Consider the following 144179-nt stretch of genomic DNA (forward strand, 5'->3'; position numbering starts at 1 on the left):
GTGCTGTTATGATGCTTCCTGTGCGCCATCTGGCTTCCCCCACCCCCGCTCTGAGGCGCCCCAGCTAGACAGCCGAAATTGGCCATCTAGCCTCAAATGCATGGCGGCTGGAGTGCAGAGGAGAAGGTCCCCCCTGAGCTCTGCCCACCCTGCGTTGGATAGCCAGTCAAATCCGGGTTTGGAGGTCACTGACTATCCCCATAGGATTGTGCCCTAAAATGATCAACAGGCTGGAGCACCTCCCCTGCAGGAGAAGATTACAACAGCTGGGATTGTTCAGCTTGGAGAAAATGCGCATAAGGGGAGACATGACGGAGATGTACACAATTATGCAGTGTGTGGAGAAAGTGGATAGGGAGACATTTTTCTTCCTCTGTCATCATACTAGAACCTAATGGGGCATCCCATGAAGCTGAGTGGTGGGAGATTCAGCACAGGTAAAAGGAAGGAGTTCTTCACCCAGCGCATAGTCAAACTGTGGCATTTGCTACAACATGTAGTGATGCCCACCAATTTGGATGGCTTTAAAGGGGGGTTAGACAAATTCCTGGAGAGGAGAAGGCTATCAATGGCTACTAGTCCTGATGGCTATGTGCTACCTCCTGTGGTAAGAGGGCAGAATGGCCCTGTAGGTCATGTCTAGTGCGGGTCCAATAAAGCCACAGACACCGGGTAAGGATCCAATGCTGCTTCTGTTTTGAAACAGACAGCCTTGCTGCAGCAATAAAACAGCGTTGGATCCTTACCCGGTGTCTATGGCTTTATTGGACCCACACTAGACACAACCTACGTGGCCATTCTGCCCTCTTACCACACTCCAGAGTATCAAAGGCAGCATGCCTGTGTACACCAGTTGCTGGGGGACCTGGGCAGGAGGGGGCTGTTGTGCTCATGTCCTGCTTGTGTGGTTCCTGTGGGCAGATGGCTGGCCACTGTGCGAACAGAATGCTGGACTAGATGGACCCTTGGTCTGATCCAGCAGGGCTCTTCCTATCTTAAGACAGCCCCTGCCCTCAGGTTTTCAATCTAAAAGACACAAGGACAACGGGATGGGGAGGGAGAAGGGGGAAAAAAAAGCAATCTTACAGAACCAGCTCTTAAAAGTTACAAACATAGGTCATTCAAAACATTTTTGAGTCGGCTCAGTACAAGCAAGGCAACGGCCTATGCTTCTGTACCTAGGCATGGCGGAGAATTCTGCCACGGATCTCAGTGAGGCCGAATGCCAGCGCATTCAGCCCCCCGAAATCCGTGGCGGAACGAAGCCCCCCTGCCCCGTGAAATGGGCCCGGAACAGAGCACCTACCTGCTGCCGTCCGCGCTGCATTGCGACTGGCGGCCACGTCTGCGGCCGCCATTCGCTTCTTCCATATAGCCGTGATAGGCTACGTAAGTATTTACGTAGCCTATCACGGCAAAACTAAGGGAACGCAAATGGCGGCGGCTACAGTGGCCGCCATTTGCGTTCCCTTTGTTTTCCGCCGTGATAGGCTACGTAAATATTTACGTAGCCTATCACGACGGGAAAAAAAGGAGACGCAAATGGCAGCCGCTGTAGCCATTGCCATTTGCGGTCCCTTTTTTCCGTTTTAGGCTACGTAGCCTATCACGGCTAAAGCGGGAACGCAAATGGCGTAGGGGACGCCATTTGTGTCCCTGCTTTATACTATCACGGGCCGCCGTAGGGACGCAAATGGCGTCCCCGACAAAGGACGCCATTTGCGTCCGCACCAGCCTGGCAGTGGCTGGAGGCCCTTTGGGTTCAGCACTTTGGATAGCTCCTTCAGAGTTCTGGCTGGTTCTGGCTGAAACCCAGAAAGGATTCGTAGCCCCGCCGAAATCAGAGCCACCAGCCTCCGCTCCCCATAGCTCCCGCTCAGTACTTGCCCCGTCACATTCATCCATTCATTCCAGGCCGTGACTCCGCCCCGCCCCGCCCCCTCTAAGCCCCAGCCTATCAGGAACGTCCCCGGAGAGAAGGCGGGCGGACGGCGCTCCGCGCGCGCGCGCTTGCGCTTCGTCGGGCCCATTGCCCCTCCCCTCTTTCGCCGCGCCCGCCTCTGGCTCCTCCCCTTCCCCCTCCCCCGCCCCATGCGCTCTGGCCGCGCGCGCCGGCTTCACGCGCTGACAGCGCCCCCGCCCTCCGCCGGCCTCCCGAGATCCCCCCGCGGGCCAAGCTGGCCCTTTTCGCCTTCCCGTGGCTCCGGGAGCGCGCGCGCAGCGGAGAGGCCCCGCGCGACGGGAAGGTCCGTCTGAGGGAAGCGCGGGCGGGGAAAGTGGCGGGTTCCTGGGCCTGGCCGGAGGGAAGAGCAGAGCAGCGGAAGGTCTCGGCCGGCGCGTGTCGAGGGCTGTGGCGTGCTCGGGGGGCCCGGCCGCTTCAGCGGTGGCGGGCGAGGGGCTGAAGGGGGAGGGCGGCGGCGGCGGCGGCCGGGGGTGATTCGCAGGCTGGGCTGAGGGGGAAGGCGAAGGGGAAGAGTATTTGCCCCCGTTCTCCCCGCAGCCCTCAGAGCGCGGCCCTCCGCCCGCCCATCCTTCCCTCCCCCTGCCCACCCTCGCCTCACACCGCTACACATGCCAGCCTTCCTCGGCCAGATGCCCTCCAGATGTGTTGGACTGCAGCTCCCATCGTTCCCAGCCGGCATGGCAACGACGGGCCGTTGTAGTTGGGAAAGCGTGTCATACGCGTTTTCTCGTCCGCAGCTCTTTCTCTGTCAAGCCGTCCTTAGGGTGCCAGAGTTGGCCACGTCCCGCCGTTGCTGCGGATCACGATTGGGTCGGATCCAGGTTTAGCCAGACTTACTTACAGGAGACCGGTTGAAATCGGCGGGGCTTAATTTCCAGAGGGGTGGCCGTGTTAGACTGCTGCCGCAAAAGCAACCAAGAGCCCCGTGGGCGCCTTAAAGACGAGTGCGTTGATTTTGGCGTAAGCTTTTGTGGGCTATGGCCCACTTCATCAGATGTGTGGAGTGTTATGGAGAGTTTCAGGTTTATATTCAGTACGTATGAGGGCAGCGGGGCAAGAATTGTAAACGGTGTGGTCAGAAAGACATTAAGGGGGCAATCCTATGCATGTTTAGACAGAGAAAAGGCCTACAACTCCCAGCATGCTGGGAGTTGTAGGCTCTTTCTCTGTCTAACATGCATAGGATTGCATCCTAAATGCTGGAAGCGATGATGGTGACAATTGCTTTATTAACAGTAATCATGCAGCTGATGAAATGGGCTATAGTCCATGAAAGCTTGTGCCAGAATAAATTTGTTGGCCTAATGGGACTTGCGTTAGTCATGACTAGCTGTGTCCCACTGATTTCAATGGTTCTATTTTATTATAAAGCTGCTGAGTCTGGATTCAACCCACTGGCTCTGGTCAACATGTTGTAGCAATAGTGTGTGTTGGACTGTGGTTGGAAAAACGCAGAGTCAAATCCCTACTCAGCAGTGAAGTGACCTTGGACCGTTCATTCACTTTCTCTGAGCCTGAGCACCTTCAGTGAGTTGTTGGGTGGATAAAATGGGCACTGGGGGTGGGGGAGAAGGGAAGAACCATGTAGGATGTGCAGGAAAGGTGGTATATATAAATGAAATAAATGAATAAAAAAGGTAAGATTATGAAATGTTTCTGATCCTCAGTCAGATGCTGTGCCTGGAGAGGCACTCTAATGGGACTAGTGCAGCCTTTCCCCACCCTGGTGCCCTCCAGACTTCAACTCAGCCATATTCCTAATTTCTGTATCACTGGTGATTTCTCAAAACTTATGACATTAATCTCTTTCCCCTTCTTTATTTCTAAACTTACTAGATCTCTTTGTTTGTCTTTGCTCTCCTCTCTTCCCTATCCCCAAGCCTTCTACACTTCTTGCATCATTTCTCTTATCTATGTGGTTCTCACAGAAGGAATGTTACTTGTTTCTTTTTACGTTAAAAACAATCATACTTGATTAGATGCTGTGCCTGGAGAGGTATCAGTGTGGTGGGCATGCCATGCATAGCCAAATCCTCCAATTCCTCATGGCAGTGTTTCTCAAAATGTTGTTATTCCTGAGGCATAGGTGAGTTAGATTTTAAGATGCCACGGAAGAACTTTTCCCCCTCCCTGTGTTTGCTGTAACAGATGAATAAATTTGTTGTTGTAAATGTCATTAGATGCAAGTAGGCTCTAGTTTGTGTAAGCTGATTTATTTATATATAATGTCTAAATATATGACATCTAATGTTAAAATATATGATGTATATGTGCATCTATATCTATATGTAGCATTGATTTTAGCTTCAGAGAAGCTCAGGATGATGTACACGGTCAACTTCTTCCCTTTTTACCTTCACAGCAACCCTGCTAGGTAGGTTAGGCTGAGAAAAGGTAGTGCCTGATCCAAGTCCATTCAGTCTGATCCAAGGTAATTTGAGAACCCAGGTGTCCTGATCCCTAGTTCAACACACTACCTTTTATTTTGTTTTTGCAAAACTTCTAGGAAACATTAGCCTTTCTAGATTAAATGTGCAGAATTTCTACCTGGAGTAGCATAGTTTGGCAGGCTTGACCTGCATTCTAGCTGATTTCCCAGTTCCTCATGGTAGTGTTTCATGAAATTACCAAAGGGCCAATGGTGAGGGCGCATAAGGGTTGCAGTCCAACAACATCTGGAGGGCCCTGTTACAGCACAATCCTAAGCACGTTTACTAAGAACTCCCTTTGAGTTTGATAGGACTTGTTCCCTAATAAGTGTATTTAGAATTGCTTCCTAAGGCTTTAGTTTTAAGAGGGGATGATGACTAAGGGGTTATGATTAAATGTGTACATTAAACCTGAAGTGTGGACTTTTGAGTTAACACAGCAACAGCCAAATAGGAAAATCAAGTTTAAAATAGAATTGCCTGTATTTGAGTTTTAATTTGATTGAGTTTATAGGAATAGATTAGTAGAAACCTATGATTGAAAATGACTTTTCGTGTGCCGTTGATAGATTTGTGTAGGAGGTGCTGCATTTATTCTGTAAATATTTAAAACATTTTCCCTTTAATTCTAAATGCAGTTGCAGTATTTGGATTAAAAAGGGAATTGGGGTCATCCCACTATCCAGGCAGAGGTATTTTACTGTGTTTACAAAGTAACATTTTCCTTTCCCAGGTATTAAAACAAATGAAGTACATACTGGTAACAGGCGGAGTTATCTCTGGGATTGGGAAAGGGATCATTGCCAGCAGCGTTGGGACAATTCTCAAATCATGTGGATTACATGTTACTTCAATTAAAATTGATCCATACATTAATATTGATGCAGGCACCTTCTCTCCTTATGAGCATGGTAAGATGGGTGAAAAATTCTTTTTGTATAATATAGTGCCAAACTACTCCTGGTGTTTGTCATGTGGCTCTGCCCTTAAGTGCAGGCTTTTTTTTTTTTTAGAAATCGCCATGTGGGAGGACCAATCTGGATGGGCTCTAGTGTGGAGGGTAAGGGGGCTTTAACCTTTTGTCCCCTATGTCTGTGATTTGCATTGTCAAAAGAGGCCACATTTCTTTCAGTGGACCTTTTTTGCAATGCATATTGCAGGTGTCAGCCCCCTGATACAGATTGGGACCACAGCAGGGGGGTGGGGGAGATAGTTAAAGCTCCCCTACCTCCCATGGTAGGCTGGTCTGGATCCTAGTACTGGCAATTTCTTAAAAAAAAAAAAACCTTACACTTAAGGGCAGAACTATATAACTAACTTCACGCGTGGTCTGGCTCACAGAAGCAAATACTTTTAAGAATGGAATGATGTTGAGGAAATATATGTTTTGTGTGTGTGTGTGTGCGTGTGTGGGGTAGTTGTAAAATGTATGATTACACTCAGACTCTCATTGGGGTTAGGGTTTGAAATCACTAGTGCTACTGATATTGCATTGGTGACAGCATTTTTGGTACAATATGGAATAACGGTTAGTAGTAGCAGCAATATTGACAACTACTAGGAAGAACATGGGTGGTATATAAATCTTCAAAATAAATACAGAAATAAACTGACTACAAAAATTGCTATTATCATAGAGACTTACTCTGGGTAGAGTGAAATGTGAGAATATCAGGGTTGTGTGTACGGTTGGAGAATGGAAGTTGAAAACACTGAGATAGCCACCAAGGAACATCTTTCTGTGTGGTCTTGTCATATGGACTAGGTACATAGATGCAGTGTTAGAGGATATTTTCAGCAGATGAGGTGGGACATGGGGAAGAAGTTAGTTACTTTTTTAAGCAAGTGTAATATGTGAGTGTCACTTTTGTTTTAGGTGAGGTGTTTGTGTTGGATGATGGAGGGGAAGTGGATTTGGATCTGGGTAACTATGAACGCTTTCTTGACATCCGACTCACAAAAGACAATAATCTGACTACAGGGAAGATCTATCAGTATGTCATCAACAAGGAAAGGAAGGGAGACTACCTAGGCAAAACTGTTCAAGGTAAAATATTGAAAATTGATCTGCCATGCTTTAATGGTTGGGAAGGGTTGATATATCAGTGTCCCCAGTATTTTGATGGGCCTCATATTATTTGAACCACAAAGATAATGAGTAGTTATTTGTGTGCTTAATTCATAGAATACTATTTTTATAATTTGTATTTGGCAAGGATGGACACTTCGTAAAATGTATTTTATATTTCTAGCCAGTAGTGTTCACCTCCCGCAATGGCATACATAATTGGAAAAAATGCATAAAGAATAAAACTTTTAAATAACCATTAAAACAGTTGATATACCATGCTCATGTTCACAGCTGTGATAAGCCAGAATTGCAGAGAATTCTGGCTTATCATTCATGAGCAGCATGCTGGTGCATGGGACTTCAGTCCTAATCATCTTACCTGAAAGTTGCAACAAATCTATTGGGAAGGAGGACTATGTTGAGATAGACAAAGTTCTGTTTTGGGATATGGAGCCAATGAACCACAGCAGCTGAACTGGAACATAAATGTTTTATTTTGTGTTTTATTTTGGGAAATAGACAAATGTGTTCTTCCCTTCTCGTTTTGTAGTTGTGCCTCACATTACAGATGCTATCCAGGAGTGGGTAATGAGGCAAGCACAAATCCCTGTAGATGACGATGGCATGGAACCTCAAGTCTGTGTGATTGAGGTTGGTATCCATTCTCTCCTGTGTCTTTTGCAAGGGTTAAAGATGAAATTTCATTTTAGGAAGTAGGTATTTGAAGTGATACTCTATTCAGAGTTCTGATAGGGATGCTTGAGATGGTGTCAGCAAGCACCTTTGATCACCTGCGGATCGGTTATGTGAATTCAAGTAGCAATCTGGCAGGGATTGAAGTCAGGTTTATTATCCACCTGATTTCCTAGGAAGGTAATATTTGCTTGCAAATCCAAGAGTACATAGAGGATTTTTAAAAAATGGCTGGTTAGAATTGGAAGTGTGAAAGTGTTAGGAACCTAATTGTTCTGGATGTACCTTACTAAACTGGCTGAAAAGAATCCGAAAACACTATGGGTTGGATCCACATGAAGTTAGTTGAACTTGGTTTCCACTGAAAGCAACGGGACTTAATTGCAACTAACTTAGGGTGCAATCCTATGCATGTTTAGAGAGAAATCAGTCCTACAATTTCCAGCATCCTCCAGCCAGTCATGCTGGCTGGGGGATGCTGGGAATTGTAGGACTGACTTCTGTCTAAACATGCATAGGATTGCACCCTTAATCTGGATTCCACACTATGACTTGCATCATCCAGCATCTTGTTGTATGTCATATTCTAAGCTGAACTGCTGACAGTTCTACAGAGTAACTTTGACACAGATTGTGTGGTATAAGAACTGAGTACTGTGCTTAATTCTAGACATCTGTCTTTTAGCTCGGAGGAACAGTAGGAGATATTGAAAGCATGCCCTTCATCGAGGCATTCCGCCAATTTCAATTCAAAGTCAAGCGAGAAAACTTTTGTAATATTCATGTCAGTCTGGTACCCCAGGTAAGGCTATGGAAAACCATTCAATGACCATTCAGTGGATGGTTGTGTTTGCTGTTTCTGACCAACACTGTGCAATGTAAGGATACATTGTAAGGTGCCCTGGTGCACAGTGGAAAACAAATCTATAAAATAAAAAAAATATTATAAATTGAGACCTTTTAAGAAAACTACCTAGTTCTTGCTGAGATGATTAGAGCTGTATCCTTGGAAATGGCACACGTAGCCTGAAGACTTAGCATTGTGAACGGTAATGCTTACAAAATATAATATGGAAAACAGATGTAAAGGCAGAAATGATAAAGTAAAATTTAGTAATTTAAGTGATAATATGTTGTAAAATACAAACAGTAGTTGATGTGCGTCTTAAGCTCCATAGGCCTTCACTAGAGTGGTAATTCTACTGGGCTATAAAATATATACATGGTTACTTGGAAGCAAGTCCTATGGATGGTATCCAATTGGTGTCCCTCTGCTATGGAAGGCAACTGTCAGTGGAACAGGGACGGGGCAAAATTCTGCAATTCCCCCAAAGGGTCCACCAGCCCTCAAGCAGATTTTGGGAGAGGAGGGATGGGGGGCTGCAGAGGGGAGGCAGAATCTCTAAAAGTTGCTCCCTTCCTATTCCACAGATGGATGCTTTCTGTCATTGGAGGAGCACCAGTTGGATTTCAGCCTATGTTCAGTGCAGCTTACGCTTAGTATACATAGGATTCCAGTTTTGGCCGATCAAATATAGCTGGCTACCGCACTTGATAAGACTCACTACAACACTTTGTCTGCAATCGTATACCCATTTGCCTTGGAGCAAGCTCCATTGAACTCAGTGAGACTTACTTCTGAGTAGACATGTATAGGATTTCACTGTTAGGCTGCAATCCTATGCAAACTTACATGGGAGTAAATCCCATTGGACACTGTGGGAGTTACTTCCAAGTAATCACTGCATTGTTATAAGGATCATCAAATGACCAAAGCTAGGAAGAACAAACAGGGCATTTCATTTTGTGTCAATTCCTTGTGGTGAAGTAGTTATACAGTTGATCACCAAAGTAATTAGTAAGGTATCACTAGCTCCTGAGATAGTGCAGTTACGTATATTAGTGAATGACCGTGACAGTGATACCTTCTTCCACTTGGGTTGTAATGATTAAATTTAATGGAGCCTAACTCCTTTCCAAGAAAAATCCCTCATCTTGTGGGTTTAACTTCCAAATAGAAGTAATGTCATGATCCTAAAAACAATGGATATATTGATTATTTATTATATAGCCTTTTGATTAAAGTTCCATGTGAAGCTGTGTCTTGTTATGGTATTCAGGTAAAATCAATGCTATAATAGTGTTCTCGGTCTGTGAAAAATGATACTTTTTCACTTTTCTATTATTGCTTGATATTTCCCTCTTAAGTGATGATTTGTTAGAGAGATTGTTAAGACTTGGTATGATGGTCATAGACAGCTATTGTGATGCATGATATTTTTGATTTGACACACTGCATGTATTTCTTGACACTTGCCTACTAGCCAAGTTCTACAGGAGAACAGAAGACAAAACCCACCCAGAATAGTGTTCGTGAACTCCGTGGTCTTGGTCTCTCACCCGACCTGGTAAGTTTTCCTGTGATGTATGGAAATTGCACACACACTGAATTTTGCAGAAACCTTTGGTCACCTTAGGACTTGGATGGAAAGATCTATGACTACATATATGGTATCATAAAATAAATAGCCAAGAAAGATGCATAGCAGTCTACTTGCTAGAAATGTGTAACTTGGTTAATGTATAATTTGGCTAATGGACAAAATGCTGTTAAAGGTTAGATTAAAGCTTGGTTCGCTGTTACTGTTTTTTTTTTTTTTACTAGATTGTGTGCAGATGCTCCACACCTCTAGATACCTCAGTAAAAGAAAAGATTTCAATGTTTTGTCATGTAGAACCAGAACAGGTAAAAATTGTTTCAAATACTTTGTTTTGTTACCATTGGTGCATCTGTTTGCTTTTTCCATGGTTACATTTTAGATAACATAATTGGTCTGTGCACATAGAATCTCTGAATTACGGAAATAGGGAGCATGTCTAACACATCTTTGTGGCAGGATTAAGGAACATTATTATTGGAGTTTTAACTTAGACTGGAGCACCTGATATTTTTTCAGTGGCTCTAGAGTTATACATGAACTTTACAAGATTTTATTTATTTATTCTACTTTTATACCACTTAATATCTCAAGATCTCTAAGCAATTCACAGTGCACATATATATAAAATCCAGTAAACAGTGAAAGAACAAGAAAAACATTAAATACATTAAATATTACAACAAGACAATCATAAAACAGAGCAGTGCCATACTTCATTACAAGTCAGGGAAAGCCTGGGTGAACAAATATGTCTTCAAGAGGCGTTTAAAGCTTGACACACTTTCTGGGAGTGTGTTCCAGGGGGTGGGTGCCACTTACGTGCTGTTACTTGGCAACACTCTATTGCTTGGCAATAAGATCTCGTAAGATTGATCGCCAACAAGACATGGTCAGAAGATCTCAGGGATTGACTGGGTCAATCTAGTATATAGGGGAAAGTGGTCAGCTAGACAAGGCTGTTTCTACATCTGTTTCTACATCTAGCCCAAGAATGAATTGGATTTATGAAAATCGGGTTGTCCGCTGCTTTGTAGGCAACATATTTATCTAACTTCCATCAGTATGAAACTGATTTAATGTGGTTGTGTTGGTTCTACAGACTGGGAGCCACAGAGTAGATGACTTGATAACTTTATCAAACATAATAATTTATCAGACATACCATCATTAAACATAATGCAAGCTGTTAAACAGACAAGTTTTTTCTTCTGAATATTGATTGTTTGGGTGCTTTGAGAACAAAGGATTGTCTGAAAAGTTGATTGAATTACAGTGTGGACCTCTAGCATGTAAACCCCTTTTTCCTTTTGAGCCTCCATGTCTGAATCAGAATTTGTGGTTTGAAAACATACAATATGTTTGAGCAACTGGTCTTTTCCTAGTAATGGAAAGTTACCATTTTGCCTGACAAATTTAATGATAGCAGCAGTCCTAAGCAATGGGAATGTGCATAGAAATTAGCAGGACTGTGTCGTAATTAGGATCAGGGTGCTAGTGGGTTGTGTGCACATTGCACAGAGTCAGCTGCTTGGTTTCCTGATAATCAGTTCCATATTCTTAAAAAGCAAGTTCTTAGTGCTTTGAAAGTTTCTGGTCCTCATGGTTTAGAGATGAACTGGAAAGAGATGTGAAAAATGGGTTCAGAGGTTAATTTAAAGAAGAAACCCAGATGTATTGGCCAGGATACAAACTTGTTCTGCAAACGAAGGGGGCTTTAGACTTCTCTTAAATGCCACACTGCTTTTGAAACTGAAGAAAGATTCAAAAGTCCTTCTGTGATTTGTTGTGGGGGTAAGATGTTACATTGTATCTCTTCTGATCTCTTTCAGATTTTTCACATTTGAAGTTAGCTATTAGAATAAGAACACTGTAAGTGTAACATGGCAACCAGTTGTAGTTTAGCATCTGTTGAGTTCATGAAAGATGTGCAAATGATGTAATTACTGTAAGTGGGTTGTTGTTGGAGTATCTCAACTGTTGGGGCATGCAAAATGCTGCTGATGAAATGGGGTCTATCTCTCCCTTCAACCATTGTGGACCTGCATCCTGAGATCTGGGTCTGAACTCATCCCTGACCCATGTGCATTGCCAATTGTCCTCTAGTTCCCTTTCTTTATGTCCCTCTAGCAGATTTTGATATGTGTGATAACACCTGCATCACTCTCATCATATGGTCTCATCAGGAGTATCCCTTCTGGTCTGGAAGTAGGTCTGGCCAGTCCTGTTATGTGGCTGCTTCCCAACAGTGGATCTCTTCATCAGCACCTAGCACAGTCTCTGGGTATCACTCCCACTCGGTCAACCCACAAGGGAATATCTGTGTCACCATTATAGCAACTAATTTCTGCTAGTTGTAGATCTCCAGCACATGAAGTTTTTGGTATTACCCTAATAAATAAGCATGTTGCTCTTTCTATCCTTAAGGATTAATTGGAATAAAGGCACTGAGATGTGCTACCAGTTGGTTTGACTTGTTAATTATTTTATGTATACATGTTATGGTGGAAGTAGCCAAGTACATTCAATGGAGATTCTCTGTTTGAGAGATGCTTTACGTCAAGGTACAGCACAAGCTGTGCTGGACATTCCGCTTCTGTGTTAGATCAGAACATTTTATACAGTGCATGCTATGGACATGCAACAAAATACTGTGTGTTGTAAATGCAAGGTTTTGATCTTGTAGGTGTCGTATCTGCACGTTGTTATGCATGTCAGAAAGATACCAGTGAGACTATAGTATTCTTTCTTTCTCTGTTTCTATTAAACAGGTCATTTGTGTTCATGATGTGTCTTCCATCTATCGGGTACCTTTGTTGCTTGAGGAGCAAGGGGTGGTTGATTACTTTCGACACAGGCTTAACCTTCCCATTGAAAAGCAGCCTAGGAGGATGCTCATGAAGTGGAAGGAGATGGCTGACAGGTGGGCTCCCTCATAGGAAGTAATCATACTGTTCTGACTTGCCATGTTAGCAGAGGGGCGGTTGCAAGGAGGGCTTCTTTAGCCCTCCCAGGGTCCCATCTTGTATTGACAAGAATACATTTTGTTTCTAGCTGTTCAGCCACTGAAGAACTGTAGAGAAATCTTTTTACAGGTAAGTTAGGATTCGGCAGGTTTTTGTGTAGCCTGGTTCCCATATTAAAACTACATGGGTTATTATACTGACATGGAAGAACTGTATTGATGTTGCTGTAATACACGGGTGCATTTTGGGTGTGTGTCTGAATAGTTGTGTTTCGTAAAGTGAATCAGTGTTGTAATGGAATTTGTTGCAGCTTTTAGAGAGGGATAGAAGAAAATGGCTCATCTCACACATGATTGGTCTGTCATGACCATTCCTTGGGCTTATGTGCTCCTTCCTTCCCCTTGCATGCTCTGATGCCTGATTCAAACATACTAGCAAATTATGTTTTGCTAGAATTAGGAAGTTAAGGAGGGAGAAATACGTTTTGCTTAATTTGAACATAACCACTGATTATGGTGTTGCTTGAATTGGGAAGTGAGGGAGCATGGAGGATGACGTTGGGGTGAGCCTGAGGCTCGATTGCAACAGCCAAACTATGAATTGGCCATTATATTTTGGCCATTTGTAACTGTACAAGTTTTTAATGTTATAAAGTCGCTTTGAGTCCCAGTATTGGGGAAAAGGCAGGAAATAATAATAATAATGATGTGAACCAGCCCATTATCTTGCAAAAGACTGGGTTTTAAACCCTGTGTAATGCCTTATCTTATGGGTTACTAAGACAAAAGAGATGTGTAATGTTTTGGTGCAATTACAGTTGGGACAGTGTCTTTGCCACAGGCTAGGTTAAGCAGTACAGGGCTTTAGCTGCCATTGCTATATGTGGGATCGTGCAAAGCTGTTAATACACCATGGCGATGGGTACAGGTTGGACATGGGTTCTATGCACAAGCCTGAAGGCATTTTGGCACCTACATAATCATAACCCTGGTTGTCTGTTTACTTGAGAAATCTGTTAAGATAGTATTGGAACAAACACAGCATAGCAACATGGACTTGTCTTACTTGGATAGCCTTTAGTGTTAGGGAATAAGTACTTGATTACATTTAATTATTTCCTGCTTGAATTAAGGTTGAATTCCTATATACACTTGTCTGGGAAGAAGCCTTAGTGAACAAATTGGGACTTACTTCTAAGTAAGTATGTATAGGAATGCACTTCATGCATTTAGTGTAAATATATAAAAGTTAGCATATTTCCTACAGGCACCGAGGCCTGGTCTTCATATACAGCAGAATGAGATGGTGGAGTGCACTCCACCAGTTCAGGCGGTAAATGGAGGAATAGCTTTTTGAATGCTCCCTCATGTTAATACTACTACTACTACTACTAATATAATCTAGCACAGCATGGAAACAGGTTCAGGTCCAGTTGGTTATCCTGTTGTGCTCTCTATTTGGAGAGAGAGTTTAATGTAGAGGAGCATTTAAAAGAACACATCACAGCCCCCTGTATTCTGAAGTGATGCAATCCATTCTATGACCTTGGGAGTTTACCAGTCATTCTTTGAATGTGTAGATCAGGTCTGAGAGTGATCATGCTGAATCAGGTTATTAATTCTATATTTGACTTGGTATGTCTGGGCTCTAAACAGGTACCCCATATTATTATTTTCTTTTGTTTTTGTTTATACAGATATGATCGTTTGTTGGAGACCTGCTCTATTGCTCTTGTTGGGAAATACACAAAGTTTTCAGATTCCTATGCCTCTGTCATTAAAGCTTTGGAACATTCTGCCTTGGCTATCAATCACAAGCTTGAGATAAAGGTATGCTTTTCCACTGATTTCAGCAAAATGTCCATGCTGGATACATGTTTAAAGCTAAAAGCAGAAATAAACAGGATGTACCTCCCTATTTTGAGAGTGGTGCAGCAGCTAAGTGCTAATACGTCTAAGCACAAAAATACCAAAGCACAAAAATCTGTTATATTCAGCAGAATCACAGATCACTTCGATTCACATTCGATTTGTGGTAGAAACTTTGGGATGTTGATGCTGTCTTGAAGCCCCAGTTGATTACTGTATCTTTCCATGGGGGCATATTCATGGGGGAGCTGGCCCTAAAAGATATACTGTCTTTTGTTTCCATTAAAAGTAATGCCTTATATAAATAAATAAAAAGACAGACAAGTCACTGCTTAGTGTAGTGTAGATTCTTCCCACCCCTGTGAAACCATTTCAGACCTAGAGTCTAAACTCCAATAGTTTGAAACCCTATGGGAAGAAACTGAGAGGCCATGCAAAGAACAGTCAGCCTGCCCCCTTAAAATCTCCATCCTTGGGATTCCATAGCAAACAGAAGGCAGCAATTTCTAGACATTTTGCACCTAAGGGAAGACTCTTAACCTTTTTAGTAAACACAGATGTCTTCCTTCACAAACAGTTGGGTTATTCAAATGATTCAAAAAGTGTATTGTTTGTGCTCTACTCATGCCTCTCTTGTGTAGTTCTTGGCTACACCCAGACCCAGTCTAGCTCCATCTCTGCACTTCAAGACTGGGCGGCCAATTCTAGAATGTCTGGTGTATTCTGGTGGAGACCCACCTCCCTCAAGAAATCTTATTTATGAAACCATCTAGAAAGCATGCCCACCCCAACAGGGGGAGAGGGGATTCTTCATTGGGCAACGTCAAGGAGGCTTTTCTTCAGAGAATTAGAGCATGGGCTTCACCTTAATACACTCAAGCACCACTTCACCATTCTTGCCACAGTTTGATGGGGGGGAAGATAATTTCCCAATTTCTACCCATCCTCATTTGATGATATTCTTAAGAGAAGCCTCTCACTAGTTCATAGGTATCCTACGTGGGACCTACATCAGATGTTAAGAGTGCTAACCAAGGAGTGGTTAGAAACGTATCACTTATGTTCTAGTGTGTGGTCTCTTTCCTAGTAACTAGAATATCTGTTAGAGTGGGGAGTGCTTTCAATTAGGAAAGAACTTTGCGGATTCCATCGTGATGGTTTTGAGAATGGATCTTTCTCATTTGAAAAACCAGTACAATTTGTCATAGGTCCCAAGAGATAGTTTTACAGTTGTTTTGTCTCAAGCTTGAACCACCCTAAAGAAAGTGCTGTCCTCAAATATTATGTAGATTCCCAATGTGTTTTCTGGGTTTAGTGAGGCATGCTTGTAACAAGGTATGGCAGCAACACACCCAATTGCCTCTTCGGATTTATTGCTGGTTTGCTCATAATCTTGGCTATAATGACAATGTGGCTGGCAGAGCTCCAGATGGAAGCTGTTGTCTGAATTCTGTCATTGTGGTCTAAATGTGGTCGTTAATGTATGCTGAACATTACACCAGAGAACAAATTTCATTGAAAATGGATGCTGTAGTACAACATTTGACATATACCACATGCAGTTTGTGGGTGGGGTAGTTTGAGGAAAAACAATCTAAAGTTTTCTTAGGATCATAGAACTACCTTTATGTTTCTTCAGGTCCTGGACATTTTTTTAAATAATTTATTTAAAAATTATAATCAAATGCATATATGATTGTAAGATTAACAGTTGCCATTTCAGCCCTGTTCTGTTTATGGAATCTTTGCCAGTTCGTTCCAAACAGGAAATATTTGTTAGCAGAAAAATAACTTGGCCGTTAGAATAACACCTGTTACAGTTAACATCCCACAGAAGTATTTTTGTTGGGTACAAAACTGTTTTAAGGCACGAAAGTTCCCAGCGTTTATAATCAGAACAGATGTGTCATATCTAGTTTTGGAAAAAAATAAGAAATAAGACTGAAAATCCTTCTGACAATGTTTAGTCTGGTTATACAATAATAAAGTCAACAGTGAATAAAAATAGATGTTTCCATGAATTGCTAGTCCAGGCTATAAAAGTTAAGTGATGGTACCACTAAGTCAAACGTGTATATATATTTTAATGGATTTCTTCCTAGTACATTGATTCTGCTGACTTGGAACCAGCTACTCTACAAGAAGAGCCTGTTCGATACCATGAGGCCTGGCAGAAACTCTGCAGTGCTGAGTAAGGCATTCATAACTTTTGCTTTCCTCTAGGGGACAGTGTCTCCTATCATTGTAAGCTTCTGTTATTGTTTCCTGGTTGGCACTGCATTCGAGTTAGGCCAGGCCTGGCCTGTTCATACAGTTGAACCATCAGTCTTACCTTTTTTGTCTTATAACCCAAGTAGACAATACGTCCCACATCCTGTTGCTCAATGACTGGATGAAGTACATAAGCAAGTATGGTGCTACTGAGTAAAGGGCATGATATATTAATAGTATTTGATAGTTCTGTCAATGGCTATTTGTCATGATAGTTAAATAAAACCTCCCATTTTCAGAGGCAATATGCCATTTGGTAATGGCCACATGATTCTGCCACAGAATGAACTCATGTGATTCACCATTACTTCTGAATACTTACTTGACTGGCACTTTTAGTGTCTCTGCTTGTTGTCATAAGCTGATGCTATGAAGCACTTACGTTATTCTGAATAATGCCTTTTGGAGATAAGGAGCTTGGCAGCCATGATAGGCAGCCAATCCTGTTTTATATGAGAAATGCTCTGCTGTCTGGCTTCGAACTGACTGTTCATATAAAACAATCATAAATACAAAGCACTTGTCTGGTCAGAACTGCATGTTTGGTGGCGGCCATTGTCTGGAAACGCAAGTGTCTGCTGAATAGCAAAGAGGTGGTGGGGGACACAATCTGAAGGCGAGATGTTGTAGGCAGGAGGATGTTTCACACCTCACCAGACACCCTGCCCCTATCAGCCAGGGTTCCTGAATAGTGTTTGCTGCATCTGGGGGAAGAAGAAAGTGGTTGATGGAAAGAGATGTGTGGCATGTGTGTTTGTGTAAATATACAACACCCCCCCCCCCCCCGCTTTAGTTGTGCCTTTTGCCTGTTGCTTTGCAACTGTCTGGCAAAGAACTGAGAGCGTTAGTCTTCACTGAACATTTAGCTCTGTCTTCTATGAAGTATAGTTAAATGCATGTAGCTGGGCATACAAATGTTAGCTAGCGCCATTTAGCACTAAAATAGATTCTGTATTAGTGAAGCGAACCGTCAGATTTCACTAAATGCACTTTCCCCTTTTTATATAGTGGAGTCCTGGTTCCAGGAGGATTTGGCATTCGAGGGACAGAAGGGAAAATACAAGCCATTTCCTGGGCAAGAAAACAGAAAAAACCCTTCTTAGGTGAGATAATATGCTTCAACACTGTCTTGTTTATAGACAAAGCAGAACCGTGGTGTTCACGCTAGGTGGATGCTTTAACCATAAAGCCCTAATTCCAGTTTTAATACCTGGCACACAAGAAGCCCTGTGGCTGATCTCTGAATCTACTGCTATGCATTTGTCAGGCTTTTCATGTGTATGACTTCAAATGGATAAAGGGGGATTTTCTGGGTAATACTGAGCAATATCTGCTTTCTTCATTTCTTCAAACTTGCCGAAAAAAGAGAAACAGATATCAACATTCCCTGTGCCCCCATCATTGTAGCTCTTTTTGACTTCTTTGTGCTTATGTGGACCCAGTTGCAAATAATGGCTGTTGTGGATGTACTGTTGGGGATTTGGGGATAGTGCCGTGCTGCCTTAGTATGTTTTTCCTGCTCTGTTTTCTCCAGGAGTCTGCTTGGGAATGCAGTTAGCAGTTGTGGAGTTTGCCCGTAACATCCTTGGTTGGCAAGGTAACCTTGTGTTTGCTGTGGATTGGCATAAACAAATGACTTTAGGAAATTTGGAATGACCTGTCTTAAAGGAGAACTGCACCTATTTTTCTTCACCCTGTCTTTGTAACCATTTTCAGAGCAATGAGCATATGTTATCTAAACTGTTACATGTCTTGCAAGCCAGTAAAGGTGATGTCTTAGTGTGAAGGAGACATAGTTCTTGCAATAAAAGGCAGTATTTCCAGTACTTTTACTACTGTCTTGAAGGGAGGCAGGGTGCCTTACAATATCATATAACAGCATCTATATAGTGTGATAGAATGCTTCAGATACATATTATCTATCTTGGTCATTGTTACCACAAGTTTGTAAAATGGGTTAATATAAGACCCATATTGTAGGGTGATGGTGGTTTGAGGCTGAGAGAGAATGGCTTGCCTAAGATCACTTAGTGAGGTCATGACTAAGACAAAACTTGAACTACGGGCTTACAGTTCACAGTTCAGTCTCCTGATTATTTCATTAACTTAGCCTGATCTTCATATAATACTTCATTTTTTTAAAAGGAATCCTGTAGGCACAAGATTAAGAAATAATAATGTAATAAACAGCTAAAGAATATATGCTGCTGTGCTCATGATTTTGAGTTGGGCTGTACTGGTCATGTTTTTGTGAGTCTTGTTACTATGTGTAATTGATGGAAAAGGTGTCTCCTATTATGGGTTGAGGAAATACGGATTCTTTTAAAACCTGGAGTTTGCACGGTAAATCATATCTGATCATAGTCTGTAATCCACAGATGCTAACTCTACAGAATTTGACCCCAAAACTTCACATCCAGTGGTAAGTATGATGTGATTTCTGAGCTCACTGTGGTTTCACCCTCATGAACACCAGAGGCATTCAACATTATTTGATTAAGAAACAAAAATATGAAATGGACTAATTGGATTGAACAGGAATTATGGGGGGTATAGACTTGGCAAGAGTGTGAAACATCCTCTTTCCTGTCTCTTGGAATGCAACAACAAATTTATGAATGGTCCTTAATGTGAAAGAGCAGGACAGAGCATAATGGGTATGGCACATATCTCTATATTACTTCATAGTGTTGAGGTCAAACATACAGGGCTGGATTAGATGATACTTCTCCCCAGTCTGGCCATACACATGGAGGGGAGCAAGACCTGTATCCCTGGACATCGATACATAGGGCATAATGCTCAAATATGTCCTGTACATGCAAAATCCAATGCACATGTGCCCAGGTAGTCAGATGATCTGTAGTAGACCCTTTCTTTCCGCTTTCTACATGTCTGTAGACATGTAGGGCTGTTGCATCACTAGGCTTTCTCCCACCCTTCCCCCACATTTGCTTATTTATAAAATCTTACTGGCAATCTGTTGTGTGTATAAATGGAAAGTCAGACTATATATTACAAAGCGCTGTGACTCCACTCTAAAATAATCTCCTGATGCAAATGTGCAAGCAACACTAGTTTTGTCTTCCACACCTAGAACACCAGCAATTGAGATTTGTGTAAATGGCCTGTTTGATGGGTTGCTTCTGCCAGAAATCAGCATTTGTTTGGGTTTTCCCTCCACACTGGCTTCAATCACAGTGTGCTTTTTGAATTATCTCCTTTAGGTAATAGACATGCCGGAACATAATCCTGGTCAAATGGGTGGGACCATGAGGCTTGGCAAGAGGAGAACAATCTTCCAAACCAAGAACTCAGTCATGAGTATGGCTTTTCCTAGCCCTGTCTTTCTCACAGCCCCTCCTATCTTTTGGTTATTGACTGGCTTTGCTAGAAGTGTGATGATACAAATGCATGATCTTATAAAGTACTGAAAAGTTATATGTTAAACCAAGCCTCCACTCCTTATTTCCAGGGATGGAACCTTTTTCTCCCTTCTCATACTCGAACTTGGGATAATCCAATCTAAATTTGTAGTAGATTTGGGACAGAAAAAAAATATTACTTCACACAATATATAATTAAATTACAGAATTCACTGCTGCAAGATGTGGTGAAGGATACTAGTTTTGACTACTTTAATAGGGAATTAGACAAATTCATGGACAAGAGGTCAGTGTGTAGCTATTGGCCATGACAGTTAAGTGGAACCTCCAGGCCCAGAGATGGTATATCACTGAATACCAGTTGCTGGGGAGCAGCAGTGGGGGAGGGCTATTGCCTTGTGTTCTTCAGTGGCACACTCAAAAGAAGTAGAATTGCCTTCCAATAAAATTTGCTTTGAAGAAAATGTATCACATAAGATTTTTATCAACTCTGTCCTTGGAGAGACTGGACATGATGGGGAAGGTGTGGTGAACCAGTTTATAATAAGTGAATGGCCATATTTTTTCCATGGACAGGAAAACTGTATGGAGATGGTGACTATTTGGAAGAGAGGCACAGACACAGATTTGAGGTACAACAACCGGCATGAACTGAGCTTTATTACTTTTTCCCATTGATTTATCCAAGAAGAAATCATATGACACCAATTCCATTTTATAGGTAAATCCGGAATTGAAAAATGCATTTGAAGAAAAGGGCATGAAATTTGTGGGCCAGGATGTTGAAGGAGAACGAATGGAGGTGGTTGAGCTGGAAGGTGAGCACCTGGGTCAGTAGTTGTAGGAGTGATATCGTTATCGGGGAAAGGTCTTGTGGACTTCTATAAGATTTATGGGTCATGGGACTGGTAGCCATTCTTGGGATGGAAAAATTAATAAATAGCACAGTATTCAGTAGAGGAGGTAGTAACAGAATTCTGAAGACTAGGGTTTTCAGAATAACCACATAGTAAGTAAGTGGCTAATTATATGATTTTTTAAAAAATATTGAATCTTCTTTTTATTCCATATAAAATAAATGCCAATGACATTGTGAATCTTTGGAAATAGAAATAGCAGAGAGACAGGACGATAAAACTTAAAATGGCTTTATATAGGATATTTTGTATATTGGTGAGATTGCTTCAGATATTAACCCAATAAAGCATGCATCAACTTCTCTCCTAGAGCATCCATTTTTTGTTGGTGTTCAGTACCATCCAGAATTCCTGTCCAGACCTATAAAGCCATCTCCCCCTTACTTTGGCCTCCTTCTGGCTTCTGCAGGGAGGCTCACACATTATCTACAGAAAGGTTGCAGACTCTCTCCCAGGTAAGTTTGGCTTAGTGCTCTGGCTTATTATGTGTCTGTCTGCTGGGCAGTGCCTTTTGTTCAGTGTGGTGTATTAATTTGAGACTATCTCTTATTTCTGTTACGCACAACAGCCGTTACGCTGTATAGTATCCTGTTTCCTTCAACCTGGACTACAATATTACTAGTGCCTTTATAGAATGAAAATGTAAGCCTTTATGCTTTTACCCTGGGTTGATAGGCTCTGGGTTAATCTCCCTCTTCAGATAGATAAATTGCCGTGTGTTTTGTACTGGTGTCGATATACTGTCAGTATTCGATTGTACTGGTGACACTATATTTTAACTATCAGTGTTCTAAACACTTTTTTCATGGCTAAATGAAGGTCAATCCTCTGCTTTCCATTTCTTTAGAAAACAACACCACCACTAAGTAATCTCTTTATCTTTCCCCACCCACCCCTAGTCTGTTCTGTCTTTATAGTATTGCCTGCCAAAGGCTCATGGAGTTCTCCCAGACCAGGAATGTCTTCTTTGCAAAATCATAGGTTGTCTGGGAGAAAAATGGTCAAATGCCATATTCAGACATGATAGTCTGCCAGGTCTAGTTGCTGATGAATGTTTTGTAAAGGATCTAAGCTCCTTGTCATAACAAATGGAAGTTCAGTGGCCATGGAAAGAACACTGTAAAATTTATTGTTGCACACATCTTCTTGAACCTTCTGTGTAAGATTCTTTCTTTCTGTGCCACACACAAAAGGGAAAATTCACCCATCTCCCCTATATTTCAGTATGTGAGTTCTGCATCTCACTAGCAGGGAAAGGTATGGTTTCTCCTTTTGTATATTACACATGCTATCCTTTACTGTTATTTGTTCCTGTAACATTTGGAAGTTGACCCTAGAGTAAAAGCCTGCACAAATCCAGAATGTCTCAGTGCAGGAGGCTTGACAGGATGGCAAGGTTTTCACGCTAAATCCTCCTAATGGATTAATCTGTTTTATGAAGAATATACGCTGCAAGTGGGATGCAGGAATGAGGATCCTTAAAGGCTGAAAAGCAGGCCTGAAGACAGCTGCCAAGGCCCCGGTGGCTGGGTTCACCAGTACTGCTGCTTGCCCCAGCTCCCATGTCAGATAGCTGGGCCTGAGAGCAGTCATTTTAATTTCCTTCAATGCCCTGGAGTGACAATAGATCAGGCATTCTGGGGCATTGTGGGAAATTAAAATGGCAGCTTGCAACACTGCCAGGTAATCTGTGGGACCCCACCAGAGGCCAGGGCCTTCCTTAAGCCTGGAGGCAGTTCTGCAAAGGACCCTATGTAAATACAGCCAGCTAGGCTGGGTTGGAGACATTAAGACCTCCACTAAGTTGTTTACTGTAGGCTGTAGTAGGAGCTTTGCTTTAATTACAGCACTCTCAATGTCCAGGTAATGTGGATGAACTTATCTTTGCATTGTAACCAACCAAGAAGAGTTGAAACATATATGATAGAAATTCTTTATTTTTCTAATGGACTGAATTTTACAGGGATACGTACAGTGACAGGAGTGGAAGTAGTTCACCGGACTCTGAGATCACCGAGCTGAAATTCACTGCAGTGAATCATGAGTAATAGTTGGTATGTCTGCTTTTCATGTTCTGGGACTTCAAATTCTCTCCTCTTTCTTCCACATTTGTGAATTTGGACCACATGGCCTCCTTATCCGGTTTCTCACCCCATAAAAGAACTGCTTAGTCAGGTCCTTAGACTTGTTCCAGATTCAGAGGGCGTGTGATTCTTGAAACACCTTGCACAACTGCAGACAAAGAGGAATTTACCTTGAGCTGTACTGTTTGAACCCTTTCAGTACAAAACTCTTAATGGTGGAAGTTGCCTTGGGTACTTTTGCAGAAAGTCAAATGGGAGAGCCAGTCTGGTGGTGTGGTTAGAGTGTTAGACTAGAACTGGGTTGAGTTCAAATTCCCACTCAGCTTATGAGGCTCACTGGGTGATGTTAGTTAAGCCTATAAATGCATTAAAATGAGATTCATTACAAAATTTATTAATCTTTTTTGTGTCTCTTCTCCCCCGCAGGTATTTCTCATTATCAGAAGATCCTTCATTGGATGCAATAGTTGGGCTGCTGGAGTCTCTTAAATCATGTCACTATAATTGTATTTTGAGAAATCATGTCACTTTTATTTTGTTTTGTTCTTTTAAACTTAATTTTTAATGTTTTACTTTGAGAAGCTGACACTGGTGCCTGCTGCCCATGTGCAGTTGTGAGTTTACAAACAAGAACTTCAGAAGCTGAGCAAGGACTAGGACAGATTCTGGATTTCTGATAAGGCTTGATACACCATTGTAAATGGTCGTAAGTGTTGCCAAGGAGAATATCAGGTTTTCTGTTCTTCCATTGTGGGAGGTTTAAATTATGCTATTCATCATGTTAATGGGGTGTGTGATGGGAAACTGCACAGGGCAGTATAATTTAATCCTTACAAGTATTTTAAAACAAAGTGATGAATTTGATGCTTCGTTGCCACTGCTGAATCTTTGTTCCAGGAGTACAATTTTCCTGCCCATGAAACCTTAGGATATCTGATCCTATCCAAGTCTGGTCATGCCGTAATGATGTAATTAAAATGTGAGGATTGGATCTAGTTTTAGTCAAACCTAATGTAGACCCATTGAAATCAGTGGGACTTGAGACAGTCACGACTGAAACAAGTCCTGTTGCTTTCAGTAGGTCTACTCTAGATATGACTAAACCTGGATCTAACCCCAGTATATAAAATTTCCCCTATTTTAGAAGCTCAAGGGAGGGGTGTGGTTTTCGGTAGTCCTGCTTCCTGGACTGATAAAACTCCTTGCATCAAGGGGGCCATGCGTAGAAGAAAGTGACTTTTCAGAAGCTGCCTTTTGCAACTCTCATAGATAGATTTGCCTTGGACAATAGAAGGTCTGAGGTCCTTATTTTTGTAAGGGAGGTCCACCTAATGTGGTCATTCTCTCCCCGCCCCTTCTGTTGATAAAGTGTAGGCATATGCAGTGTCCTATGTGCCCATTTCTGCAATGGGGTGTGGGGTGGGGTTCAGCAATAAATTTACTCCAGCTTGTAGAGGAGGGAAAGGATGACACCAGTCTTCTGCAAAGGTAGGAGCTGCACAAAACTAGTATTTGTAATCTTCCCTTTTGCCAGTGTAGGTTGTTAGCTCTGTTTCCAGCAAGTTAGGAGAAACCATGCGTTGCTATACAATATACCATATGTGCAGACACTTAAGTTAATTAAAACTTGGGGAAAGCAATTGGTGTGTTCTAGTCTGAGTACTTTTCTCATCCCTTTTCCTTTTTATTAACAGTGTGGCATCACTCAACGTCAAAGATATCTTCTTTGTACTTCTTTCCTGTTTTGTAAATTAATTACGTATGTCAGCAATGTATTTGTCACAGAGGGCCATCATGGAGAATTATTTTGAATGTGTGTAAATCAGGATGGTATCTTCCATCTAGTTTTGCATGACTTCAATAGCTGATGGTCCCCTTGCGTTTCTGTAAGTTTGCTGTTTCGTGCCTGAGATTAGAAACAGCAGATCCTCTGATTAGCAATTGACTATTTGTTCCAATAAGCCTCTGCCAGCTCACATGCACAAAAGGAGCAGTTGAAATGTGTGAACAGCGTAATGTTGTTTTTTCCAGTTCACAGAAGAGGAGTGGTCTTGCAGGACCTTGTGGCTCCGCTATTATATTGCCCATGCAAGTAGACTGCTTGGTGCAAGCGAGCCAATGGCGGATCATCGGGATAGACTCTGAAGCCTGAGGGCTGATTTTGATTCTTTAAGTGGCATTACTTTTAAGTAATTTCTGTGGGCATATCCTTGCAATTTTCCTAAGGGCCCAAGCATTTATTTAGCCTATGCAGACGTGTAACATTTCAAAACCTTGTCAGTTTTGAAAAATTGGAGGATTGATCAGTGTCCTCCTAACTTGTTTAGTTCTCTTTGCTTAAGGTCCTTTTGTTTCTGGCTGCCTGATGTGTTTTTATAAGCAGACGTGATAGTATGGCATGGATATATGTTGTATACCAGGGGTGGGCAGCTGTCAGGTCTGTGGACTCTACTTCATTTTTTTGTTAGAACCCCAAGGTTTCTCTCACACTGGAGGCATTCAAGATGAAATTGGACAGCCATCTGTCAGGGATGCTTTGACTTGGATTCCTGCATTGAGGTTGGGGTTGGACTCGATGGTCTTATAGGCCCCTTCCAACCCTACTGTTCTATGATAAGGTTTACCAACTGGAGCCAGGTGCAAAATATTGGCTGTAGGTGTGTGTGTGTGTGTGTGTGTGTGTGTGTGGTGTGTGTGTGTGTCCGTCCCCTGAGTACATGCTCAGTCCAGGCATTTCAGTCCCAGAACTGAGCTTACAGTCACTCCTGGTTTTCCCTGTAAGCTCGCTTCCATCTCAGCAGTCTAATTTGAAGGTGTAGCGGGGTGGGGAAATGCCTTTGTCTTGTTGCTAAACAATTGGGAGTCAGAGACCCCTGGTGATCTCCTGCAGATCACCCAGAGATCAGTACATCCTGATTTACCTTCTGCCCACCCCTGTTATAACAAGTGAGGGGGGCGTGTGGTAGGGAGGGCAGGAGAGAAGGAAGTGTCACACAGGGAGACATGCTCATGTCTTGTCTCTCAATTTGCAATCCCTACAGCTTCTTGTGCAAGTGTTCACTCTCCTAAGAGGAGGTTCTGGGCTGGTAGCTTAAATGCTGCTTCTGATTAGCTTCAGCAACTTTCAAGGCCTCATAAGATCTAGATAGCGAGATAAAAAGAAATAGATTTGCATAAACATTTTCAAGCAACTCTCCCCCCTCATATAATGGCTTTGCAATGTAGGAGTGCCTCCCCATGCCACCTATAAATGTGTACATTGTCCTTCTGCTCTCTTCCTGTACAAAGCTGCAAAAATAGTCTTCATTCCTGATCCTAAGACTGCCCCAGGAATTGTTCCAGGATATTGCTTCTGTGTGTGTATGTCAGTGGAGTACAATTAGCTTACGCACTGGATTAACCTAGCATTGAACAATGAATTGATGGAACACACACCTTTTCCTCAAGGGGTAGAGGGTGGGAGTCATACTCTTGTTACTGCCATCCCTGTCAGTTTAAGGAGCAGTGGTTGTACCTACATAATGTCTCAGGTGGTTCATGCTGATTGTGCTGGTAAGGATTAAGCCTGATAAAGAGGGGAGGTAAAATGGTGCACTGTATAGTTTCACATCCCTTTCTAGAATCACAGTCAGAAGATACGTAAAAGAGCATCTAGTCCAACCCCCTCCTGCAGGCAATCCACTGCAGTATCCTGCTAAGTGACTATCCAGCCTCTGCTTAAAACTTTTCATGGAGAGTCTACTACTCTCTGGGGTGGTCTGTTCAACCATCAAATGGTTCATCCCATCAGGAAGTTCTTCATAATATTGAGTCAGATTCCTTTTCTGTGTAATTGGAACCATTGGTTTGGATGATATTGTCTGGCGCAACAGAAAACAACCTTATTCCATCGAGGCAACAGCCCTTAATATAATCTCTTAATGGCCTCTTTTCCAGGTGAAACATACCTAACTCCTTCACTATCTTTGTTGCCTTCCTCCTGTAGCCTAACCCTTATTCACCAATCAGAATAAACGTATTTGAGAAGCGTTATGTTGGCAGCGTGGCACCTTAAAGTGGCTATGGAAACAGGTGCACTACAACTTCATCCACTCATCTTCACCTTGAGGGCCAATTGGAAACCTTCCAGTAACTGGATTCTGCTTGTCTGCCAGTTGCCAGTCCTTAGCATTTGCTCATGGAATTACTTTGCAAAGGTAATTATGAGGGACAAATGGTAGGGGATTGGCTTTCACTTTCAGAATAAAGTACAGGATTGAAAATGCTTGTAAAAGTTACAAGTTTTGACCATGTGCCAAGTTCAGGCTTGAAGATGTATGGAATTACAGCAGCAACTTGCAGTGCGGGACTGGGTTCTACCCAAGAATTTAGCATAATAATATTTACACAGTGAAAATAAGAAGGGAGAAGCATGGTTGAGCAAAGAAGCAGAAGAGCACTGTTATGCAAAAAACAAACCTGACATATTATTAGGGAGAGAGCTAACAGGATTTCCCCTTATAGTTCCACTACCAGCATACACATGAATATGGCGTTTTCACGAGAAATAAAGTCTAGTGTTTTTAGTACAAGTACAGATAACATATGTAAGAATGCTAGGGCTTGTGCTGTGCACCGCCTTGGTATGAAGCCCAAATAATGAGGTGAAGCGGGCTGATTTGGAGGTGTCTTGTCATGATATGAGGCGGATCAGACCAGCACTGAAGCACCCCAAAGTGAAGGGGCTGCTCCACAAAGTGCCTCGTCCACATTGTATATTCGGAGCTCTTTATCCCTTCTGTGCAGCCTAGATGGGCTGTTCCCAAAATGGATCAACTTCTGAAAAATCAGGAGGAGAAGGGAGCGGGGAAGGCAAGGGGATGCGGTGGTGCCAAATATATCACTTTGATAGAGATCTGGCCACTGGGAGAGGAGGGGGAAGGGGAGAGGAGAGGGGGGAGGAGGAGGAGCGAGTGAGCTTTGCTGTGAATCGGCCTCTATTTGCTCAGTGTGAGAGAGGTGTTATTGGAGAGGAGAGGTCTGTCTGAATATTACTTGAGTAGAGTAGTGGTCTCCAAAGTGGGGTAAACACACCCGAGGGAGTGGGGGGAGACAATCCAGTGGGGTGCATGAGCTGCCTGATAATTGAGCAGCCTCCTGCTGCCCTGACAAGCTGCCGTTGTGTGCAGTGATGGCGGCGGCAGCAGCAGCAGCAGGATGGGATGGGAGCTGAAAGGGAAGCTCCATGGCACTTCTCTCTCCACTTCAGTCCTAGCCACTGGGAACAACTGCCCCAGTCTCTGCCAGGCATGGCAGAGGAAGCCTTAACCCTTCTCAGTCTCCTTTGGCAGAACGAAGCTGAGAAGAAAGCATGTGCCATGGGAGCTGGGTAAAACGAGGATCCATAAAATCAAAAAGGGATCATGATTTCATATGATATTTGCAGAGCAAATCCCGCAAACCACCAACAGATCACAGAGCACATCTGCCTCTGTGAACTGAACCAGAAAATCACGGATCTGCCACTTGTGAGTACAGCCACAGTGCAAAAATGGAAAAATGGCTCCCCCCATTCCCTGGAACAAGATGGCTGCTGGTGCACATCCAGAGGGCCCAGTTGGCGGTGTCATCCTCTGACCAGGCACCCTCCCCTCCTTCCAAGGAAGGGAGAGAGCGGAGCTGTAGGGTGACTCCTGCCTCTGCCACCTGACTCAAGCCTTCACGGGCTCCTCGCAAGCAAGGAACCTGTGAAGGCATGGACAGAGACAGGAGTTGGCCTCCAACCAAGCACCCTCCCCTCCTTCCAAGGGAGAGAGCACAGTCGGAGGTCGACTCCTGCCCTTGTGCTTGATGGCGGGCTGTGATGGGCAGCGTTTTCCCTGGCAGCAGCAGTGGCTCCCTGGGCAGCAGCGACCCCTCCCCCCCAGAATAAGGGCCCAGGTGAGCTGGGGGCTGGGCTGTGTGTGTGTTGGGGGCAAAGTGGGATTAGGCTGAGCCGGGTCACCCCCCTCCAAATCAGCCTGAGCCGAATTGGGCCCACCTCAGAAGCTCCGAAGCAGCTTCCAAGTCAGATTGGGGGTTCTGCACAACCCTGAAGAATACCCCGTAACAGTCCCAGTTGCTGTTGGAGAAGAATTCAAATTATCTAGTGTTCTGCTACAATTTACTTAACTTACTGGAAGGATGCAGACAGCCTAGTCATTGCTGCAAAGTTCTCACTGCTGGGACACGGCACCACCCGCACAATACAAGAGCCCTATTAGATCAAGGCTCTTTATTGGGCTACATTTACTTTGAACAGGCACGTAATTGCTCCAGATGCCTAGTCGGAGCTCTGCTTCGCTGTCACATGATGGCACAGCATCTAGCTCTGGTATTTTGCTGTATATTCTGCTGCAGGGTTTCTTTCTCCTTCAGCAGTCTCTCTATTTTCGCTTCCAATATCTTGATCTCATCTGTCCATTTCTGGGGATTTACAAAAGGACTGTCATTCTTCTTTGCGTAGTAGTAACAGCCAAGTTATCTCCTCTTTCTCTAAGCTGTTCTCTGGCAGTCAATTTTGCTAGAAGGGTTGATGGATCTGAGGGAATTGGCGGAAGGGTTGACTTGGTTTGGCTCAACTACTGCAGCATTAACTGGTATTTATAATGTGCATCATCAAACTAAGGGGAATAGTGGTCAAGAGTGAAGGACAGCCGATACTAATTTACTGCATCTGGCTGCTATTAGAGCTGCCACAAAGCCTTCCACCATGGAGTTTAGTTAATTAGTAGTCCCATCAACTTAAAGCACTAAATAAGTAGGAATTTGTTGAAGACTATCTTACCCAATGGAGTCCATGGGTAGTATCCAATGTGACACTACCACCAACATAAATTACATTGTGCTATGTAAACAACCTCTGGCATAATGCCAGTAGCGCTTGCTGGTGTGACGGGTTTCCCTGGAAAACCCATTGCATCAGTGGTAGTGTAATATTGGACACTGCCCAACATTTTGATATTCCCGAGATGATTTTTTTTTACACAAAGGCCCAAGTTCCTCAACAACAGCCAATAGAAACAATGGGAAAGATTTTGGCCTTGCATATTTTAATTATCAAAGTTCTTGCTTTCCTATGGCTGTAGAGCAAGGCCAACTTTTTCTGGAGCTAGTGATGGCGATGCCAGTCTGTGGGTGAAATGCCCTACGCCTCATGATTCTCATTTCAAAGGGTTTGATCCAGATCTAATCATACTTAAGAGTAGACCCGTTGAAAACGATGGGACTTAAATCATGGCTAAGTCTCATTGATTTCAGTGGACCTACTCTGATTAAATCTGGATCCAACCCAAAGGATTTTAGTAATAAAAGTAAAACTTCCCCTCAACCTCTGTCAAAGGCCTTGAACTTGGTTTTCAAAAGCCAACCCATTAAGATAATGTTTCTTTCTGAGAACAAGCACCAAAAACATGATGTAAAAGTACCATTCTAGAATTGTGTATAATGGGTAGATGAAAACTAAGCTACTATGAAGGAGATGGCCCTTTATGCTGGAAAGCACTTTCCAACTTAATTTCCTTGCAACAAGGGAAAATTCATGTTACTTTCTGCTGATATTGAGCAAGCACCTATTAGCTTGCACAAAAACAGCATGAAAATTACCTGCCGGCACCACTCTTGGATGGCGCTTCCAGTGAGTGGGCCCTGAATGCTGCCGTCCCGCCGGAGATATACTTCCCCTTGATCTGTTTCATAAAGAAGAGGTTCCCCATGCTCTTTGGGAGGATGAACACTTAGTCGGATAACTTTTAGGAAGATGCCAGTGTCTTCGGCTTTGATAACTGGGATGAAACTCAGCGTGTAGGCTGCTGGAAAAACTTGTGGCTTGAAGCCTTTCAAAAGTGAATCTATGAGTAGACGGACTCTATCTTCATCTTTGTGGTCACACCTGACACCACGTACTAAGCCATTATCCTCAACCCCCACAAAAAGGCTACCTCCTTCACTGTTAAGGAAAGCACATGTATACTTCCGCACATGATGCTTTAGGGTTACCGCTAGATATTCGCCACCACCGCGCTTGAATTCTATGTTCCGCGTCTCGCTGCCCATGAAAGCTCCATAGAACAGACATTCTTTGTCTATGATTTCTCTCTGGACAATGGCACTGTCTGAACGAGTGCCACTTAGAAAAGTCACTGGATGGTCTACCAGTCTCCAAGGGTATTGAGGAGACTTTCTGATGGGCCTAGTTTCATTCGGCAGACACTTCCTTCTTCTCTCAGGCACTTGTAGCCGTCCCAGAGGGGATTCTGAGCTGCTCCCAGCAGAATCACTCTGTAGATAGGACAGAGTAAAATCATACAAGAGGGTACAGTGTATAATCCAAGGGCAAATATCATGGAGATGGGCTGCACCAAATAAAATGTCTTACTTAACATGCAGATTGGGGCCTTTTGGGATGAATAGTCTTACTATGACAACTGTGTACATATATGGGGAAATGTGATCTCTGTATTGTCCCTGATAGTTGCTGAGTTCTGGTCACTTGATGACTGGCATTACACAAGTAGCATATCCAGGTGGACTGGCAATTTTAAGCGGGGAAAACATCTAGTGGTGCTTCCAGACATAGTGCTCCTATCACTAACAATCTGCAGCTATGCTGTCTCTTCCTCCTCAATGGATTATTTTTAAAAGACTGAAAAAATTGTGGGAAACCATGAGATGGTTGCAAGTAAGGATGGGGGAGAAATTAGTTCTTACCTAATTTTTCACTTTTAAACCACAATATAAACAAACTCACTTTTCCTTCAAAATGCACACTTCCCCGAATTTTGCAATGGGATTCTCAAAAAATTGAAGGATACAAAAATGCATATATTAGGGAAAAGTAATGTTCAAAAATGCTTTATATCAGGAAAATTGCTTGCAAAAATTTATGCATTTTTAAACGGAATTTAAGATTGAAAAAATGAGAAACTGAAACTGAAATTGACAGATTCGTCGATCCCTAGCTACAAGTTGAAGACAATCTGGACCTCCCGCAAAATTCTGTGAATGAGGCAGGGTGACTGCATGATAAAAGCCTCATCTGGAAGCACCCTAGACTCCAGGATGGACTTACACTTACGTGGAAAGTGTGTTAGCTCAGCGCTACTATTTTAGAATTGTGAAACCTGCAAAATATGTGTGGACATCCAGAGTGGTCACAGCTCCTATTGACTAGATCTTTATAAACGTGTTTGTTTCATACTTCATGAAGATGATTGATACTGTATGATCAGCCTGTTGTAATCAGTCATGTGAGCAGAGGAGAAGAGCTCAGTTTTTTGGCATCTTTATCTGTTATTAGCTAGATGCTAATGACGCTGGAAAATGAATATTGCATTTGTTGCCTAATTAGTGATGTGGGCGTAACCAGTGGCAAGGCAAGGAAGTGGGACTGCATCTATCCAGATCTCCCCTCTGGCTGTTGAAAATCAGCTGCCTATGAAGATTCTTGCATCTCTTTACATTCTCCCTTCCTGGGTATTTAATGTAGATTATTTCATGATAAAGCTATTTGAAGCAATGCCCGTAATTTTTCATGGTACTTCAATATTTCCCTAGAGGAATGTGTACCAACGAAGTCTGGACATTCCAGGGATTCTGTGTAATGAATGGAGATTGTTGGTTTTGCTTCATAGTGTTTTACATCTGAGCTTGTCTTGATGATGGAAAAGGGGCTTTTCCTAGCAGACTGTAAGTTCTGGGGCCTATCTGGAAAGGAAGAATTCCCTATCAGGACAGCCAAGCCCCCCCCCAACATTCATGTGCTTATCTGAAATTCATATTTAATACTGTAACAATCCTTCCTTCTTCCAAGCCAACTAGGTGTCTTTGTTAGGGAATTGTAACCATCCTTGCCAAATGACAATTCTGAGGATTCTTTAGGGAAAACCATGCCAGTTAAAAGTGGTATGCAACAGATGTTTACAATATAGACCCCTCCTCCTAAAGCTAGGAGCTGGATGATATGTCTGCCCTTCCCATTGTGCTAAAGGAGGCATTAGGTCTGCTTCTGGTAGGGTCTCTGCTACAGGAAGTGTGTGTATATATGTGTGCATTATGAAATGTTTTTTAAAATGCACACATATTTACACGAAATGTATATATTTGAATATATTCATGAAATGTTTTTCCAGGGCCAGATGAACTGCATCCTAGAGTAATAAAGGAACTGGCAGAAGAACTCTCAGAACCGCTGTTTTTCTCTGAGAAATCATGGAGGATGGGGGAAGTGCCAGATGACTGAAGGAGGGCTAATGTTGTCCCTAGCTTCAAAAATGGTAAAAAGGAGGAACCTTGGAATTACAGACCAGTCAGTCTGGCATCAATCCCTGGGAAAATTCTGGAGCAGATTATAAAGCAATCCATCTGTAAGCACCTTGAAAACAATGCAGTGATTACTCAAAGCCAACATGGGTTTGTCAAGAACAAATCCTGCCAGACAAATCTGATCTCATTTTTTGATCAAGTAACCTCCCTTGTGGACTGTGGAAATGCTGTAGACATAATATACCTCGACTTCAGCAAAGCTTTTGACAAAGTGCCCCATGATATCCTGATGAGCAAACTAGCTCAAAGTGGGCTAGATGAAACAACGATCCGGTGGATCCACAGTTGGCTACAGAATCGGACTCAAGGAGTGCTCATCAATGGGACCTTCTCAAACTGGGGAGAGGTAACGAGTGGGGTACCACAGGGCTCAGTCCTGGGCCCAGTGCTCTTCAACATTTTTATTAATGACTTGGAGGAGTAGGTGCAGGGAATGTTGATCAAATTTGCAGATGACACAAAATTAGGTGGGATAGCTAATACTTTGGAAGACAGAAACAAAATTCAAAGTGATCTTGATAGACTGGAGCGCTGGGCAGAAAACAACAGAATGACATTTAATAGGGATAAATGCCAAGTTCTGCACCTCGCAAAAAGACACCAAATGCACAGTTACAAGATGGGGGATACGTGGCTCAACAACACTACAAGCGAGAAGGATCTTGGAATTGTTGTCGATCACAAACTGAATATGAGCCAACAATGTGATGTGGCTGCAAAAAAAGCAAATCCTCTTTTGGGCTCCTTTAATAGAAGCATAGCTTCCAAATCCCAGGAAGTACTAGTTCCCCTCTACTCAGCACTGGTTAGGCCTCATCTGGAGTACTGTGTCCAGTTCTGGGCACCACACTTTAAGAAGGATGCAGACAAACTGTAGAGGGTTCAGAGGAGGGCAACAAAGATGATCAGGGGACTGGAAACAAAGCCCTGTGAGGAGAGACTGAAAGAACTGGGCATGTTTAGCCTTGAGAAGACTGAAGGGAGATAGGCTAGCGCTCTTCAAGTATTTGAAAGGTTGTCACAGAGAGGAAGGCCAGGATCTCTTCTCGATTATCCCAGAGTGCAGGGATGGAATGGGCTCAAGTTACAGGAAGCCAGATTCTGACTGAACATCAGGAAAAAATCCTGACTGTTAGAGCAATACGACAATGGAACCAATTACCTAGGGAGGTAGTGGGCTCTCCCTCGCTGGAGGCGTTCAAGACGAGGCTGGACAGCCATCTGTCAGGGATGCTCTGACTTAGATTCCTGCACTGAGCAGGGAGTTGGACTCGATGGCCTTGTAGGCCCCTTCCAACCCTACTATTCTATGATTCTATGAAATGAAACAAGTTGCCTGGCAGAGCAGTTCTATTGAGGGAGAGGGCTTCTGTGCTGGAGCAACCACCATATCCAAAGACTTGCTGGACTGCTGTGGCCCAGGTGGGAGGTGGCTTATTCTTTTTCTGACATATTTTTCCCCTTTCTCTTTCATTGTGAGGGAGTTAACTGTGCCAGCTCCAGGACTGGCATAATTGAGGGACCTTGTTTCATGTATGTCAGGGGAACAAGGGAGCTTTGGATTCTGCAAATCCAAGGCCACCCTGAGGCATCCTTTTTCAGCCCCTACCAGCAGCAAAATACTGCCAGCAGTACATTTATGCCAGCATAAGGTTGATGGTGTCCTCTGGGGCCATAAATGCCATCCCGCGAATGGGCCTCCCTTCCCCCATCACAGCAGCACTTTAGGATTGCAGCCTAAGGAGACTACTGAATATCCGTCATTGGACGTTTTGAAGATAAGTTGTATAGGAATCTATCCACTTTGGTGACAGTGTGCATAAATTAAATCTATTGATTTCCTTCCACCTCTTGGTGGAACCTATGAGCACAGAGCTCTTTTGCGCACTCTCAAGGCCTACTGAATAGTGATTTACTTTCTTAGGTTTTTCACTACTGTCATGAAGTCCTGCCACAAAGGAGGATTCTCCATTCCTGCAGCCTTACCTCTCTGCCATCTTTGGCAGCAAATGCAAACTTCTTGCCTTGTCCCACAACCAGATTTTTCCCTTTCTTCACAAGCTCTTTGGTGAGGTCTTGCTCTGTATCTGGGGCAAGCAGCAGCTGTTTCAGAACATGTTCAAGGCTGACCTCAGTCACCACCTGTACAAAGGCATAGGCCTGCCTGCGTTTCTTGATCACTTCAATGTTGTGTCTCTGAAGGGTCACACTGGCCGTGCCAAGGATGTCCTTCAGCATGCTGCAGAGAACTTCACGAGAATACTTGGGGTTCAGGTTCCCAATGTAGAGTATGTAGGAACGTGTCTGTCCAGAACAATCGTCCTCCTCCTTCTTGTCTTCCTCCTCCTCTTCCACTTTTGTTTCTGTCAAAGCAACCTCTGGAACTTGATCCTTATTGCCAACTGGTTGTGCACACTCTGCTATGGCCTCTGGAACTGCTGCTGTTTCCATTTTCAGACCTAAGATGGTCTGAAAAAATTCCAGAAGCAGGATTGTTTTATCTTATTCCTCATTGGGATATTGCTGGTTGGAGGACAGAAGGGCAGGTTGTCTCATTAATTCTACATTGGTCTTGTGGTTTTCTTTAGTAGTGCATGATGGAAGAATGGCTGCTCCTTTCTGGCTTTCTTCTGTGGATGGAGAAGAAACAGGGAACTGCTGTTCCTACAGGCTCTGTGACTGATAAGGCCTTGGTATGGTCAACGCCTGTGGTGAAACAATCCACAAGAAACATGAATTCTGCTTCTGGCAGTCATGAGATTAAGGGCTGTGATTTAGCAGCAGGAGCTTTTGCTGTCTCAGTGTGAGAGACTGCTGTGTGGCTTCCTCTCTTATACAGCGTTGGGTAATGAGTCATAAGGAAGTAACTGCCTTGCTGAAACCAACTAAGGTTCATATGACCCAGCATTCCATTTCCATGTCTTACTGTCATCCACTATAATCTCCCCCCTCTCTAGCAGCTTCTTCCTGCATGACCACAGCCTATTCAACCTCCCAACAGCATGTATAAGTTCTCAGCCAGCAAATTGTGCAATTCTTCTGGCTGGGATGTCACTTGGTGTCACAACTTGGTGTCACCTGCAGCAAGGATGGGCAAATTTCAGACTTGTAGGAACTGCTTTATTTTTTACTAGAACCTTGAAATCCACCAACTGGAGCCTAATGCAAAAGACACTTAGAACTAAAGAACTCTGAGCCCAGGAATTTGTTTTGAGTACCAGAACTGAACAATGCTCACAGTCCTTTGACACAAAAATCCACTCCTGGTTCTCTCCCCACATTTCAAGTTTCTACATTTCAGCAGTATGACTTGGGGGCACTGGGGTGTTGTTGCTATCGTTTAACAATTGGGAGCCAGAAATCCTTGCTGATCTACTGCAAATCACAGAGAGATCTACGCATAGACCCCAATCTACCTACCCCTGCCCCACAGCGCTGCCACTATGCCCAGGTAAGTGTCTGAAGAAGGGTGAGGCAGAGGTTTACTCAGGCCAAGGTTGTGGAGCTGTGAGGTCAGGCTGCTGACGCTCCAGGAACACTAGTTGCCTTACTGAATAGCCAGAAGAAACATGGAGGATATGGCTGTGGGTAGGGCTGCACAATGTGCCCATAAATTATTAAACCTGCAACACAGCCGATCAGCTGGCATCCCAGCCAAAGCCAATCCTCTTCACAATTTTAACTCCCCCACCCACCCTGACCCTAGCATCCTCAAAAATCAAGTTACCATGGAAGAAGCTGGTGCTCATGCTGTACTGAACAGCTCCAGGTTTGTTCTCATTCAGAAGCCGTGGTGTCACTTCTCTGGCCTCCAAGTCTCTTTAACACAGCTTTAAATTGTGAGGTCATAGATGCCCTTGTTATAGTTCCAGCCAGTCTTCAGTTGATTCTGCAGTGGAGAACATGGGCTGGCAATATTTGCCAAGGTAAAATGGAAGATGTATTTCAGTGGCTCCAATCTGAACTGGAATATGCCACAGCAAGATTTCTTGAAGATGGCAACAGTGGAAGCTATTAGAGTCACAGCAAGCAAACACGTGGATTGCAGGAACTAGTGAAGCGGGGTGCTCCTTTGGATGGTAAGCAATGTCACCCAAACCAATGCCAGGAATGATTTCTGCTTTTTAGTCGCATAGGTAACTATGTTGATGAGATCCATCTTCAAACTTGGCAAACTGCCACTTTAGCCCGTGTTCATATTCCTCAGAGCAGCCTTCCCCAATCTGATGCCCTTCAGATGTTTTGTACTACAACCCCCAGCATTCCTGACCATTGATCATGCTGGCTGGGGCTGATGGGAATTGATGTCCAAAACATTTGAAGGGCACAAGGTTGGGGAAGGCTGCCTTAGAGCAAGGAGCTCTAGCTGGTTATTTCCAGACTGGCCAGATCTATCTTATCTAAAATTATTTCTAGGCTACCTGAGCTATGTGTTATGCCATCCTTTCCCAACCTGGTGCCCTTCAGGTCTTTTGGACTTCAGCTTCCATCAGCTCCAGCCAGCATAGCCAATAGTCAGAAATCCTGGGAGTTCTAGCCAGAACATCTGGAGGACACCAGGTTGGGGAAGGCTGTGTTATGTGGTTTCCACAATGTACTCTGAGAAAGTGAGCACACACTTTTTGGCTCCCCAGGGCTCAATTTATATTGGATATGGGCAACAGCATTTACCTATGTAAGCATTCAAAGTGTGCCTGGTCACATTTAAAAGCCACTTAACATGCAAATGGGTCAGTGCATATTGTAACATCAACATGCCAGCAATGGATGGCCCAGGCAGGTGCAATACTGGCATACTATTTTAACACACTAATGCACCAGTGCATATGATAAATGTATTTAAATGTAACTGGACAGACTTACATGGATAATTCTTTCTATGGCCCATGTCCTACATAAATCAGGTCTATTAGCTTTCACACAAGCTTAGCTCAAGCTAGTTTGCTTGCCAAATAAAAAATCATCCCCACACCCACACCTTATTGTTTCCTTCTTTTCCCTGTTCTAAAAGGATAGGACCAGCATTCACTTGTATGGACTGAGAGAAAAAGGGCTGCAAAGGGGAAGCTGGGGAGTAATTTCCCTATCTCAGACTATGTTGTCACTGAACTGTGTTGCCCCAGATTTTCCTGATTAGTTCAGATCTCTGAGAATTCAGGCACACTTGTGTGGATTTGGGGTGGGCTGATCTATCACTGCCTAAACTCTTAGATAAACATTTACATTCAGTATCTAAAGTTATTTTTTGCACCAGTCAGCAGATAATCACAGCACAGCTCCCTCCATACAATTTTTTCTTTTATTTATAAACAAAATCAACAGAATAAGTGCAGAAAAGAATATTGGCAGGGCCCTCCCTGCTACTTGCAGTAGGCAGTGCTCACAGAAATGGTATTCTGCAACCAGGCAGTAATAGCAGAGACAGGTAACCCCCCCCCCCCACAAACAGGGTTATACAAGATAATCCAGATGTTGGCTGAGTCACATTGCACTGCGGTGAGCTCTGACTCCTTCCCACAATTGGCTTATTGCCTGTGAATTTTCATTGCTTGTTTTAGAGGCTGGGGTTTGTTTTTTGCATTTCCAACTTGGTTTGTTTCTAATCTCTTCTAGGCCAATCCTAGAACTCTTCCTCTTCTACAAGAACCTGGGGAGAGAGGAAGAAGGGAAGCAGGGTATGTGACCTGGGAAGAGAGAAGTGCCTACAAAGGAGACGCAACCCACAGTGCCCCACCCCCAGTTTTTTAGTATGGGGCAGGCAAATAGCCAAGCACAACTGAAGTTCAGGGTCCATTTCTCTTCTTTGGAAACGAAAGGAAAGGAAACATTGCCAAGGCTATTCTGGAGCAGATGGAAGAAGCCCCCAAACCACCATGCTTTTACTTTCTGAAAGCAAAAAAGGTGTCAGTCAAGGACATGGACAGGAGCAGAACTTTGGGGGCACCAGCTTGTTACCTCCTTTTCCCATTCTTATCTGGCAGCAGCAAAAGCCCTCTACTATATGGAACAATGAGGGCCACTGCAAGTGCCATAAAAATAAATACATTAAACATTTTCCAGAATACATACAAACAAAACAATTCATGTTCCCTACTTGAGCTAGGGAAGGTCAAACCATCCAAATACCTGTTCCCCATCCTTCCGACATCCCACTCACCTGCCAGGTAGCAGGGCTCTGACAGTGTGAACTGGAGGGGTAAGTTAAATGGTACCATTGTGGAATAAGAATCATTTAATTTTCCAGAAAAAAAGGTAAAACAGTTGCCATTTCAATTGCAAGTAGAAAAACTTTTCAGACTCTTAGGGAAAAAAAGATTGGGCTGTTCAGCTGTGTGTCCTGTGACACCTGGGTAAGGGAACCTATGCTTTTCTCCCTCCCTGCTACACCAAGCCCACTTGGAGAGCTGCAAAGGTGGGTGATGGTGATAGCAATGCAGATCCACTGCTGCGCTCATCACAAGTATCCTCCCCTCCTTATTTGAAATAAATATTACAGCGTTCTGCCCTCCGGCCAGCAAAACAGGAAAACTGCTTGCTTGAGACCTCCATGGAGGAAAAGGCCATAACAGCACCAAGTGAAGAGAGATATCTATATTCAGATAGCAGGGTGGTGTGCCCTCTGCCTTAACCTCCCCACCCCTGGTACCCAAGGGAGTGAACAATTTGGCTAGCAGCAGCTGCTTGTCTTATGCCAGAGCTGGCTCCTTGCAGTCTGTTCTGTATGGCACAGAAAGGGAACACCTCTCGGCATTGCCAAGGCTGAGTCCTTGCATGAAGAGGGTTCTCAAGGAGGGCAGCAAAAGAATGTGGCGCATCTGAAAAAGAAGGGCCGAACAGCCAGGTCTAACACAAGCATGGCTCTGCCAGAGCTCCATATACACAAGGAGAAGCATCATCTTCCTTGTAAGGTAGACTGTGGTCCCAAACTCCACCAGCGGAAAGTAGAGGAAACATCCATCCCTTTGTGCCAACAAGTCTCTGTAAGTCTCATTTGACTGTTTGGGAGTGCCCAGGGTCTTCCTCCAGAACACCACCTTCTCTTTGCTGGCAAAGAAGGTGTCCTCATAGCTCTGTGATGTGGTGGGTAAGGAATGTAGGCATGCCTTACCAGCATGCACGGGGAGCTGACGGCACCACTTCAGCCAAGACTGTGCCAGAAGAAATCGTTTTCAGAACTTGCCCTGTTTTAACTTGTCAATATGGTAGGTGAGCTTCAGTGCTGGCCCCAGCTTCAAGCCCATGTACTTCATCATCATATCGCTGCGTAACAACAGCAAGGCCTTGCCATCAATCTCCTGGAAGCACAAAGCAGAAATAACCACATTTGTGTGATGCCTTGGCTATCCTTGCACTGTGACTCAACATGGCCATAATTAAAGAAGGTGGTTGGGATAATGCTATGGCAGGGCTGGCTAACTTTTCAATGTCAATTGTACAGTAGAGGGAACTTCTTCCAGGTGCTAATTTTCAACTCCTATGGCAATGTGACATAACAAGTGGCACCTGTCAAAATCCCCTTATTCACCCTAGCTTTAAAACAACCAAGCCTAAGACTAAATGGCTGGCCATCCCTGTGCTATTTTCTAGCTGGCCTTCCTAGCTACTTGGGAAACCCTTTAAATCCAAACTCCAGCCTTTTTTCAAAACTTTATCCACATGACTGACCTGTTCTCTATCCAGGGCTATATGTCATTTATGCTAGAAGTCCAAATTCTGCACACAGCCATGTATGCATGTCCTGTGGTCAAATTGAGCACATTTGCATGTTTGTGGTAATTTGGCTTTTGCTAATTGTGGAGAAGTGCAAGGAGTTCTGTAAGTTACTGGAGATCTTCAGTCATGCCCACATGCTTAAGTGTAACAGTACAGTTATAAAAAGCTGAACGCTGAGATTATCTGGGAGTTTTTAGGGAATCAGTCACCCAAGACATTTCATGCTTCTTTCTTTGCTTCAGCAGAACGACAGATTACACACAGTGCTGGGTCTTTCATCACCTAGCTTCAGCCCCGCTAGATCCTGTCTGAAAGCCAGTGTCAATCACACAATTTTTTTTCTCTGCTCCCCAACAATAGTTCAGGTCAGCATTCTAATTCTTCCCCGCACCCCACTTCTCCCTGAACTGTACAGGTTTGCTTCACTTGTATATGCTTGCATGTGTGACTTTCAGGGGAGTCTTTTTTGCACTGTGGAAACAAGTTTTGCCTCAACTCTTTTTTCCTCCCCCATCTACAGTGTGCAGGTCCATTCATCCCCTGAACCAAGTCTGCAATCCTAGGAAGTGCCTTCCATAGAACCAAGCAGTCCCTTATTACACAGATTCCTGCTATTAATACTCCTGGCTACATGCCTGGTAAAGGATGCTCAGAAGAGAATGGGAATGGGAGGACTGCTTTCAGGTGTACAAAACATATCTAACAGCTCCCATTACTGGGCTTAGTTACCAACTTAGTCTCACCAGGAATGGTCCTACTGAAAGTGTCTCACCTCCCCCCCCCGTGGCTCCATTCTACAGCAAACAAATTTCCTCTCATCCGCTACTCTACCTCTGGCAACATGAATGGCTCAATGTACAACATTTATGCATTTTTCAGCTATTTCAGGGGAATACTCCTTATTACCCCAACACTGCTCTGAATAGCTAGAGCTGCAAAGGGGAAAAGGGATTTTCAATACGAATAAGCACAAGAGTTTAATTGTGCAATAAAGCATTCTGCCCAGTTTATTCCGAGACAAGGCAGATAGGTCACTTCTTACAGGACAGCTGTACAGGTATATGAAACTTCCTAGCCAAAGATGGCCTTTTCATAGAGCTCACGAATAAGGCTCATGGGAACAGCACTGCCCTCCATTTCAAAACAGCCATTTATGTCTGCCTGCAGCGAGTTGTAGAATGGGCATTCTCTTGGAGCTTGTCCTTGCTCTGTATCTGATGGCCAGTTACATCCACATAAACACTGCCTGACTTACCTGCTTCTGATTACCATGAGTGGATACTGGAGGCTTGCTTCCCCTGATGAAGGCTACCAGATACTGAAGCTCCCAGAGGGAAGTGACTTGGCACAAAGGAAGTTTTGTAAATGCAAGGATTCTTTGTTAAAAACTGCCTCATAGTTGCTGAGAGTGGGAGCAACCTATTGTGCAGTGGCACTTGCAGCAAGAGGGGAGAATGGACTTGATTTACCCAGACAGAGACCCATACCCCTGGACTGGTCATATTTACATGTTTTCGGAAGAGGTCTGCGTGCGGTCCTAGTTGGGGATCAGCTTTTCTCACAAACTGCATGACGTTTTCCACTGTCCAGGCAGAGGGGTCCCGGATGCCCAACCGTGAGATGTCTCGAGGACCGAGGTATCTGTCAGAACCTGGACAGCACAACAGCACACATACACAGACACATTTATTTCCTTGCATAGCAAGAGTGTAAGGCTCTGTACTACTTAGGAGTTTTCCAGATAGTCTTTTTTTTCTTCAAAATTACCACCACTCTTTTTGTCACTGTTATATTTGATAGTGACAAAAATGGTCAATAATGGCTGTCACTACTTGCCCCTCTCCTCCTCCTATTGTGCTTTGGAAATAATATCATGTTACATGGAGTGCTAAATGAACCCATTGTAGTTGTCACACTGGCTTTACGGGGAATCCTCCTGCTGGTTTGTGCCCCTCCCCCAAATTCTACTTGGATCACTTTAATGTCTGTTCAACTTGAAGTACTGGCTCTCCACTTCCTTTTCTTCTCTTCTGTTGCACAGGCGTACTAATTCAGAAACTCACTGAAAATACTGATGCACCAGGATAACAGTCTGTAAGATTTATATAGTGAGATTAAATGCATCATGACAGGAAATTGCTTCAGGGAGGGAGGAAGGAAGGAAAAAGGTATTCAAGAAGCCAATTTTTTCATTTTTATTGAATTTAGCAATGATGTGTGCACTAATGAGGGGGTGCGGCAAGGAGAAACTACAAATAAAGCTGTGCCAATACTCAAATCCATTAATCACTTAGACAAGTTGCTTCTCCCCCAAATTAGGTTTTATTTTAATGTTTCCAATGTGGCTATAAAATGCTACAGTCACTGCAGAAAGAATATTTCCAACATCACCAAAGCACAAGATGGAGTTTTTAATTAAAAATTTACTGGACAGCAACAAAGATCGTATATAGTACCAAATATGGCACATTGGTCACTTGTGCTGTCTTTTCTGAGCTTCTATGATGGCTAAGAGGCTTCCAACAAATTTGTTTTCCATCACCAGGAGCAGCGACATCCTCTCTGAGAGCATCAGTGAGCTGGCAATTTGAATGTATTGCATTTTGAACACATAACCTATTACATGCACCAATGAATGGACAAATACCTGGACAGTATATACAGAGACATACAACTGAGGTACTAAGGTGTTGAAATGAATTATGTTATGCTTGAGAAATCTGTTCTGCTTGAGGTGTCTCATTGTTATACAGTATGTTATTTTACCTCTGTCTACTTTGTTATGATTTTGGTTGAACTTTAAAAACACAAAACAGAGCCTATCTTGCCTGGGACATCAATTACTTCACGGTCCCTTCAGAAATCCATGTGGTCAATCAGAATGGAATGATTACAAAGAGAATGCTGGGAATTAGCATCTCCCCAGCCCAAGAGGTACTAAGCCTCCAAATGTGTCTCACCCTGCTTCCTTTTACTCATATTAGAAATACAAGACTGGAGCTAGAAGTTCTTCACAAAGAAGGTGTTTTAGCTGCTTACCCCCAGCACTAAGTCTATGCAAGGCAGAGGTACTGCACTGAGTGAGACTGGAGGGCTGGTGAAGGTGCCTGTATCCCTGAAGTCGGTAGTCTCTTGAGTTCCTGCTGGGACTTGATGTACTGACAGCATTCAAGGCAGAGTCCAGAGGGTCCAGGCGAGGCTCCAAGGGGCCTGGCAGGCCATCGCTCAAAAGAAAAGTTTCACCTGGAAGACACACACAGAATTGATGAGACATGTGCGACGGTCAGGTACAGTGCTGCAGTATGCGCAAACATCCAGAGTTTTGAGCCAAACAGCAATAACAGCCCTTTAGCCCAGCTAGAAATTAACTGAGAAGGATCACTGTCACAACTAGATGCCAGTTCTTTGGGGGTGATCTTCCTCTCCCATTAGTTGTATTCACCAATCCAAACTCTCTATTAGTTAAGCTTCACATTTTATCTTTCTCATTCTTCTTTGGCCATTAAAGAAACGTCTAGCCAGGCTCTCCATAGGAGTGGTTACAAACAATTCTCCTTTCATGTGGCTGGCTACTGTTGCCGGCACTGTTGATGCAGCCAGTATATGTGAAAAACACAGATTCAAATGGAAGTGGAAACATACAGCCATTTCCTAACGGTAAGAATGAAGCCTGCTTTTTGACAGAGACAAGAAAACTGCCTTGCTGAATCTGAAGGTGATGCTTTTTTAAATAAATTAGTAATGTTAGAAAAGTATTGGGCTGAGCAAGGTAGTGGGTGTAAGACATAAAGCTGTGGATTGCCAGGATTCACACAAAACCATTAGCCTGTCACACAAGCAAGAATGAGCCAGTGAAACACAGAATAACGGCCAAAGTCAAGTTGTGGGGCTGTCCACAAAACATGTAACGTTCTGGCACGCATGCCTCATACTTTGGGATGTTGTTCAGACAAGATCATAGTTTCTACTGCTCCTGCAGCAGGACTGTAAGAACCTACTAATCTAACAGTCAGATCTTAGCACATATGAGTCTGCCTGGTATATTCCCAATAGGGACAATAGCAGGGGCACTAAGATTATGTATGACGATAGCATATACTGTTTTGTTCTTCTGGCAGCACTCAGGTATTAGACGAATGAAGAATTTCAAGCCTTATCCAGATGTCTCTAACCTCAAGAACTGTGCTGTGTCAATACTTCTAACAGCAACAGCCCAGAGTTGGAGGGTGCTTCAGCGCACAGGAATCCTACAGAAGCCCCTACAACTGACAGAAATCAGTGTCAGCCCTGGATTTTGCATAGCCAGTTTCCTGCATTCCCAGTGGTGATCTAGAGGGGAAAAAGTGATCCGCAAGACACTTTCTGTACTTCTAGCTGACTTCTACAGCACTAAAGCCCAGTGTATAAGAATTGCAGACCACATGAACCCCTTACTCTGTATTCCTGCTTTTCTTGGCAAATGCTATCACTAAGAAGAAGCTTTACTGAGAGCATAAGATTAACATTTTCATTACTGAAGCAGCCCTAGCAGGCTTTTTCAGCCTTCAACTGATGACTGAAAAAAAGTAAGAGGGCCCCTTCCACCTTCTAATATAGGGTTGGGGAACCTCTTTCAGCTGGAGGGCCAAATTCAATTTCAGAGAAGCTCTAGGGGGTCGCATTCCAGGAGTGGGCAGGGCTGAAGGCAAAAGGGATGGGACCAAAAATACCATTGTAGCTTAAAGCTCTTTTTGTTAAAAGAGAAATAGGAGAGCCAGTGTAGTGTAGTGGTGAGAGTGACGGACTAGGAGCTGGGAGAGCCAGGTTCTAGTCCCCACTTGGCCACGGAAGCTCACTGGGTGACTTTGGGCCAGTCACAGAGTCTCAGCCCAACCCACCTCACAGGGTTGTTGTTGTGAGGATAAAACAGAGAGGAGGAGGATAATGTAAGCCGCCTTGGGTTCCTTGCAAGAGGAAAAAAGGCGGGATATAAATGCAATCAATCAATCAATCAATCAATTCATTACACAGGTCTGTCTTTCCAGAGTATTCTACCTTGGGCAGTGGCTGGGGTGGGTGAGACTTTACTTGTATGTTAGAAGATGTTGGGCCACTCAAAGAAAAACAGGACATTTAAGATTTTTGTTTTCCTCATACAATGCTGACTTCTGTCCCAAAGAGGACAAAACCTCCAACAGAGTCCTGCTGGAACAGAATAAGGCGTCATCTAGCCCAATATCCTATTTTCCAGTCTTCAACTAGATGCCTTCAAGAAGCCCACAAGCAGGGCATGACTAGTTCTCCCATGCTGTTGTCCTCCAGTAACAGTTATTCAGGGGAACATTGCCTCAGGACTTGGAGGTTCCATATAGACATTATGGCCAATAGCCACTGATGACTATGAATTTGTGTAATCTCCTTTTAAAGCCATTGAAACCAGTGGCCATAAAACCCCACACACATCTGGGAATAGAAGGTTCAACTCCTATTATTATTGAAAGTCTGTAAAGGTCTTTGTAAACAAAAGACCAACAGTATCCAACTTGTATGTGCTTGTTTTGCAGAACAAGAATAGCATTGTGCTAGAGAAGGAAGCCAATTTGATCTCCACAGGAGTGATGCCAATGGAAGTGACTGTAAAAAGAAATCATTGTAAGCAATGTATTTGGACTGTCTGAATATCGTTAGGTAACTGTATCACGTATATGTAAAAAGAGAGACAAACTTTATGCTTCAGGATATGCTGTTGTTGTGGGAAGGGATGCAAAGAGATTTCCTTCTCCCCCATCTTGAATTTAACAAAATTCAGGAAGAGCTGGCCAGATGTCTCATTTTGGAAATCAGGAGTGATTCCTGCAACTCAGATGTTCAGAGTTGCTTCAGCTCTCATGGGTACACATAGGTAAAAGGGGCCAAGCAGGCTGTGCAGTCCAGTATTGGGGGAGGGGGGAGGGAAAGTATTTCCCTGTCCCTGGCACACTACCTGCAATCCTAGTTGTACATTCAAGAGGCGGACACAGAAGGGCAAGAAGACACTGTCCAGACAAGCCCTAATCAATAAATGGCTGGGCTGGAAGCAGAATGCTGGATTTGGACCTGCCCTGTATCTTCATACAGCTTCATCAACCTATGCTGCTTCATAATGAATATTAACAGCAAGGCTGGGGAAAAGATGCTGTGCTCACCTTCCAAAGGGTGATGGTCATTCTTTGGTAACTTGGGGGACAGAGGAGCACTGTAAGGAGGGGAGTCTTGGGAATATCTCTTTGTACCCCGGCCTGGTCCCTGTAGAGAGCCGTCTAACGAAATGCTCCTGTCTAGGAAGAGAGAACAAGCCCTGCTTAGGATCAGAATCTTCCTTAGGAAATCAGCCCTGCCTGAGATCCCCAGTTCGTTTCTACAATGCATCTAAATTTGTAGTCACAACAACCCTTTAACGGAAACCTAGACTACTAATGACAAAATGTCTCTTTAGAAAGAACGTTTATCAGTTATTTTGCATGATTTCTCATTACTACCCAAGGTTATTCCTTGACGGTTTGCAGTGGTACTTTTAGAAGTGGTTCTCAAAAGTATTAGCTGGGCTCCTTGGTTTCAGTGAGTGTCTTTCAGAGTATGCTGTTATTTGCCAAGACTTCTGTTTATGGCATCTCTGAACAGTCATTAAGGTGCAACACTTATACAGAGATTAAAACCTTGTAAAGCAGAATGCTCAAACTCATAGAAACAGATAATTACCCATCATTTTGTTAGCACAGTATCTTTTTTCCCCTCTCACATGATGTCGACTCTTCCGTCCCGAAGTTCAGAAGGAAGAAACTTCCCACTACATAAAACATATGTGACCCTCAACACAGGGAACAGAGGAATAAATACAGGTTGCTTACCTGTAACTGTAGTTCTTCGAGTGATCATCTGTACATTTGCACATATGGGCTCCGCACCTGTGCAGAGCCTCGTTTGGGAAACTTCTATAGCTGAGGAATTTTTGGTGGGAACCTTCCCCCACCATCTCAGTGTACATGTCCCTTGCAGTTCCTTCCTATTCCCTCAGTTTCTTGAGACCACATACTGCAGCTTCGGAACCGAGCAGAGCCTCAGCATCAACATCAATATCAAGACATACACCGAAGTGGGGCGGTGGGTGGGTTGTGTGAATGCACAGATGACCACTTGAAGAACTAGTTACAGGTAAGCAACCTGTCTTCTTCATGGTCTCTGTGCATCACACATACGGGCGAGTAGGAAGCTGAATTATTGGTGGCAGATCCATGTCTTACAAACCTGCACAGCCGAAGGAGTGGTCCGCTCTGGCACGCACATAATCTGTAATGGCTGATGAAGGTTGATGGTTTCAAGCAGATGGCTGATCTACAGAGCTCAGGAAGGAAGATTCCTTTCCCAAATGCAACCAATGTAGCCACAGCATGAGTCAAGTGCGCTCAGATTGGACTGGAAAGGCCAAGGCCAGCCATTTCATATGCCAACTTAATAGTCTGGACCACCCAGGATGACAGCCTCTGCAACGGCACTGGTAGTCCTTGCTACTTGCCACCATAGCACATAAATAAGCGAGGGGACTGATGAAAGGGCTTAGCCCTCGATTGATAGAAATGCAATGCCCTTCGAATGTCCAGTGTATAAACAGTAGATTCTGTCAGAGTGGAAGAAGACAGAAAGCTGAGTGTACAATGTCTTGATTCAAGTAGAACTCAGACACCACCTTAAGCAGGAAGACAACACTGAGTCAGAGCACCACCTTAATGCAATGGATCATATTAAGATGGTTCTATACATAATGCACACTGTTCACTGGACTGGTGGGCTGATGTAACAGCCACCAGAAAGGCAGTTTTCCAAGACATGAGATGGAAATCTGTTATTGCAAGCGGTTTGAATGGCTTGGCAGTCAAGGTTTGCAGGACAATGGACAAGCTCCACGTTGGTACCAGGAGCTGAATTGGAGGAGGAGAGATTCCTTATACACTGAAGAAACTGTTTAGTGAGCAGGTGCAAAAAAACAGAAGCCATTCACTGAAGTATGAGAGGCAGAGACAGCTGAGGGATACAGGCTTGGGGAAAAACTTTTTAAACCCTAGTCATAACAAGACAAGATAAACTGCAACACTTGGTGCAGGTGGCACTGAATGGAGTCAACGTCATGAGTGGTAGCAAAGGAACAAAAGGATGTCCATTTATGGGCATAGGAATGTTTTGTAGATGGCTTCTTAGCAGCATCCAAAATACACTGTCCCATGTAAGGAACTGAAGGGTCAGAAAGGGTCAATGAATTCTCCATGCCATCAGTTGTAGCATGTCGAGGTCTGGATGCTATATCTTGCCTCGATTCCACGTGATCAGGTTTGGTATCAATGGAAGCAGGCAATATTTCCCATGGAAGAGTTGAAAGAAAGGGTGATCCAAGGTTGCCTCAGCATGACCATCCACCCGTATATTTCCTAATACTTTTATTATGAGCAAGAACGACAAGAAAAGATAAAATAGTATTCCTGTCCACTGCAAAACATGGATGTCTTGTCTACTCCCACTCTGCTGCAGAAGGTTGGGCAAATGGTGTTTTCTGCCCGAGCAAGCAAGTCTCCTTCTGGAGTGTCCCAAAGGTGAAAGAGGTCTGCGAGGACTGCTCTGTCCAGCTCCCACTCCTGGGAAGCGGAATTCCCACTCCTGGGAAGCGGCCTCTGAGACTGGTATCAAAAGCTCTCAGAGCCTTCTCAACTGATGAGACATGTGCACTTCGCCATGGTCCATACCAGGGCCAGGGCCTGCAGGAGAAGCCACCACCACCACCGGGGAAGAGGCGTGCTTGCCGCCGCTGGGCCTGCTGCCGCCGCCGCTGGGCCTGCTGCCGCCGCCGCTGCCACCACCACCAGGCCTTCCTTGTGGACTTCTGCCTGGCAGACCGCCAGTCCCTGCAGGACCAGGCCCCCAGGTACCGAGCCAGCTGTGCTGCTCCACCTGCCCCTCCCTGGAGGGGCTACATAAGCTGGCTGGCTGAGGTGGCCTGGGAGAGCCAGGGCCTGCAGGAGAAGCCACCACCACCACCGGGGAAGAGGCGTGCTTGCCGCCGCTGGGCCTGCTGCCGCCGCTGCTGGGCCTGCCGCCACCGCCACTGCCACCACCACCAGGCCTTCCTTGTGGACTTCTGCCTGGCAGACCGCCAGTCCCTGCAGGACCAGGCCCCCAGGTACCGAGCCAGCTGTGCTGCTCCACCTGCCCCTCCCTGGAGGGGCTACATAAGCTGGCTGGCTGAGGTGGCCTGGGAGAGCCAGGGCCTGCAGGAGAAGCCACCACCACCACCGGGGAAGAGGCGTGCTTGCCGCCGCTGGGCCTGCTGCTGCCACCGCTGGGCCTGCTGCCGCCGCCGCTGCCACCACCACCAGGCCTTCCTTGTGGACTTCTGCCTGGCAGACCGCCAGTCCCTGCAGGACCAGGCCCCCAGGTACCGAGCCAGCTGTGCTGCTCCACCTGCCCCTCCCTGGAGGGGCTACATAAGCTGGCTGGCTGAGGTGGCCTGGGAGAGCCAGGGCCTGCAGGAGAAGCCACCACCACCACCGGGGAAGAGGCGTGCTTGCAGCCGCTGGGCCTGCTGCCGCCGTCGCCGCTACCACCGCCACCAGGCCTTCCCTGTGGACTCCTGCCTGGCATTTTTAAGGGGATTTTAATTGTTTTGTTTGTTTGTTTTATTTTGTTGGGGGGGATTTTGTTGTGTTTTTAGGGGTGGGTAGCCTGCCTGATAGGCGGGAGCGAGGGGGCATGTGTCCACCTGATGGAGGCAGTGGGGGGAGTGTTGGGGGCCAGAACATACCAAGGCTGGGCGGCAGGCGCTGGCGGAGCGCTAGGGGCAGGCCATGCCAGCTAAGGGGAACAAGGGAGAGATGTGTAGTATCTGTCCCCTGCTCCGGGCCTGTCCAGAGCCAAAGGATGGCTGGGGGAGGCATGACCCCATCTTCTGGCCTTCATTTGCTGCTCTGCAATGCCAGGTCTGTTACCCAGAAAACCTCCCTCATCCATGACATGATCCTGGATGAGGGTGCAGACCTGGCATGTATTACGGAGACCTGGCTGGCCGAGGCTGCTGCTCCAACCCTTGCAGCCATGTGTCCAGCTGGATTTTCGTATGCACAGCAGCCGAGGGCTGGGGATCGGGGAGGGGGAGTGGCTGTTATCTACCGAGAGTCCTTGGTCTTCACCAGACCCCCTCTCCGGGAGACCAAGGTTGTTGAGTGCATGTACTGGAGGTTGGGCCCGAAGGGCAGTCTGGGGATTCTGCTCGTGTACCGTCCACCCCGCTGCACGACTGACTCCCTGGCCGAGGTGCTTGAGGTGGTCTCTGATGTGCGTGTACAGTCCCCTAACTTACTGGTGTTGGGGGACTTCAACGTACATTCGGAGGCCATCCTCACAGGAGCACCTCGGGACTTCATGGAGACCATGGCCTCCTGGGAGCTGCACCATATTCTAACTGGGCCCACCCATGTAGCCGGTCATGCACTAGACCTTGTGTTTGTTTCTGGAGAAGCGGGGAGTGATCTGGAAGTCGGGGGTATATCCACCACCCCCTTGTCACGGTCAGATCACTATCTGGTGATGTTGGACTTCTCGGTTCCACAACCCCTCCGCAGGGGTGGAGGACCCATTAAAATGGTCCGCCCCAGGCATCTTATGGATCCAAATGGATTCCTGAACGTGCTTGGGGATTCTCTGGGGCATGCCAACGGCCACTCGGTCGAGACCCTGGTGGGTGGCTGGAATGCCGCAATCACTGGGGCATTAGATCGGGTGGCTCCGAAATGCCCTCTCCCCCTGAACAGGGCTCGGACTGCACCATGGTTCAATCCGCGGTTACGAGCTCTGAAACAGGAGGTGAGACGGCTAGAGCGCCGGTGGCGGAAGTCTCGCTCCAAAGACGATCAGACACGGGCTAGAGCTATATCTTCAGCCTATCACGTGGCGGTGAAGGCAGCAAAAAAGGAATATTATGCTGCCTCCATCGCGTCTGCAGAGTGCTGCCTCAGGAGGCTGTTCCAAGTGGTCCGGAGCCTGGTCGGTCCTGTGGCTCCGGAACCACTGGAGCATTCTAAGGCCTCCTGTGAGGCTTTGGCAAGGCACTTTGCAGATAAAATTGATCAGATTAGGTGTGTTACTCTGCACACTGTGGATACAGTTAGTGAGCAAGAGGCGGCCTGTGGCAAACCGGTTTTGTGGGATCGGTTCCAGCTTCTTCCTCCTGATGAAGTGGACAAGGTGCTTTCATCTGTAAGGCCAACCACCTGCTTACTTGATCCTTGCCCATCTTGGCTCATTATGAGCTGCAGAGAGAGACTGGGTGAGGGGATCAAGGCGGTGGTGAACGCCTCCCTTGAGGAGGGAGTGATGCCATCAGCCCTCAAGGAGGCAGTGATAAGACCGCTCTTAAAGAAGCCCTCCTTGGATCCTCAAGTTCTGAACAACTTTCGCCCAGTCTCAAATCTGCCATTTTTGGGCAAGGTGATTGAGCGGGTGGTGGCGGTGCAGTTGAAGGCACACTTGGAAGAAACTGATTATCTAGACCCATTTCAGTTGGGCTTCAGGCCTGGGCATGGGACAGAAACGGCCTTGGTCGCCTTGGTGGATGATATGAGGAGGGCTCTGGATAGGGGTGAATGCTCCTTCCTTGTTCTCCTCGACCTCTCAGCGGCTTTTGATACCGTTGACCACAGTATCCTCCTGGACCGCCTGGAGGGGCTGGGCATTGGAAACACTGTATTGCGGTGGTTCCAGTCCTTCCTCTCTGGCAGGTACCAGAGGGTAGCACTGGGAGAGGAGGTTTCAGACCCGTGGCCACTTACTTGTGGGGTGCCACAGGGTTCCATCCTCTCCCTGATGCTATTTAACATCTATGTGAAGCCACTGGGGGCTATCATCAGGAGGTTTGGGATGCGGTGTCATCAATATGCGGATGACACGCAGCTCTACCTCTCATTCAAATCTTCACCAAGGTTGGCCGTAGAATCCCTGTCCAAATGTCTGGAGACGGTGAGTGGCTGGATGGGGAGGAATAAGCTGAAGCTCAACCCTGACAAGACCGAGGTACTTTTGGTGGGAGACAAGAGGAGGTTGGGGGATGTTGACCTGGTGTTGAATGGGGTACAGCTACCCTTGAAAGACCAGGTCCGCAGCCTGGGGGTCATTTTGGACTCCCAGCTGTCCATGGAGGCTCAGGTGTCAGCTGTGAGCCGGACAGCGCTGTATCAACTCCATCTGATACGGCGGCTGCGCCCCTACCTTCCCGACCATCTGCTCCCATCGGTAGTACATGCCCTGGTCTCCTCTCGTTTAGACTACTGTAATGCGCTCTACGTGGGGTTACCCTTGAAGACGGTTCGGAAACTGCAGCTGGTACAGAACGCGGCGGCTCGCCTGATTAAAGGCAGCCACCGGCGAGATCACATCACTCCAGTGCTGAAGGAGTTGCACTGGTTACCAGTTGTTTTCCGGGCCAAATTCAAGGTGTTGGTTTTGACCTTTAAAACCCTATATGGTTCCGGCCCAGCCTATCTTAAGGAGCGCCTCCAGCAACACCAGACAGGCCGCTTAACAAGATCAGCCTCGGATGGCCTTCTCTCTGTCCCATCAGCCAGGACAGCTAGACTGGTGGGGACGAGGGAGAGGGCCTTCTCTGTGGTGGCCCCCACTCTGTGGAACTCCCTCCCTAGGGAACTCCGTCATGCCCCCTCTTTAATGAGCTTCCGTCGTGCATTAAAAACGTGGTTGTTCAGGCAGGCATTTGGGGTGGGTTAGGGTATTTTTTTTTTAAAAAAAAATTTTGGTAAAATTTTATTGTTTTAAATTGTTTATGGTGGGTTGTACATCGCCCAGAGTGGCTGGGTGACCAGTCAGATGGGCGATTAATAAATTTAATAAATAAATAAATTTAATAAATAAATAAATACCCCTTGCACCTCCACAGGCCCACAGTGAGCCCACCATCCTTACAGAAATGCATCTGTGGGATTGATCTGAGACAGAGAAGGCTGGAGAAATGGGATGCCCCCAAACAGGTTGGACGTGTCCATCCACCATGCCAATGTGTTCAGCACTTCCTGGGGTACATGAAGACAGGTGAGACAGGTGTCCCACTGGGGGTTGAACATCTGGACAAACCAATTCTGGAGCACCCTCATCCTCAAGTGTGTGAAAGGAACTACCTCAGTAGTAGCCACCATCAGTCTCAATAACGGTTGGATGCACACTGCGTGAGTAACCTTTTGAGTGGATAACTCTCTAGCACAGCATGTAAGTGTTGATGCACTCACAGTCCAGAGGGAAGAATGCTCGTCCCACTGTACAATCCAAAACTGCTCGATGAATTAGATTCTTTACACCGATTTCAAGTGGGATTTCTCTACATTCAGGTAGAGACTGAGGTTCTGCAGAAGGTAACACATCAGGGAGATTGCCTGCATGATCCCTTTCCTTGAAGATGCCACCAGCAGCCAGTCATCAACGAAGGGGTACACTGCCACCCGTTGGACACAAAGGTGAGCTCCCACCACAGCCATGCATTTGATGAAGACCCTCTGTGCAGTGGCAAGCCCAAAAGGCAACACCTGAAACTGTGTTCTATATTGGGCCCAATGGTGAACAGAAGGAAGCACTGGTATTTCTGGTGGCAATATAGAAATACACGTCTTTCAGATCCACAAATGCAAACCAGTTCCCTTTCTGTAGGAGTGGGAGAACGGATGCCACCATGATCGTCTGGAACTGTTTCAGGGTGATAAAGGCGTTCACATGACTGAGATCGAGGATCAGTCGAAGCCCTCCATCCTTTGGAACAGTGAATTAACTTTGGAAAAAAATAGATTAACAGGAATAGAAACCATCATGAAGCTGATGCACCAGGATGCACTCTATGGCACCCTTCGCTGGGAGGGTCTCTACTTCTATCTGCAACACTGGTAATGAGGCTGTGACTTTGATGGAACCGATAGGAGGAAGGGCAATGAACTTGATCCTGTAACCTTCTTGTATGAGGGAAAGGATTCAGGAGTCCAATGTGATATGTGCCCAAGCCAGTAGAAAAGACACCAGACGAGTTCTGAAGGTGGGGTGATAGAAGGACAAAGAAGGAAGTGGGGGGAATTCAAAGATAGCGTTTACTATTGTCATCCTGCTTCTTCCAAGTAGGGATGTACGAAAGTCACTTACCTTTTACGAAATTTGATTCGCGGTGGGGGGGAGGTGCTCCGTCCCTCCCCCCGAAATTCTGGCCGGGGGGGGGAGGCACCCCGTCCCTCCCCCCCGAAATTCGGGCCGGGGGGGAGGCGCCCCGTCCTTCCCACCACGAATCCTGGCCGTCCGAGTCTGCAAATGGCGGCGGCCATAGCTGCCGCCGTTTGCGTCCCTGCAGTCAGCCGTGATAGGCTACGTAAACAATTACGTAGCCTATCACGGTATTTTTTTAAAATCTAGCCGTGATAGGCTACGTAAATCTTTACATAGCCTATCACTTTTTTTTTTTTTTAACTTGGAAATGCCGCCGCCGAACTGCTGCCGCCAGGGAGATTTGCCCAAGGTAATTCCCGTCCCGGGGGGGGGCAGACCGTTTCGCCACCGATTTCGGGGGGCCGAATGTGCTGGCATTCGGCCTCCCCGAGATTCGTGGCAAAATTCTCTGACATCCCTACTTCCAAGGACCGTGGAACCTGGAAGGTGAATATTGCCATTTTGTTATTGAGGCTGATGGCTGATGAAAGATTGACCAGCTAGGGACAGCAATATTTATTTACTTATTTAATATATTTATATACCATTGTCCATATTTAAAAATATCTCTAAGTGGTCATTTGTGAAACCACCTATGTTGTTTGTAAGAAGTGGATTGTTCCCAATTCCATGTACTGGGCAGTATTTTTCACCTTTTGTATGGAGTCCATGGCTTTTGTCCATTTTAGAGTTAAAAAGACCCTCCCCATTGAAGGGAAGTTCCTCGATGCAGGACCTGGCCTCTTGAGAGAGACTGGCAGCATGGAGCCAAGCATGTTGCCTTAAGGCCACAGATCCAACAATCACCTTGGCAACACAGTCGATCTGATGCCTAGCCTTGCCTGTTTGTTGCCAGGAGAGCCGCATGGCTTCACCTTGGAAAACCTTGGCCAATTCCCTCTTGTCCTTGGGGGGGTGCTCAAAGAAGGCTCCTACCTTCTCCCACAGGAAGATCTGATAGCCCCAACATTGCTGCTTGATAACTAGAGACTTGTAAGCTGAGTGCTGCTAAGGAGTAAATCCGACGGCCCATGAGATCCAGGCATCTGCCCTTCTTATCCATGGGGGAAGAGTGAAGTCTTTGTGACTTCCCTTGAGATGTCTCCACTATGATAGAGTTAGGAGGCGGGTGTGCAAATAGGAAGCCAGCATCTTTCTCTTGCACCCTATACATATTCTTGTCTTTTTGAAGCTGGAGCCATAGAGGAAGGAGCCTTCCAGGACTGGTAGAAGCAGGATTGCAACAGAAGTCAATGTTTCAGTTTGAACCATGTCGAAAACAGGGTCTTTCCTTGTGACTAGTTGCTGCACTTCTAGGCCGAGGGACTGTGCCATACAGAGTACTTGCCCTCCAAATGGACCCATGTCCTCTGATTGGGAAGCTGGGTCCTGATCACCTACTGCCTTGTTTGGCGATGAAGTGGATGGCGCCATGGAAAAATAGGAAGTTGAGTCCAATTGATAACTGTCCATCCCTGACTGTTGGGACACCCTTGAAGTGGCCTGGAACATACATTGGCAGGTTGTGCCGACATCTTAGGCACATGAACTGATGAGGTGGCCAGAGTGATGGCCAAGCATGAACTTGGGAGTTGTGTGACGAGCGGTTGGCTGGATGACACCACAGTCTGTATCTGTTGTGGTGGCATCGTCGATGATAGCGGGACAGACATTATCACCCATGAAAGTGATGTCAGTATTGACTGTGTTGGTGGTGCTGTGGTGTGTCCTGGCCCCGGCAGTGGGACTGGAGGAGAAGCCAGGAACAGTCCCTTGTCTGGCAGGGTCTGAGAAACTGACAGTGCGCATTGGTATTTATCTGGGAAGGTGGGTCTTGGATAGTGAGGGTGATCTTGGTAATATTTGTCCAGTGTCTGTCCTCCATACCCAGAGTGCAGCTCATTCCAATAATAGATGTGTAGCGGTGGTAGGTCCCAGCTTGAAGGCTTATTCCATTTCGAAAGCAGCAACAGAGATCTATATCTGGGAGACTTGTATAACCTAGAGGTATGATCTCTCTGACTGAAGGAGCAGTAGCCCAAGAACATGGAATCAGGAGACCCTCTTTGATAGGGAGAACGGCGAATCTGGCGACAGGAAGATCTGTGACGGTGATCAGTTGACTTCCGAGTTGGTGCTAGGACCGGTGATACCTCTGTAATATCACCTTCTGATGCAGATCTGACCAGTACAGGATCCTGCACAGGGTCAGCTGTGGGAGCTGGTTTTGAAAGCTGGGCTTGAATCAAGCAACAGAGGGGGAGTTGGTATGGTTGATGATATGATCGGTACTGAGAAAGGCAACTGCCATGTAGGGTCCATAGCTGGCCTGTCCGCTGCCTTTTTCAATTTCCTTTTCTTTGGCTCCAAAGAGGATTGCTGTGATTTGACCTTTTTTGATAGCTTCTTTGCTACTGTTGCCAGGTGCAGGTGGGTTAGTGAGGCCTGAATTCAGTGGCTCGAGTGGGGGAAGAAACAGTCTCCGAAATTCCCAAAGGCTGAGGTGAGCAGGAAAGGGTCTCTGATGCCCCATGTGTGTGTGTGGGTCCTTTGACACCTGTGCCACAGTCCACTGATGGCTTCATTGCTTCAAGGGCTTTCCTCCACAGAACAGCCTGCAGCCTATCAGAGCAGTTATGTCTTGCGTGTTTTATAAAGGCTTGACAATGCATGCAGGCCTCCACTTTGTAGCCTTATCCCAGGCAGAAGAGACACAAGGAGTGCCCATTGGTAGGAGGCAATTTAATGCCACAACAAACACACTTCCAAAATTGGGCCCACACAGCCATATCCTCATACGTGATCACAAACACAAAACAAAGAAAACCCCAAACAGGAAGAAAAATGAGAGGACAGAAAGGTGAGTAGAAGAAAAAACACTTCAGTAATTGTTAAAGAAACAGTGAAAAATGCGAAAAGTTCCCTAGGAGGCTACAATGGCAGTCGAAAGAGAATTGAGGGAACAAGTGGGAACATACTAGGGACATGCGGACTGGGTAGTTGGGGGAGGGTTTCTGCCAAAAATTCCTCAGCTGAAGAAGTTTCCTAAAGGGGCTCTGCACAGGCACAGAGTCCATATGTGTGATATACAGAGACTATGAAGAAGAATGAACTATGTATAAGCTGCAAGCTTTGCTATAGTAGCTGGTGTCTGCAGCTTTATTTAGAATCTGTGAATTTCAGAAATCCAATAACCTTTATCCCCACCTTTTCAAGTAATCAATGAATGGCCACGGCAGTTCTCAGCCATGATGACTGGCCAGCACAACTTGTCAAATGTGATACTTCCAGATGGCTCTAGCTGTGCAGACTGCAAGCATCATTTCAGCACTTTTTATCCCCACAAGTCCAGACTTTGCAGAGTCAGTGCTTCAGCTTATGCTGATAACTGCCAATCCAGGCCACTCAGTTTCTTTCCTGAAGTGAGTCCAAGTCTATTTATCTTTCCCTTGAGCTTTTCCTCACTCCTAACTGTATGGTACAGTACTCCAAATGGGACGTGGGAAGCTGCCACTTGGATGTGATGTTACAGATATGCCCCTATGCACAGTAAGCATTTTTCAGAGCCATCTTTTTCTTTGGACAGAGGAACCTGCCACAGGAGTTATCTGCATTTGAGATTTTTGGTGTCTCTGCTCATTAATCTCTCTCTGCAGCAGGGGATCAAAATGTTTAGTATCAGAGCTACTTGCAGGCCAGTAACGTGAAGAGGCCCATTCAGCACGCTGACAATATGATTCAGTTCACCTAGTTCTTCTGACCTTTAGAACTGAGTATCATTTCTGCAAGACTGGCTGTCCTGCAGGTGATTTTAAGTGGCCTTCGGACATCACATCCATGCAGTAGTTGACAAATATGATCACAAAGTTAGTAGCCCTCTACAGGCTGGAATAAAATGAGGGTGGGCCATCAAACATCCAATTACAATATATTTTAATATAAAACAGATGACATCTAGGCTAATGGAGAGGGGCTAGTTTCTCTCAGGCAGAAGTTCTCTAATGTAATGTAACTGCATGTAGAGGTATAGCCTCAGACACGCTGGCAATTTGGTAGCAAAACAGGACTAGTCAGCTTGGACAATAGACACTTCTATGGTAAACATTTGGCTATACAAAGTCAGCTTAAGCAAGCCAAGAATGCATTCACACTTTTAACAGCATTGCTTCACTGCTGAAGTTACAGTGGGGAATAAACAGAGTTGGCAGTGAAAAAGTGAAGTACTGTACTTCAGCAGTAAAACAAAACATTGTACCTATTTTTAGAATAGCAGCAGCCTAGAATAAGAAGTTTTAGTCTACATTACATACTTTATTTTATACCTATAGTAATGATTCTTCTCGGATTCCAAAATGTTTTCTTAAAAATGTTTTTTATGTAATGTTTCTGAAGAGGATTAATATTCTTGCTGTGCTTAAACTACTTACGTAATAGGATAATAGTTTCTGGAGCCAAAAGCTGAGAGAACAGCAACACAAACGGAAATAGGTGCAGGTTAGTCATGGTGAACTTAAGTCCCATTGATTTCAGTGGGTCTACTCTGAGAACGACTAAGTCTGGATCCAACCCACAGCTTCTAATCCTTCTGGGTAATGTTTTGAAAGCATCTTTGTGTGCCCAGATGAGGTGATGAAATTACCTCCAGGGTTCACTTTTACAGTGGAAGAGACAATTCTCCTTCTTAAGTATATTGTCCTCTTCAAAAACCACAACGAAGTGGGAGCAGAATTGGAGGTAAATCTAATTTATGCACCCCCCCCCTAATTTATCTGAGCTGTGCCAGATAAACGAGTACAATTAAGGTTCATTTGGACACCCTCCTTATTTCATATGCTTATTACTCTGGATAAAAGCTTAGAAGACAGAAGAGCTAGGCTGCGCAAGGAAGGGAAGATGGGACCTCCGCCAAAAGAACAAACCAATACAAAGTAAACATACAGAACCAGTCTTAAGACATTTTATGACTTGCCTTCCGCTCCAACCCTACCTGCACAGGGCACACCTGATCCCCTAAACCAAGTTCAAAGATGTTAACAGCTAGTGAAGGGCATCACATGCAAACATGTATATGCCCTAGAATCTTCAGGAGCGTTATAGAGGACTTAAGGGCAAGCCTTTAATTTGTGGGAGCCACCCACCAGATCAGAAGACAAAAAGTTCCAAGTGGGTTGGGCTCTAGAATTCTCTAGGGATGTCAGAGAATTTCGCCACAAATCTTGGGGAGGCCGAATGCCAGCGCATTCAGCCCCCCGAAATTGGTGGCAAAACGGTCTGCCCCCCCGCCCGGGACGGGACTTACCTTGGGCGAATCCTCCTGGTGGTGGTGGCTCCGGCGGCGGCCGGTCTTCCGACCGGCTGCCGCCACCACCATTTCCAGTAAAAAAACAACAAAAAAACGTGATAGGCTACGTAAAGATTTACGTAGCCTATCACGGCTAGATTTTAAAAAAACACTGTGATAGGCTACGTAAATGTTTACGTTGCCTATCACGGCTGAGTAAAAAAAAACACAAAAAACCGCACATACGCAAAAGGCGGCGCCCATGGACGCCGCCATTTGCATTCCTTATTTTGGCACGTCTAGTCTACGTAAACATTTACGTAGACTACAGTGAAAATAAGGGGAACGCAAATAACGTAGCGTCTACGCTATTTGCGTTCCCCTTATTTTTGCCGTAGTCTACGTAAATGTTTACGTAGACTAGACGTGCCAAAATAAGGAACGCAAATGGCGGCGCCCATGGGTGCCGCCATTTGTGTACACGCATTTTTTTTACTCAGCTGTGATAGGCTACGTAAACATTTACGTAGCCTATCACGGCTGACTGCAGGGATGCAAACGGCAGCGGCTATGGCCGCTGCCATTTGCGGCCCAGCCGGCCAGGATTCGGGGGTGGAGGGACGGAGCGCCTCCCCCCCAGCCAGAATTTCGGGGGGGAGGGATGAAGCGCCTCCCCCCTGGCCAGAATTTCGGGGGGGGGGGACGGAGCGCCTCCCCCCCACCGCGACTCAAATTACAGGTAAGTGACTTTCGTACATCCCTAGAACTCTCTGTGTTGACACTGAGGACTCCAAGGCATGCTCTCATTTGCCACCCTTTAAATAGTGCTCTAATCTGTCATTCCAAGAGCATCCTTTTCACTATCCTAAGGCTACAACTGTATGTCTACATTTGCTTCACATAATGTATTCAGAGCACAGAATCTGAGGCATCTAAATACATAGTACTTATAGAGGAAACCCCTAAAAGCATGTCCAGGTCTTTGTCAGGGGAAATAAAAAAAGCTTAAAACAGCTTTATGTCAAGCTTAGGAATGGCACACAAGAAAGCCTGCAGGCAGAACACATTAAAAATGGTTAACATTTGCCTGAGAAATATATCTGTGCTACTGGAATTTGGCTTGACAGAACCTTCTAAATCTGCAGAGACTGCTGTAACAACTTTCAACCCCAGCTCCTACCTGGTAGGTACCTGTCGTGGTCGTACTCGCGGGAGTGCTGCACATGGTGCTGAGTGAATGGCTGGTTCCCAAAGAGGTTGTCGCTGCGCAGGTTGTGGCAGAGTTTCTCAAGGAAGCGGAGGACATAGGTGATGCTGTTGACTGCTGGCAAGTTCAGAGTATGCTGGTCGTGATCAAAAACAGCTGATGGAAGAAGACAAAGCCAAATATATAAAAGGCTATCAGAGATGAGCTGGGATTGCCAGGTCACATGGACCCTTCTTGAAATTCAGCTAATGAAAAACATAACTTTTTTTCTGGTTTCCATTCGATTAAACATCACTCAACCCATTATTCTGAAAGAACTGCAGAGTTAAAAATGCATGATAGCTGGAGTGTTCTGCTCATAGGAAGCAAGAGAGATGGGGACCACAGAAAACCTATGAGAACATTCAACTTCTGAAATATCACAAACATATTGTCAAATCTTGCTTTTTGAGAATTACAGAGACCCATTGGGTTCAGCACCTTGGATAGCTCCTTTAGAGCTCTGGCTGGTTCTGACAAACACCAGAATGGATTCATGGTCTCACTGAAACAGAGTCACCAGCCTCCACTGCTGTCTACTTAATCAGATGTATGAAGTGTTAACCTCAAATGTGCAGATCTATATACACATGCTGGGGGGAGGGAAGATGTAAACTGTGTTGTTAAGAAGGAACTGAAATGCAAAAATCCACGGTCAGTGATGATCACCTCAACAAAACATTTTGTGAGTAGCAACTGTTAAGATAATAAACACTATCTGTATTTTTTTGCATTTCAAATTCCCTCTGACAACAGTTTGTATCTCCACCCCATCCCAGCATGTGCATATAGATTAGGCAATTTGAGATTAACACTTCATGCATCTGATTAAGTGGACAATGTCCACAAATGTTTACGCCAGAAAGTTTACGTCAGAATAAATGTGTTAGTCCTTAAGGTGCCACAAGAGCGATTGCTGCCACTTTAAAGGACGAAAGTTGGGAGATCTGCTCACAGATTTGTTTTGGCCCTGAGTGACCTTCCTTAACGGTCTAGATGTACAGAGTGCAACTTAAAAAGCAGGCTGGGGAGGACAGTTTGCCTATCAGAGCTCATCTTCAATCTAAGCAACAGGAGATAAAAAAGCAAAGATCCAGAGCAAAGCCACACAGACATGCCCAGAGCATTCTTTGAGATGCCTGTGTGAAAGACTTGGATGGAAGCAAAACTGAAGATTGCCTCAGTACCCCTTAAACACAATTCAGTAGATGCAGCCTCTTAAACGGCACGTACTGGGATGGAACCAGAACTGGGCTGGCATTGTCTTCTAGTCATGCCATCTAGTGGGAAGGGTCAAGAAGTGGCTGGCCCTTTCTACTGACAACTCTTCATACCAGCCCTATACTTTTAGAAGTACTACACTACATCTTCATCAACAGATGAGCAAAGGTCTGAATTCAATATATATGAGGTCACAGTGAGGCTAGCACAAATGGATTTATACATTGCTTGCCAATGCACATAATCCATCTGATCCTTTAATTTTCTGAAGTAGTCACAGATTCAGCGTACAACTATACTGTGTCAATGTGGAGAATCTCTAGTAACCAAGGGCATTAGGATTTGTCCTAACCTCTTAATACTGGAGTAGATCCACCAACTTCAAAGAGACTGCACAAGAGCATGGCCAAAAAAATAATCTCCATGGCCTCCAGAAAGAACAGTGTAGCTTTTAGTACTAGGAACACTTGCTATGTACCCCATTAAGATTCTAACTATTGTAGTGTTAAGACAATATAAACCAATTGTCTGCCTTCTCTCCCATATGTTGAGACAGCCATAAGAACTCCATGACTGGGTGGTGGCTTGTAAAAATAACCCCCTGGAGGAGACTGCCCAAAATAGAGTAGGACAGGTATACTAACAGCTCTGCTTCTTTTACCTGAAATGACCTCGCCTCCATGGCCTTGCTTTAGGAATGAGAAGACTGTTTTCTGATGGTAAGCACAGTCAATGCAAGCCTGGACTGCCTGCTGCAGGACTACAGATGCTCGAGCTGGCCCAAAATGGTCAGGTAGTTGCTGGACTTTCTTTTTGTCCAGGTGAGGCCCGGTGCTGCCATTCTTATTCAAGTAGATACAAACTGTGAGTGAGTGAGGGAAACAAGACAGAATTCTTCTGTAATTAATCTGAGAAAATGATGATTGTCCTGTGTCTGCGGTTGCTGAGACTTTCTGTCTCTTTAGTGACAGTAAATTAATTCTTTAGTAGAATTAATGCTACTGAAAACCACCACATAATTTTGGGAACAGCTTCTTTGTAGCATTAGAGAGAGCAGCAGTTCCCAAACCTCTTTAATCTGAAGACCAGTTATTTAGTTTGGCTCAAACTGAGGACTGATCCTGATGTTGCATTACCAAGTCTGTGCCCAAACATACAGAGCACTTTCAGCCTAAACAAGTAACAGTGTTGGGCTTTAATCTGCTGAGGAGGAAGAGTCCCTTTCTCCTTTTATATAATCCATTCTGCCAATGCTGCCATAAGAGCTACAAAGATGAGAGTCAAACTGAACCTGAGGATAGAGCAGTGGGCAATTTCTTGCTGCAGAATTAATCCACCATATATGGGAAGCTGGTTCAGACTCTGCCTGTTGCCAAGATCAGGGGACTTAGCATGCTGCCAAGGGCAGGGTTCCATACCTGAGCACCATGAGGATAGGATACCTGCATCAGTCCAAGAGAGCAAAAAACCCACTGCACTGATATTATTTACTACTACTACTATTATTATTATCAGAATTTCTTAGTCATATTTCTTGGTATCTGTAAAAGTCTTGCATCTTTTTAATTTGTTGGTCTCATGACAGACCCCCTGCTACACTTGGTCATGACATGTTTAGCCATGCTTTGAGCAGTCTATTCTGCAGGCTATGACAGAGCAGACATCTCATAGCATGCAGAATGGATTGCTCAAGGCATGCCTAGCACAGCCATTTTTCAGATTTTGGCCCCAGACAATGACCTGGTTCACATGTTGTCATGCATACGCGAGTACAAGTGGGCATGCTGCCTGCAGTGTGCTTACCTCTTCTACTTTTATGGATCGGCTCCTTCGTACACTGTGGAGCATGATGTGCAAATCCGGATTAAACAACCCAGAGGTTAACCCATGGCATGCTACAATTAACCCATCAGTTTTTAAACCAATGGATTGTCGCTACATGTGAACAGCGCCAAAAGTTCTGGTAAAACCTATGCAAGCCAACAAAGCTCAATTATGCTGGTCATTCCTACAGGTTCAAGTAGGAAACTATATCCACAAATTGTTCATAGCAAGGCTATATTTTCCCAAACTTAGCATACGTTTACTGTACTTAAACTAATGAAACTTTCTGGGCAAGAAGAGAAAGTTGGAGTGTGCAGCCCTAAGACTGCACACTCCAACAGCAACTTACTTTCTCTCCAGTCACCAGACCCAAGACAAAATGGTCAGCCAGGATCTAAAACATAGTGGCAGGGATGGAGAGTTATGCGTACAACAGCATCTAGCTGTTGGTGGCTCACCCGAAAGCCTGTCCCCCTGGAAAACTGTTGTTTAACAGGCAGACTAATCTGTACCAGGATGTATTTTGATCAGAAGTGGTTCAGAGTATGGTCTGAGCTACTGAATGGTGTTAGGAACAGTTTTCCAGAGCACTCTCATCACAGAATAATAATTTTTCAAGTGTGACTGTAAAATGAAACTGAGTGGATGTGCACATTCAGTGGAAGTCTGTTCTTCATAAGGTTCTTTTAGTACTCTTAAGGCAGAAGTGGAAGGGTAATTTCTTGTAATATATATTGCCATATATCCAAAAAGCAGCCCCACTATGTGCACTATACTTGTATGCCAGGGGGGTGGGGGAACAGCATGCGTAGGACTTATTTTTCACTAAGACTGCCATTGCCTAGTATACCTGGATAGGAGGAAGGACTAATTTCCTTACCTGTAGGGGCCTGCATAGCTGAACTAGGGATAGTAGCTGCATCTTGTGGTACTGTACTAGTGTCAGGTTCAGGAGTGCTGGTTGTAGGGGAGGTGGGTGCTGGATTTAATAACGTTCGCGGCTTTCTCTGGAAAAAGGGATATTAATAAGCCTTAATGGAAGAAAAAACTCTTAATGGTCAAAAGAAAGAAGTTGTTGTAAATGGGTAATATGACACTGAGGACTTCCGCTCAAGAAAGTCAGGAAGAAATGGTGCAGTTGTGATAAACATTTACAAAAGCAAGCAAGAGATAAAAAATAACTTGAACCAATAGCAACCATTAGGGGGGCCTTGAAGAGGTCATTTACGGGGTAATTGGACATAAATTTTGGAAAGACTGACCATTTTTAATTTTTAAAAACATTTACAACATTTCTAGGCTGTCTATTACATCTGCATCCTGCCATTCTTCTAAGGATCTCAGGAACACAATACAAAGGGTTCAAAGGCAGTCACCCATCCAAGTACTGGCCAGAACAAGACATGCTTTGGAAGTGAAACTATATTAGGTTCTTTCAGACCTCAGTACCACTTCCAGTCACCTTGAGACTGCATTTAGGAACACAGGAAACTTCCTTATACCAGGTTAGACAATTTGTCCAACTAACCTGGTATCATCTACTTCAGGGGTGGGGAACCTCTTTCAGCCCAACGGCCAAATTCAATTTCAGAGAATTTATCAGGGGTTGCATCCCAGTGGTGGGCGGGGCCAAAGATAAAAGGGGCAGAGGCAGAATACCAAAAATACCAGCATATTTTTGCTGAAAGCTCTTACTTCCAATAGCTAAGCCTTACGAGAGGGATTTCAACCTTTAAGGATGGGGAAAAAACTACACAGAAGCCAGAAGACCACCATATGATCAGTGGTTGGGGAAAAGGGCATGGACAACTGGAGAACTGCACAGGGCCAAATTAAGACCCCATGAGGGCTGGATTTGGCCTGTGGGCTTGCATTTACCCACCCCTAGGTTACTGTGACCAGCAGTAGCTCTCCAGGATCTCAGGCAGAAGTCTTTCTTGCTACCTGATCCTTTAGTGGATATCCCAGGGATTAAGCACAGGGCCTTCTTCAACAAAGCATATGCTCTACCACAGAACTATGGTCCCTCCCCTGTTTACAGGGATCTTTTTGCTTGAATAGTTTTCAATCATAATCTCATACCACAATCTAGTTAACATTTTGGGGATAATTTCATCGTTGCATCATCATCTCAGCCCTATATTACTGATGCCTGGTTTTAGCATTAGCTCTATGCCAGGACAGCTTTCATTTCAGAATGTACCTAAGTCAACAATGCTCATGATTGTAGAGGGACATACTCCACAGTCCAGCTGCCATGGACCGGCAACGCTCTGTTCCATGAGTGGAAGCGAAATAGGCAAGATAGTGTGCTCACAATTCTTTTTGCCTTTCCCTTCCCGTGGCCTTTTCCTCTGCCACCAGGTGAAAGGAATCAGAGCTACTGGAACTCAAGAACTGACTGAGAGAGCTGGGCCAATGACAGTAAGATACTGTGTGGATAAGGGTCCTGGATAAAACAAGGACACAGTCTACTTAGGTGAGCTGGGTGTGTTTGCTTGTTTTATTACTTGATTCCTCGTATATATTTTTGTGTGTGTTTGATGTGTGTGTGTATCCATTCAGATTTTAAAACTTTTTTCTATTGATACTTTCCTTCAGTAAAACCTAAACTTTGTTATTTGTAACTTTTTGGTTTCTTTTTTTGGGTGGTGGTGGTTATCCACACCATGTCTAATACCCAATTCCCACACTATATAAAATAGATACCTGGGGCCTAGTTTTTGAGTTTGGTAGAGGCAGCCAGAGAAATGAAGATTTCTTCCCTCTAGGTGTCTGGCCTTCTTTTCTTCCTTCTCTTTCTCTTCTCGCTGCCCTTCTGCTTCTCACCTTTACCTAACTTTCTCTCCAACTCCAGACAATCAGGATGGTAGTTTCATGCTCATTTCTGAAGAGCAAGTTTCTGTTTCCTGAGTTAAAACTTCCCCCCGTCTTCCTCCAACTTCTGTTGAACTTTATAACCTCCTGCTTCCTGAAGTTTAGAAACTTTTGATGTCTAAACTATTAACCTTTTGGCTGAAACTGATCAGTGCGCATGCACACACACACACACACGATTTAACCCCATAATATCCTACAACCAAACTAAATGCCAAAAATGGAGGAATTCTGCCCCTTCACATCAGCCATACATAACTAACACCTACCTTACTGCCAGGCTTTGGTCCCCTCTTCTTGGGGAATTTCAAAGGCTCTACTGCCTTGGAGGGGGTGGGGATGGGGTGGTTGGTCAGAGCCTTGGGTGTCCGGCCTCGCTTACGACCAGGTTTGCGCCCCCTTTGTCCAGGCTGATGTTCCAGAATAGTCTTTGTGCCACTGAGCATGCTGCTCTTTTCAGAGATCACATCAGGGGCAGGGAATGGGCTCTTTGGAATCACCACTACCATAAAAGAGGAAGGAGAGAAGTCAATCAGGCACTACCATAGCCTCATGCAAAAGCACCTCTGGGACATCTGTATATTCAACCACTGCAAGTGGGCCATCTTGAGTGAGTGCCATACTTTCACCATATGTTCAACAAGCAACTGTCACAAACACACATCCAAAGCTCTTATTTTCCAATGACAATCTTTAGCCATGACTTTCTGTTTCCATAGACTGCCCTACTTGGTGAGCAAATAGAAATATTCCTAAATGTAGGAATATTTCACTGGACAAATTCAAAATGGAAACACAATTCACATTCTGTAATGTGAACTGATTGTTAAGTATGGAAGGAGATAAAGCACAGAGCTAGAGGGGGGTCTTGTAGGTCATCTAGCCTACACTCCTGCTCCATCCGTGACATCCAGAGCTAGAGGATCCCCAACAGATGGCTGTTCAGCCTCTGCTTGAAGACCTCCAGAGAGGGAGGGCCCACCACCTTTCTATGAAATTAGTTCCATTGTTAAACTGCTCTAACCATCAAGAAGTTTCTCCTAACATTCAATCCAAATCTACCCTCTGTAACTTACACCCATTGGATCTAGTGCTGCCCTCTGGGGCAGGAGAGAACAAGTCTTTGCCCTCTGAATCAATTTTTTTCAAGATTTAAGTTTGGTTAAATCTCAGGAACAAGGAATATTTCTCTTACCCTTCTAAGCAACCAATTAAGGTTGCAATCCTATATACATATACATGGCAGTAAGTTCTATTGGGACGTCCATCTGAGGGGACATGCATAGAATTGTACTCTAGGTGATGGGAATAGCCTCATAGCCCCTTTTTAGTGCTATAAATTGTTAGCTGAAGTAGCCTGCAGATGGCTGCACTATCCATATAGGTATCAGGAGAACCTGAGTTTGCAATTCAAGTTAAAGATACATGTCTAGTTGAAAGTTAACATATTATTTATTAAAACATTTTATAGTGCTTTTCCACAGGGCTCAAAACAGTTTACACTAAAAGGAACAACCCCCAACCACCAAAATGATTTTTTTTAAAATGTGTGTATATTCTGCCATCAAAGCTGCTTGCCCTTGTGCCTTCCCCCTTTACTACTCGGCACACACAACCCCCCCATAATTCTATAGCCATGTGTGCTTGTTTTCCCTCTTGTCCATGGTTTTCTTTCCTTCAGCTATGCAAAAGGGCAACGTGGGTTGTTTACCTGTGAGGCTGCAAGGGTAGGAATGCACAACCATTTACAAATTTCATATGGATAGCAGTCAGGGCCATCCTATATATGTCTACTCAGTAGTAAGCGCCATTGAACTCACTGGGGCTTACTCCCAGGTGCATGGTACAAGATTGCAGCCTGTGTTGGTCTCTTGCAGCAAACATAACAATTTGGAGGCAGCTTAAAAAATAGCAAATCTATTGTGGCAAAAACTGTTACCAAGGAGCTCGATTGCACTATTACTTAAGGTATGTGATATGCCTTATACACCTTGACTCCAGGATCTCCATTTTGTTCCAGAAGGCTGGCTAAGCAAGTGTTTAGGATCTGCCAGGGCACGGAAAGCTGTTATTTATACTTGCTGACCTCTAAGGCTGCAATCCTATATACACCTCACTGTGAGTAAATCCCATTGAGCTCCACAGGACTTACTTTCCAGTACATGTGTATAGGATTGCACTGTAACCAGTGAGGTATGTGAAACATGGGAACTCCAGAACCTGCAAATGTCTCTTTGATTACCAAGTCACATCTCTATCCAGCCTATCTATGGTATATCCAATTTGGAGTCCTGGTAGGAAAAACATTCCATTCATGAAATGCTATTACTTTACTACTGGTACACAGTAGTAGTTGTTTACCATTAAGGTTATGGTTGTTTGTTTTTGAGATTGTTTGTTTGAAGTTGTTTTAGATATATGTTTAGTTTGTGTATATTGTCTGTTCATGTGTTTTTATGTAAATGGTTTTTAATCACTGTATATTGTATTTTTAATGTTTTTAATCTTTGTAAACCGCCCAGACAGCTCCGGCTATTGGGCTGTATAGAAATGTAAATGATGATGATGATGATGATGGATGGGAACCTCCACCCAATGTTTACACACAGCACCTCTTTCAACCTAGAACATTCCTAAGAATCAATGGTAAAGGGCCAACTCATCTCATCCCTCACATCGATTATGAGCCAATCTACACATGTGATTTACTACAGGGGGGAAGCACTTTAGGGTCGTTCAGGACACATGACATTGTGGCCACCTCGCAGCCACCCCACCATTTCCCCCTCTAAAATGTGCATATTCTAAAAGTCGTTTTAGCATGTATTTTACCTTAAATGCGGCTCCTGCATGTTTCAGCTGCAGTGTGTCCCATTCACCTGAATTAAATAGTGCATGTTGCGCGTGCCTAGGGGTGTTTCTGTGCCTGGCTGCGAGAAAGGGATTGGGGGAATAGCCCGCTAGGTCTACTCAGATGTAAGGAGCAGAGGTGAGAAAGCGAGACAAAGGGGTGGCAAAGGCCATAAGGAGTTGCTTCTGCCATCGCCTGCCCTCCCCACTAGAGGCTTGACTCATTCATAAAATGCAGCCTATGTTCTTCCTTCTTAAAGGTGCAGTCTCGCAATTCCGATGTGTCAGAATAGTGGCTTGACCCATTCATAGAATGCAGCCTGTTTTCTCCATTCATAAAAGTGCAGTTTTGCTCTTTAATTTTTCACAATATCCAAATGGTGGATGAGAGGGGAGAGGTGCGGGGTTAAACTACGGGGGCTTAATTCAAATCTTCCAAACTTCCCTGAGCAGGGGAGCATGGATGGGGCAGGGACCAAGCCTCTCATTTGCTCAGCAGCATGTACATGTTTGATGACGTTCAGTGCAAGTGGTGGGACTCCGCTCACAAGACCCCAAACTAAGGAGGACTGACGTGTGGTGTGACCTGTGAAAGTGCATTTTAAGGTACTATATACTCTGCTTTTCTGGCTGTGTGTGTCCCTGATGGACCAAGTCCGATTTCATGAAAATCCACATTAGGCATGAAAGCAGTTCACATTCCGTTGCCTTGTAGATCCGTCCTATATTCCAAGTTTGCCCAACTGCATTTAGGCCTCCAACACTGCCAGCCAAATCCCTACCACCTTCACTGTTCCCTTCTTTGGCAACCATAACCTCCCACCTTTGCTGCTCTCTATCTGCTTTCTGGTTCTCTCTCTATATTTAGTGTGATAGATGCCGGTTCAAGCTTAATTGGGTTAATCTAACCAACTTCTCCATTCTGTATCAGTCTTATATTTGGTAATCTTGCCATATTTTGTAATAAAGCTTATATTCTTTGATTCAAGTCTTAGTTTGTGTTCAGTAGCTAATCCCCCTGTGGTTTAAGTGTAAAGTCCAGCATCCCCATGGAACACTTCGTCTCTAAGTCAAGATATATATTTACATGTGTACATGGGTTTTGGGTGTTACATGTGGACATGCACTAACAAAGTGTTCATGGGCCAGAACCCATCTGATGAAATGGGCTTGGACCCGCAAAAGTTTCTGCCACAATATATTTGTAAGACTTTAGGATGCCATTAGACTATTGTTTTTGCATATTTCTCATATTACTCTGTGAGATTTTAAAGGGAAAGGTAATTAGGCTTCTAGGATGGGATAAGTAATTGCTACTTAATGTTGAGTTTGTTTCCAATGAGTAAAATATATATACAGTGCAAGCCAATATTGTGCAACTGGAGCTGCAATAAACTGTAATTTAGATAAGCAATGAGATGATCAAAGGCTACTTCCAAGGCAACAATAATGCTCTGTACCTGCTCCAGGGCCAGGCTAAAGTTCAGATCCTACTGGCAGTTATTTAAAAGTTGATCACAAGATGAATATGAGCCAACAATGTGATGTGTCTGCAAAAAAGGCAAATGCTATTTTGGGCTGCATTAATAGAAGTATAGCTTCCAAATCCTGGGAAGTACTAGTTCCCCTCTACTCAGCACTGGTTAGGCCTCATCTGGAGTACTGTATCCAGTTCTGGGCACCACATTTTAAGAAGGATGCAGACAAACTGGAAAGGGTTCAGAGGAGGGCAACAAAGATGATTAGGGGACTGGAAACAAAGCCCTACGAAGAGAGACTGAAAGAACTGGGCATGTTTAGCCTTGAGAAGAGAAGACTGAGGGGTGATATGATAGCGCACTTCAAGGACTTGAAAGGTTGTCACAGAGAGGAAGGCCAGGATCTCAGACTGCAGGACACGGAATAATGGGCTCAAGTTAGAGGAAGCCAGATTCTGACTGAACATCAGGAAAAACTTCCTGTTAGAGCAATACGACAATGGAACCAATTACCTAGGGAGGTAGTGGGCTCTCTCACACTGAAGGCATTCAAGACGAGGCTGGACAGCCATCTGTCAGGGATGCTCTGACTTGGTTTCCTGCATTGAGCAGGGCGTTGGACTCGACAGCCTTGTAGGCCCCTTCCAACCCTACTATTCTATGATTCTATGAAAAGTTGTTTTTTGTGGCAATTTGCACATTAAAAAAATAATAAACAGCTCTAAGGCAGAATCTGAGAAAACTGGGACAATTTCATTTGCTCATACACCATGTTCTATACAGTCAATGCAGAAGCTCCAATACAAATGAAAATGACAATTTCATTTGCTCATACACCATGTTCTATACAGTCAATGCAGAAGCTCCAATACAATTTACAACACTGACTATTCCAATGCGAGAACGTACAAAAATCTGTGCAAAGAATAATAATTTCAAGTTGCTTCCACCCCCCACCCCAAAAGTATATTCCTATGTAAGGGCAGAATGAGAAATATTTGCCACCCCCATTTGGACCCAAACTCCTGCTGTCCCTCTGCTTTCCAAAAGGAAGTCTCACTCTGGTTGCTATTCTTTCCTTAATACTTTTCCTTTACTCCTAGTGTTCCTTATGTGCCAAGTGTGGAGCCCTTGTTGTGAATTCTTCCAAGATGTATTTTACATGTATTTTACATCTACCCTAACTCCTCACAAATTGAATTGATTAAAGCAAATTCTCTAGATCATAAACATACAATTAAGGAGAGAATAGAGTTGCATAGTCTATCTATTAAGCAGTTCCTAATGCCAAACCCGACTGCATTTGAGCCAAAAAGCTCTAATAAAAATCTAAGTTCTTCATCTCCAAATTGTTGTTGTTGTTCAGTCGTTCAGTCGTGTCCGACTCTTCGTGACCCCATGGACCATAGCACGCCAGGCCTTCCTGTCCTGCGCTCTCTCCCGGAGCGTGCTCAAGTTCATATTCATTGCATCCGTGATGCTATCTAGCCATCTCATCCTCTGCCGTCCCCTTCTCCTTTTGCCTTCAGTCTTTCCCAGCATCAGGGTCTTTTCCAGGGAGTTTTCTCTTCGCATTAGGTGGCCAAAATATTGGAGCTTCAGCTTCAGTATCTGTCCTTCCAATGAGCACTCAGGGTTGATTTCCTTTAGGATGGACTGATTTGACCTCCTTGCAGTCCAGGGGACTCGTAAGAGTCTTCTCCAGCACCACAGTTCGAAAGCATCAATTCTTCGGCGCTCAGCCTTCCTTATAGTCCAGCTCTCACAGCCATACATTACTACTGGGAAAACCATAGCTTTGATTAGACGGACCTTTGTCGGCAAGGTGATGTATCTGCTTCTTACTATGCTGTCTAGGTTTGCCATAGCTTTCCTCCCAAGGAGCAAGCGTCTTTTAATTTCACGGCTACAGTCACCGTCTGCGGTGATCTTGGAGCCCAAGAAAGTAAAATCTGTCACTGCTTCCATTTCTTCCCCTTCTATATGCCAGGAAGTGATAGGGCCAGATGCCATGATCTTCGTTTTTTTAATGTTGAGTTTCAAACCAGCTTTTGCACTCTCCTCTTTCACCCTCAACAAGAGGCTCTTGAGATCCTCTTCGCTTTCTGCCATTAGGGTGGTATCGTCTGCATATCGGAGGTTGTTGATAATTCTCCCGGCAATCTTAATTCCGATCTCTGATTCATCCAACCCAGCATTTCTCATGATGTACTCTGCATATAAGTTAAATAAGCAGGGTGACAATATGCAGCCTTGTCGTACTCCTTTCCCAATTTTGAACCAATCGGTTGTTCCATCTCTGGTTCTTACTGTTGCTTCTTGACCCTCGTACAGGTTTCTCAGGAGACAGGTAAGGTGGTCTGGTACTCCCATCACTTTAAGAATTTGCCACAGTTTGTTGTGATCTACACAATCAAAGGCTTTAGCGTAGTCAATGAAGCAGAAATAGACGTTTTTCTGGAATTCTCTTGCTTTCTCCATGATGCAGCGAATGTTGGCGATTTGATCTCTAGTTCCTCTACCTCTTCGAAACCCAGCTTGTACTTCCGGTAGTTCTCGGTTCGCATACTGCTGAAGCCTAGCTTGTAGGATTTTGAGCATCACCTTGCTGGCATGTGAAATGAGCGCAATTGTGCGGTAGTTTGAACACTCTTTGGCGTTGCCCTTCTTTGGAATTGGAATGTTCATCTCCAAATACAGCCCTGTATTCCACCAAGTAACTAACAGTTTCTTTGCACACAAATGTGCTTTCACGTAATTTGCTGCTAATCCATGAATATGTTGTTTGCATTCAAAAAGTAGTAGTCCAATAGTGTCATATCTAAAGCAAGTACTTCCAGGAGGACTGCTCGGAACATTTTGCTACTTCAGAGTTCATCTGAAATTAATCACAATGTGTGTGCGTATGTGTGTGTCTGAAATCCATACAGCGATGTCAAACCATGTTCACCTACTGAGCAGTCATGATATAAAAAGGATGGATAAACAGTTTTTTTCTGGTAGGATCATTTGTGACGGTTTGGGAGGGGTACTTTAAGGATAAAAATACCAACAAGTAATCATGTTTCATTAGTTGCATTTTAAGCAACCACCACCTATAGGAATGCTTTACTTCATGCCTTCCCATTATTCTCGTGGAATTTCTCTTCAACATCACAGCCCTTTTCTGACTGTCTGCTGCTTTAAGATGACCGGCGGGGCGGGGGGGAGTCACAGCTCTAAATTTTGCATTCTTTTCATCACTTATTACAAGGGGTTCCACTCCTGCATCTCCCAAACTTACTGCTGCTCAGAGACATGTTGTGAAAAACTTTGTCCTCCCTTCAACTTATTAGGGAATAATGGTAATAGGTGCCAGGTACTATGATCCCATTCTTTGCACACTCAAAGTCTGGCTGGTTTACTGCCATCAATACCATTGAAGTTTCAGGCATTCCCAAATTTGTGCTTTCCACAGAGGAATAGACCTCTCTGTAGACCATTCTCAAATGCAGCACATGAATGCATAAGAGGTGACTCCTAAATAAATCTATCTTGGACCCCAAGGACTGTAACAATTATAATCCAGTTGCTAATATCCTCTTCTTGGCCAAGGTACTAAAGTGGATGGTGGCTGCACAACTCCAAGTGAGGCAGTGGAAATGCTGAACCGGTGCCTAGAATAAGTGATGGGCTGAATGAGGCCCCCAAAACTGAAACCCGATCCCGAAAAGATGGAGGTCCTGTGGCTAGGCAATATGTACGTTCAGAGAGATGGTGTTCAACTTGTTCTAGATGGGGTTGCACTCCCCATCAAGGATCAAGTTCTGTGGGTACTCCTAGAGCCAGCTTTGACACTGGAGGCCCAGGCAGCCTCTGTGGCAAGGAGTGTCTTTCATCAGTTTAGGCTAGTACATCAAGTGCAGCTACTCTTGAACGAGATGTGCTGATAAATATCTAAGATGGACAACTATAATGTGTTATATGCTGGGCTGCCTTTGAAGAATGTTTGGAAGCTGTAGTTAAGTTTCCCATTTCGGCCACCGAGCAGTTGACCAGGACTAGTTGGAATTTCACTGGCTTCGGATCCATATTCAAGCATGATTCAAAGTACAGGTCCTTACCCTTAAAGCTCTATACAGCTTAGGACCCAGGTACCTAAAGGAACACCTGCTCTTATACCAAAATGCTCTTGTATTGAGATAATCTTCCCACATTCTGCACCAGGTGCTCCCATTAGCTGAAATAAGGTGGGTGGTGAGCAGAGAGTGCCTTCTCAGTGATGGCACCTCTTCTGTGGAATTCCCTTCCTATGGAATATCACCTAGCATCGATACTTTTACCCTTTCAGTACCAGGCAAAGACATTTCTCTTTTCCCAGGCTTTTGATTTCATTACTTTAACATGTTACATTTATTTATTTAACATGCATTTGAATACATTATTTAACATGCATTTAAACATTATTTTAACAAATTAAACTGTTTTATTTATTTTAATTTTAAAATAAAATTTTAAAATATTAAATATTAAATATTTTAAATTTATTTAAATTTAAATTTTTGTATTTTTTGTTGTTTTGTAACCCACCCTGGGAACTTTGCAGAAGGGCAGTATAGAAATCTTTTAAACACACACACCACCTGTGTCATTCTAACATTGTTCAAGGACTTAACTTAACTCCCAGAAGCAGTCAGTAGGGAGTGTATAAAACAGTCTGCCTCAACACAGCTTGCCCACAAGGTTTGGATCGCTGCCTGTTCGCAGAATTCCCACTCATATTCAACTGCAAGCAAATTTCTAAAACCTTACAAGTTAACAACCTTCTCTTTACTACAAGGACTAAATAACAACAGCAACTTTAAGCTTCCTGCATTACATCTTCTGCTTCCACCTAAGGCAGCCATGTCCCCAGATTCTACTTCATCTCAAAATGAGGAAGAAACCAGAGATCATTAGAAAACAACCAAAAAGACACATCAAAAACTGTTACCTTTACATCCTTAGAAGTGCTTCTACAAAGTCACTTTGGCTTCATCTCCTAGTAGTCCAACTGAAGGCACACTACCTCGGTGGAGGAGGTGCAGACACTTACAGGCCTTCTGACAGAGATTCCACTTCTCTGAATTTCTACCTGAAGCTGCTCTTTCTTCCAGACAAATGCAGTAAAGCTTGCTGGACCCTTAATCTGTTCACAATTGTTTGGAAAAATGGCTGACAAGTACGAGAAGAATGTATGGTGCCACTTAACACATCTCCATGGTAACTTAAAAACGATTAACTTTTGCTTGCCTGCTGAGCAGAGTAAAGTCTTCCTGAATGGGCTGACTGCATTAACAAGAACAAAGGAAACTGGGGCAAGCGCCTGCAATTATGATCTCTTCTGTACCCACTGTAACGTTCATCGCCCTTGGCACAGTATCGAAGGGGGTGCATCCTTTCTTAGGTCTTCTCTGCTTGGCAGGAACTCAGTGCATCTCTGCCAGCTGGGACAGTGCCAAGGCAGAAACTCCACTCCTCTACATTCCAGATCTCTTGATAAAGCAGCAGACTGCCTCTGGCTCACAGTCTGTCCAAAGACAGTTAACTCTTGCGATTCTGCCACCCAGCTGCTGTACACAAGGCACCAGCTCCATTAGTGTGGATCAGCTCTAAGAGAGGTTACTGTCATGTTGAACCCAAGGAGAAAAGATTGCGGATGTGATCCAGTGCTGTACATGCTATGATAAATGGTCAGAAACTCAGTGAATGTTGATTTTTTAACATTTTAGGAGGGTAATGGGAAAGTGTCAGGAAACCTGGCAACTGTAGTTACTTATGTAATTCCATCCTCATTTCTATATCACTGTTCCCCTCCAACTCCTGTCTAAGGCTCAACAGAGGCAGAGGTCACTGTGCTAGGTAAGGCAACTCAGATGATCAGGTGTTGAATTATGCTTCCTCTCTTTACCACTACTGTCCAATGACATCTTCATGTGCTGGAAAACTTACAAAATGTGCAACCACAAAACGTACTGGAAGATGGCTGCATATCAGTAGAGATAAGAATGTAGTTAAGAAAAGAAATCTAAGTACTTAAGAGTAGTAAGTAATCTGTCTACAGAGACAGAACCCATTTGTTAGAAGTATTACAAACTGGAACCATGGAGTTGGGGGGAGGGGTCAGAAACTGGCAGCCAATGGTCAAACCTGACCCATGAGGTGAACCACCTGATGCCAGAATTGCCAACCTAAAAATGAAAGAGGGATGTAGAAGGACCAGCAGCTGTGCCAAGGTGATTTGTCAACAGATCCCTTTAAAACAGGGGTGTACAACCATTTTGGTCCCAACAGCTATATGTGATGTTGTTAGTTATCAGGGCAGCAGCCAAGCTAAGGAGGGCAGCTGATGCCAAGTGGTGGGTCAGGGATCACACATGGACACATGCACACGCATAGACACACACCTCACTCCCATCCCAGCAATCCTGCTCAAAAGGCTGCTTCGGGGTCACTGAGGGAGGGAGAGGCTAAAGCCTCCTCTCCCCCCTTGACCCTGATTGGGACCACTGTACCAGTGCAGTGCCAGGGCAGTGGTCTAGCACTACAAATCAGCTGATCAGCTGGGCTGCAGAGAAAAGTGGGTGGGACTCCCCCAGGTTGCACAGAGGCTGACCCGCAGGTTGTGAACCTCTGCTGTAAAGGATGAGAATTGAGACACTGGCCTGCCACTCTTTCTTTTTGAAAATAGCCATCCAACAAAACTAGCAGCAGACCACACGAGTAGGAGGAAGAATCTCTTATTATTTTTTGAAGGCAGATTATGGTTCTTGAGATAGTCTTTCCTGACATGTACAAGGATATCATCAGCCCTGTTTGGGATATTTATCAAGTGTCTTGTTAAATGCTGATATGTATCAACAGAGGAGAGGATGAAACTATATGGCCTTAGCCAAATGCTTTGGTCATTCTTCATTTAGTAATAGACGTTAGAATTTTCTGACATTTCCCATTGGCCTTCTGAAATCGATGGAGATTCTAACAGTTACCATAAAAGACACAAAGGTAGGATCACTGAAACTTAGACACTGGCCCTGGACATCAGTGCTTTCTCCTATATGGAGTAGAGTTTATTTGTCAACATTACACATCTGAAGCTGGTTGCTTCTGTGAGCTGAAAATGTATAAATGGATACTCTGCTCCCTCTAGTGCTACAGAAGCAAAAATGCTCCAGAGGTTTTGTGGCCAACCATGCTCTTGGGATGGGGCTAAGAATCCAAATAATTCAAATAAGTCCATGTCTCCAGAACACATGAGCACACTTTGCTTTCTAGCTGTTTTCAAAGCTGTGGCTGCTGGAATATGAGTTGAAGAGTTCCAGCAACAATAACTAAAACTTTTAAGAGTTATATACAGATTGGAATGAAATTCCCTAAAATGAAATGTATTGTTCTCTGCCATACAGGGGTCCATTGGTCCAGAAACTAACATGGCAGGTGGATGGGGGTGTAGAGCTGTTACTCAGAAAATGAGAACACAAAGCACAATGGAACAGAAAATAATGTAGCACGCACTCACAACACTGACCATGGCTTTCAATTTATACCAGATAGATTTTCACAATTTAAATAGAGCTCACTGATGTAAGGTGATCAGTACTTTTTTCCTGAGGGGCAGTCCTACTTGGAAGATAACAGAAGCTCCTGTTGAAAGAAGCTCCTGAATTTCTAGTTTAGTAAAGGTAACAAGCACAAGCCATCCCTGCGTTGGTCCTCTCTGCTCTGAACAGTAAACAGTATTACCAGAGTTTGTAAAGACAGCATAGTACAACAACAAATTGTAAAGGGTTGGTGGTGCATTGTCCTGTGCAATCCTCTACTTCCTTTTGAGGAAATGCTTCTAGCCAGGGTTCCAGTCACCAGATTATCAGGAAAGAATGCTTCAGGCCCTCTGCCATTGCACTCTACTCTGCTTAGAACACCCAAAGTCCTTTCCACTTGAGTTCTCAGCAATTGCAGAGAACCCAGGGGAAGCTCCTGGGTGTATGCTCCAAAACTCAGCATGTATGCCAAAGTAATTAGAGGAGGATGGGAGGGTGAGATTTGCACTGCTTCTGCCTGCTCCAAGGCTCAATGCGATATGAAATACTTTCACCTGTGTTCCTCACCCATGTTCTCTGCATGTGCCAGAGAACTCAGAAAGGGGAAGGGTTGGTAGCAACCACAAGTAATGGCTAGGTGAGTCAAACTAAAATTTATGAACACCTGCGGCCAGCACTCTGGTTAGCATTGTGATGCACAACCAGCATTATGGGAAGCTGCTGTAAGGACACAGCCTTAGCCAGCAATGTTTGTGGAGAACATAAGCTGGAGTACTCTTTAGTAGTGGAAGGAAGCAAAATATGTTGGTGTTGGCTGTAGTGACCAGCACAACCTTGACTACTGGGAAGACTTCAAAGTATCCCATTACTTTGATATTTACAGAACCCAAGACAATAAGAGAAAAGGGTGCAGAGGAGGAGAGGTAGGTAGTTTTTCACTCAGATAGTTTTTCACCAAGACCTGCCTTTTTTAAGTAGTTTTAGGTAGTTTTTCACTGAGACCTACCTTTCACATTACATACAAACTGCTGCTCAAAGCAAGCTTTTAAAGGCCAAATGTCTGTAGAAGATATCATCCTGCCTCTAAGTAATTTCCAGGAAAGTTAAAAGATATCCACCTTTGGGCAACAGAAGACAGTGAGGCAGACCTACAATTATATGTTTGAAAGAAAGACAGATGAGCAAACTAGCTCTTGTTCATCCCCTAAGGTTAGCTTACTTTAACAAGGTACTTAAGCTACAGTAAATAACCCTCCATCAGAAACATGTGCTCATTGTTATGTTGACCCTACACAGCCACTTTTTTCCCTGTTTTCAGGGATAAGTGATAGGATTCTTTTACCTTTTGTTCCAGGGGGCTGTAAGTTGTCACCAGTCAGCGAACACCAGCCAACAGGAAAGATGTCACGAGAATCATAGCGGCACCAATAATCAAAGGCTCCCCTCCAGCCATCAAAAGTGATGAGGACCTCAGAACCTCGCACCTCACCAATGGTGGCTGGGCAGATGAAGTGTGGGTTTTTCCTGTCCACTGCCTCCAGTTTCATCCCCATCTTAAAGAAGTTCTGGGATGGAGATGGTGGCTCCTAGGGGGAAGGACCCAGGAAAAAAATAGTATGAGCTATAGCTCAATTACCATATGTATATATGCACACATAAGTCACTCCACAGCCCTATTCTGCTGATATGTAATGAAGTAAGACTGGAACTGACTTATCTGCAGACTTATTAGCCCCAGTTTCTCAGCAACCCCCACATTAGAATCAGGAAACAGCTACTGGTAAGCTACTCTACAGTTCTACTTCAAAACAACCCAAATGCTTCAACAGTCCAGGTTCAGATGAAAGGTGAACTCTGGCTTATTTTCCTTGAACCAGATTAATTTTACACCCCCAAAATAGCATGTAGATTAATTTTCTGTTATCAACCTAGTCTGAGATACTAGGATATAAGCAGATACTTAATCCATGAAGTTGCTGACCCCAGTTCACTCAACAGACTTTGCTAACTCTGATTAAAAGTTGTCTGAACTGGTTAAGGATGGCAAGGCAGAACTGTGTGGGACAGTACCCAAGGGCCCTTTTGGAAAGGGGGAAGAACATATGACAATGAAGGAGCAGAGGTAGCACCTGGACATGAGCATTACAGTAACCACCACAGTAAAAAACACACACATACCCCCAGATGAAAAAAGACAGGTTGCTTCCTGTAACTGTAGTTCTTCAAGTGGTCATCTCTGCATTCACACATATAGGCTCTGCGCCTGCACAGAGCCTTGATTTGGGAAACTTCTGTAGCTGAGGAATTTTGGCAGGAACCCCTCCGTCACTGTACTAGTGCATATGTCCCTAGCAGGTTCCCACTTATTCCCTCAGTTCCTTGAGACTGACATTGTGGCCTTGTAACTGAGAGAAATTTACACAAAAAATACCTTCGGTACTCACCACTAAACTTGACTATGACACCGAAGGTGTGGGTTGTGTAAATGCATAATGACCACTCCAAGAATTACCAGTTACAGGTAGCAAGCTGTCTTTCTTCTTCATGCTCCCTATGCATCACACATATGGGTGAGCAGCAAGCTAACTTACAACGGAGGTGGGTCACTGTCCTATTACAATACAGAAGAGAGGACAGCACGACCAAAAGTACAGTCAGCTCTAGCCCGAACGTCCATTCCGTAATGTTTTACAAAATGGATGGTGTCAACCAGGTAGCTGTGCGGCACAGTTCAGGGATGGCAACACCCCTGTCGAATGTGACCAATGTCACTACTGCATGAGTAGAGTGAACTCGGATGGGGGCAGTTTGAGCCCAGCCAGGTCATACGACAGCTCAACAGTCTTAACAACCCAAGATGCGAAGAGTTGAGTTGAGAGAGGTTGGCCCTTGAACTTGCCATTGTAGCAGACAAAGAGGTGGGGCCACAGTTGAAATTGTTCAGTCCTCCACTTATAAAAGGCCAGGGCACAACAAATGTTGACCATATGCATGGTCGACTCCAAAGGTGTGGAAGGAGAAGCAAAGCAAGCAAGCAAAACAGCAACTTGATTTAAATGAAACTCATACACAACTTTAGGTAAAAAGGCAGGGTCAGGTCTAAGCAGCACTTTATCTTGGTGAAAGGTGAGATAAGGCTGGTCTACTCAGAGGGAACAGTGCTCACTGGCACAGTGTGCAGATGTAATTGTTGTTATTCAGTCATTCAGTCGTGTCCGACTCTTCGTGACCCCATGGACCATAGCACGCCAGGCCTTCCTGTCCTACGCTCTCTCCCGGAGTGTGCTCAAGTTCATATTCATTGCATTGGTGATGCTATCTAGCCATCTCATCCTCTGTCGTCCCCTTCTCCATTTGCTTTCAGTCTTTCCCAGCATCAGGGTCTTTTCCAGAGAGTTTTCTCTTCGCATTAGGTGGCCAAAATATTTGAGCTTCAGCTTCAGTATCTGTCCTTCCAATGAGCACTCAGGGTTGATTTCCTTTAGGATGGACTGATTTGACCTCCTTGCAGTCCAGGGCACTCGTAAGAGTCTTCTCCAGCACCACAGTTCAAAAGCATCAATTCTTCGGCGCTCAGCCTTCCTTATAGTCCAGCTCTCACAGCCATACATTACTATTGGGAAAACCATAGCTTTGATTAGACGGACCTTTGTCGGCAAGGTGATGTCTCTGCTTCTTACTATGCTGTCTAGGTTTGCCATAGCTTTCCTCCCAAGGAGCAAGCGTCTTTTAATTTCATGGCTACAGTCACCGTCTGCGGTAATCTTGGAGCCCAAGAAAGTAAAATCTGTCACTGCTTCCATTTCTTCCCCTTCTATATGCCAGGAAGTGATGGGGCCAGATGCCATGATCTTCGTTTTTTTAATGTTGAGTTTCAAACCAGCTTTTGCACTCTCCTCTTTCACCCTCAACAAGAGGCTCTTGAGATCCTCTTCGCTTTCTGCCATTAGGGTGTTATCGTCTGCATAACGGAGGTTGTTGATAATTCTCCCGGCAATCTTAATTCCGACCTGTGATTCATCCAACCCGGCGTTTCTCATGATGTACTCTGCATATAAGTTAAATAAGAAGGGTGACAATATGCAGCCTTGTCGTACTCCTTTCCCAATTTTGAACCACTCGGTTGTTCCATGTCTGGTTCTGACTGTTGCTTCTTGACCCTCGTACAGGTTTCTCAGGAGACAGGTAAGGTGGTCTGGTACTCCCATCACTTTAAGAATTTGCCACAGTTTGTTGTGATCCACACAATCAAAGGCTTTAGCGTAGTCAATGAAGCAGAAATAGACGTTTTTCTGGAATTCTCTTGCTTTCTCCATGATGCAGCGAATGTTGGCGATTTGATCTCTAGTTCCTCTGCCTCTTCGAAACCCACCTTGTACTTCCGGTAGTTCTCGGTTCGCATACTGCTGAAGCCTAGCTTGTAGGATTTTGAGCATCACCTTGCTGGCATGTGAAATGAGCGCAATTGTGTGGTAGTTTGAACACTCTTTGGCGTTGCCCTTCTTTGGAATTGGAATGTAAACTGACCTTTTCCAGTCTTGTGGCCATTGCTGAGTGTTCCAAATTTGTTGGCAGATTGAATGCAGCACTTTAACAGCATCATCTTTTAGGATTTTAAATAGCTCGGCTGGAATACTGTCATCTCTGCTAGCTTTGTTGTTACTAATGCTTCCTAAGGCCCACTTCACTTCACTCTCGAGGATGTCCGGCTCAAGTTCAGTGACCGCACTATCATGGCTATCAGGGACATTCAGATCTTTCCTGTATAGTTCTTCTGTGTATTCTTTCCACCTCTTCTTAATCTCATCTGCTTCTGTTAGGTCCCTGCCTTCTTGGTCCTTTATCATGCCTGTCTTTGCACAAAACGTTCCCTTGAGATCTCCAATTTTCTTGAAGAGATCTCTAGTCTTTCCCATTCTGTTGTTTTCCTCGATTTCTTTGCATTGTTCATTGAAGAAGGCCTTCTTGTCTCTCCTTGCTATTCTCTGGAACTCTGCATTCAGTTGGATATATTTTCCCCTTTCTCCCTTGCTTTTCGCTGCCCTTCTTTCCTCAGCTACTTGTAAAGCCTCATCAGACATCCACTTGGCTTTCTTGCATTTCTTTTTTTTGGGGATGGATTTCGTTGCTGCCTCCTGAACAATGTTACGGACCTCCGTCCATAGTTCCTCAGGCACTCTGTCTATCAGGTCTAATCCTTGAAATCTATTCCTCACCTCCACTGTATATTCATCAGGGATATGATTTACGTCATACCTGAATAGTTTAGTGGTTTTCCCTACGTTCTTCAATTTAAGCTGAAATTTTGCAAGAAGCAGCTCATGATCTGAGCCACAGCCAGCTCCAGGTCTTGTTTTTACTGACTGTATAGAGCTTCTCCATCTTTGGCTGCAAAGGACATAATCAATCTGATTTTGATATTGACCATCTGGTGATGTCCATGTGTAGAGTCGTCTCTTGTGCTGTTGGAAAAGAGTGTTTGCTATGATCAGCGTGTTCTCTTGGCAAAACTCTATTAGCTTTTGTCCTTCTTCATTTTGTACACCAAGGCCATGCCTGCCTGTTATCCTGGTGAATTTTTGACTTCCTACTTTAGCATTCCAATCCCCTATGATGAAGAGGACATCTTTTTTTGGTGTTAGTTCTAGAAGGTGTTGTAGGTCTTCATAGAACTGATCAACCTCAGCTTCTTCGGCATCAGTGGTTGGGGCATAGACCTGAATTACTGTGATGTTGAATGGTTTGCCTTGGATTCGTACTGAGATCATTCTATCGTTTTTAAGATTGTACCCCAGGACTGCTTTTCCCACCCTTTTGTTGACTATGAGTGCTACTCCATTTCTTCTAAGGGATTCTTGCCCACAGTAGTAGATATGATGGTCACCTGAATTAAATTCGCCCATGCCTGTCCATTTGAGTTTGCTGATTCCCAAGATGTCGATGTTCAATCTTGCCATCTCATGCCTGACCATCTCCAACTTACCTTGATTCATTGATCTGACATTCCAGGTTCCTAAACAATATTGTTCTTTACAGCATCGGATTTTCTTTTCACCACCAGACACATCCACAGCTGAGTGTCCTTTCTGCTTTGGCCCAGCCGCTTCACTCTTTCTGGCGCTACTTGGAAATTCCCTCTGCTCTTCCCTAGCAGTATATTGGACACCTTCCGACCTGAGGGTCTCATCATCTGGTGGCAGATCATCATCATCTGGTGGCAGATGTAATGGCCACCAGAAATGCCACCTTCCACGATAGGATGCGTAGGTCTGTAGTTGCCAGCGGTTCAAAAGGCTTTGATGAAAGTGCCTTAAGCACCACAGAAAGGCTCCAGCTCGGTACCGCAGAGCAGACTGGTGGTGGTAGACTTTTGATCCCTTTCAGAAATCTTTTTGTTTTCAGATGAGAGAATACGAAAAATCCCTCAACAGTAGGGTGAAATGCAGAAACAGCGGAGAGGTAAACCCTGAGAGATGACAATTTGAGTCCATTCTCAAAAAGGGACAGAAGAAACTGGAGAATTTGGTGCAAAGAGCACCAGTGTGGGTGAAAACCCTGCTCGTGAGCAAAGACCAAAAAAAAGCAGCCCATTTTCTTGAATAAGAACACTGCGTAGACAGCTTATGGGTGGCATTCAGAATCCTCTGGATCACTGCCACAGCCAAAGTGGCATCCATCGCCCTATCTTCCATGCTGTTATTCAGAGAGTTATTAGGTCTGGGTGTTGGATTTGGCCATTCTCTCTCGTGAGGAGAGATGGGTGCGACAGGAACTGTTGGTGCTGACCCTTTGCCATCTTGAGTAGCGGGGCAAACCGTGGCTGGTGTGGCCACCACAGTGTCACGATGATGCAGTCTGTGCCACCCATCACAATCCTTGCTAGGACCCTGGTCATTAGTGGAAATGGAGGAAACAGTTAGAACAGCTATCCACTGAAATACGAAGGCATCGCTTTTCAATCCCAGGCTTTGGCCTGCTCTGCTGCAGAACGTTGTGCAAACTGCATTCTCCCTTGTGGCAAAAAGGTCAATTTCTGGCATCCCCCAAAGCTGGAAGAGGCTGTTCAGAACTGTTCTGTCCAACTCCCACTTGTGGGATGTCAGCATGGTCCGGCTGAGCTGACTGGCCAGGACACTGTCGACACCAGCCACATGTATCGCCACAAGTCCAATTCGACGGGCTATGCACCAGTTAAAGATCTGGAGCTTAAGGCTGAGCAACAAGAGAGATCTGGCACCTCCCTACTTGTTCAAACATGCGATGACAGTTGTGTTGTCTGAAATGACCTGGACCAGTCTCCCCACCAGGTCCAGTTCAAACACATGAAGCACTTTGTCCACTACTCTTAACTCCAGAAGACTGATGTGCTGCGTGGCTTCATTGGCCACCCATTGTCCATGGATCATGAGGCCTGGACAGTGAGCTCCCCATCCCAAGAGTGTTGCATCCGTAGTCACAACCCTAGATGGAGAGGGCTGAAGGAATGGCATGCCCTGGGTTAGACTGCTTGATATTCACCACCACTGGAGAGAGTCTCTGACATCCGGGGGCAGACAGTCTGGTTTGATGGGCGTCCCAATTGGTGCTGAAGTTGTGTATGAATCAGTTTTGGAGTTGTCTCCTATGCAATCAAGGGAAGTGAATGACAGCTGTCATCGCAGCCATGAAACCCAGGAGGCGTTGGACTTTGGGTACTGTGGTAGATCTGCTCATTTGCAGTTCTAATGCCAGGGAAGTCAGCGCCTTAACCCTGGTGTCAGGTAAGAAGGTGCAGCCCAGTTGGGAGTTCAATAACACCCCTATAAATTAAATCTGCTATGTCGGTACAAGATGTGATTTCTCTGCACTGATATAGAGTCCAAGCTCCTGAAGGAAACTGTAGATCACCTCTATAGACCAAAGAAGCTGATCTTCTGTTGACGCCACCAACAGCCCCTTATCTATGTACGGGTAGCCTTCTACGTCTTGCAGTTGCAGGTGGGAGCAGACCACTGCCACACGGTTGGTGAATACCCCCAGGGCAGTGGCGAGACTGAAGACTAGCACCCTGAACTGGTAGGTGTCAGTACCGATGACAAAGCGGAGATAGCGTTGGTGCGATTTCTCTATGGCCATGTGAAAGTAGCTGTCCTTGAGGTCAATAGAGGTGAACCAATCTCCTCGAGAGAGGAGAGGCAGGACAGATGTCAGAGAAACCATGTGGAAAAACTTTCTGGGTGAGATAAACAGGTTCAGCTGTCAAAGGTCCATGATTGGCCAAAGCCCTCCATCCTTCTTTGGTATCGTGAAGTACCTTCAGTAGAAACCATCCTGAAGTTGAGTCTGAGGGACAGGCTGGATTGCCCCTTTCTCTAGGAGGGTCTGAACTTCTGTATGGAGGTCCAGGGACAGAACAGTCACCAGCACGGTACCAAGAAGGGGTGGGGGAGGGTCTCGAACTCAATCCGGTAGCCCCTCCGGACCATTGCAAGGACCCAGGAGTCCGATGTGATGTTGTGCCAAGCTGGATGGTGAGCAGACAGGTCTGGTCCAAAAATGGGTGTTTGGGCCCCAAGGCAAGGAAGGATGGCAGGAAGTGAGTCAAAGGTGACGCATACTTCTGCTGTCGGGTTTCCTGCGATAATTGCGGAATTTTGAAGTTGATAACATTTTCTTCGACTGCCCTGCCTGTGACTGTTGTTGTTGATGTTGTGCTGTAGCTGGCTGATGAGGTTGGTACTGAGTGGCAGATGACTGAAAATAGTGCTGTTGCCTGGGAAGTTGCTGCAATATAAAACCCATACAACGCATCGTGGTATAGGCCTTCTGTACAGAATCGAGTGCTTCATCAGTTTTTGTGTACAACAAGCCTTGCCCATCAAAGGGTAAGTCCTCAATACGGTTTCTGGTTTCCTGTGGGAGACTGGATGACCTCAACCAGGCGTGGCGACATAGGGCTACAGATCCAACTAGCACCTGTGAGTGGCAATCAACTTGGTAGTGTGACGTATTTATTTGCTGCCTGGACAGCTTCAGAGCCTCTGATTGGAAGAGGCGACCCAGCTCCTTCCTGTCATCCAGAAGATGCTCAAGATGGCCCACTCTGTCCCATAGCTGTAGTTAGTACCCTGACATTACTGCCTGGTGGTTTGATATTTTAAGGCCCATCGCTGTATAAATCTAGGGGTCTGCCCGCATCAGTTGAAGAGGAGTGAGTGCTGCAGGCCTTGCCCTGTGTGGCTTCAATGACCATTGAATTTGGGGCTGGATGTTTGAAGAGGTACTCCGTATTGGCCTCTTGCAGATGGTACATACCCTCCAAGCGCTTAGATATCGGTAGCACAGTAGAAGGTGATTTCCATGATTGTTAGATGGTTTGTTCTAATGCTGAGAGTAGAAGAATGGCCACCGGTCTGAAAGACTCTGCATTTACCAAATCAAAAATGGGGTCTTGCGCTGTGGAGGCTACTTGCTGAGTCTCTAGACCCAAAGCCTGTGCCATTCTAAGAATCTGGTTGGAAAATTGTCCCAAATCCTCTGACAGAGATATGGCTTTACTGGAGCCAACGATCACATCTGGCAAGGAGATGGAGAGAGGGCAGGAAGATGGAGACATAGTATCGGACCAGTAATCCTCTGTTTCAGACAGTGGAGACTCCCCTGAATGGACCTGACCTAGTAGGGACTTCTCTCTTAGTTCCATCGGGAGTGATTAAGCGCCACCTGTATTAGTTTGTGCACCAAAGGGTAGTACAGACAGTGGCTGGTTAACAGGTAAAGTGGCCTGTAATTGAACCGTCTGTGGCTGTAATAGAACTGGCAAAACATTCTGCTGCTGAGTCGTCTGTGGCTGGACAGACAGTAAGGCAGGCTGAATGTCTTGCTGCTGAACTGGCGGCGGCTGCTGAATAGGCGGCATGTACAGTGGCAAAGGGCAAGGAATGACTGGTTGTCCTGGAGGCCTGGACACGGGAGCTGATGGATGTCAACTGTATCAACTTTCTCCCCAATAGGGAGGATAAGAATGGCAAGGGCGGTACTGGCTGTGCAGCTCATTACAGTAGTCACCCCAATCCTGGGGTCTCCTGTACCACACGACCCATGCCGAACGGCTGTCCCACTCCAAGAGTGGTGATCTAGACTGTTCCCAATATCAGCTTCACTCGTAAAAACTAGGGGCATGACCTCTTGTAGTGGAGGCACATGACCACACTGAATCCAGTGAATGTAGACAGCAATTACAGGCTGTACTATGGCCTTCCAACCCATAATGACGAGGTGGTCAAGGAATCAGTTCCATCAGAGATGGGTCCCGGATCTTGCCTTCCAACGTAGATGTTATCAGGATGGGATCCCCCTCCTGCCTAGGATTCACCATCAGACTAGGTGAAAATAGCATTGGCAAAGCAGCGAGTAAGGCTGTCGGTACAGGCGACTGCATCTGACTAGAAGGCGTTGGTGGAGCAGTGGGATACACAGTGGTCACTGTTGATCCCAAGAGGTGTGTACCAAAATGAGCAGGATGGTTGGCTCTTCATCCTGAGTTGGAGTGTTGGCCAACACAGCCTGTATGGACCAATACCTGTCACAAGGCACTCACACAGAGACAAAAAAACCCAAGGGTCTTAATGCTTGACTCAGAGCAAAATCATATGACTCTTTAGAAGTCTTTTTCTTCTTCTTTTCTGAGTGTGAAGAAGACAGACTAGCCTGCTTAGAGACTTTACCCTTTTTTGTTAGTCTTTTTGCCAGTGTAAGTGCCAAAGATCAGCCTGGAGGAGTGGGATCTTGTGTACTTGGCAGAGTACATGCTGAGGGGATGGCAACCCCAACACTGGAGCAGGCTCCTGTGCAGCAGGCAGGTTATGTGAGGGCAAGACTGGCGGGTTTGCCGTATCTTTTGGCTCCTCTACTGATTCCAGCGCCCTTTTCCAAAGTGAAGCTTTTAGCCAATCTGACCTGTTTCTTCTTGCTTGCTTCGAGAAGGCTTTACAATGAGGACAAGCCTCAACGATGTGCTCATCACCAAGGCATACCAGGCAGAGAGAGTGCTCATCTGAGGACAGCAGTTTTGCCCTGCACTTTTGAAAGGGGGCCTTGAGAGCCAAACGCCCGTGAGGGCAATCACCAAGGTCGTGAAAACAAAAGAAATTAAAACAATGAGACGGAGATAAATACTTGATAGAAGAGAAAAAACCCTCAGCTTTTCATCGGGAAGGAACATTTTAAAATCAATGAACGATGAGATAAGTTCCCTACAATGTGCGCGTGATGGTGGTCGAAAGAGAACTGAGGGAATAAGCGGGAACCCACTAGGGACATGCACAATAGGATGGTGAGGTAGGGGTTCCTGCCAAAATTCCTCGGCTATAGAAGCTTCCTGAACTGAGGCTCCGCACAGGCGCAGAACCCATATGTGTGATGCATACAGACCATGAAAAAGAACAACTAGGGTTCAATATTATGTCTGAACAGGGACACTGACAGCTCTGGTTCCCTACAACAGCCTGCCAACCACTGGTTCTCTGGCATGCCTTACTATGTGCTGTTAACTTGAATTATTATCTCTCCCAAAATAACATTCCCAGCCTTGCCTTTTTTACCTTCTTCCTGTCTGTCTGTACCCATGTCCACATGGATTCAATCTTGCTTCTGTCCTGAACCCACTTTGCCTTTTACCTAGACCTAATTCTCCCTAGATTTACCTCTTTGGCCTACATATACACCCACCTGTAAAAAGTTACTAGGAGTGCCATTCAAGACACTTACACATCAAAATTACAAACTTCAGCCAAACATTCACTTCATTCTTTCAGAAATTTAGGATTTTCCTATCTATATTCACCTCTTTGAATATGAGAGTCCTGTTAAGCAGGAGGTATGCCTCCTCACTGGAAGAAAGCCTCAGTCCTAGCACCTTCCAGACAAATGGAACACCAAGCACAGAGGTAACCAAACTCATTTATCACATCTTCAGAATTAGGAACGATGTAGGCAATACACTACAGTACCTTATGAAAAATCCGAACAGGAGCCATTTCTGCTCCATTCAGAGTCTTCAGGAGAAACATGGGCCAAGAGGAAGCATTCAGCCGAAACCCTGAAACAAACAGAGACAGGGGCCATAAACAGCACAGCAGCAGCTGAGGACATCTTATCCATACTAACCATCCTTCCATTATGAAGACACCTTGATGTCTCCATTGCAGCATTTAGCAAACAGTCTCACAAAACATTTATCTACTAAAAATTAAGCAAGTCTGTTCTTGAGTGATTCCAAGTTAGAAGATCAATTTAACTTATGCTATTTCCTAATCCTTTGTGATGTTACCTTCTGAGTAGTTTTCTAACAGATAGGGTAAACAGATATTTGAAAAGGAATGCAAAAGACCTGGGACGTCTGAGCTGGTGTATAAGACACTAACTGGTGATTTTAGATTGCCTTGTGGTGAATAAAGGGACCATCAGGTAGTGGTGGCTGTTGATGTATGGTAGATTTATGATGGACTTAAGAATGGTATCAAGACTTGGACAACTACTCTCTCATTCTAATTCCATTTACCACCAACCCCAGTAGTATTACTGTGCTGCACTAAAGGAAAGGATAAGAATTCTACCCTAAAAATCCAACACTCCAGTTGTGTCACTTTTTGCATACTAGAATGTTCAAAGAAGTGATCAGCCACGTACAACCTGAGGTACACTTGAATGGAGGACTATATCATGGGTCTTTTTGAACATTTCAATCTGTTTTTAATTCACACTTGCAGATAGCCATTAACTGGTTACCTGTGAACATAGGACTGTTTGGAGTCCTCCCCGCCCATGCCATTGCCATGGAGACTGCTATGACCTCTGGAGGGGACTCTTAAGTTTCAATCTCCTTCCCCCACCCCCTTGCAGGCGCAGCGGAAAGAAGCTTTCCAGCAGCTTCCTGAGGTTGCAAATGCGACCTTGGAGGGAAAGAAAGGGGGGCATTCTGGTGAGTGGGGAGGGGAGAGGCCAGGATACAAGAAATCCTACAGCCTCTCCAGCTCCAGCAGCATGCCTTCTGTAGATGGGCTCAAAGGCCTGTCTAAAAGAAAAGTTCATAGAAGGAGCACAGATTGGCAAAAATCACCTCTGTTGCTCCTCTGGCCCTGCTGGCAGAAGCTCAGCAGGGCACTGGATACTTGGAAGCCTCCAAGATCTAAGCTTTAAGGTGCTTATGAAACACTATGCAGAGAAGAAACATGAATGAGGGCTAATAATTTTTAGGGACCTGTTAGCAAGATAGTCTTCATTACCATTGGAAAAGTGGAGAACTATTTTCTCCACAACACAGGCACTCTAAGGCTGACAGAGAATGCATGGACTACACAAAAATAAGGGGTCCCTTCCAACTCCATTTTGTGATCAGCTGTGCCTGTCTCAGGATGATGTGGTACTAACTGGACGGAGCTTAGTTCACCTGCATGGTGAAGTCCAGGTCTAATCATCTCAATATCCTCATCTTAAGCTATATGCCTGCATACAGTCAACCATGTCCAAGTAATAGGCTACAGCAGAAGCAGGATGAAGTTCAAGTCAAATCACAGTCTCTATGTAAAATGTGAACTTCATTAAACCTACAGGGCCAACTTGTAGTGAAATCAACCCCTGAAGCCAGCAAGCCATCCTGGGGATCTCCTATTCATTACAGTTTCAAACTTGAGGGCATTACAATGACAAGATTTTATTTCTCATAGTACAGTCCCTTACACAGTTTCAGTTTCAATCATGAGCAATGTGCAAAAGAAAATTCACCAAAGCTAGAAGAGGAGAAAAGGAGGTCCTTATTAAAGAGGGACTGTCAAGCCAGGAGGGGTCTGTAGCAAACTAGGTAAGGGCTCATAGTGAACGTGCAAATCATTATTGTCAGCAATGAAAATGCACCTATTTTCAACAGCTGATGGTATGATCCATTGTTTCCATGTCCTCCAAAGAAACAAGAGTTGGGACAGGTAGATACTTCTAAGTAAGCCTTCCTTCTCTACAGTGCTTCATATATTCAGTTATCATATACTCTGGGTAAATGACTGGCTATGAAGGTGGTGCCGACACTAGAGATTTGGATTCTGGGACCACGGGCTATACTTCCTGGAACATGAGCTGCTGGCAAGGGATGGGTTGCACCTCACAAGGGCTGGGAAGAATGTGTTTGGCCACAGCATGAAGAACTTCATCAGGAGGGCTTTAAACTGAATCCTACGGGGAAGGGAGACATAAAGTTGGGGGTAACAATGGATGAAGGCTTATGCACCAAAACGGAGAGAACAGATCTAATAGCGCCCAATAAGTCTTCAAAAACATGTAGGAAGAAAGCCAGACTATAAAGCACATGGTCTTCAATGTCTATATACTAATGCCCAGGGTATTGGAAACAAACAGAATGAACCTGAACTCTTAATACAGGAGGGAAATTACAACTCGATAGGTGTAACTGAAACTTGGTGGGATGACTCCCATGACTGGGATACAGCAAGTGAAGGATATACCTTGTTCAAAAAGAACAGAAGGAACAGAAAGGGAGGTGGACTTACACTATATATTAAAAATACATATCTCTACACAGAAATACAGGAGGAGGAGCTTGATAGCCCCATCAAGAGCATCAGTGTTAAAATAAATGGAGCAAAGAATAAAAGGAACATCGTGGTCAGAGTCTACTACCGACCACCCAATCAAGCAGAAGACGAGGATGAAACATTTGAAAAGCAAATAGCCAATGTTTCAAGGAAACATGATGTAGTAGTAATGGGGGACTTCAATTTCCCTGATATCTGTTGGGAGACAAATTCTGCAAAACATGGCCCCTCCAAGAAATTCCTGACGTGTGTTGCTGATAACTTTCTCCTACAGAAAACGGAGCAAGGAACTAGAGGATCAGCTATCCTTGACTTGATCCTCACCAACAGAGATGACTTAGTGGATAAAGTAGCAATTACGGGAACTCTGGGGAAAGTGACCATGTTATACTTGAATTCTTGGTTCTAAAGGAAGCAAAAGCTGAATGTAGCCAAACGCGTACCCTGGATTTTAGGAAAGCCAAATTTAATAAACTCAGAACAATGATCAGTAAGGTCCCATGGCAAGCAACTCTAATGAGAAAAGGAGTCCAAGATGGGTGGAAGTTTTTAAAAAAGGAAATTCTAAAGATGCAATTACAAACAATTCCAACAAGAAAAAAGGTGGAAGACAACAGAAGAAGCCAATGTGGCTTCACAAAAAGCTTAGAGATGACCTGAAAATAAAAAAAGCACACATATAGGAAGTGGAAGGAAGGCCAAGCTGCAAAGGAAGAGTACAGGCAGGTAGCACAGTATTACAGGGATGGCGTCAGGAAGGCTAAAGCTGAGAACGAGCTGAGGTTGGTGAGGGATGCTAAAAGCAACAAAAAGGCTTTCTTCAGATACGTGCATAGTAAAAGACAGAGAAAAGAAATAGTGGTTCAGCTATTAAATAAGGATGGCAAAATGATAACAGGGGACAAAGAAAAGGCAGAGGTGCTCAATTCCTACTTTGGCTCAGTCTTCTCCCAAAAGAGGGTCTATGACCCCACTGGCAAAGTTGAAGTACAGGCTGAAGGGGCAGGATTGCAGGTTGAGATCGATAGGCATATGGTCAAGGAACACCTAATTACTTTGAATAAGTTCAAATCTCTAGGGCCAGATGAACTGCACCCTAGAGTAATAAAGGAACTGGCAGAAGAACTCTCAGAACCATTGTTTTTTGAGAAATCATGGAAGACAGGTGAAGAACCAGATGACTGGAGGAGGGCTAATGTTGTCCCTATCTTCAACAAGGGTAAAAAAGAGGAACCTTGGAATTACAGACCAGTCAGTCTGACATCTATCCCTGGGAAAATTCTGGAGCAGATGATAAAGCAATCCATCTGTAAGCACCTTGAAAACAATGCAGTGATTACTTGAAGCCAACATGGATTTGTCAAGAACAAATCCTGCCAGACAAATCTGATATCATTTTTTGATAAGGTGGACTGTGGACATTTTTTGATCCCTTGTAGACTGTGGGAATGCTGTGGACATAATATATCTCAACTTCAGCAAAGCTTTTGACAAAGTGCCCCATGATATCCTGATTAGCAAACTACCTAAAAGTGGGCCAGATTAAATAACTGTCAGGTGGATCCACAGATGGCTACAGAATCGGACTCGAAGAGTGTTTATCAATGGTATCTTCTCAAACTGGGGAGAGGTAATGAGTAGGGCGCTGCAGGGCTCAGTCCTGGGCCCAGTGCTCTTCAACTTTTTTATTAATGACTTGGAGGAGGTGGTGCAGGGAATGCTGATCAAATTTGCAGATGACACAAAATTGGGTGGGATAGCAAATACCCTGGAGGAAAGAAACAAAATTCAAAGTGATCTTGATAAACTGGAGCGCTGGGCAGAAAATGACAGAATGAAATTTAATAGGGTTAAATGCCAAGTTCTGAACCCAGGAAAAAGAAACCAAATGCACAGTGACAAGATGGGCAATACTTGGCTCAACAATACTACAAGTGAGAAGGATCTTGGAATTGTTTGTAGATCACAAACTCAATATGAGCCAAAAATGTGATGTGGCTGCAAAAAAGGCAAATGCTATTTTGGGCTGCGTTAATAGAAGTAGAGCTTCCAAATCATGTGAAGTACTAGTTCCCCTCTACTCAGCACTGGTTAGGCCTCATCTGGAGTACTGTGTCTGGTTCTGGGCACCACACTTTAAGAAGGATGCAGACAAGCTGGAGAGGGTTCAGAGGAGGGCAAGAAAGATGATTGGGGGACTGGAAACAAAGCCCTATGAGGAGAGACTGAAAGAACTGAGCATGTTTAGCCTTGAGAAGAGAAGACTGAGGGAAGATATGATAACGCTGTTCAAGTACTTGAAAGGTTGTCACAGAGAGGAAGGCCAGAGTGCAGGACACAGAATAATGGGCTCAAGTTACAGGAAGCCAGATTCCGGCTGAACATCAGGAAAAACGTCCTGACTGTTAGAGCAATACAACAATGGAACCAATTACCTAGGGAGGTGGTGGGCTATCCCACACTGGAGGCATTCAAAATGAAGCTGGACAGCCATCTGTCAGAGATGCTTTGACTTGGATTCCTGCATTGCGCAGGGGGTTGGACTCAATGGTCTTATAGGCCCCTTCCAAACCTACCATTCTATGATTCTATATCACTGATGTTTACTGCAGTTCTAATGCTTTTTTTAATTAGATAAACAACAATCCTTACTTGTGTGATCCCTGGGGAAAACAGGGCTTCAACTCACCCAAAGGGGGCTGCAGCATCCCTCCATTCTTTTCACAGTTGCCGATGGGCTGAATTTCTGCAGAATCCACCAGACGCCAAAAGTCATTCTTATTGTCACTGCCATCCAGGCGCAATCGGAGACGGGCACCTGTCAGTCCCACCACAGTAGCAATGCAAGTGGAAGTGGTGTTTCTTGGGTCCTGGGCTTCTAGCTTCATGCTGATCTTGAATTCATTGGTTGGTGGGGTGTATGACTGAGGAGAACAAGGCTTTCAGTCACACTTAAAGACTTGAGTCACAAATTTTCCTCCCCTTCCCAAATCTCCTCTGAATTGTAACTGGCACCTGAGTGCCAAGAGAGTCTTCAGAGCCAGATGTCACAGTAGTCAATGAGAAAGAAACAGGAGTAAGGAACCATTGGAAAAAGTCCAGCCACCACCACAGTAATAACTGTCCTCCAAATGCTCACTTAGGGCCACTAAAACCAAAGCTTTTCTTCCATACCCTTATCTTTGCTTTTGAAATAAAACATAGCTGAATGTCTTTTAAAAGGAAGAGGCAGAATTTCATAATATTAGCTCAAGCCAACCTGTACTGCTTTACTCCTTGTTCTCAACCCTGTGCGGCAGCACACACAACATCCCAGCACTGTGCCTGTTTCCTTCATCAACCATTCATGGGGTCACAGGAAGCTGCCTTATCCAAGTCAAGCTATTTATCCATCTAGCCTACTATTGTCTACTTTGACTGGCAGCAGCCCTTCAGGCTCTCAGGCAGGTCATTCAAATTACCTGCTACCTAATCCAATTTGACTGGAGATGCCAGTAATGGAACCTGGGACACGGCATGAAAAGATTCTTAAATTTTGGCCTGGAGCCTTGCTGTACTAAACTTCCACTTCCTACCATCCCAATTTGCTACAAACAGTAAATCAAATTGCCATGCTACCCTCACACATGCACATATTTTGTCAATGCTTCAGTCTTTCTACACCTACTTTGCCTAACCACTGCAGTGTATCTCATCTATATGACATTCTAGGCCCAGGGATCTCCTCTTAACTCAGGAAGACCACTTCGGTCTAAAGTAAATGTACAACTTAAGTCGCATATACAATGATCTAGATTTATACATAGCTCAAATTGGGAGTTATGTGAAGTTTCCATTCAAACCCACCTGTGAACTAAGACCCCCAAGCTCTTTCATCAACCTTACTGCTCATCTGGGTGCGCCTATTTTTCAGCTCTGTTCTCTCATATAATTTACAACCGGGTACCTGCATTGGTTGCTCTTCCCCCACAAAGAGAAGGTACAGGAGTCTATTCCACACTTGTCGATGAGCCAACTAGAAGCAGACCCCTTCATCCCAACTCATTTACAACATGGAATGCCCCATTACCTGCTTGAAGCAATGGGCAGGAGCTGGGATGGAACATGTCTCTTTCAAGTATTTATCCCAGGCAAAGTGACCTGTGTAAAGGAGAAAAAAAAGTTGACTGAAATGGAAGCTTTGAGAACAACTTTGGAAAATGATCCATCTTCCACAGAGTTTAATGAGAGACCTATAATTGTACTAGCTACTACTGACCTGTTTTCCCCCTTGCCCAGAATACAAAAACCTTGCCACCAACACTCTGTGTGGGTGGAGCAAACTGCCAGAGGTTCTGGTAGGGCCCCCTGCATGCAAAGACCTACTTAGGTTTAGAGTACAGAATGGACAAAACTTAAGTTAGTCTAGAGCCAACAGCAAAAGTTTTATACCTTAAGCATAACCTAGGTTTATGTTTATGTATTGCACTTATACCCTGCTCCATGCCCCACCCCCAGAACACACAGCAGCGTATGTATTGTTCCTAGGTGGTCTCCCACTGAAATGATTGAAAGGGTCAGACCTGCTTTGTTTGCTTCACCTGTAAAACTGCAGCATGAGCTTCCACATTATTCTTTGGACATTCTTCGTAAGGTTTTCTCCATGCTTTAAGAAGCCAAAGAAACCTGCACATGACTCATACAGTTTGTGGCTGACTCTCTTGACAAAATGGAAGCTGGACCATTAGGGAAGATGACATATACAACCAGTTTAAAACATTGTTTTGCCACCCAGAGGCAAGTGACTGAATGAGACATACATATCAAGTCTTCAATCATAAGTATACTTAGTAGGAAGTTAAGTCTCACTGGTCAGTAGGCCTTACATTTGAGAAAACATGCTCAGGATCACACTGTAAGAGTCCTAGCGTTTAGAATGAAAAATAAAGCATGGCCCCTCACCCCAGCTCTGTACTGTATTAGCTCCTTTGCATCTAAATGTTCAAGAGATCTCTGTTTCCACTTATTAGGCAAAGACAGCGCAAGTGAAGACTCATTAATAGTTCTCCCTATATTACAAGTTTCAGGCTTTCAATAAGTTTGTACAGGGTAATACACATTTTGATAAATGAAAATGTTTATGGTTGCAGATACAGGCAGTCAAAACGTAATATAAAAGCCAAAGTACCATACACCTTTAATAATGCCCCGTGTCAAGCATGGAACATTATTGTACGATCAGCACATGTCTTTTACAATGCAGAAAGCCTATTTTTATCCCACGAGACAATTAGCAGAATTCTGTTTTCATGCTTTTTTATGCAACAATTCGCTTCACTATATTTTGATCATTGTCCAGCTTCTTTTCAGTAGCAGCATAGTTTCTATACTCTGCCTTTTCTCTGACAGCCCACTTACACAGCCACCCACCATATGTTCATACTAACTTAATGCAGGAGATAAGCTGTATGTACACATACAACCTGCCACAACTCCCCCTTGCTGACCCACTTGAAACAGTTTGACTGTAATGTAAGAACAGAAAAAGAACCCTGCTGGAAAAGCCCCAAAGGTCCATCCAGTCCAATGTCTTGTTTCCTGTAGTGGGCAACCATAGGCTTTCAGGAAGCCCATAAGCAGGGCATGTAGGAAATAGTCCCCCCCCAAAAAAACCTGGCATTCAGTGGCATACTGGCTCTGGACATGGAGGTTCCATTTAACTGCCATAGTCAATGACTGCAAGCAGGCCTCATCCGCCATGAATTTGTCTAATCCCTTTTTAAATCCATCCAGACTAGTAGCCATCACCAAGACTTTGTGTGGCAATGAATGTGCCAGAATGGCTTGCTAGATGGGTAGCTTCCACTATGTGGAGAGTTGCCATACCACCGCCAGGAACATTCGACTGTAATGAAAAAACTCTTCTCACAATGATAGGTGGACATCCAGTTTCTGCTTAAAACCTCCACTTGTAATTAATGGCTGCCAGGTGGAGCAGCTGTGTCATGCAGTTATCATTTAAGTTGCCTCCACATGGTCATAGGCTAACAGATAGGATGCTGCTTTATACCAAATCAGGCCATTTGTCTACCTAGTCCAATATTCCCTACTCTGGCAGTGTCTCTAGGATCTCAGTCAGCAGAGGTCTTTCTCATCACTTGCAATCTGGTCCTTTTTTAAAAAAAGGCAGAGGGCTTTCTTCACCACTCAGTAAGAGATTCACTTTGCTAAACTTTCTTGTTACTTCCTGATTCAAGAGTGTCCCTGATTGGTAATAACTAGGGGCTATTCTCTGAAAAGGCTGTCTGTTCAAGATAAGCTAGTGGTTTCCCTCCATTTCTTCTTTCCACTTCCTTTTGTTCTTATCTCAGTAGATTGTATGCCTGCAAGCAGAGTGTGACTCATGGTTTTAATTTTTACACAGCACCTAGGTTTGAAGCACTATGTAAATAATATTATTCATTCTGACAAACTAGACTTTCAGCTGCAACTAATTGTCCCCTCTGCTTATAACTACCAGAGAGATAAAGGAACAAGAACCTAATTCTTTAGAATGACAGTAGGATGGCATATTGGCAAAGCTACTAATGGTAGTTGGCATAACTGCTGCAGCTGTTTTAACTTAACACTGCCATCTCTAGGCTTGTCCATCTGGTATCTTTATCAGATTTGTTGTTGCTATCCCTATTACTTGCTCTTCTTTCTACTGCTCCATTTGCTTCCTCGGAAGTTACACATGCCGCATAAGCTGCAGGCCATGTCATGTTTTTGCATGGCACTGAATGATCATATACCCCCATAGGAGTTTGAACACAAAAGCGTAACTCAGTGAGAAAAATGACATTCATATACAGGTAGCATGCACACAGAGGCACAGTGGTAGCTGAAACACACTGGGGTGATTAACTGAAAGCTGCCCACAGTGATAGAATTTCAGACAAATTAGGGTCAAGCCATGATAACAACCAGCAAATTAATTATGAGCTCCCTGACTTATCTGAGTCTTCAGAGTTAGCTACAAGCTTACATTTAAGGTAGGCCTTTTGCCAACTAGGGATTCTGCTAATGATATTCACTGAAAGTTTGGTTTTATTCTAATTGTGTTCCAACTCCGTAGATGCCATTCTCTAGAGAAATTCCATATGTGGATTAGCCAAAGAGAACACCTCTCTCTTTGGGCTAGCTCACATACGTCAGGTTCTTCACAATAACTGTAACATCAAGTGGAGATTTGCATGTGTAAATATTCTATCCCAAACCCAACACCAGAGACACAGCTTTCATATCATCTCCGATACAATGCTTTTCAATGGAGGCAGCTTGTACCTTCAGCTCTTCATCCAGTGATGTACATGCATGTGTGAACCAACCTCCTGCACCCCTGTTGTATGAATACTATGCATTTTGATAAACTATTTGGAGGGAAGGGGATCGTTTATGATTATAGCATCTTCTTTATTAGCATAGAATAATCTGCTAACAGAGATAAAGATTCATTAAATAGAAACAGCTGCCCAATGAAGAGTTCTGTAGAACCCAAATGTTTACACAGACCTATATCAAAGTGAAGGCAGGAGTCATAGCTCAGTGGTAGGACACTTGCTTTGACTGACTCTCTGGCATCTCCATTTAAAAGATCTCAGGTAAAAAGGATAGGGAAGGCCTCGGCCTGAGACTCTGGGGCTAGACAGACCTATGGTCTGGCTCAGTCCAAGGCAGCTTCATATGTTTTTATGGCCCATTAAAAGTTATTCTTTTATCCACTTTATATTCCCTCTCCTTTAGGGTCAGCTGAGGAGACACTATCTGCTCTTTTGGAAAAGAGGAATGGAACAACATGAATCTGTTCATACCTTGGTACTGAGAAGGAGGTTCTGACAGGCGCCCATACTTGTGCTTTTTGCCATCTTTCCAGTCTATTGCTAAAATCGGGGGGGGGGGGGGAGAGAGAGAGAGAATAACCCCACAAACATGTAAGTGAGGAATCAAGTTATTTCAGCTTTCCTTCATAAGTAAACAAATATACCCCATGTTGCACACTGTTTCTTAGTGAAGCTCAAGTAGTTTTAAACTTCAATGTAAGATGTCACTGGCTGTGGCCAGAGTTCCCTTCACCTGGTAAAAATAAATTAAGCAAAAACTGAATCCAATCCCATATTAAAATATCATGAGACTGGTTTTAAAATGGTGAGTTTCAAAAGCCAGCCTCAAATAGGAAGATCTGTCCTTTTCATGAGAATCAGAAGCCAGTCAGGGGGAAACTGTTATTTTCCTTAGTCTCTGTTTATTTCTCAGATCCCTATCAGCTGCATTACTGAGATTCAGGAGAACTGAAGAAAAAGCAAGTATCTCTCCCCATACCCACCAGACATCATTCAAACAGTCAGTCAACTGACAATTCTAGTGATGTGTCAGGATGCAAACTGATGAAAACAGGATAACATTTCGCTGCATCTTTGGCAATATTTCCCCACTTCCCACATGCAACTGTGCCACCCCCTGTATCTGGCAACTCACCCAGGACCTGGTTAACGGGGGAGGTGGAATTAACGCTGTTTTGTGGATGGATTGGGCCCAGGAGATTTAAGTAATATATCACAGAGAGAAAAATTGCCAGTGAGCCTTTATGTCATCACCGCAGCCAAACACAACCTTGCTATTTTAATAATGATGCAACACAAACAGAACAGTTTTCTTTTGAGCCAAATGGCAAACCAGATTGCTTCAACCCACTTCTTGACATTCCAGGAGAGTTATGGAAATCGACCCTTACCCAGAAATGCAACAAAGTGATATGTTCAAAAATACTAGTAACGCTGTTCCAATAGGAAAAAAATAGGAAAATACTGAATTGGAGAAAGTAATTTTAACTGTTTTTCTGTTAAAACAATGCAAAGTCTTATAGCACCAACAAATTTAGAGACCAATACATTTATTATGAGATAAGCTTTCTGATTTCTCACATATTCTCAAACCTTGCTCATTCAAAACATTCCTCCTCCCTTCCAATCCCTTTTCCTTTTGTGTTGTGTTGTTTAGATTGTAAGTCTGAGGACAGGGACTGTCTTATTATTGATCTTTGTAAGCTGCTCTGGCTAATAATAGTAATAGTAAAAATACTGTACTCTCCAGGCTCCCTCTCCAATAAATAGCACTATCAAATTACTTCCCTCCACCCCTTTTCTCTAAGCATTGACTGGGAGCCAAACTAGATATGTTTGTTAAAAGTCAACCACACAAGGGCAAACCATGGCCCTGATGGTAAGGGAGAGAAGTTCCTTGTCTACAGGAAAAAAAAAAAAATCTACAAGTGATTCTGATATTGATACAATAGAAACTGTGTACGTTTTGCAAATGAAAGGGGTGAGGGTGGGGAGAGAGAAGAGTATTTTTTAAAATGTACATACAACAAAATATTTAGATAAACATACATGCCTTAATGATGCTTGCCCTTGTTGGACTAAAACTATACCGATTAAGAGGCATACAACTGCGCAAAGTGATGTGGCTACCGATTTCCCTTGCTCCTGCTCCTCAGGAATTCAGTTGTTCTGACACATCAAAATACATTTCCCAGTTAATTTCTTGATCCCTAGTTATAGATATTAAGAAAATATGTTCCTTATTTAACAGAAGTAGTTAGGTGACAAATACTTGAAAGATGTGTCCTTCACTGCTTAACAGATGGTTGGGCGGTTTGGAGGGTGTCTGTGCTTCTCTCATATCCCCTCCCTTCAGTTCTGTTTCCACTAGTTATTCTCACTTGCACACTGAATGAAGCCAGTTGTGTGCGCTTACTATTTCTGCTAGAAAGCTGAACAAGCTAGTCATAAAGTAGCTTTGAGTAATCATTGCCCACTCAAATAGAAGCTTGCTGCAGAAACACTCAGTGGGGACTGAGCGAGACAGAGTGCTGCATAATGCATCCTTCAGATCCTCACAGTTCAGACATGTGGGCAGTATCATCTGTGCTCACTCTAGAGTGATCCCCACATGTCTAACAGAAGCTAGTACAGAAGGGTCAGCATGAATTGTGCAAATCAACATAGCTATCTTTTTACTCTCAACTCCAGAGATATGCCAGGGAAACGGTATCTAGATTCTATGAGACACTTCCCCTGTGCCTGCTTGTACGATACAGCAGCTAGGAGTTGGGGAAAGCACAGGCAGGATAGCCCTAGAACAGCTGAAAGATAAGGCTGATGATGGATGTCTGCCAGAACTGACTTCCTGTATCATTCTCATCCTCCATCACTTTGTAAAACAAGGTGGAAGCTATGGGTATGGGGAGAGGGGAACAAAAACATACTAGGGATATTTGAAGAATTCCCTTGCAGAGTAGTATAATGTTCAGGTGCTCATTACCTCTAGCAGCCAATTATCTGGTGCTCAATGAGAGAAGCCATGTTAGCAGCCATTATTAATTTTGAGATGAACAAACCTTTGTTAGGATAGATGTAAAAAGTGACAAATGGGGAAAAGCTACAACAGCGCAGGAGTGTGTGCCCATGACAATTGCAGCTAAAATAAATAAATTTTAAAAATATTCCATGTCTTTCTAGAAAGCCATCTTTACTGACAGGAAACTGCCAAGCTAAAAGCACAGGTGTTGGTTTTGAGGCATAGTGTATAATGTTTGTAACCACAATCTCTATAGTGGCTGGAGGATTCTGATTTCATGAAGAAAATAAGAAGCTGAACACAAGGATGAAATCAAAGCTGAGACCACCAGACTGTTGACTAATCAAGCAGCATCTTTATTATCAAGCCCTCCAGCTGCCTCTCAGCATGCTCACATGGGTTTCTGTTTTCCTCCATTTACTTTCACTTTATTAAAGGACAAGTAGTGCTAGAAACGGGCTAACACTCCTGTAGGATGAGCAACCAGAAATGCAAAGGCAATTTAAAGCAGCACGATAAATCAGAGACGAACAGTTCTTGCAATAACTTGTGTATGTTGAATGGCAGATGTAAATAAAGGGTGGCAAGAGATCCTGCCTTCTTTACTGGAATCTCCCCTCTGCTCTATACAGAAAATCACTTTTCAAATGCTTAGAATCTGAGGGGGGTGGGGAACAGAAAGCAATCTACAGCTTTAAAGAAAAACTGCCTTAATGCATATGCCACAGACACAATCACAATTTGCCTTGCACTGGGAGAAAAGATTATAGCCACTAGAGGAAAGTGCCATGAGGTAGGCTGGTTGTTGGTTTCATGCCTCATTAAAAGGGAAGGATGCATCTGCCAACCTAGCACCGGCTTGCACCATGCTGGGCGTATAAACACATGGTGCCAAAGCAGCAACACAGGCTCAAAGGAGCTCCCTTCAGCTGGCCTTGCCTGTTAACAGAACAGCAAGCTAGGCTCCCCTTTAAAAACAATTATGGGCAGAAAGTTTATTCATGTGCAGAAAGTGGAGAGTCTCTAGCAATGGAAGTCAAAATGCTGCCTACCGCCAAACAACATAGCGCAAGTAACTGTATTATCAGCATCAACAACACAGCAACATCAGTGGACAAGGCAGTGTACAGAGTAACTTAAGCAGAAGGCAACCCCCTGCCCCCAAACTTACGTTTCTCCAAGCTGCCACTTCCCTAGAAATTTTTTAAAAACTAAACAAATGTTTCAAGGACACACTAAAACTTTCATGCTGAAACCCAAGGATGCTCTCAACCCCCCATACAGCTGCTCAACACTTACACAAGTATAACACAATCTGTGCACTCATCCCTTCCTCTTCCAACAGTTTTCCCCCAACTGATAAAGAACTCTGACAAGAGAGGCTTGGGCCCCACACTCTTCCAAGTAGTGCAGGAGCTTAGCTCCAGTTCCTGCTTACCAGCTACTATTGTAGGTCAAGTTGTATGTACATGAAACAAAGTTCCTTTGAGGTCAATGGATACCACTTATAAATAAATCTGTGTAGGATAGTGTCTTTATAGTGACATTCCTCAAACTTGGAAGGAGTAGTAGATATACATGCCCTACATGTAGACAACCAGCTCACTTAGAAGTGCCCCATCCTCCACTCAAGAAAAACGAACTATTCAGCATATTTTGTTTGCACTTCTCACTTTTGTAAAGAATTTAATGTAATACTTCTTTTTAAACTGTGTATGGGTCAGTTCTCAGGGAGCTAGTTGTTTAGATGTAGGATATGTGCATGTCTCACACAAAAGAATCAATTTTACCTCTCCACACAAATCTGTTGTGATGTTCTATGCACCCAATATTTAAATGTGGCCTACAATCCTACTTGTTTAAAATAGCATCCATACCCTTCATCCTAATCACTGCATATTTGATATATCAATAAATCAATTAGCTTAAAGGTTTCTCAGGGCCATTTCCTGGACTGAGTACTAGAGCTTACCTTTCTGAGGGCTTGGCTTCCGCATTATACTGCCTGTTACAAGTTGTCACCCTGGAACTGGCTCAGGTTTACCAATCTGAAGTTGTCTAGAGAGGAAAAAAAATAGATATGAAGTTCTGGAGAAGGGCAGGGGTCAAGAATTTTAAACAGATACCACACCAGAAAGTTCCCTTTCATTCCAAATTTAATGCCAAATACCAGCTGCACATGTTTGCATCCCTCATATCCAGGGTTTTATAAATGAAACTGATTATTTGAATCCATTCCAGTATGCTTTAAGGCCCGGTTTTGGACTGGAAACGGCCATAATTGATGACCTGCACTGGGAGATGGACAGAGGGAGTGCTACCCTGCTTATTCTCCTGGATCTCTCAGGAGCTTTCAATCATGGTATCCTTCGGGGCTATCTGGCTAGAGTGGGTATACATGTGATACTGCTTTTCTGTGGTTCTGTTCCTATCTGGAAGGTTGGACCCAGAACATGGTGCTTGGAGACTGCTGTTCTAGCCCATGGTCTGTGGGGTATCACAGGGTTCCATACTGTCTCCTATTCTTTTTAATATCTACATGAAACCACTGGGTGAGGTCATTTGTAGATTTGGGCTGAAAAGTCACCAGTATGCAGATGACACATGGCTCTACCTCTCATTCCCAGCATCCAATCACAGGGAGGAAGCTGAAATGATAAATTGACATCTGGAGTTAGTTCAGGAGTGGGTGGGGGCTAGCACGCTGAAACATAATCCTAACAAGACAAAGGTATTATCAGACAAGAACACTAGCAATCTAGGTGAGGTGGTTCAACCTGTCCTGGCTGGGGTTGCACTGCCCTTTAAGGATCAGGTATGTAGCTTGGAGGTACTCCTTGATCCACCACTTTCCCTAAATGCTCACATGGCATAGGTTGCTAGGAATGGCTTTTATCAGCTTTCGTTAATATGCCAGTTGCAGCCTTACTTAACCCTATGCTACAGCTACCTCCAGACTGGATTATTGTAATGCACTCTGTGTGGAGGCAGAACTCAGGAGTATGTTCCTGAGTGAAATTCATCAAGCTCCATGCCTTTCATCACACTTTTATTTTGATGGGCTTTTAATGTATAAAACCTAGTATGATTGTTGCTAGTTTTAATGTACAACATCTCTTTCTCTTTCTTCTATGTTTGTGTTTTGGTTTGTTTTAAATGCTTGTTTTATTTTGTTATTGCTTTTAGAAATTGTTTGTTGTACTTGCAGTTTTGCTGATTATGTTATACCCTGCTCTGAGTACTTTTAGTAGAAGAGTGAGATATAAATAGATAATTATTTTTTTGTTTTTTTATATAACCCATGCCTCAAAAATATTGTAATTGACTTAAAAACCATTTGTTTTCTTAGAAAAGGGAAATGCATTACAGTAATATGTCTTCTTGTTTCTTAGAGCTGAGTTCCCTGCAATAAGGCTTGAAAGTTATGAATGCTACAAAGTTGTGATTTGCATGATTTCCAGTGAAATTTCAGGTTTCAGTGAAATTTCAGGATAAAAATAAACTGATAGCCCTATGAAGCAGGTAAGGAGTCAACCTAATGATGAAATGCTGTCTATTTCAAGAACTCCACTCTTTTCATCACTAAGATCAAACCTTTTTTTATAATATTCCAGCAACTTTAAATGTACTTCTAAGATTGAGAACAGAATAAATTAACAAGAACATATGTCTGCTTTTGTATACTGGGTGGGTCCCAAGTGGTTTTTTGCTCTTGTCCACTGACAAAGGAGCAAACAGACCTGATGATTATGAGAATGTGCAAAAATAAAGCTAGTGATAAATAAATAATTTGGAGTTTGAACTTCATACAGTATTTATATGTCCCACAACTTTATCATTGTCAGAGACATTTATTTGCAACCTGGAGCAATGCCTATTTATTTAGAAGTATGCCCCATGGATTTCAAGAGGACTTATTCCCAAGCATGTGTACACAGAATCACAGCCTTAGATTTTGAATTTGTTCCACTGCAAAGACTCCGGAGGGAAACAACATTTACAAAAACAAGCATAAAAAACAGAATAGTCACACAAATTATAAAGCCCCCCTGCATTAAATTAAAATTAATTGTGGCTGGAAAAGACAGGGTTTTTTTTCTCAGTGACAGTTAAAAATGATTTGAAAGAGTTTGCTGCTGATGGAGTGTACACTCATTTTAACTTTTGCCTCTTGGTAGACAAGTGTTTGTATTGTTTCAAAAGCCTGCTAGACAAGAGGCAGCAGAAAGAGAAACATCGTGTGTGTGTGTGTGTGTGTGTCTATATATATCACTATCATGGAAAGTGTTAACTCTCAAAAACTGTTCCTGGCTTTAGCCTTTGGTTGCCAAATCCACTCTCCCATGAAAAAGTGGTTTTAAGCTGCAATCCATGTACCTGGGAGTAAATCCCATTGAACTCAAGTGGGCTTACTTCTGAGTAGACATGTGTAGGAATGCACTCTTCTGTACTTCTAGAAGACGACCAGAATGTGTATGTGGAGACCAAGTCCCATAGCCCACAACACCCTATACTACAGGGAATACTTGCCTCCCAGCAAGCTCTTCTGAGTACTACACACATACACATGCAGCTTCCTTTCCGGCTACTGGCGTCCTTTTAAAACTGCAGAACAGCAGGGGATACTGGAAGGGGAGAACAGGGCAAAGAGCTTCTGGAAGGCAGCCCAGACAGCTCTGAGCTAACATGCATGCCAGGAGGCAGTGACTAGGGAGCACAAGTTCTCTGCCTATTGGGAGTCTCCTGGCTGTATGTACTGCAAGCTGAAGCCAAGCTTAGGGAAGATAGGTACTGGAGAGAGGGGAGACATTTTGGAAGATACAAGGGGAAGACTTGTCAGCAGAAGACGAGTATAAGGTATAAGAAGGAGGAAACTGTTAGATTATCTCTTTCATCCTTGTCATTAATGTCAACAAATATAAGTGTGAGACCAAGGACAAGACACAAACTAATGAGCTTTAGTAAGTTCTAAGGAAACTTGCTTCCTACACCAGCAATTAGTATGTGCACTTGCAACGCCACCCAGTTAACCCTCTCCTCCCCTCACCATTTATTTACATCCTTTTACACACTAAAAGCATCAACAACACATTCGGGGAAACACTGCACTATATCTGCTCTCAATATGGTCAACAGGACAGCAGCAAACAGTTCCAGCAATTCATTAATTAGAACAGTTCCCTAGATCCTGTTATCACAAAAGAGTGGCCACCTCATGCAGTCTCTGGCACAGTGTCAGATGTTCCAACAGTAGAGCAGCCTAGTGTATTTCTGAATGGGAGAAGAGCCACACATACTTGCATGGTCACAGTGGCATGGTAATGCTAGAAAAACCACAGCATGAAGCGATTGCTGGACTGCTTCACTGTTGCAGGCACAAGAGCAAACTAGAACAGGAGCCAACATTCTTGATGAATACACAAGAGCCAACTATTGCAGAGGAAAGGTGACAACCTCAAATAGACAGAGTGTGTGAATTTAGATTATGATGATGTCTAACAGGCACTGTGATTGCTGACCATTTTCAGTAGCATTTTAGAAACAATTAGGAGAGTTAAAGGCTAATGAGTACCAAAGATGATATGCTACACCCACTGCATACACTGCTGCATTGCTATAAATATGTTGTTAAAATAGGTTTTAAAACTTTGTCTCGTTATGAGATGAATAAAATCACTTCCCCATATCCCTTATCAAACAGTAACACAATAAAGAACTCTAAAAGATGACATGAGCAAAAATTCTCTCTCTGATCATGGGGATTATATATACTTCACACCAGAAGTACCCAAGAGCCCATATTTATTTTGACAAATTTATAGCCGTTTTCCAACAATTGTTCAGAAAGTAGGTTACAATTAAATAAAAACAAAATACCAATAAAATTACAGCAGCAAAACCAGAACATTATAATAGTTTCAATTAAAGACAGAGTGATGGCATTAGAAGAACATCTTAGCTGCAAATGTTTTGTTTAAAGACAAAGATCTTGACAGCTTGTTTAAAAATGGCAAATCTTCTGGAACTGTCACAATGAATTTGGTAACTGAGTCCAGAATTTGAGGAAAAAGATAATTTGGTGGTGGCCACAACCCTGAAAGATGGTGGGACTGCCAAGAGGCTTTTGTCCATGGATCTCAGAGCAGGATGCAACATAAGGAATTCTGAAGGCACTCCCAAAGCCCCAGGCAACTCGGCAATGGTCATCATAAGTATATACTAACCAGATAGGTGGCCTTCACCAGCATCTCAAATGGCTGATCTGGAAAGAGGAAGCCACACCCACTTCTTATGATACATAGAAAAAGACAAAAGGTGATTAATGGTCAGAGAAGATATCAAAATAATATTGATTTTAACAACTCATTTTAATTCTGTTTCAGTTTCCCTTTCTGATAAGAGTGGGCAACTGCAGCATGGATGCTGTAAGTGGCATAGGCAGTTTAAGTGATTATGGGCCTAGTTATGACATAAATGTCAAGCCTAAACACACTCCAGCCTCTCTCTTGTTATGCTGTGCCTCCTCCCTGGTTCAGCAGACTAGAGGCAAACTATTTCCAAGGCACAAGGGACTGTAATGAGCATTAAAGTAACACACTCAAATATGTCTTGGGTTGTGGTATTTGTCACGTGGTTTGTATGGCTGATTTTTTAAATAAACCTTTCCTCCCATTGTGACTAGCAGGCATGGAGAGGGGGCAATTCTAATAAGGACCATGGCAGGGGCAAAGGGTTAAGGCCTCCCCTCCCCCACACCACAGTCCTGACCCAGCCCACCCCTCCCAGCCTCCCCCGGCTGTTAAAAAAAAATAAAAATCAGCCACAACGTTGCATACCATGTGACAAATGCCACATCTAATTTGGCCCACAGTTAAGAGCTTTTAAGTACCACAAATTTCAGCACATGCTCAACTCTCCTAATAAAATCAACAGGGCTTAAAATAGATATGAACTGCCAATAACATGCAGAGTCTCTAGATTCTCAGCATTCATTCAAAGAACATTTAACTTTCTAGCACTCATGAACAGAAGAACATAAAGAAAGTTTTGCCGGATCAAACCTTAGTTAATCTAGTCCCAATTCTCCTTTTCCGCAAACTGGCTAGCCAAGTGCTTCAAGGAAGACCCCCAACAGGACATGAAATAATAGTTCTCACTTGCCTCTGAGCAACTGATATTCAGAGCCTCTGGACCTGGAGGTTCCATTTAGCTATCATGGCCAACAGCCACAGATTCACCTCTCCCCCATGAAATGATCTAATCCTCCTTTAAAGCAATTGATGGTAACGGTCATCAGTAGTTTCTATGGTTATATATTCCACAAGTAAATTGTGCACTGTCTGAAAAAGTACTTTTGCTTATCCTGAACCTATTGCTAGCCAGTTTCTCTGGGTGATCAACACATTCTTGTGTTCAGAAAGGGAGAAAAAAGTTATCTCTATCCACAGTCTCCAGCTGCAAGAAAATATGAAGGCAAAATTTACTGAAAGTAGAAATTCCAAAAGATTCAATTCATAAGTAGAATTGAATTTCAGAAGCTCCCCTGAAATTACTCCTAGCTTAATCACTCATATTGGTGGGAAATCATCACCTTCGGTTGTACTGTACAGGTGCCATACCACCCATATGGACTGATAGGTGTAACCATCTTGTATCTTATTGCTGCCAAGAGATTTAACAAATTTTTGGTCTTGTGAAATCATCTAGGATTGTGTACATAAATAAACTTGGGATTACAGAGTAGAAGGCCTCTGCCTTCTATCCAGTGCCCTCCGCCACTATTCAGTGGATCACACCCTGCCTCTTAGAGCATTATGGCGAGGAGAAGTCCAGCCTGGTCAGATCTATTGGCCAGAGGAGCAGCTTCACACACACACACGCAAACACACACACACCTGCTAGAAAGAACACTCTGCTCCAATTGCCAGTGCCTTGGAACTGGAGAGCAGAAGAGACGCGTACTCTGGTCCCAATTGGCCAGGGGACTGAGGGTTACTTGTGTGTGTCCATCCCTTTGGAGCTTAAAGCAATAGGGGATAGGTCTGGCAGGATTCACTGCCTTAAACAAACATTCACTATAGCAGGGGTGGGAAACCTTTTCCAACCTGAGGGACACATTGGCTCCAGACAAGCACTTCCGGGGCTGCATGCCAGCAGTGGGCAGGGACACAGCCCAAAGTGGGAGAGGTAACCCTGCTGCTGGCATGTGGTCCCTGAAAGCCTCATAGTCAGCCTAAAAGTTCAGGAGGGGGGGCACCAAAAATGTAGAGGGCAGTTCATCTGGTTTGCAGGCCTTTTAAAGACAAAATTGTAAACTGCTTTCAATTATTTATTTGTTAAAAAAATTAGGGAGAGGTGAGAAAATTTATGGGAGCCAGGCCCCCGCCCCCACCCACCCATCTTTCCACCCACACCCACCCATCTTTCAATTAGGTTTTTAAGAAGTCTAACTACAGTGTGTGATCTTTTTGAGAGAGGAGTCACAGCACTCAGGGAGGGTTAGCGCTTCCCTCCCTAGCAGCAACCTCTCCACAAAATGCCCCTATGCAGCAATTAGGCTTTGAAAAAGCCTCCACCAGCACCAATGGAGGCTTTTTAAAAGCCTAATTGTAGCATGGGGGCAGAGGGGAGGCTACAGGACAGACTGGGAGGTGCCATGGGCCTAATCCAGCCCATAGGTCAGAGGTCCCACTCCTCTGATCTATAGAATGAGGCCCAGGATAAATTAGATGCACACTGAAATGCACAGACCAGTGCAAATGGTCTATCTGCAGTGCATTGCTTTCAAAGGAGTATTAATCTTACACAAACAAATTTTCACAGTTCTACTGTAGTTCTCCTTAATTCATGCCTGCGTCAATTCTCCTCAAATTACCCTATAGGTTTTGTTTGACTCAGTATACAATCCACTCCATGTTCATATGACAATGTCCAAGGATTTTCTTCCACTTTCAGTTGGGGGGAAAGCAAAAACAGATCTTTCCACTTTCACCTCATCATAAAGTCTTGCAAACAGTGATTTGCTAGGCTGCCTGCAACAAGACTCTTGACTGGGCAAGAAAATGTTCAGAAATAGGAAAAGAGTTAGTTCTTTTTCTTTCAAGCCACAAATAGCGAAGTTAGGTAAGTCTGGGCAAGCGGGCCAGTTTGCAGGCTTATCTTGAATAGTAAAAGAATCAGAGTTAAGCACAGATCTAATCAGTCACCTCAACCTAACCTTAATACTCAACTGAAAGATTTCTCAACAGAGTTTCATTTAACCCAGGCTTCAGCATTGCTACCTCTTTTTAATACCAAGTTTCAACTCTAGGACATAAGATATATTTTAAAAGCAAAACCTCTAGGCATAAGAAGCTACTTTTATTTCACCATAAGTAAGCATAGCTTCTAAATATATGGGATTAGGAGATAAGGTTTCCCAGGGCAGTTTTTTCAGGAAAACTAACCAGAAATAAAAATCACAGCTTTTCTTTGAAACCTCCAAGGATGGCAGTCCCGCAGGCAGACTGTTCTACTGTTGGGCATCCTTTAAGTCAGGATGCTTTTCCTAATGTACGCATAAATTTAATTGAATTTCTTTCATTTCTTTACTGCCCAATAGCCAAAGCTCTCTGGGCAGATCACAAAATTATTATTTTTTAACTATGTTCAGTAGGCTGAAAGAGCAATGGTTCCTTCTCTCCTTTCATAGTGGAAGTGCAGGGTGCCATATTTTATTTATTATTTCACCTTTCTTCCCTATGGAACTCAAGGCAGTGTACATAAGGGTCTGAAGCAGTTTTCCATCCAGGCACTAGCCAGACCAAGACCTGCTTAGCTTTGGCAAGGCTGGTGCCTTCAGACCATGCATACTTATCCCTGTTAAGAAGCATCTAAAAATCTTTGGGGAGGGAGTGAAGGAATTGGGGGGGGGGGGATTTTGAGTAGCAAAATGATCAGCAGGGAAAGGGTTATCCCTTCTCCATGCAAAATGGCAGCCCTCTGTTTTGAGAGGGTTTTTTAAATTGTGGCTTTGGTTTCCACACGTGTAATGTAGTTTGCCCCAGAACTTTTCAAGATAGAAAATATTTCTATTCTGTATCCTGAGAAACATCTGGCACAATTTTCACCATGTTGCTCCTTCGTTACTGTACATCTGTAAATCAAAAGCTGGCTCAGTAATACCATACTGCATAACCTAACATTTCAGTTATAAATGTTAGGCTATGCAGTATGGTATTACTGAGCCAGATTTTCATTTATAGAACTAATAAACTACACAATGCATTATCTATCCATTTGTATGGCCTTCATTTCAGTAACATGGTATTGCCCCAATCAGATAGCTAGCCCCTTCTAGTCTCCCCAGATAGATATGTTTAGCTAAGATCTTAATCCTTTAGTCAAGAGATCACATGCATCCTTTTCTAACAGAAGAGACCAAATTCTAGAGTTTACTGCTGAGTGAATAGCCATCAAGGCAGATCAAATATACATCAAAGCTCAAACAAGCATCAAAACCCAAGGCAAGCTTATTAACTAACAGTAGTATGCAGACTACTAAAGTTCTTTTTGCAGGTTGCATTTAATACAATTCAACACACCTCAATCTTAAAATCATTTGTGGAAAGTGAGTAGTTTACTTCACTGGGACTTAGGTATGCTTAGAAACTTTACTTCGATTTGAACCTGTTCCCCAAAAGGATATATTGTAGTTTATCAACATGACTCTCACATAGTTTTCGTGTAACACACACCTACACTAAAATGTACTGAGTAGAAAAATCACACTCCTAACATTTAATGACATACATTCCAAAAAGTAATACATACTGGTTCGTAGACTGCATTTTAAAAACTGTAAGAACTATATGCATACAGTGACAGCCCCAAACAATATATACATACACTAGAGAGCAGACAATATTTTGCATTTTATATTTTGCATACTTTCAAAATATGCACTGTATGTTATTTTCTAAGTTCTGTAAACTACCCTGATGCTAAATGCATTACGTAATATTAACCCTCATTATTTCCAATGGAACATATATAACCCCACCCCACAGTATGTTTAGGATCAGGATGCCAGGCACTAGGGAGAAATGTGCAGGGTCATCATGATGTGATGAAGAATGAAAACTTTCAGCTTAAGTTCTTTTATCAATAATAAAACACAATTTCTTTTTTAGTTCATCTGGTAATAAATACCATAGTCTAGCCCATGTCCACATGTCACCCTGCTACAGCCTCAGTCATTTTCACCAATTCAAACCAAGAGATGGGGATGTAGTGAAGCAAATCAAAATGCGCAAGAGATAATGCCTAACTAATCCTAACATAAAACACATTATAAAGTTAATCTGGACTAAAGTATGAGAGAGGTGGCACCCTGACTCTGGAACGCCCTCCTGAGGGATATATGCATGCCATCAACTTTGTATTCTTTTAGGTGCACGGCTAGCATGTTTTTATCTACCCAGATATTTTAATTGATTTTTAACACTGTGGTATGGTTTTAGCTGGATGATGAGTTGTCGTTTTTATCCCTCTCATTTTTTGGACTGAAGTTTTATTGTACTGCCGGTCTATTATCTCATCTTTGTACACTGCTCTGGAACCCACTTTTGTGGATGAAGGGTGGTATAGACGACGACAACAACAAAAACGTAGCCCAAAGTGTGCATTGGACAGTCTCCTGCAGCCTTTTTGGTAGAGCCAAAAGATAGTTTTAGGGAGGATTCCTTATCAGCTTGTGATTGTTTGGGGCCAGGTGGAGAGAAAGAAAGGAAGGGCCTGAGTGAAAGCTCTCATAATTTTGGAACTTAAAAAAAGAAAAGCAAAAAGGCAGCCTAAATGTCTTTTTAAATAAGTATGTAAGAAGAGCCCTGAGCCACCTAGTCTGACATGCTGTTTCCAACAACAGCCAGCCAGGTGCCTCCAGACCAAAGCCCAACAGCAAGACATGAAGGCAACTCCCCTCCAGCACTTAGTATTCAAAGGTATACACTTAGTACCATTTAGCTCCCATGGTTAACAGCCCTTGCTAGGTCTAGAGGCCTATATCCTCCTCCAAGGATTTGTCAACAGTCCCTGTTAAAGGCATCTAAGCCGGTGGCCACGGCCCCATCATGTGGCAGTCAAGTCCATATACATTCATGTTGGCTGACGTGCAGGAGGATGCTCTAGAGGAGGCCTCTGTGCAAAAAGAGGAGGAGGAGGAGGAGGAGGGGTGAAGAAGAATAGAGTAGGCTTAATTTATTAGGAATGCTAAAAATGAGCGGCAATACCTGTAACACCTACAGCACCCCACTGAAGCGAGGGGGGCGGGCAGCCACCACGCAAGAGCACATTTTTAAGCCCACCCAAAGCAGCTCCGTGGGTCTGACATCATCCCAAACAGGCGAAGCGAGGGAAGTCGCGGAGGCGGCCCACGACGACAGGCTCGGCCTCTGCGGATCAAGCCGTGAGGGAGGGATGTGGGCCGGTCCGCTGTCACTCCGCTCGGATGGGCTCGGCTGCCCCTGGAGGGCTGGGCCTGTGCTAGGTGGAGGAGCCCCCCACCCACCCCGGCTTCGGAGCCAGGCCGTGCCCGGCTCTTGCCCCTCCTGACAGGGGCCGGCCTAGCCGGCGTTCCCCCTCCACGGGCTTCGGAGCCTCTCGCCTCTCTTCCCCGCTCACCTGCGGCCGGCCGCCGAGCGCTGGGGCTCCCTCACTGCCTCGCCACCGTTATTGCCGCCGCCATGTTCCGAAGCGCAGGGAGGTGGTGAAGGGGGGGCGGGGGAGGGAAGCAGCCTGCCCGGCCCAGCGCCGCCCCCTGCCGCCTGAGGACGCGCTGGGGAGCCCGGCCTGTCAGGAAGAGCGGGAAAGAGCCGACAGACTCCGCCGCCTCCCTCCTCCCTTCGTTTGGCGGGAGCAGCGCCGCGGCCTCACGCAGCGCCGAAGCGGCGGCGACGACGACGGCTAGGAGGAGCCTCTCCTACAACCTCGGCGGCGACGGCATCACTCCGCGGCCTCTCTCTCTCCTCACAGTTTCCCTCACGACGAGCCGCGACGGCTACAGTGACAGCCTGGCCGCATCTCCCTCCCTTCGCGCGGCCTCTGCCTCGCACACGTACACGCCGCACAGGCGACGGTTGCAGGCCTTACGCTCTCCAGCCTCGCACCCCGCCAAACAACGTTATCAGTCAGGCTAGCCGCCTCTGTTTAGCGGGCGCAGCACATCGCCCCTGTTTTCTGGTAGCTGTCCGTGGCATGGTACTGACTCCTGCTAGCTCCTTTCAGACGTTCTAAGGAATGCACGTATTGGGCTTGCGGGGCCGGGTGTAGCGCCAGGCTCTGCTCCGCCCCCGCCCCCCCCCCCGCACGTTCGTAAGAACGCGTGAAATGAGACTAGTGTTATGTCACTGTACATGCATTACTATGGTCCGTGGGGTCACGAAGAGTCGGACACGACTGAACAACAACAAGAAGTTACTTTTGTGAAGACCGGCATCTCATAAATCTTTTGGTTGGATTATGCACACACACACACACACAATCACATATATTGTGAGCGTGAGAGCGTACATATTGCGCTTTGCCCGTCTCTCAGGTCATGCTGTCCCTGCCCGAGTGACTAACCTATTTGTATTTGAAACTTGGGTGCTCCAATATAAAAAAGTGAACTTCCATCACATATACTGCCTAGTTTGCTCTTGGGGAAAATAATAGGGGCGTTTATATGAACACCCCTCATGCACCGAGAGGGGGAGCAGGGTTGCACTTGGCGGCCATGCCCCACTCCCCAGCCTCGCACTTGGCCAATGTCTGAAGGGGCCTTAAGCATGTACCAGCCGATGCACATAGAGCATTTCCACATAGAGGGGATCCTGATTACCCAGAGTCCCCCTCCCCACATGCCATGTGTGAAGGGCTGCTTTAAATGTATGCATGTCAACAGTGTGTGTGTGTGTGTGTGTGTGTGTTGGGCAGGGGGATGGCCACCATGTATGACACCACTTCCCACATCAACAGCTGATGGGTGTTCATATGAATACCCTTATAGTCATATTCTGAATAGGGAATGTGTGGAAGGAAAGATTAGGATCACGGTGGCAAGCTCTGCCTCCAACCTCTGCACACTGATGGGCTCAAAAAGCCACTTTTACACAACAAAACTGCCGTAAGTAAACACGCATGGGACGGTAGTAGGATTACAGCACAGGCCATGCCTCCAACCTATACATGTTTAACTGAATCTGTATGGAGTCTGTGTAATAACTCTGGATTCTGTTATGAGGATGAGGAGGGGCGGACTGGAAATCACTCAGAGGTCAATATATGTAAATATTGACTTAGCTTTAAGATATTCAGTCAATAGCAATATTAATTAAGCAACAAGTATAACTGTACTGACCAAATACAAATAACTCTAACACTAAACCACCCTTAATTACAAATACAGTGTTACAATTATTAGGACAGTGACAGTCACGATCACAGTTTCTTGGACTCCTGTTGCTAGTCTCTGCTACTAAGTTTTGCCATTCGCCACTGGCTGAGAGAGCTGCTCTTTCTGCCTCTGCCTCTTTGTCTTCACTACTTTGCTGCTTCCCCCTGTCTTTCTTCTGAGCAGCTCTGCTTCACTCTGCTTCCTTCTCTTGTCCTCCCCCGTCAGCTGCTCTTTCCTCCTTGGCCTTCTCTGTGTCTCCTCCAAATGCCTTTCTCCTCTTAGTTCTTCTACCTGCCCTGTCTTTATAAAATTCACAGCCCACTCTCTTTTCTAATCCTTCCATGACCCTCCCACTTTTTTACCCTTAAAGGAAGCCTAGAAATAATTTTAGATAGATAGTTTCACTGCTCGCATTACAATGTCCTTAGGAGCAAGCATTATATATTTGTGTATACAATGACAAGATAGATGAACACACCAAGAGAGTGTAGAATCTAAGCAGACATTCCCTTTAATGTGTGCAGGCCCCTGCCCATACATGCATGCTATGGTTCTACACATGCACAAGCTGTGAGTACATAGGCAGAAAATCTCTGCTTGAGAGAGTACCCGGATGGAAGAGCCCAAAATGTCCAAGGATATCCCTACACAGTAGGAGCAAAGAGACACTCTTAGGAACACAGTGTTCCAGGCAGCCAAAGGCAATAACAAGCCTGCTCCTTCAGTAGAAGACAAGGAGTTCCTGAAAATGATAAGGAATTCCTCAGAGATGAAACTAAGAACTGGGTGGACCCACACTCCAGCTTCCAACAAACAGGAACAAGCCCTCTCTCATCTTGCTTCACTACATTGGTCCTTAGAGAGAAAGTCAGAGGAGAAGGCTAACTTGTGACTTTCATGGAAAATATGTTCAAAAATGTATATAAAGAACCAGATGCACCAGAGGGTGAAGAAAGTTGGTACCTTTCAACCTTTAGTGTATATCACCAACAGAAACATGGACACATTAGAATGGTCTTTAACTCAAGTACCCAATTTTAAGGCGTTTATATGAATAACATTCTCACTGGGCTGGACTTAACTAATGACAACTTATTTGTTTCAAAAAAGAACCCATTGCCATAATTACAGCCACCCAGAAGATGTTCAACTACTTGAGATTCCTGTGGTACAGTGATGACAATCTGAACATGAAAGTAGCTGAGTACTGGAAGTGAGTACTCCAAAAGCCCTTTGCACGCATTGGGCACCTATGGACTTTGTAGAACAGCATGGCAAGAAGAGAAGGAGTATGGTCAGGATGGGAGGCAGTTTGTAGAAAGAGACCTTTATGTAGATGACCATTTAAAATCAGTACCTACAGCAGAGGAAGCCATCAATCTATTCAAGAGAACACAAAAGATGCCAGCCACAGCCAGCTTCACAAAATAGCATCCAATTGTTGTTGTTGTTGTTCAGTCGTTCAGTCGTGTCCGACTCTTCGTGACCCCATGGACCATAGCACGCCAGGCCTTCCTGTCCTGCGCTCTCTCCCGGAGTGTGCTCAAGTTCATATTCATTGCATTGGTGATGCTATCTAGCCATCTCATCCTCTGTCGTCCCCTTCTCCATTTGCTTTCAGTCTTTCCCAGCATCAGTGTCTTTTCCAGAGAGTTTTCTCTTCGCATTAGGTGGCCAAAATATTTGAGCTTCAGCTTCAGTATCTGTCCTTCCAATGAGCACTCAGGGTTGATTTCCTTTAGGATTGACTGATTTGACCTCCTTGCAGTCCAGGGGACTTGTAAGAGTCTTCTCCAGCACCACAGTTCAAAAGCATCAATTCTTCGGCGCTCAGCCTTCCTTATAGTCCAGCTCTCACAGCCATACATTACTATTGGGAAAACCATAGCTTTGATTAGACGGACCTTTGTCGGCAAGGTGATGTCTCTGCTTCTTACTATGCTGTCTAGGTTTGCCATAGCTTTCCTCCCAAGGAGCAAGCGTCTTTTAATTTCATGGCTACAGTCACCGTCTGCGGTGATCTTGGAGCCCAAGAAAGTAAAATCTGTCACTGCTTCCATATCTTCCCCTTCTATATGCCAGGAAGTGATGGGGCCAGATGCCATGATCTTCGTTTTTTTAATGTTGAGTTTCAAACCAGCTTTTGCACTCTCCTCTTTCACCCTCAACAAGAGGCTCTTGAGATCCTCTTCGCTTTCTGCCATTAGGGTGGTATCGTCTGCATATCGGAGGTTGTTGATAATTCTCCCGGCAATCTTAATTCCGACCTGTGATTCATCCAACCCGGCGTTTCTCATGATGTACTCTGCATATAAGTTAAATAAGCAGGGTGACAATATGCAGCCTTGTCGTACTCCTTTCCCAATTTTGAACCACTCAGTTGTTCCATGTCTGGTTCTGACTGTTGCTTCTTGACCCTCGTACAGGTTTCTCAGGAGACAGGTAAGGTGGCCTGGTACTCCCATCACTTTAAGAATTTGCCACAGTTTGTTGTGATCCACACAATCAAAGGCTTTAGCGTAGTCAATGAAGCAGAAATAGACGTTTTTCTGGAATTCTCTTGCTTTCTCCATGATGCAGCGAATGTTGGCGATTTGATCTCTAGTTCCTCTGCCTCTTCGAAACCCAGCTTGTACTTCCGGTAGTTCTCGGTTCGCATACTGCTGAAGCCTAGCTTGTAGGATTTTGAGCATCACCTTGCTGGCATGTGAAATGAGCGCAATTGTGCGGTAGTTTGAACACTCTTTGGCGTTGCCCTTCTTTGGAATTGGAATGTAAACTGACCTTTTCCAGTCTTGTGGCCACTGTTGAGTGTTCCAGATTTGTTGGCATATTGAATGCAGCACTTTAACAGCATCATCTTTTAGGATTTTAAATAGCTCGGCTGGAATACTGTCATCTCCGCTAGCTTTGTTGTTACTAATGCTTCCTAAGGCCCACTTGACTTCACTCTCTAGGATGTCTGGCTCAAGTTCAGTGACCGCACTATCATGGCTATCAGGGACATTCAGATCTTTCCTGTATAGTTCTTCTGTGTATTCTTGCCACCTCTTCTTAATCTCATCTGCTTCTGTTAGGTCCCTGCCTTCTTTGTCCTTTATCATGCCCGTCTTTGCACAAAACGTTCCCTTGAGATCTCCAATTTTCTTGAAGAGATCTCTAGTCTTTCCCATTCTGTTGTTTTCCTCGATTTCTTTGCATTGTTCATTTAAGAAGGCCTTCTTGTCTCTCCTTGCTATTCTCTGGAACTCTGCATTCAGTTGGGTATATCTTCCCCTTTCTCCTTTGCTTTTCACTTCCCTTCTTTCGTGAGCTACTTGTAAAGCCTCATCAGACAGCCACTTGGCTTTCTTGCATTTCTTTTTCTTTGGGACGGATTTCGTTGCTGCCTCCTGAACAATGTTACGGACCTCCGTCCATAGTTCCTCAGGCACTCTGTCTATCAGGTCTAATCCCTGAAATCTATTCCTCACCTCCACTGTATATTCATCAGGGATATGATTTAGGTCATACCTGAAAGGTTTAGTGGCTTTCCCTACGTTCTTCAATTTAAGCCAAAATTTTGCAAGAAGCAGCTCATGATCTGAGCCACAGTCAGCTCCAGGTCTTGTTTTTACTGACTGTATGGAGCTTCTCCATCTTTGGCTGCAAAGGACATAATCAATCTGATTTCGATATTGACCATCTGGTGACGTCCATGTGTAGAGTCGCCTCTTGTGCTGTTGGAAAAGAGTGTTTGCTATGATCAGCATGTTGTCTTGGCAAAACTCTATTAGCTTTTGTCCTGCTTCATTTTGTACACCAAGGCCATGCCTGCCTGTTATCCCGGTGATTTCTTGACTTCCTACTTTAGCATTCCAATCCCCTATGATGAAGAGGACATCTTTTTTTGGTGTTAGTTCTAGAAGGTGTTGTAGGTCTTCATAGAACCGATCAACCTCAGCTTCTTCGGCCTCAGTGGTTGGGGCATAGACTTGAATTACTGTGATGTTGAATGGTTTGCCTTGGATTCGTACTGAGATCATTCTATCATTTTTAAGATTGTACCCCAGTACTGCTTTTCCCACCCTTTTGTTGACTATGAGTGCTACTCCATTTCTTCTAAGGGATTCTTGCCCACAATAGTAGATATGATGGTCACCTGAATTAAATTCGCCCATGCCTGTCCATTTGAGTTCGCTGATTCCCAAGATGTCGATGTTCAATCTTGCCATCTCATGTTTGACCACCTCCAGCTTACCTTGATTCATTGATCTGACATTCCAGGTTCCTAAACAATATTGTTCTTTACAGCATCGGATTTTCTTTTCATCCAATAGTCCTACAGTAATGACAGCCTTTACTCCAGAGGACCACACAAAAAGACTGATAGCCTTGGATTTAGGGAATGGCACGCAACCAATTGAACACAGTCTTGGGTTAAGTTGGAACACTGAGAATAATACATTCAACTTCCAGGTAGCCACATATGAAAAATCATTCTTCACACGTTATGACATCTTGTCAACAGTGAACAGCTTATTGGATCTAATAACATTTGCAGCCATCCAGGGCTTTTTACCATCCAGGGAAAATTCCTATTAAGAAAGCTTTCTTCAGTTACTCAGGATTGGGAGACTCCATTGTCCACTGATAAATGGAAAGAGTGGGTATGGCGGATTTCCTCTCCCCAGCACTGCCACCACCTATGGGGAAAGTGTTCCTTCTAGGCATTCCTACCTATGGGGTTTCTTATTTATAGCATATGCTTATTTCTCTGGGCCTAAGGAATTCTCTGCCTATGTAACTCAGTTCCACAAGCTGACCCCTTTCCACTGCCATCAATTCTGTTAGAATACTTCAAAACCTCCTAGTATCTGGTATAAGAGGGTTAGGCATGAGATGGGCACCAGCATTAGAAACAACATGAACTATTAAACAAGTAATTTATTAAAGGGATATTGTGTACATAAGGGATTACTAATATTTACTTTGGGGTTTTCAAAAGACAGTTTCGTGACAATTCTTAAGGACAGAAGAGACATTGTTGCTGTTGTAAGTCTCTTAAATGACTTCTTTTACCTCAGGCCAAATTGCCTAAACTTCCACCCCGGCCAAATATGCAACCGGGTCCAGATCTTGGGTACAGTCTTTCTCTGATACCAAAGCTCCTACTGTTGTTCAACTGGCTGCTTGGACAGTTTATCTGGTTTTTTACTGCCTGCTTGAGTAACTTCTGGCAGGATCTTAGGGCAGCTTCCTGGCATAATACAGTCACCTGCTCCCTACTCCTGATCTTCACCAGCCACATATAGGGATGGGTGAACCCCCCAATGTCCGGCCCAGCAGGGGGCGGGGTCTGCTACGGGGAAATCTGGGCCACTTAGGGCCCTGGCATGTCCACCATAGTTTGCGGGACAGCCCTCTGGCTGTCTAAAAGGCGTGATAGGCTAATGGTGGCCACCCTTAGCCTAGCACGGGAAAATTACAGCTGTAAATTGCGTAGTTTACAGCATATGCGGCTGTAAAGCACTTCTTTCTATGTAAATTGTGGCCTTTTATGCTGCAATATACATAGAAGGAAGTGTTTTATGGCCGCAAATGCTGTGCACTACGCAATTTATGGCTGTGATTTTCCCGCGATAATTTTCCCGCTATCATGCCTTTTAGACAGCTGGAGAGCTGCTCCGCAACCTATGGCGGATGTGCCAAGTAAGGAGGTGCTTGTCCGCTGCAAAATCTGGAGGTCGGATTCCTGGGAATTTGGCCTTATTTGGGTCCACAGTGGATTTATCCAGCATCCCTAGCCACATATGGTTATCCCACAGAAAAGGAATAGCTTAATATTCAAGCCTTAGTGATTCACTTTCCCCTAAGCTTTCTCCTAGTCCTTTTAAAACACCATACACCAACCAGCAGACCTTCAGACCAGCAGATTCTGGCTGAACATTAGGACAAACTTCCTGCCTGTTAGAGCAATACGACAATAGAGCCAATTACCTAGGGAGGTAGTGGGCTCTCCCACACTGGAGGCATTCAAGATGAAGCTGGACAGCCATCTGTCAGGGATGCTTTGACTTGGATTCCTGCATTGAGCAGGGGGTTGGACTTGATGGTCTTATAGGCCCCTTCCAACCCTACTATTGTATGACTCTCCCTCCCTGACTACCACAGTCTAACGTAACTGCCAAGTGTCATACCTTAACTGTCATTTCCCAACTGCTCTTTTCCACCTAGCTAGAATTTCTAGCTAATGAGAATTGAATTTATCTGATCTAAGCCCCATCTAACAATATTCAAAGTGATTTGCTCCCTTCCTTCAGAACATCACTCAGCAACTACTACACAGGCTTTTGACAGTAACAAACACAAGGCCTCAAGCCTAGTCAGATACATTATTGCCTCACGGAGGCCACACAAAGTGGACACAAACACCAATAAATGTTATATATAGGCATTTCTTCACAGTGGGAGATGTGGAAAAATTCCTTAGACACACTTCAAAAAGTCCAGCTATGTTTCAATCTCACTCACGGCTGCTCTGTACAAAGAAATAGACATCTCTGATGTTTCAGTGAAGGCGATAGCCGCTGTGACCTACTTGAAGGTCACAGACACAGAAGGCAGTCATCACATTGGATTCATCATTGGCAAGGCCAAACTAGCACCATAACATGAGCCTACAGTTCCAAGACTTGAACTATGCAGTGCAAAGCTAGCAGTGGAAATAGCAGAGCTAATATTACGTGAAATGGACATCCAACCTGAAGATGTCAGTTTTTACACCAACAGTAAAGTAGCACTGGGCTACATACACAATCAAAGCAGTAGTCGGTATGTCTATGTAACCAACAGAACAGGGTGTACTAGGAGAACAACACAACCAGAATGTGGAACTATATTCCCACAAATCAGAATCTTGCAGATCATGCTACAAGGTCCACTCCAGCAGCTCACCATTTCAATGTCTTCTTGGGGTGGGCAACACTCCTGCTAACTATAGTGTATCTCATCCATATTGCATGCCCCTTTCACCAGTTGTCAGAAAGTCCACCCAGCAGCTGCCACCATCTGTGCATTAGACCATATACAACAGACAAACTATTTCAAACAGAGAAATACATCCTCCACAGGATTGGAGCCAAGACAACGCAACAAGGGACAGTAAAACACTTATTAGACCTATTGTTGAGGTAGTATGGCTTATGCCCTGTGAAAAGGCGTACAGATAGCTAATGTGGGGGGCCATCTACACAGCACTGCTTTCAACCTTCACTCCGTTGTAAGTGTGCAGCATTGCAGCTGTGAATTAGCTTCTGCTGTGGTACATGCGCAATTTACTGCAGACTTCCCCAATGGGAAAATCCGCTGTGCCCTGACAGGTAGCCATTGAAGTGAAGTAAACTGTGGCAGTTGCTCTGCCCTTAATTTTTTTTTTTTAATGTGCAGCTGCATAGGCACATGAGGGTGGGGGTGAGACACTTTGGGTTTTAGTGGCTATTTTGTATTTTAGGGGTTCTTTTGTGTCTGTCCATTCCTCGTTGGATAAAATGTGGATGGTCTGCTCCTTCGCTACCATGCCAACTGTTTGGCAGTTCTCCAGCCCGAGATTCTCGCGATGGTTTGCACACGCCAAGGAGTTTGTCCATGAGAGGTACGTGCCTGCCCATCGTTCCACAATGGTGGCTGGAACAAAGTTGGTCCTGGACCTTCTGCTCCCCCAAGACCCCTCAGCCCTTGGCCACTGACTCCAAAGCAGCCATTGCGAAGATACAAAGCTGTGAAGGTGTGTGAAAGTGTGGTTGAAGAAATGAACACACTTCCCCATGTCTCTGTAACTGTGCAGCCGCAAAGGAACAGGGAGGAGTGAAGGGGCATCACAGAGTGACGCAAGCACTAGGCACACCTGCCACACGCCCACCACAAAATGCAAAGTCAGTTCGGGGAAGGGACAGACAGCACGCAACTGCGGGAAACTCACAGCAAACCAAAAACATCCCAGCAAAACACATCTTTGGAAATCCGTATTTTTCCTGGTGAAAACCATGGTTAGGCTGTGAAGTGGTGACTGCATCATATGTCCTGAAGGACCTTGAATTGGAGCGGCCCTGGAGTAATTGGCTAGTGTAGATGCGGCCATGGTTTAATTAGTTAATATTGGAGCTAGTATACTGTACTGTTAACAAATTATGTGGACAACTCCCTGAAGACTCAGGCTTGCAGTTTGGGTGTACTTGTGGACTCTTCACTGAACCTGGTTGCCCAGCATTCAGCAGTGGCCAGGAATGTGTTTGCACAGCTCAGGCTAGTATGCCAACTGTGCCTGTTCCTAGATATGTGTGATCTGGCTATGCTCATTCATGCTTTAGTTACATCCAGTTTGGACTACTGTAACATGCTATATGTGGGGCTGCTTTTGAAAACCATTCAGAAACTGCAGCTGGTTTTGTAACTCTCTGTCAAGGTTGGCTTCCTCTTTGCTGCCCTTCTGCCAGCACTCAAAGACAATTTTATTCAAGCACTCCTTTGCCATGTAAGCTGGTCTCTTCAGTTGGATGCTCCTGCTGCTGTTGTGTTTTTAATTGTGTTTTATGATTGTTTTAACTAAGTTTTAATGTTTTATTTTAAATAATTAAAATGCAGTTTGTTTCTGATACCCTCATCATTTGCCGCTTTCTTGGTGGTCATTTGGAGGGCCCCTGGACTGCAGGGCCCTGGATTTTGGTCCCAAGGTGAAGATCATGCATTTAGACCTGTGTTTACCAGTTTATTCCTCAGTAGAAGTAAGGAAGGAGTGAGCCTTCCTCCATCCTGGTCCTCTGCCATCCTGAGCAGTAGCATGGAAGACCTGGCCTTGCATTGTGTTTTCCCCTCATCCATACCATTTCTTTTATTTCACTCTTCTTCAGCATCCATTCAACCTCCTTCTACACAGTTAAGTATTTGATCCCCTGCTTGCACTTGCTTGCAGAGGATCAAGTTCTTGCTGTTCAAGTTCTTCTATCAATAAACTTGACGATTGACTTAAAAGTGTGGATTGGATGTGTATTTAACTGCCTGGATAGACAAAGGGTCCAATGTGTGTTGAGGCCAGAACACGAGGCTTGTGGATTTCATGAAGAGTCGTCTCCCCTCCTACAAAATAAATCAAGCACTATTTGTGGAGAGCTTCATATTGAAGAAGGCGGTCCTTCCTTATAGGAAGAATATATTTTGGCACAAATAAGAAAAAGGCTTTAAGCGCCATTTGTATATCTTGGTGCTGTTTGGGCTAGCGCTTGTTAGGAAAAAGAACACTTAGCAACAGTTGGGAAGTCTGCTCCTAGTGCCTTACTGCACTGCCTCCATCTGTGTCTATGACTGCTGAAGGTCTGTGAATACATACGTGTGTGTGTGCGCGTAAGAGAGAGAGAGAGAGAGAGAGAGAGATCCCATTTTAACCAAATATGAGGGGCTCAGTGTGACTTTTCAGCCCTGATGCTATTTCAGTTTACAGTTCTATATTCACGAGACTGACTTGGGTGTTAATTTGCCATAATTACCAAAAGATGTGTGTGTGGGAGGGGCTTGTATTTTGTCTAGGGTCCCCAAGAATCTCTTTGCAGCAGGGAACAAATTATTCTGTTTATATATCTTGAATCCAAGTGCTCCATATGGGAATATTTAATCACTGAGATCTGCAGCCTCCCTATCTCAGGGGCTCGCCATCAGCAATAGTATTATTCAAATATCCGTTATCCCAAAGGCTCATAATCTAAAACAGAGAAAGAGAAAAGCAGGGTTGGGAGAGGGTAAATTAAGAGGTGGGTGGAGAGAGATAAGGTAGGAAAATAAGAAAAAAATGCCATGCAAAATGATTCCATTTATTCCAGGTGCCCTGTTTCCTCTTTCTCAAAGTGAATTCACAATCCCCCTTACCCTCCCCAATTCTCCATGGAGAATAACGTTTTCTGCTCTCCTGGGAACAAGCAATTCTGCAGCAGAAAAACTGAAAATGACAGGCACAGATGTCCCTCATGTAGCAATTTTCTCTCACTTTCAAGACAAGTGTTAATTTTCTTCATTCATGGATCTGTTGTTAAACTCTTAAAGCAAAAAAGAAATACACTGTACAAATCAGCAGCATTTTCAAAAAGGTTGCAAAAGCCTGGACTGTATAAGGAGAAGGTGCACAGGGAACTCAATCAGGCATACTGCTTTGGCAACCAATAAAGCCTTCTGTGTTGGATCTCTGGTTAAGGTTTATCCAACAAACAAACAAACAAACAAATATTGTTTGAACCCAGATCGGTTCACTTCTGGATATCTTTCTGGAGGCTAAGTGCTGGAAGTGCGGATTACCACATGCAAAGCTCTCTCCCATTCTCTGAGATTATTCAGCTGTCTCTTTCTCCTGGAAGGAAATTATAGTTAACGATCCTAAAAGCACCTTATCACATTCAAACCACACAGGCTGCTATAGGTCATATTCCAGTAAAACAAAACGCATCAGAAGACATGGTTCCTAGAAGCCACCCTGTCGCAAAATGCACAATATTGCAGAATTGGAAACCCTCTTGCTCTTCTAGCATTGACCAAGCATCAGTGGGGTGAAAGACCAATGGCTTTTCCAGAAGGATAGCCATGTGATAATGCAATCCTATGCATGTTTACTCATAAGCTAAGTTCCACAGCAATCCAGTGGGGCTTACTCCCAGCAAGGTGCGTAAGATTGCAGCCAAAGTTTGGCACAGCACTAAAACAACAAATGGTCTTGTGGAAATTTAAAGATAAACAGACTTTTTATTGTAGCACAATCCTTGTGGCAAGTCAGACATTATTCAGAACTACATCCAAAACAGTTCCATAATCAATAAACCCATGTTATTTTTCATTGTTTATTGTTGTAAGCTGCCTTAGGAGGGGTTTTGCCCTGAAAGGCGGCTAAGAAATATTTTAAATAAATAAAAATAAATACATTTGGAATATTAGGAATGCCTCTGTATCTTAATCTGAAAGAGAATTACAATGAGCAGGATGAGAGACGGAGGCTTCCCTGAGGGCAGCCCATCAGTGCACGGGTTGAACCAAGATTCAAAGCAGGTAAATGATAGAGAACCAATGTCGTGTACTAGTTAGGATGTCAGACTAGGATGGGGGAGAGCTGGGGTCAAATGCCTGTTCTGCCATAAAACGCTGGGGCTGTTCACACAACACGCTAACCCACACTCAGTGGTTGAGTGTGGGTTGTTGTTGAACCATGGGTTATTTGTTGAACTGTGGGTTAGCATGTTGTCTGAACCCAGGACTTTTTCCACAGGGTGGCTTGTTAACCACCCTGAACAACCCAACAACAAACCATGGGTTCTCAAGGTGGCTTGTTCAAGATAAATAAGCCATACTGATAGTTAACAAGTCACCCTGTGGAAAATGTCCAGAAAATTCCAGGGAATGTGGGCCATAAACCAGTTCCCAGGTGGTGGCCCTGGTAGAAGGTTTCCTCAGGTAGAAGTGAAGAGGCAGGAATCACAGGTGAACATGCTTCATCTGGGTAGTTTCAACTAGTTGAGAGTATGAGCTTACTCCAGCCTAACATTTCCCTGCTGGGTGTTTGTCCAAGTTTTTCTGGAAATGGTCTTCCTTGGGCAACTTGTTTTCCCCTTGTAAACTTCTTGATATCCTGTCCAGGAACTTTTTTTTTTTTTTTTTACCCCCTCCAGATAATTTACCAGCGGAAGGTGGAATCAGGTCTGGTTTTCTCCTTGTTGGTTGCAGTGCTAGGGTCATGAACGAGGGAGATGTGGCTTCATGACTGGCCCAATGGCCAGCCAATCAACACCATGCAAATCTGACTTCTGGTGAAAAAGAGAATGGTGTTCTCCTGTTCCTGATCTTGGGGGAAGTTTATATGGCTATCCTAAATGCGTTAAGTGTGCCTCTGTATGTCTATGTGCACCCTACATTTCTCTAAAGAAAAATGGAAAGTTTCCCTGTAATTTATCACCACTGGGCAAAACAGAGAATGATGAAACAATTATATTTCACATTCGATTGGTGGTCTAGAGAGAGAGCCTAAATAAAATCTGCATTGGTGCTTCAGTTTTGATAAGATGTCACTCTAGCCATAGAATTATCAACAACCTCCGATATGCAGACGATACCACCCTAATGGCAGAAAGCGAAGAGGATCTAAAGAGCCTCTTGTTGAGGGTGAAAGAGGAGAGTGCAAAAGCTGGTTTGAAACTCAACATTAAAAAAACGAAGATCATGGCATCTGGCCCCATCACTTCTTGGCATATAGAAGGGGAAGAAATGGAAGCTGTGACAGATTTTATTTTCTTGGGCTCCAAGATCACCGCAGACGGTGACTGCAGCCATGAAATTAAAAGACGCTTGCTCCTTGGGAGGAAAGCTATGGCAAACCTAGACAGCATAGTAAGAAGCAGAGACATCACCTTGCCAACAAAGGTCCATCTAATCAAAGCTATGGTTTTCCCAATAGTAATGTATGGCTGTGAGAGCTGGACTGTAAGGAAGGCTGAGCACCAAAGAATTGATGCTTTCGAACTGTGGTGCTGGAGAAGACTCTTACGAGTCCCCTGGACTGCAAGGAGGTCAAATCAGTCCATCCTAAAGGAAATCAACCCTGAGTGCTCATTGGAAGGACAGATACTGAAGCTGAAGCTGAAATATTTTGGCTACCTAATGCGAAGAGAAAACTCCCTGGAAAAGACCCTGATGCTGGGAAAGACTGAAGGCAAAAGGAGAAGGGGACGGCAGAGGATGAGATGGCTAGATAGCATCACCAATGCAATGAATATGAACTTGAGCACGCTCTGGAAGAGAGCGCAGGACAGGAAGGCCTGGCGTGCTATGGTCCATGGGGTCACGAAGAGTCGGACACGACTGAATGACTGTATAACAACAACAACACTCTAGCCATATTGTTGCAAATAAGTATTTATTGCCATGGTTTCCCTCTTCATTTTTGTGTAGAAAACAGCAACTTTGAGGACTTTTAGAAATTATTCTTAAAAATTGGAATTGGAATTACCCTTCTAAATCGCATCAAAGAGCCATGTTGACCAGCATTCACAAAGGAAGCTTTTCTGACTACAAGATGCTCTTTGCATTCTTTCTTCAGTAGTTGAAATTTGGGCTAGAAATGTAGGCCCTTTTTGTTTGAATCAGAAACAAGACCAAAGCACAGATTTTCTTCTGTTTTTTTGTGCTGGGATCATGAGCTTGGTGCTTCAGGATTGGCAGATGAAGAAAAGTGTTACATCCCTGAATCACGTTTTGAAGTTGTCCTTGTGGTTGTGATTCTTTGTTGTTAATTAAGAGTAACCATGATTTCCTCTGAGACTGTGGCAGCAGCATCTGCCTCTTAATTCCAGTCCCTCTGAAACTTCCTTCATTTGCTTTTTCACGGCTAATGGCATTCTGCAGATACCCTTGTTATGTCAAATGTGTTGACCATTTTGATCAAAGCCCCTCTTTTGCTCAGAGTGAATATGGGCATAGGTAGCTAACACATAGAAGAATCAGAAGTTCTGGTTGACTCCTGAGAAAGCTCACACACCTCTCAAGGAGATATATTCATTCCTCTGTGCGGTGATTCATCTGTACATAAATTAGCTTTCCTTCAGGCTGTCTTCATTTATTAAAGGCACAGTCCTCTCGAGATAGGTGGTTACCTCCGAACCTGGAGGCGACCGCCTATCCTAAGCAGGGCAGGAGAAGCACGGAGGGGATTGTTCCCTCCACACTTCTCCTGCCCTGCTTTTTCGGCTAGACAGCCGATTGCGGCTATCTAGCTGCAGGAGCACAGAGTGGGGAAGGAGGCTGCTGTACGACACGTAGGATGTGTCGCACATGCAGCTACGCCCTCCCTGCCCCAGGATGCCCCAGCCATGCCCCTTTTTGGCCGCTCCACACTTGTCTTGCAAGCGTGGGGGATGGGGCTGTTTGACGCTGCCTCCGAGGCAGTGCAGAAGTGGGGGGAGGTCGGTTTTCTGGGAACTGACCTCGAAGCACAGGCTCCGAGGTCGGTTTCCAGAAAACAGCATATCCTATGGCTGTCTAGCAGCTATAGGATTGCTTTCTCCATGTTGATTGCCCTCAACATTTGTTTTGGTAGGCTAGGGCTGTTGCAAAATGCCTCCCCCAACCTCCATTCAGTACCCCATTGGCAGGTGGTAAATTGAGGAAGGGCATGTTGCCAATTTTCAGTGGTGGGAGTGGAAACATATGAAACTATCTGGGGGACTGAGAGGGAAAGTTGTGTATTTACTTTAGGTGTTGCGGTGTTTTTTCTCCCTTCCTCATAATACTAGAACCCAATGGGACATCTGATGAACTGGAATGGTGGAAGATTCAGGACAGATAAAAGGAAGGACTTCTTCACACAATTCCAGTGAAACTATGGAATTCACTACCACAGGATGTAGTGATGGCCACCAATTTGGACAACTTTAAAAGGGGATTAGACAAATTCATAGGCTACTGATGGCTACTAATCCTGATGGATATATGCTACCTCCAGTATCAGAGGCCCTATGCCTTTGAATTCCAGTTGCTGGAGAACACAGCTAGTGGGTGGGTGCTGTTGTACTCATGTCCTGCTTCTGGGCTTCCTATTGGGGTATCTGGTTGGCCACTGTGGGAACAGAGTGCAGGACTATTTCTCATCCATGTGGGAACAAATGATACTGCCAAGCAGAGCTATGAAGAAATCATGTCAGATTTTAAAGCTTTGGGAAGGAAACTCAAGAACTTGGGGCTCAGATAGTTTTCTCATCCATCCTTCCAGTAGTTAGAAGAGGGATAGAAAGGGAAAGAAAAATACTCCGGGTGAATGACAGGCTACAAAGGTGGTGCTGGCGCGAGAGATTTGGATTCTGGGACCACGGGCTATACTTCCTGGAAGATGGGCTGTTGGCAAGGGACGGGTTGCACCTCACAAAGGCTGGGAAGAATGTGTTTGGCCGCAGCATGAAGAACTTCATGAGGAGGGCTTTAAACTGAATCCTACGGGGAAGGGAGATGTAAAGTTGGGAGTAACAATGGACGAAGGGTCATGCACCACAACAGAGAGAACAGGTCTAACAGCACCCAATAATAGTCTTCAGACACATGTAGGAAGAAAGCCAGACTATGAAGCACATGGTCTTTGATGTCTATATACTCATGCCCAGAGTATGGGAAACAGAACGAACTTGAACTCTTAATACAAGAGGGAAATTATGACTTGATAGATATAACTGAGACTTGGTGGGATGACTCTCATGACTGGAATACAGCAATTGAAGGATATAAGTTGTTCAAAAAGAACAGGAGGAACAGAAAGGGAGGTGGGGTTGCACTGTATGTGAAAAATACATATCTCTGCACAGAAATACAGGAGGATGAGCTTGGTAGCCCCATCGAGAGCATCTGGATCAAAATAAATGGAGCAAAGAATAAAAGGAACCTGGTGGTCGGAGTCTACTACCGGCCACCCAATCAAGGAGAAGACGAGGATGAAACTTTTGAAAAGCAAATAGCCAATGTTTCAAGGAAGCATGATGTAGTAGTAATGGGGGACTTCAATTTCCCTGATATTTGTTGGGAGACAAATTCTGCCAAACATGGCCCCTCCAGGAAATTCCTGACTTGTGTGGCGGATAACTTCCTCCTACAGAAAGTAGAGGAAGGAACTAGAGGATTGGCTATCCTTGACCTGATCCTAACCAACAGAGATGACTTAGTGGATAAAGTAGCAGTTACAGGCACTCTGGGGGAAAGCGACCACATTATACTTCAGTTCTTGGTTCTAAGGGAAGCAAAAGCTGAATGTAGCCAAACGCGTACCCTGGATTTTAGGAAAGCTGATTTTAATAAACTCAGAACAATGATCAGTAAGGTCCCATGGCAAGCGACTCTAACGAGAAAAGGAGTCCAAGATGGGTGGGAGCTTTTAAAAAAGGAAATTCTCAAGGAACAATTACAAACAATTCCAACAAGAAGAAAAGGTGGAAGACAACCGAAGAAGCCAATGTGGCTTCACAAAAAGCTTAGAGATGACCTGAAAACAAAAAACATATAGGAAGTGGAAAGAATGCCAAGCAACAAAGGAAGAGTACAGGCAGGTAGCACAGAATTGCAGGGATGGCGTCACTCAGGAAGGCTAAAGCTGAGAACGAGCTGAGGTTAGCGAGGGATGCTGAAAGCAACAAAAAGGCTTTCTTCAGCTACCTGCATAGTAAAAGATAGAGGAAAGAAATGGTGGTTCAGCTATTAAATAAGGATGGCAAAATGATAACTGGGGACAAAGAAAAGGCAGAGGTGCTCAATTCCTACTTTGGCTCAGTCTTCTCCCAGAAGAAGGTCTATGACCCCCCTGGCAAAGGTGAAGTACAGGCTGAAGGGGCAGGATTGCAGGTTGAGATCGATAGGCATACGGTCAAGGAACACCTAATTACTTTGAATGAGTTCAAATCTCCAGGGCCAGATGAACTGCACCCTAGAGTAATAAAGGAACTGGCAGAAGAACTCTCAGAATCACTGTCTATTCTCTTTGAGAAATCATGGAGGATGGGGGAAGTGCCAGATGACTGGAGGAGGGCTAATGTTGTCCCTAGCTTCAAAAATGGTAAAAAGGAGGAACCTTGGAATTACAGACCAGTCAGTCTGACATCAATCCCTGGGAAAATTCTGGAGCAGATTATAAAGCAATCCATCTGTAAGCACCTTGAAAACAATGCAGTGATTACTCAAAGCCAACATGGATTTGTCAAGAACAAATCCTGCCAGGTGAATCTAACCTCATTTTTTGATCAAGTAACCTCCCTTGTGGGCTGTGGGAATGCTGTAGACATAATATACCTTGGCTTCAGCAAAGCTTTCGACAAAGTGCCCCATGATATCCTGATGAGCAAACTAGCTCAAAGTGGGCTAGATGAAACAACGATCCGGTGGATCCACAGTTGGCTACAGAATCAGACTCAAGGAGTGCTCATCAACGGGACCTTCTCAAACTGGGGAGAGGTAATGAGTGGGGTACCGCAGGGGTCAGTCCTGGGCCCAGTGCTCTTCCACATTTTTATTAATGACTTGGAGGAGGAGGTGCAGGGAATGCTGATCAAATTTGCAGATGACACAAAATTGGGCAGGATAGCTAATACTTTGGAAGACAGAAACAAAATTCAAAGTGATTTTGATAGACTGGAGTGCTGGGCAGAAAACATCAGAATTAAATTTAATTGGGATAATTGCCAAGTTCTGCACCTAGGAAAAAGACACCAAATGCACAGTTACAAGATGGGGGATACGTGGCTCAACCACACTACACGTGAGAAGGATCTTGGAATTGTTGTCGATCACAAGCTGAATATGAGCCAACAATGTGATGTGGCTGCAAAAAAGGCAAATGCTCTTTTGGGCTGCATTAATAGAAGTATAGCTTCCAAATCCCAGGAAGTACTAGTTCTCCTCTACTCAGCACTGGTTAGGCCTCAACTGGAGTATCGTGGCCAGTTCTGGGCACCACATTTTAAGAAGGATGCAGACAAACTGGAGAGGGTTCAGAGGAGGGCAACAAAGATGATCAGGGGACTGGAAACAAAACCCTATGAAGAGTGACTGAAAGAACTGGGCATGTTTATCCTTGAGATAAACAGTCTGTTTCCCGCCTCCCAGCTGAGCAGAGCAGAGCAGAGCAAGCTGCTCCAGCTGGTCCAGGGACTACAGAAGCAGGCAAGCTCCCAGAGAGCGAGCGAACGGGGGGAGCAAACAGGAGTTGGCCAGGGGAGTTCGGCAGGGGAGGTCAAGGGGGAGGCCCCTAACATTTTTTATTTTATTTTATTTTATTTTACTAACTTTTTTTCATTTATTTGTCTTGTAACACACACTTCCACACCAGTGGGACTCTGCTTTTAACCTCTACTGAGTAGAGGAGCAGGCACAGGCTAGTCTAGAACAATCACAAAGCTAGACACAAAAAGGGAAAAGAGGCTATGGAAGGACAAGACTCTCCAGTGGTGGTGACCTGCAAGGTGTGTGCAATGTTTGTTTTCTTGCCTGAGAACAACATGGCCTACACCTGCAACAAGTGCAAGTTGATCACGCTGCTGGAGGAAAAAGTAAGTGGACTGGAGCGGCGACTGTCAACCCTCCGGGGAATAAGAGAACACGAAGAGTTCTTGGACAGAATGGGGGAACTACAGCAGCAAAGGGCAGACCAGAAGCTTGAAGAGCAACAGCAAGATGAGGCAGTGGGAAATGCTGAGGTGAAGAAAAATGGAGTAGAGGATACTCCTTGGAAAACGGTGACAGTTAGGAGAAGAAGAACTAGACGACACTCTGCACCAGTGGAAGCGGTGGAGCTGTGGAACCGATTCCAGGTACTTGCAGATGAGACTGGAGGACAGCCTGCAGAGGAAGAATCACAGGGGAACCTGCATGAGAGTGAGCAAGAGGCTAAAGGTCAGTCAAACAGAGGCGATGAAACCCAGGCCTACAAGAAGAAGAAGAGAAGAGTGGTAGCAGTGGGAGACTCCTTGCTGCGTGGGATCGAGACCCAAGTATGTCGCGAAGACCCGTGGACTCGCCAGGTATGTTGTCTCCCGGGAGGACAGATTAGAGACGTGACTGAAAGGTTGCCTGCACTCATAAAGCCCACTGACAGGTATCCCTTTCTTCTCATCCATGTGGGAACAAATGATACCGCCAAGCGGAGCTACGAAGAGATCACGTCAGACTTTGAAGCTTTGGGAAGGAAACTCAAGAACTTTGGGGCCCAGATAGTTTTCTCATCCATCCTTCCAGTAGTTAGAAGAGGGATAGAAAGGGAACGAAAAATACTCCGGGTGAATGACTGGCTACGAAGGTGGTGCCGACGAGAGAGATTTGGATTCTGGGACCACGGGCTATACTTCCTGGAAGATGGGCTGTTGGCTAGGGATGGGTTGCACCTCACAAAGGCTGGGAAGAATGTGTTTGGCCACAGCATGAAGAACTTCATCAGGAGGGCTTTAAACTGAATCCTACGGGGAAGGGAGATGTAATGTTGGGGGTAACAATGGACGTAGGCGCATGCACTGCAATGGAGAGAACAGCTCTGATAGCGTCCAATAATAGTCTTCAGACACAGGTAGGAAGAAAGCCAGACTATGAAGCACATGGTCTTTGATGTCTATATACTAATGCCCAGAGTATGGGAAACAAACAGAACGAACTTGAACTCTTAATACAGGAGGGAAATTATGACTTGATAGGTATAACTGAGACTTGGTGGGATGACTCTCATGACTGGAATACAGCAATTGAAGGATATAACTTGTTCAAAAAGAACAGGAGGAACAGAAAGGGAGGCGGGGTTGCACTGTATGTGAAAAATACATATCTCTGCACAGAAATACAGGAGGAGGAGCTTGGTAGCCCCATCGAGAGCATCTGGGTTGAAATAAATGGAGCAAAGAATAAAAGGAACCTGGTGGTCGGAGTCTACTACCGGCCACCCAATCAAGGAGAAGACAAGGATGAAACTTTTGAAAAGCAAATAGCCAATGTTTTAAGGAAGCATGATGTAGTAGTAATGGGGGACTTCAATTTCCCCGATATTTGTTGGGAGACAAATTCTGCAAAACATGGCCCCTCCAGGAAATTCCTGACTTGTGTGGCGGATAACTTCCTCCTACAGAAAGTAGAGGAAGGAACTAGAGGATCGGCTATCCTTGACTTGATCCTAACCAACAGAGATGACTTAGTGGAGAAAGTAGCAGTTACAGGAACTCTGGGGGAAAGCGACCATGTTGTACTTGAGTTCTTGGTTCTAAGGGAAGCAAAAGCCGAGTGTACTCAAACGCGTACCCTGGATTTTAGGAAAGCTGATTTTAATAAACTCAGAACAATGATCAGTAAGGTCCCATGGCAAGCAATGCTAGCGAGAAAAGGAGTCCAAGATGGGTGGGAACTTTTAAAAAAGGAAATTCTCAAGGCACAATCACAAACAATTCCAACAAGAAGAAAAGGTGGAAGACAACAGAAGAAGCCAATGTGGCTTCACAAAAAGCTTAGGGATGACCTGAAAACAAAAAAGGACACATATAGGAAATGGAAAGAAGGCCAAGTAACAAAGGAAGAGTACAGGCAGGTAGCACAGAATTGCAGGGATGGCGTCAGGAAGGCTAAAGCGGAGAACGAGGTGAGGTTAGCGAGGGATGCTAAAAACAACAAAAAGGCTTTCTTCAGCTACGTGCATAGTAAAAGGCAGAGGAAAGAAATGGTTGTTCAGCTATTAAATAAGGATGGCAAAATGATAACAGAGGACAAAGAAAAGGCAGAGGTGCTCAATTCCTACTTTGGCTCAGTCTTCTCCCAAAAGAGGGTCTATGACCCCCCTGGCAAAGGCGAAGTACAGGCTGAAGGGGCAGGATTGCAGCTTGAGATCGACAGGCATATGGTCAAGGAACACCTCATTACTTTGAATGAGTTCAAATCTCCAGGGCCAGATGAACTGCATCCTAGAGTCATAAAGGAACTGGCAGAAGAACTCTCAGAACCGCTGTCTATTCTCTTTGAGAAATCATGGAGGACCGGGGAAGTGCCAGATGACTGGAGGAGGGCTAACGTTGTCCCTATCTTCAAAAAGGGTAAAAAGGAGGAACCTGGGAACTACAGACCAGTCAGTCTGACATCAATCCCTGGGAAAATTCTGGAGCAGATCATAAAGCAATCCATCTGGAAGCACCTTGACAACAATGCCGTGATTACTCGAAGCCAACATGGATTTGTCAAAAACAAGTCCTGCCAGACAAATCTGATCTCATTTTTTGATCAAGTCACCTCCCTTGTAGACCGTGGGAATGCTGTAGACATCATATACCTCGACTTCAGCAAAGCTTTCGACAAAGTGCCCCATGATATCCTGATGAGCAAACTTGCTCGAAGTGGGCTAGATGAAACAACGATCCGGTGGATCCACAGTTGGCTACAGAATCGGACTCAAAGAGTGCTTATCAATGGGACCTTCTCAAGCTGGGGAGAGGTAACGAGTGGGGTACCGCAGGGCTCAGTCCTGGGCCCAGTGCTCTTCAACATTTTTATTAATGACTTGGAGGAGGAGGTGCAGGGAATGCTGATCAAATTTGCAGATGACACAAAATTGGGAGGGATAGCTAATACTTTGGAAGACAGATACAAAATTCAAAGTGATCTGGATAGACTGGAGTGCTGGGCAGAAAACAACAGAATGACATTTAATAGGGACAAATGCCAAGTTCTGCACCTAGGAAAAAGAAACCAAATGCACAGTTACAAGATGGGGGATACGTGGCTCAACCACACTACGAGCGAGAAGGATCTTGGAATTGTTGTCGATCACAAGCTGAATATGAGCCAACAATGTGATGTGGCTGCAAAAAAGGCAAATGCTATTTTGGGCTGCATTCATAGAAGCATCGCTTCCAAATCCCGGGAAGTACTAGTTCCCCTCTACTCAGCACTGGTTAGGCCTCATCTGGAGTACTGTGTCCAGTTCTGGGCACCACACTTTAAGAAGGATGCAGACAAGCTGGAGAGGGTTCAAAGGAGGGCAACAAAGATGATCAGGGGACTGGAAACAAAGCCCTATGAAGAGAGACTGAAAGAACTGGGCATGTTTAGCCTTGAGAAGAGAAGACTGAGGGGAGATATGATAGCACTCTTCAAGTACTTGAAAGGTTGTCACAGAGAAGAAGGCCAGGATCTCTTCTTGATCATCCCAGAGTGCAGGACACGGAATAATGGGCTCAAGTTACAGGAAGCCAGATTCCGACTGAACATCAGGAAAAACTTCCTGAGTGTCAGAGCAATACGGCAATGGAACCAATTACCTGGGGAGGTGGTGGGCTCTCCCACACTGGAGGCCTTCAAGACGAGGCTGGACAGCCATTTGTCAGGGATACTCTGACTTGGATTCCTGCATTGAGCAGGGGGTTGGACTCGATGGCCTTGTAGGCCCCTTCCAACCCTACTATTCTATGATTCTATGAGAAGAGAAGACTGAGGGGTGATATGATAGCGCTCTTCAAGTACTTGAAATGTTGTCACAGAGAGGAAGGCCAGGATCTCTTCTCGATCATCCCAGAGTACAGGACACGGAATAATGGGCTCAAGTGACAGGAACCCAGATTCCGGCTGAACATCAGGAAAAAATTCCTGACTATTACAGCAATACGACAATGGAACCAATGACCTAGGGAGGTAATGGTCTCTCCCACACTGGAGGCATTCAAGACGAGGCTGGACAGCCATCTGCCAGGGATGCTCTGACCTGGATTCCTACATTGAGCAGGGGGTTGGACTCAATGGCCTTGTAGGCCCCTTCCAACCCTACTATTCTATGATTCTATGATTCTATGACTAGATAGGCTTTTGGTCTGATCCTGCAGGGCTCTTCTTATGTTTCTTATAGTTCCTTCCCAAGAGGTTCAAAGTTCCCATCTCATAACACACCCATGTATTTATTTAAATATTCTTGGTCCAGTAGGGCTAGATGATAATAAAGAAAAGCAACACTAGAACCTGTGATCCGTGAAGCTGGTGGGAGATTCAGGACAGACAAAAGGAAACACTTTACACAGCACATCGTTAAACTGTGGATTCCCCTACCACAGATGTGGTGATGGCCATCAACTTGGACAGCTTTAAAAGGTGATTAGACAAATTCATGGAGGATAAGGCTATCAGTGGCTACTAGTCATGATGGCTATATATTACCTCCAGCATCAGAGGTGGTATGCCTCTGAGCACCAGTTGCTAGAGAACATGACCACCGGGAGAGGGCTGTTGCATCATGTCCTGCTTGTGGGTTTCCCACTGGGGCACCTGGTTGGCCACTGTGGGAACAGAATGATGGACCATATAGGCTGTTGGTCTGATCCAGCAGGCCTCTTCTTATGTTCTTAACGGCTGGAGGGCCAGAGGTTTCTCACCAATGATTTAACCCTCCCCCCACCTCACCCCCACAAATTAAGCTTTTCTTCTTTAGAAAGATAGCTTTTTTTCCTCATGAGAAAATGTAAATCAATTAATTGACTAATCTTTTTTTTTTAAGGGAGTGGCAGCCCTTCTTTGGACCAATCGTCGTTTCTCCTTAGTTTGTGATTGCCACAGACGCTCAATCTGATCTTTAATTTAACGTTATTTCATGGTGTAAGCCCTGCTGTAAGAGTGAAGGTCAGCGTGACAGCTGGCTAAATGAGTTCATGCTGCGTGGAAGGACAAAGCGAGCATTTAACTGCCTGCGCTTATTAGCACATTTCATGTCTTCGTCGTCTTGACTGTTTCCTCCCAAGCAATAAAAAAATGCCATGTGACACAAGGCAGGCACTTCTTACATGAAAAGAGCAGATTTGGGACTGTGGGTTTGGTGGGGCCAGATTTCGCTAGTGCTCAACCTTGTCCTTTGCCTCATCAAAAGAGACTCTGCTTGTGAATCTCACACCATGTGCCCATCCCTGCTGTAACCAATTAGCTGTTTTCTAGTAAAAAGCTTTGGTACAGAAGACCAGTTGGAAGAACAGTTAAATCAGGTTTAGGCCAAAGCACATTAGAGAGGGAAGGAGGACCGACAGGTATGTCCGAGGTGTGTGGCAATAGCAGGGCTGGTTTGGCCATATAGGCTGGTGGAAGAGGGGGCAACTTATGGCTAGGGTGGCCACTTGTGAATTGCCAAAAAAAAAGAGGACACCAATGTGCATAAAATTTACACAAGCTCATTTATATGTATAGATGCAAATTGAATTGAAATACAGTACAGCTCACCATAGTGTGGAAGACTGTGACCAAGTGACCTGTGTGCCTTGCTCAGTCTTCTGTCCAGGTGTGATTGATGGCCATCTTATAGGCCCAGCTCTTCCTTCAGCTGGTTCTTTATGTTTATACTGGACTTGGACAGTCCTTCCAATAGGAGATGCCTACAAGATAGAGGACAGTCCTCCGGCAGTCCTTCAGACACAGGACTGTCCTCTGTAGAAGAGAACACATACTTGTGGCCCTCCAGATGTTTTGACCTACAACTCTTGTCATCCCTCCCCATTGGCTATGCTGGCTAGGGCTGATGGGAGTTGTAGGCCCCAAACCTCTGGAGGTCCATAAGATGTTCACCCCTAATATAGGTAACATGAATAGCTGCCTGGGCACAGCACAATCCAAGGGGTGCCTAGAGAACATATTGCCAATGGGCAGTATAAAAATACCATACACAAAGAAATTCAACATTCAAGTCATGGCTCTCCATCTGTTTGTGGCAAAGTTGGGACAATACCTCCACTGGAATCTCTCTGACTGATTCTCTTCTGACACATTCCTCTGATATGTCAGATCCTGTTTGGGCCTGCACTACCTATAACTGTTCCCAGTGAGCTCACATTTGGCCATCTCCTAGCAAGGCCAGCCCAAGACATTTTGCTGCCCAGAGTAAATGCCCACACCCCGGTCAAGGTACACAAAGCTGGCCATGTTCTTTTGGCACCTAAGGTAGAAACTCCCACAAATGTCTCTTCCTGAGACACAAAAATGCAGAAATAATAAATTAAATAATGAAGAATTTGCTGCTCTTTCATGACCCACCAAAGCAGCTGCCTGAGACAGCCAGGCCTCACTCTGTATAATGGTAGGGCTGGCCCTGTTAATGTCCTAGGAGTCAGGACAGGACTAAACCTAGTTCCTCTAATCAGCTGTTAGTCAGTCTCCTCCTGAGCTCTTAACAGCTTTGCCTGGCTCTTATCAGCAATCACTTATACAGCCATTACTACACAGGTTTTTTTTCAGTTAAGAGTAGATAATGGACCATTGTGAAGGAGAAACTTACCTTGATGGACTAATGTTTTTCCTAAATACTTTTCTCTAATATAATTCTCTCTGAAAGCAAGCTTGGACACTTTGTGACCCATAGCATGGCCAAGTGTCTTCTTTTACAGAGGACAGTACTTTATTCAAAGGTGTTCTCTATTTGAAGGGCTGTCCTGTCCAAGTCTGGTTTAAAGCTAAGGAACCATAAGAAGGGATAGCAGGAAGGAGCCTTGAACTTACCCAGCACACCTGGACAGCCAGTTTAACACAGGTCATCTGGTCATAGTCTTTCCCACTATGATGT

At 44.4% G+C, this 144179-nt stretch overlaps 3 protein-coding genes across 8 annotated transcripts; 1 reads left to right on the plus strand and 2 right to left on the minus strand.

Moving 5' to 3' along the window:
• Positions 1-2102: 2102 nt before the first annotated feature.
• Positions 2103-24940, plus strand: CTPS1 (CTP synthase 1). The gene is made up of 19 exons (XM_084815557.1): positions 2103-2246; positions 5126-5303; positions 6269-6439; positions 7014-7114; positions 7842-7958; positions 9481-9564; positions 9822-9902; positions 12366-12517; positions 14257-14389; positions 16531-16619; positions 17708-17802; positions 18234-18296; positions 19078-19121; positions 19927-20023; positions 20662-20717; positions 20807-20903; positions 21313-21457; positions 22966-23056; positions 23513-24940. Exons 2-18 carry the CDS (start codon positions 5138-5140, stop codon positions 23048-23050), a joined length of 1776 nt encoding a protein of 591 aa, XP_084671683.1. The 5' UTR covers positions 2103-2246; positions 5126-5137; the 3' UTR covers positions 23051-23056; positions 23513-24940.
• A 4463-nt stretch (positions 24941-29403) lies between these two features.
• SLFNL1 (schlafen like 1) lies at positions 29404-35886 on the minus strand. Its single transcript, XM_084815563.1, has 3 exons — positions 35558-35886; positions 30710-31384; positions 29404-29530 (listed from the first exon to the last, which is right to left on the minus strand). The coding sequence occupies exons 1-3, from the start codon at positions 35876-35878 to the stop codon at positions 29411-29413; spliced, it is 1116 nt and encodes a 371-aa protein (XP_084671689.1). The 5' UTR covers positions 35879-35886; the 3' UTR covers positions 29404-29410.
• Positions 35887-38706: 2820 nt separating this feature from the next.
• Positions 38707-117965, minus strand: SCMH1 (Scm polycomb group protein homolog 1). Of its 6 annotated transcripts, none has more exons than XM_084815558.1 (17): positions 117349-117947; positions 110913-110976; positions 106661-106746; positions 102141-102209; positions 98378-98448; positions 96998-97232; positions 91714-91802; positions 81066-81309; positions 68106-68338; positions 65840-65966; positions 63797-63997; positions 61849-62031; positions 47305-47436; positions 44180-44383; positions 42649-42791; positions 40608-40722; positions 38707-39074 (listed from the first exon to the last, which is right to left on the minus strand). In XM_084815558.1, exons 3-17 carry the CDS (start codon positions 106683-106685, stop codon positions 39037-39039), a joined length of 2109 nt encoding a protein of 702 aa, XP_084671684.1. In that variant the 5' UTR covers positions 106686-106746; positions 110913-110976; positions 117349-117947; the 3' UTR covers positions 38707-39036. The 6 variants fall into 6 exon arrangements, 4 of the variants coding, with proteins under 4 accessions (XP_084671684.1, XP_084671688.1, XP_084671686.1 ...); XR_014785134.1 differs by having other exon boundaries at positions 38710-39074; positions 40536-40722; XM_084815562.1 differs by lacking the exon at positions 47305-47436 and adding an exon at positions 116685-116865 and having other exon boundaries at positions 38711-39074.
• Positions 117966-144179: the final 26214 nt, after the last annotated feature.

Source organism: Heloderma suspectum, chromosome 10 (genome assembly GCF_057233095.1).
Source record: "Heloderma suspectum isolate Gila_16-S chromosome 10, 16-S_ref, whole genome shotgun sequence".
Taxonomy (NCBI): Eukaryota; Metazoa; Chordata; class Lepidosauria; order Squamata; family Helodermatidae; genus Heloderma; species Heloderma suspectum.

Bases quoted from the DNA above. Each gene is read 5' to 3' on its own strand.
- CTPS1 (XM_084815557.1), top strand. From the start codon at position 5,138: ATGAAGTACATACTGGTAACAGGCGGAGTTATCTCTGGGATTGGGAAA. The intron at 5,304-6,268 runs GTAAGATGGGTG...CTTTTGTTTTAG, and splicing joins CTTCTCTCCTTATGAGCATG to GTGAGGTGTTTGTGTTGGAT. The intron at 17,803-18,233 runs GTGAGATAATAT...TGTTTTCTCCAG, and splicing joins ACAGAAAAAACCCTTCTTAG to GAGTCTGCTTGGGAATGCAG.
- SLFNL1 (XM_084815563.1), bottom strand. From the start codon at position 35,878: ATGGAAACAGCAGCAGTTCCAGAGGCCATAGCAGAGTGTGCACAACCA. The intron at 31,385-35,557 runs GTCAGCCTTGAA...TCCTATCTACAG, and splicing joins TTGTACAGGTGGTGACTGAG to AGTGATTCTGCTGGGAGCAG. The intron at 29,531-30,709 runs GTAATTTTCATG...GTAAATCCCCAG, and splicing joins TCCAAGAGTGGTGCCGGCAG to AAATGGACAGATGAGATCAA.
- SCMH1 (XM_084815558.1), bottom strand. From the start codon at position 106,685: ATGCGGAAGCCAAGCCCTCAGAAAG. The intron at 98,449-102,140 runs GTATGAACAGAT...TCCTTTACACAG, and splicing joins ACCTCCTTCTCAGTACCAAG to GTCACTTTGCCTGGGATAAA. The intron at 65,967-68,105 runs GTAGGTGTTAGT...CCCTTTTTCCAG, and splicing joins GACCAAAGCCTGGCAGTAAG to AGAAAGCCGCGAACGTTATT.